The 137244-nt window shown below is 46.9% G+C and overlaps 2 protein-coding genes, 1 long non-coding RNA gene, 1 other non-coding gene and 3 pseudogenes across 4 annotated transcripts; 4 read left to right on the top strand and 3 right to left on the bottom strand.

Moving 5' to 3' along the window:
* Positions 1-10911: 10911 nt before the first annotated feature.
* LOC122424046 lies at positions 10912-73000 on the top strand (annotated as a pseudogene).
* LOC122424049 lies at positions 23077-24637 on the bottom strand (annotated as a pseudogene).
* LOC122424057 lies at positions 25059-28051 on the top strand. Its single transcript, XR_006264282.1, has 3 exons — positions 25059-25133; positions 27801-27830; positions 27997-28051. It is a non-coding gene; the product is annotated as an uncharacterized LOC122424057 (long non-coding RNA).
* LOC122423834 lies at positions 67971-69030 on the bottom strand (annotated as a pseudogene).
* An 8058-nt stretch (positions 73001-81058) lies between the features above and the next one.
* On the top strand, positions 81059-97804 carry LOC122423203 (PDZ domain-containing protein 4-like). Its single transcript, XM_043439932.1, is given in 5 exon segments — positions 81059-81231; positions 89707-89818; positions 92270-93005; positions 96029-96620; positions 96623-97804. Coding segments are annotated over 5 exon segments (2433 nt in total). The 5' UTR covers positions 81059-81188; the 3' UTR covers positions 97573-97804.
* A 6463-nt stretch (positions 97805-104267) lies between these two features.
* LOC122424165 lies at positions 104268-104374 on the bottom strand. Its single transcript, XR_006264350.1, has one exon. It is a non-coding gene; the product is annotated as a U6 spliceosomal RNA (small nuclear RNA).
* Positions 104375-108890: 4516 nt separating this feature from the next.
* Positions 108891-110493, top strand: LOC122423204 (apolipoprotein L3-like; the record flags this gene model as incomplete). The annotated part of the gene is made up of 1 exon (XM_043439933.1): positions 108891-110493. A coding segment is annotated over one exon (870 nt), but the record flags the coding sequence as incomplete, so codon positions are not given.
* Between the last annotated feature and the right edge of the window lie 26751 nt (positions 110494-137244).

Raw genomic sequence — 137244 nt, forward strand, 5'->3', positions numbered from 1 at the left:
AAGGTTAGGTGAGTTTCAGGAATCTGCACGTCATAGACACTAGATCAATATTAGCTTTTACCAAGTAGTAAACTCAAGTGTTCCCAACCTCACTTCATTCCCAGAGCATTCCCCTCCTATCTTTTCTTCAGTCTCTGGTTTCATTGTCCCTATAGCCTTGCAAATAGCTGTCTCCTGTCTGATTACATTCTCCTTGTGCCCCAAGGAGAGCAGGACACTGACTTGGCCTGGAGGGAGCTGGAGGGAGGATAAGTAACTGTCTGAGCCACCAGGGAATCCCCTACCTTAACTAGTGGCCAGCAGAGCCCAGGGGACAGAGAACCACACAGAGTTAAGTCCCCGGTGGCACTCGTGGCCATCCCCGGGGAACCCACCAGAAATTTGCCTCCCACTGCTTCCTGCAGCCACTGCTCACTCACGATTGAGCTCACAGTCGATTTTCTCTTCCCCAAGGGTGAAACCACACCTCCTTCCAGCCCTATGCAAACAAGGAGCTGAAGGGAGATCTCTGAGATCCCAATGCTGCCACCATGAACTCAGAAGACCTGGGGGACTGCTCAGGTAATCAGCTGTCTCTTATCTGGCTGGTTCCTACTTGTGACCCAGAGCTGAGGTGGTGCCAACTGGCTGAATTAACCCAGAGAAGAATCAAGAACCAAGAAGGGGATGAATAAGCAACCTCCAGCTGCCCACAGGGGTCGGGGAAGTCCTGCAACTAGGGGTGTGTCCCCAAGGCCTCCTTCTGGGTCCTCTACTCAGGGAGCCAAGTCCAAGGTGTTCACTTCCTCCCACCACCCAACAAGGACTCAGACGTGAGGCCTGGACAGCTCACGGAGAAGGAAGACAGCAGAGGGAGTCCCCGAAGCCAGATGGGGCTTCTCCTGCCTTCTCCCTTTGGTCCAAATCTGCTCCTGCTCCCAGACTCTGTGGCATCACCACAGAAGCTGTTTCCTCCAGCTCTTGCCCTGCTGCCAGCCCTGCCACTCTGTGAGGGTCAGCGGACCCTGAACTGAACCCCAATCTGGCCTTTGCCATCTCTCACCTGTGTGACCTGGAGCACCTTACCTAACCTCATCTGTGAAATGAGAAGAATATTTCCCTGTATTTTTATGAGGATCAAATATAATGTGTGTCCTTGGCCTGGGCCAGTGCCTGCCACACAGTAGATCCTACCTAGTGTGTGCTGTCCCCTCTACCAGGAGTGTGTTAGTTTAACTGGAAACCTCTCCCCTCCACTTGAATCCCCACTTCCCTGTGCTGTGTTAGGGCACCTGCCCAGCACTCTCATATAAAAGCACTTACTTACCAAATGTGACTGCCTCAGGCAGGTACTAGCTCTATTGATCTCAAATGTTCCTCCTCAAGATTCCAGGAGGAGTGTTTCCTCCATGTATTTGCTGGCAGGGAATGTCCTCTGATTGAGAAAAAATGAAACCTACAAGGAAGGGGCAGGTTATGAGACTTTGGACAAGTTATTGAGCTACTCTCTGCCTTAGTTTCCTCATCTGTTCAATTTTATTCTGAGGAAACTGAGACCATGCATGCAAAGTACTTGGCATGATTATAGATACATGTAGTGATTTCACACTGAATAGTTCTCACAAACACACAGGATTATGAGGGACAGTGCAGGGGGAACTCGCAGAAGAGACACTCTCTGAGAAAATGCTGAGCGCATATTTACTGATAACTTATCCTGTAATCTTTAACTAAGAGCAGTAAGGCAAGGCAGACGCCAGAATTCTAGGATTAAGGAAGCCTTCCCCTGGAGTCCCAGAGGTAATCACATTCAGTTCAGTTCAGTCACTCAGTCATGTCTGACTCTTTGCAACCCCATGGACTGCAGCACGCCAGGCTTCCCTGTCCATCACAAACTCCCAGAGCTTACTCAAACTTAAGTAAGAGAGGCCATCGAGTCAGTGAGGCCATCCAACCATCTCATCCTCTGTCATCCCCTTCTTCTCCTGCCTTCAATCTTTCCCAGCATCAGGGTCTTTTCAAATGAGTCAGTTCTTCTCAACAGGTGGCCAAAGTATTGGAGCTTCTGCTTCAGCATCAGTCCTTCCAATGAAATTTCAGGACTGATCTCCTTTAGGATTGACTGGTTGGATCTCCTCACAATCCAAGGGACTCTCAAGAGCCTTCTCCAACAGTCTGTTGTTGTTTCCATTGTTTCCCCATCTATTTGCCATGAAGTGTTGGAACCAGATGCCATGATCTTAGTCTTTTGAATGTTGAGTTTTAAGCCAACTTTTGCACTATCCTCTTTCACTTTCATCAAGAAGCTCTTCAGTTCCTCTTTGCTTTCTGCCATAAGGGTGGTGTGATCTGTATATCTGAGGTTATTGATATTTCTCCCAACAATCTTGATTCCAGCTTGTGCTTCATCCAGCCTGGCATTTTGCATGATGTACTCTGCATATAAGTTAAATAAGCAGGGTGACAGTATACAGCCTGACATACTCCTTTCCCAATTTGGAACCAGTCCGTTGTTTCATGTCCAGTTCTAACTGTTGCTTCTTCACCTGCGTACAGATTTCTCAGGAGGCAGGTCAGGTGGTCTGGGATTCCCATCTCTTAAAGAATTTTCCACAGTTTGTTGTGATCCACACAGTCAAGGCTTTGGTGTGTTCAGTAAAGCAGAAGTAGGTGTTTTCCTGAAACTCTCTTGCTTTTTCAATGATCCAATGGATGTTGGCAGTTTGATCTCTGGCTTCTTTATGACTCTAATTACATTACAATCATAAAGAAAAGACTTTGAAGATAAGGGGGTTTGTTCTGTGTGAAGAACAGCATCTAACTAGTCCTGACATGTCAGCCAGAATGTCTAACTTAAGGAAGGGGGAAAGAGTAAGCAAAGAAAAGAGAATGAGCAAGATTAAATTACAGGAGACATTTCTGAGAAAGCAGTAAAACATGGTCCCCATAATTCCTGTCTTCTTATTTTCTTTAATGAATGTTTCTTTGATCTTCTTTTGGGAGGAACAGTGTTAGCATCACCTCAGTGCAAGTGAGTCAAGAAAATGCAACAGTGTTCTGACTATAAATAAAACACAAAGCAATATTATAAATAAGATGAAAGGGGAAAAAAACCAAGATTTTAGATTTAGGGAGGAGAACCAGTTCTTTGGGTTGAGTCATGTGACTATATCTAAGAAGGTTTGAATAGCAACATCCGAACAGTGTTGTTGAAGGGATTGAATCTGTTGATGAAGGATGTGTTGTAAGTGTAGGACAAAGTCTTTGAGTATAGGGTCTGATTTTGGATCTAGTTGTTGACACAAATTATTCCAGGTTTCAGAATAATTATGAGAAAATAAGATGTAACACACACATGAGAAAATATACTATCACAGTCTAATTGTGATTGAGTCCAAAGAGCACAATGATGTTCACTGAGCCACAAAACTGTGGTATCCAAAGCTGCAAGTCGAAATAAAAATCATTAGATCAGTTTCTACTTGTTCAGTAAAGTCGGAAGTTATATTAGTCATAAAAGTCTGTACTTGGTTGGCGGTTTTTAAGGATATAGAAAGGGCAATGGCAGCAGTTGCTGCAATAGCAGCTGTTGTGGTAACAGTTATCATGGACTTTCAGGAGTAACAGGTGTGCCAGTGTTAACAAGTGCTATTTCAGCTCTTGAAGTAAGACATTTGTTGTCACCCCATGTAATGTCAGTAGCTGGTAGATGATTATTCCTCTGTGTTTTTGGAGGAGATGTGCCAGGAGTCTTCTGGGTGATCAACAGATGGAACTCTGGTAATGGATCTTGAAATCCTTGGTGCCAACTCATGATAAGGTTTCACACAACAGGCAAGGATCCAAAGTGGACCTGATGAAGACATAAAAGCAGCATATCCCCTTGCCCATGTTAGTAATTTAACAGGTCCTTGCCAAATAGGAGCGGGTGGTTGTTTAAAAAGCACTAGAGGATATTCTTGTGAATGTGGAGGAGAAAAATGTCCAGCAGCAGCTTATTGTGAAAAATTTTTTGGAAATTGACTAAGAGTGATTAAGAGTGAGGTTGGATGCATGAGACAAGTGCTTGGGGCTGGTGCACTGGGATGACCCAGAGAGTCATGGGATGGGATGGGGAGGGAGGTGGGAGGGGGGTTCAAGATGGGGAACACATGTAAATCCATGGCTGATTCATGTCAATGTATGGCAAAAACCACTACAATATTGTAAAGTAATTAGCCTCCAACTAATAAAAATAAATGGAAAAAAAAGAGTGAATAGGGCAATAAACAATCATTTCCTGGGAGGGGTTAATTCTTTCCTTTTCTGTTTATTTAAAAATAATTTCAGTGGCCCATTTGCACATTCAATAATGGCTTGTCCGGTAGAGTTGTGGGGAATACCTGTGATGTGTTTAATATCCCATAGATGAAAGAAATCCCAAAGTTTGTGAGATGTATATGCTGGAGCATTATCAGTTTTAATGGCTTGAGGATGTCCTAAAAGAGCAAAATATTCAAGAAGGTGAGCTCGCACATGACGTGCTTGTTCTCCTTGTTGTGCAGTAGCCCACAAAAAGCCTGAAAAAGTATCAATAGTTACATGTGCAAAGTGAAATGGTTTAAATGGAAAATAATGAGTCACATTCATTTGCCATAACTCATTAGAAGAAAGATTGTGAGGGTTAACTCCAGCTACTGAGAGAGAAGGAGTTAATAATTGACATGTGGGGCAGGTTGGCCTCCTGTAGAATTAAAGCAAATTGTTTACATAGTGCCTTGGCACCCTGGTGGAAGAATTGATGTGACTGAAAGGTCTGGTAAATAATGATCCCATAAGGCAAAGAGATGAGTCAACTTTTGATTCCCAAAAGTGAGAACTCTGGGAAATTGTGTATGTCCTAAAACATGAGTTATAAAAAAGGATGTTATCTTTTAGTTAAAAGAGTTTAAATAGAAATAAAGAGGGAAAGTAATTGTTTATCTATTGAGGTATTTAAAATAGAATCTGGCAAGTGTTGAATGATATTAACAATGTAAAAGAACCTGTTAAGAGATAAAAGGAAGTTTGTGAGAAGGTTTGTAAAGCGAGCAAGACAGCAGCTAATTCACCAACTTGGGGGTTGGTAAGGATCTTTTTCCATTTGATGTTTCTTTCAAGGTTACTATTCCTTGAGTTTGATTGCCATCTGTATAGAGGGTAAGCACGTTAGGAATAGGATGTTTAGAGATAATAAGATGTAAAGAAAGGGGCATTAATTGTAAAATGGAAATTCTTTTATCCATCGGCATGTTGTAAATAAACTCCCCTGTAAAATATGATATGGCTATTCGAAATCGTTCATTAGTTTGATATAATAATTCCATGTTTTCTTTAGATATTCCCACATAAATTGTGGATCTGTGCCAGTAAAGTGACAGAGACATAAGTGTCCTTGCTGTCACAATTGTAGTCTCACCTGTAGATAGGGAAGAAAATGGTATTTTGGTTGATTAGGATTATGTAGCCATTCAGTGATTTTTATCTCTTTAGGTAAGATTTGGGCAAGTATTGCTGTAGGAGTATGTTTTGTAGAAAGAAGAATCAGTGAAAGAGGATGTGAACACACCTGTCAAGAAAATGTTTAGCATAAGCAGTGTTGAATTGTTTTAGTAAAGCATAATATTGAAGAGAAAAACAGCAGGGTGAGATAGGGTCTTCATTTGCCAGTAATAATTGAAAGAAAGGAAGCATTGCATATGTTGGGATACTTAAGCTAAGTTGTATTCAATTTAAGTGACCCAAGAATTGCTATAAATAATGAAGCATTAATGGTTCTGGAAACTTGAACGAAAATTATAAAGGAGTAATTGTTCTTTGTAAAATTTGAAAGACAGGATATTTCCATGGGGGAAAGTGTTGAAATTTCTCTGGAGCTATTATTAACCCCTGTGAATTCAAATATGTCTGTAATGAAGAGAGAATTTCTGTTAATTTTTGTGGCAAAGACTGAGCTAAAAGAATGTCATCCATATAATGACAAATATAGGCATTGAGAAGTTGTTGTCATAATGGTTGCAGAGTTAAATCTACAAATCTTTGACACATGGTGGGGCTATTCATCATACCTTGAAGTAAGTGTTTCCACTGATGTCATTGTAAAGGATGATGATGATTTACATTAAGAGCTGAAAGTGCACATTTCTGATTATTTTCAGGATGTAAGGGTATGGTTAAAAAAAAAAAAAAGCAGTCCTTAAGATCTATAACTATTATAGTGTGATCATCTGGAATTAGAGAGGGGTTTGGAATACCTGGTAGTAATGAACCCAACAATTGCATTGGAGCATCAGTTGCTCTTAAATCATGATTTAAATGCCATTTTCCTGATATTTTCAAGGGATAATAAAGATGGGAGTATTCCATGGGTTCATGGAAGATTCTCTTCTATATCTCCTGCATTTAACTGTTCTTTAATCAATTGTTCTATATGCTTTTTGTCATATTTTTTTTTGTCATGGGCCACTGCTCAATCCAGACCGGTGGGGGAGGAGGGTGCTCAGTCCAGATAATTTGTAATGGTGGTATAAAAACAGTGGCCCTTATGATGAATGTGTCTGTAGTATTAATTGATATTGTTTTAATATATCTTGTCCCCATAAAATTGTAGGAATAGTCATGATGTTAGAACAGGTAATAGCTACATGCCCTTCTGAATCTGTACAGATTTTTGGAAAGGTGCTTTGATGGTTTTTGGAATCCCCCAACACCTAACATTTGTCCATGGGCCCTTTTTAAAGGCCAGTCAGAGGGACATCTTGTTTTGTGGTGATAGTTACATCAGCTCCTGTGTCTACTAAGCCCTTGAAAGAAAGGTCTTGAATTTTTAGAGTTAATCTGGGGCGGTTAGAGTTAATCAGCATAGTCCCGTAGGCTGCATTTATAGATCCAGAACCTCCTTTCCTAATTTGTCTCTCTGTTGAGGGCACAAAATAAGACACGAGTAATAACTGTGCAAGTTTTGTCCCTTTCTCTACTGTCTGATGTGAGAGAGCCATAATTTGAATATTGCCTGTGTAATCAGAATTAATTACTCCTGGTAAAATATGAATACCTTTCACAGTTATGCTGGAGTGGCCTAAAATAAATCTAACTATACCTTTAGGTAAAGGGCCATAAACTTCTGTAGGAATACATTATCATCAATCATATCAAAAGTACAACTTTCAGTAATAACAAGGTCCAATCCTGTACTGCTGGTTGTGGCAGCATTTAAATCTGAGGTTAGCTTTTGTTTTGAGCTCTCTTGGTGTTCAAAAAGGGATTATCGGGATTCCGTTCAGGGGCATTCACATTCCAAGTCTGTTTTTTGTTTGTCCCCTGTTTTTGTCACGGGGCCTGGGGTTGACCTCTCTGGTAGTTTCCTGACAGAGTCTGTCCCTTATTAATAAATTTGGAATGGGATTGCTTAGCCCAGTGGAAGCCATTATTGCAATGACATTTTAGAGAAGGTTCCTTTTACCAGAATGGCAATTTTTTGGCATATGTCCAGGTTTGCCACAGTTAAAATATTTTTGAGGAAATAATGCAGTGGCCAGCCTAGCAGCTTTATGGGATTCTGTTCCTGTATTTTGACAGGCTTTTAATGTTTCTGCCATATTAGTTGTTGGCAAATTACCAATGGGCTGCAAGGCTCATTTACTATCTTCATTTGCATTTTCAAGAGTTAATTGCAGTGTTAGTACCTTCTGAGCCTCCAAATTTTCAATTTGTCAGTCAATAGCATTTTGATGCAAACACCTGACTCCTCAGAAAAGACCTTGATGCAGGGAAATATTGAAGGCAGGAGGAGACAGGTACAACAGAGGATGAAATGGTGGGATGGCATCACCGACTCAATGGACATGAGTTTGAGCAAGCTCCAGGAGTTGGTCATGGACAGGGAAGCCGGGTGTGTTGCAGTCCATGGGGTCACACAGAGTCGGGCATGACTGAGCAACTGAACTGAACTAACTGAGCATTTTGTAATTGTCTACAAAGCTATGTAAGGTTCATTTGCTCCTTGTTTTATAGTAGAAAAGGATTCCCGTGGGACTGTAAGATCGGGTAAACAAAGACAAGGTTTGTGAGCAGCTTTGGAGGTTTCTGTAAAAGCCTGAGCGCCCGTTTTGGTGTGAGCAGCCACAGTTATGTGTTGTCCTTCTCCCACAAGCATATCTATGCTAACAGGGATGCTTTGTTTGAAGATTGTTTAAAGCAAGCATAGTACAGTAATCTCTATATTCTTGGAACGATAAGGAGTATTGAACAGTAGGTAAAACCATTTTTACAAGCCTCTTCCAATCCCAGGGAGTCATTTGGTATCCACCACCTATACCTTCTAAAATCCCATTAGTAACTGAACTGGAGATGCCATTGTCCTGTGGAAGGCATCTACAGTTCCTTCCTTCTCTAAACCTGCTCTGACCATGTTTTCTACCACAGAACGCTGAGAAACATTAGGAAGTGATTGAGTAAGTCCTTGAGCAGATAAAGTCCTTGAGCTGGTAAAGTAGTCTTTGTTGATGCTATTCAGCTGGGTTTAAACACAATAAAAGGAGGAGGTGAAGGTGCCTCTGGCAGAAGAATAGGGTCAGTCCAAGGAATTTCTCGCTCTTCTATGGCAGAAAACCAATACGACATAAATGCCAAGTATTTAGATGCAGTACATTCACAACTTTCTCAACCAACCACCTACTCACTCCCAATCAGACACTTTCAAAGAACCTTCTTGTGGATACCAAGGACAACGAGTATAAATCACCGTAAGAGGTTTAGTTACGAAGTGTGAAGCAGAAACCATACAACCAGCAGCAAGCAGAAAGGAAAGCTGATGATTATGCACAAGCTGTTGAGAAGAAAGAATTACCCATAGCAGAAAGCAAAAGTACTGTGTGTCTAACGACTTTGTTCCATCGCCAGCCTCAGAGGCCGTAGTTCCTACCTGGATCAGCAGACATCCTTTTTCCTTGCATGGGTGTTGTCCCTGTTCAGGCACCAATTGTGGCGACAGGGCATTGATTAATTCTCACAAACACATGAGATCATGGGAGTGTCTCGCAGAAGAGATACTCTCTGAGATAATGTGGAGTGCGTATTTTTTTTTTTGTAACTGATCTTGTAATTATTAACTAAGAGCAGTGAGGCAAGGGAGAGACCAGAGTTCTAAGATTAAGGAAACTTCCTCTTGGAGGTCCAGAGGTAATCACATTAGAGTCATAAAGAAAGGACTTTGAAGATAAGGGGGTTTGTTCTGTGTGCAGAACAGCATCTAACGCTGACGTGTCAGCAAGAACATTTAACTTAAGGGAGGGAGAAAGAGCAAGCAAAGAAGAGAGAATGAGTAAAATTAAATTCCAGGAGACATTTCTGAGAAACAGGAAAACATGGTTCCCATACATATGAATTAGCTGAGTTCTGCATCTCATGGTGGTTTTGCTTGACTGTCCAGATAAGCTCATGCTAATGGAAGAGAGAAGAATCAGTGGAAGGGAGTTTACCAGAAAAAAGACAGTTGAAAACAAAAAGTACTTTAAACACAGAGTGGAGTTTACAATAGGCAAATGACAACTTTGGTTTGAATCGTGGCTTCTACCCTGAATTGAGGAAAGAAAGCCCCAACCTCGCCCCTCCCCTTGGTTGCTTATCAGCAAAATGAGATCAGATTCCTGACCTAATTCCCAGGGTGTCCGTAACACCAACTCTAGAGTGTGGTCCTCTTGGAATACCACCCATCGCTCCTCTGGCCCTCCCTCAAAAGCTGAGAGGAGGTGACCATGACGACCAGGGCCGTTTTCTGGGATGAAGCAGTCCTGATGTCGGGCATGTGGGCGTCCATGGAGGGGTCCAGGCCCATTGCTGCCCCTGCTGCTGGGGGCTAAAGAGAAAAGTCCGCCGGCAGTCCAGCGGCATGACTCTCAGGCTATGGGTCCTGTTCTTCTGTTTCTTAATCTGAAAAATGGAGCTGAAACTTCCTAGAGCTGATGTGAGAGTGTGGACAGGAATGGTGGGATGCTGCCTGCACCCGCTCAGTCCCTGATACACCTAGGCTCTTTGCTCAAGAACCAAAAAGAAATTAAGACTGGTTTTCTGTTGTAGACTTTTCTGAGTTGCCAGGTTACTAGCCTTCCTCTCAAAGTCCTCCACTTGGAGAAAAAAAGAACTGTCAAGTAGAAATAAGCCAGGGAGAAAAGAGCAGCATGCTCTCAGCCCTTCCCATGAACTTGGCATCCATCCAAATGGCTTTGACCACCAAGGCTGAGCCTCCTCAGGTGAGTTGCTGTGACAGGAAGGCACTAGTTCTGACCCTGTCAGCAGGGCCGAGTCCAGAGGGACTTGATCAAAGGGTAGAAGTGGGCATGGACAGAGTGGCTGAGGGGTGGCTTTAGGCCCCTCTCGCAGATACCATGGGAGCACAGCAGGGGAGAGTGGACTCTGCAGGGGAGGCCCTGGAGGGCTTCTCAGAGGGGGTGATGTGAGGTTCTGGCCCTACAGGGCGAGTATGATTTCACCAGGTTGGTTGCAGCAGGCGTTCCTGGCTGTAGGATCTGCATGAGCAAATCCTAGAAGCCACACAGGCATAGCCCTCAGCAGCAGCAGTATGACCATGTGCTGGTGGAACAAAGGCGAATAAAGCAGGCAGGCTGGTGACTGTGTGGGGGTGGAGAGGACTGAGCGGATGGGAAGATGGCGATGGAGGGGGGAGTGGTTCGCCAAGGGACTTACAATGTGTGGGTGACAGTTCTCCTTCAAGGAGCTGAGGCAGGGAAGACTGTCAAGAAGGCCGTGGAATGTTAGGGCTGGGGTTGTTTCTCTAAGGGGTCAGCAGGAGGGTGAGAATAGCCTGGGGTGGGGCCAGGGTGGGCAGGGTGTTGTTAACTTGAGCAACTCAGAGAAGAAGTTATCACTTTCCCTTTCGGTTCTCTGGGTATATCTGGGGCCCAAAAGTGTGTGGTTATTGCAGAGATGCACAGAAGGCAGCTGCATCTGCAGAGCTGAGAACAACTGGATCTTGTTCACACTCGGCCAGAAGAAGACTCCTGGGTAAGCAGGGTTTAAGACTCCGCCTAACTCCCCATCCTCAGGACGACTGTCTGAGAAGAGGATGATTTTCACTATTTTAAAGAAGAAGGGAAATGGAAGCTCAGGGAGGTGAGGTCATGTCCCAAGGCACAGGTTAAGCAGCGGCAGAGCCTGGATGTGGAGGCAGGTGTGTCTGTGTTCCTACAAAAACTTTCCTAAACCAAGATGACATAGAGCATAGATGATGTAGGTCTCACATCACAGTTTACTAGCAGAGGGTGATCTTCTGGAAAGTGCAGGACACCTATAGATGGAAATGCTCAGAAATGTGATAACACTGTCTATCAGAAAGAACTTTATCAAGACAGACAAAGAAAACAAATGGAAGCACTCCACCACAGGTAAAAGAAGTGTGGTGCTGTGTCTTCATGAAGCTGGTTGCTTCATGTCCCAGTAACGGGTCCCACACCTCGTATTCTAGCCAGGCTGTGCCCTGGAGGGTGGACGGAGCCCCTGAGGCCCTGGAGCAGGAGGAGCAGCAGAGAAGAGACAGGGCACCTGCCCACTGAGTTGAAGAAACTCCACACAAATAGACCCACAACCAGGAAAGTGCAAGATTCCAGAGGGGTCTGGAGAGGAACTGGGGGAGGCAGCAGGGGGAGGAGGCTTTGGAGTGGGAACTCTAATTACAGGTAACATTTCACCTGGTGAGGCAGGTGGGGAAAGGCATTGCAGGGGGAGGAGCAACCTGAGCGAAGGCCTGGAGGCTGGGGGCGGGAATCAGAGTCCAGGGAGCTGGGAGTCCTCCAGGCCCCTGGACCAGGCCCTGTTAAGTCAGGAGGGTGAGGAGGACAGGAGGAGGAGCATCAGGAGGGCCTGGTGATCAGGAGGGTGAGGACGGCAGGAGTAGGAGCATCAGGAGGGCCTGGTGATGGGCTAAGGACTCTGAATCTGACCCTGCCTTTACCCCTCCTATCCCTGCCCATAGAGTATGAGCTGTCCCACGTGGAGGGAGATGTTTGGTAGAATCTCTGTCTGCCCATGGGGAGGGGAGGGCTCTGTGTCTGGCCATGCGGTTGGGCGGGGACAGGCTTCCCCACAGTCCTCCCTTTTCCCAGAAACAGCCTTTCCAGGAAGTGACCGGGAGGCTAACAGAGGAGGACACCCCCGATAGGAATCCAGCAGAAGGTAGCACCGTCCAACATCCATACCCGGCTGAGGCCCCAGGCAAGGCTCAGAATCAGGATATGAATGGGCTGGAAGGACAAAAGGATAAGTCAAGGGTCATAACGCATTTGCAATTGTTTAATATCATCCAGGAGCTGGCCCTTCTGCTGGAGCCCTCTTCTTTCTGACTTCAATTTTCCTTCTCATGTTTCATGATTTCAATTGGCTGCCCTGGCTCCTGGGGTCCTGCAGCTTTGAGGCAGAGAAGGAGGCAGGGGAGCAGCCAGCTCTCCTCTCCCACCTGCTTGGAGGCAGGCCTCCTCTGTGAATACTCTCCCATCCACAAGGTCAGTGCCTCTAGCCTCTGCCACCAGGCACACTCGCTAGTGGACAAGCTGATGGTTACTCTTCCTGAGGGACAATCCCAGGCATCACAGAGAGAAGATGATAGAAATATTCTAGGATGGGACTTAGGGGAGGGGTTTAGGGGGAAGCTCTAAAGATATGGGGCTGCTCTTGATTGGATGCTGCCGAGAATTGGGGTCAGTTCCACCAGTGTGAGTCTCAGTAACTCCATCTATGGAGATGGGGACCAGAGTGAGGATAAAGGTGTAACTGGTAAAGAAGGAGCAGTCGTGCTTTTCAGCCAAGGGAGGGGTGTTTTGTGGGTGAGGGCACAGTGATGGGTGTTTGCTGTCTCCTTCACTCCTGCTCTCAGGGTGACCCTATGAGGTTGGTGTTCTGTGACAGCCTTTACTTCCAACAGGAGAAGAGCATCATCCTGTTGTGATATCAGGCCAGCCTCAGGTTGTCAGGCTTGTTTTTTCTTTCTCAATCCTTTATAAGCATTCATGTAAATAAACAGATAGGAATATACCCATAGACTTCAAGACTACTCTTCTTATTAAATTTAATTCACAACAAAATATTCCCTATTATACTTACTCTTCTTTGCACCATAAAAACAAAAGAAAGATATCAGCTCAGCCCTGTCCAACTTTTTGTAACCCCATGAACCCCACCAGGCTCTGTCCTTGGGATTTCCCAGGCAAGTATATTTGAGTGGGTTGCCATTTCCTTCTCCAGGGGATCTTCCCAACTCAGGGACTGAACCCACATCTTTTGCATCTTTTGTCTCCTGCATTACCACTAATGCACTTTTAAAACTTTGTCTCCCTTTTTGACCACGCTTTGTCTAAAGTCCTCTCATTTGAATAGTATTGTGAACTCATGGCCTTTCACAGACTCAGCATGGCTCAATGAAACATATTTATAGCAATCATTATCTTTTATTATAATTATTATATGTGGGTGCCCCTTCTGACCACTTCTCTGAACATCTTCAAGAGCATCCTTGCCTTTGCAGGAGCAGAGATGCCAGCCTGTGGAATTCACCTCCCCTGCAACTTATCTTGCTTCCTTTGAGTGGGCAGAAGCCCATGGGTGCATAAGTGGGTGGACAAGGGGCTGCTGGACAATGTGTCTATTTAAGGTCACAGTCCACTCTCATTATTCCGGTGTAACCCTGTGTTCATGCCTCCTTTTCTAGAGAACTTGGTTTCATCATCACAAACGTGTCTCCTACACTGAGAGTTGTCACAGCAGGAGTCAGGCTTATTTCTTGTTGGCACTTAATGCAACCACTTCCATCATTTTTAAGGTGTGGCAGTAGAAAACACACCATTCTTGTGGGTTATTGACTACTGTAAAGTGACTTCTGCTATCTTAGAGTTAAAACAATCCAAAGTCATAACTGTATATGGTTAAAACAAATCAAGTTGTACAGAGAGTTCTGCTCATTCCTTCCCAAGGAAAAGCTATTTCTTTAGATAGTTAATCAATGTCTTTAAATGATATTACCACATTGGGAGGTGGAATAGTGTGAGACTCTGTGCTCAAGAGACAGGAATCTGGACCTGGATTCTGGCTCTAGCACTAGCTGTGTGCTTTCAGTAAATTACTTAACCTCTGTGAGCTTTGGTTTTCTTCCTTATAGAATCATTGTGAGAACTAAAAGTAAGTGAATTCATACCAAGCAATTGGGAAGGTGCCTGGTGCAAAGCAGGGAGTCATCAACCTCAATCGCTAACCAATATTAGACACTGCATTTTGCCTTTTCTTGTTATAAAATTTTGATATTATTTATTTTCTCCTTACTGGGAAAAATAAGGGTTTTATTTATTTTTATAGATTTTCTTACATCCTTCCCCATCTTCTCCATATATCACTGTTTCACTAATTTTATATCCTCTATTAGGAAGCTTTGCACTTGTAAACATTTTGTTTACATATTTGTTTGTTACGCTCTCAACTGGAGCTACTATTTCTTGACTGCTTTCATTGTAAACTCCTCCTCCCTTCAGAACTTCAGCTCCCAAGTTCTAGAAGTGCATTTTAATTTTTATACTGATTAACAAGTACCTTTACTTCTCAGTTAAATACTCTGTTTTGTTTTAAAAGATAACAATCATTTTATAATGTATATAAATGAAATACCAACTTTAAGATTTTTTAATCACTATACTATACACCTGTGAATTCTAAAATATCATATATATAGATATATCAAAAACACTTCAGTTTTAAAACAGTATCCAAAATAATCAAAATGAGAAAACCAGGACTTAGACATACATAAGTTTGCCTTAGATTAAAAAAAAAAAATCAAACAAAAGAGTTCGCATTTTGTGTGACATTTTAATACATTTTTTTAGAGTTACCTTGTACTACATGCTTGTAGCATGCGCTTCACAGCAGAGCTTTAGTTTTTCCTGATGTTTCTAATTGGCTTCATTTTCACCCTTGCACTATTTATCTTCAACATTTCCTCCATTTCTTTCCAACTGTGCCTCATATGATACCAAGTCCCCTGTCCCCACAGACTCTGGACTTCTTATTCCATTCTGGACTGGTTTCTCTTGCATCTGATGTGTGCCCAGCTGTGATCCTTGGATTCCCTTCCGGCTGGCTTAGTGTTCCTGACTCCTGGATCCCACGTCTCTCTCTCTCGTGGGTATCCTTTATCTTCCTCCATAATTACACAAACACACCACCTTTTGTTTTTCCTTGCACCTCAACTTCAAGTAACTTTCTGAAAAGTCTGGTGAAGAGTGAAGGCTGCTGTGAATGTGGGATGGGATGTGGGGTTGGTGAGCTTGTCCCCTGCTCTCCCCTCGGCCTCCTCTCATCTTGCTGCCTCTCTGGGGCTCTGCCCAGCAGACCAGTCTTCTCTCCTGTGAACAGGCTCCCTGTTTCTCTCCCTCTCCTGCACTCCTCCTTATTCAGCTATCACTTCTCCATCCAGTGAGTCTTCAAACATTTGTTGAACACTCTGGTCTCTTGTTGCCCCCATGCTTGTCTTTATTAGCAGCAGAGGGAGAAGAAGGAGGCTATGGTTCTTGAGCCCAGTGAGTGGGGTGGCCAGTCTACCAGGGGCAAGACTTCTGACCTTGGCCAAGTCATAAAATTTCTGTACTTCAGCTTCCTTATCTGTAGATGGGGATACAATGTACATATCTCAAATGTTAATGGAATAACATACAAGTTACCATGTGTAAAGTTTCAGAGCCAATACCAATGCAGAGCAATGAACACAAACACAAGTCACTCTTATCCGTAGCTGTTATTATACCTGTAAGTACCTTTACTCTCATTTCAGTCAGGTCTCAGGAGGAGGAGTTGGCAAAGGCTCTTTTGCTTTCTTAAAAGAGTAGCTAAATGTCATCAACATTTGCTTTCCTTCCTCATCTCCCATGGCAAGATAGTCACATGAAGAACCAAAATAATTTTTTTTATATAGAGATCTGAGTTTTTTTTTTTAAAGACCACTGAGAATGGGAAAGTCTGAAAGGATGGACACCCTCATATGTTATGAGTGTGAACATAAACTGCTGCAATTTCCTTGCATAACAGTGTGACTCTAAGTATGAAAATTTTTTAAGCATTGATGCCTTCTGCTTTACTAATTCTACTTCTAGAAATAGCTTAAGGAAACAGTCTCTAATGTGGGTGAAGTTTAAGACAAGAAGAATGTTCTTTATTAGTTACATAGGTATTAGAGACAACCTGAAGTCCAATAGTCAGTGGAGGACAGCAGAGGACTGGGTACCACTTGGGGTCCTCAGCCACTCAGGGCAGGAATTGGGGGTGGGGCTGGTTGGACTCCAGCCCAACATCCATTGGAACAATTGCCAACATCCACTGGATCATTGAAAAAGCAAGAGAGTTCCAGAAAAACACCTACTTCTGCTTTATTGATTATGCCTAAGCCTTTGACTGTGTGGATCACAATAAACTGTGGAAAATTCTGAAAGAGATGGGAATACCAGACCATCTGATCTGTCTCCTGAGAAATCTGTGTGCAGGTAAGAAGCAACAATTAGAACCAGACATAGAACAATAGATTGGTTCCAAATCAGGAAAGGAGTGTGTCAATGATGTATATTGTCACCCTGCTTATTTAACTTATATGCAGAGTACATCATGCAAAATGCTGGGCTGGATGAAGCACAAGCTGAAATCAAGATTGCCAGGAGAAATATCAATAACCACAGATATGCAGATGACACCACACTTATGGCAGAAAATGAAGAACTAAAGAGCCTCTTAATGCAAGTGAAAGAGGAGAGTGAAAAAGTTGGCTTAAAGCTCAACATTCAGAAAACTAAGATCATGGCTTCCAGTCCCATCACTTCATGGCAAATAGATGAGGAAACCATAGAAACAGTGACAGACTTTATTTTCTTGGGATCCAAAATCACTGCAGATGGTGACTGAAGCCATGAAATTAAAAGACGCTTGCTCCTTGGAACAAAAGCTATGATCAACCTAGACAGCATATTAAAAGGCAGACACATTACTTTGCCAACAATGATCCATCTAGTCAAAGCTATGGTTTTTCCAGTAGTCATGTATGGATGTGAGAGTGTAACTATAAGGAAAGTTGAGTGCCAAAGAATTGATGCTTTTGAACTGTGGTGTTGGAGAAGACTCTTGAGAGTCCCTTGGACTGCAAGGAGATCAAACCAGTCCATCCTAAAGGAAATCAGTCCAAAATATTCATTGGAAGGACTGATGTTGAAGCTGAAACTCCAATACTTTGGCCACCTGATGTGAAGAACTGACTCCTTGGAAAAGAAAGCTGATGCTAGGAAAGATTGAAGGCAGGAGGAGAAGGGGACGACAGAGGATGAGATGGTTGGATGGCATCACAGACTCGATGGGCATGAGTTTGAGTAAACTCTGGGAGTTGGTGATGGACAGGGAAGCCTGGCATGCTGCAGTCCATGGGGATGCAAAGAGTCAGACACAGCAGAGCTACTGAACTGAACTGGTGGCTCTTCAGGCACTTTTGGGATAAAGGCTCTTGCAGAAGTAAGGAGAACCTGGTTGTGGGAGCTGTACCACCAGGAACTTTATCAAGGCAGAGACTGGAGCATGGTGAGCAACATCATTTTAGAATGAGAAAAGTCATTTACCAATAAACACATATCCATGAGTAATTATTTTCATATATTAAAAGGAGTAGAACTTAGTCATCACAAACCTGGGATCTGAATCAGAAAGACTTGGGTTCAAGTCTGGGCTCCGGTAGCAGGGTGAAGGAAATGGCAACCCACTCCAGTACTCTTGCCTGGAAAATCCCATGAAAGGAGACACCTGGTAGGCTATAGTCCATTGGGTCGCAAAGAGTTGGACACGACTGAGCGATTTCATTTTACTTCACTTCAAGGTTAGATTAGTCTCAGGAGCCTGCACATCATAGACACTGGATCAACATCACTTATTGCCAATTAATAACACAGTTGCTCCAACTTCATGTAATTTCCAGAGTATTCTTTCCTATCTGTTCTTCTGTCTCTGGTTTTATTACCCCTATAGCTTCACAGATGGCTGTCACCTCTGTGATTATCTTCTCCTTATACCCCAACAAGAGAATAGGACTCTGACTTGGAGGAAGTTGGACGGAGATGAGTAACGTTCCTTCTCTAGTGACCTGCAGAGCCCAGGAGACAGAAACCCACGCTGGGTTAAGTCCCTGGTGGCACTGGTGGCCGTCCCAGGGGAACCCCCCAGAGACATTGCCCCTTACTGCTCCCTGCAGTCACTGTTCACTTGTGATTGAGCTCACATTCTGTTTTCTCTTCCCCAAGGGTAAAGCCTCAGCTCCTTCCAGCCTGACGCAGACAAGGAACTGAACGGAGATCTCTGAGACCCCGCTGCTACCATCATGAGCTCAGAGAACCTCGGAAACCGCACAGGTAGTCAGGGGCCTTTTTCTGGCCAGTTCCTACATGTGACCCAGAATTGAGGGGGATTCTTCCAGTCAGAGTTAACCTACAGAGGAATCAAGAACAAAGAAGAGGATGGATAAGCATCCCGGGGCCCCCCAGAGGGGCCACGTGGAGTTCCCCCAACGGTGCTATGTCCACAGAGCCTCTTTCCCAGTCCTCTCCTTTGGGAGCCACTTGCTAGGTGCTCACTTCCTTCCCCACTGCCCTCTAGCAAGTGACTCAGAAGTGAGGCCAGGACAGCCCATGGGGAGGGGGACAGCAGAGAGAGTCCCCGAGGCCAAATAGGGCAGCAAGAGTAGGTCCCCCAGGGTCCCTGGAGCTCCTCCTGCCCTCTCCCTTGGCCCAGTCTCCTCCTGCTCCCAGACCCTGGGGCATCACCATAGACACCATTCCTTCAGCTCTCAACCTGCTGCCTACCCAGCTGCTCTGTGAGGGTCAGTAGACCCTGAACTGAACCTCAGTCTGACCTTTGCCACCTCCCACCTGGAGGAGAGGGGTGAGGTTGTTCACAGAATCACATCTGGCTCCACCCCTCCTCCACCTGGTTGATCCCCTCCCCTGCCCATCCTGAGTGTCTCTGATTAGAATCCGCTCACATGGTAGTCTTACTCAATGGCAGATGGTCCTAAACCCTTTTTTAAAATTAGGTGACATCAGTTTATAATGTTCTATAAGTTTCACGTGTACAACATTATATTTCTACTTCTGTATATGCTGCAGGGTGCTGCTGTGTTCTGTGCTTAGTCGCTCAGTCATGTCCAACTCATTGGGACCCCATGGACTATAGCCCACCAGGCCCCTCTGTCCATGGGATTCTTCAGGGAAGAATATTGGAATGGGTTGCCATACCCTCCTCCAGCTGCAGCATATTTACCACCAAAAATCACTTGCAAAAATCCCTATAGGTGTACTATATGGTAGAATGAAGAGATCCCAGGAGTTTAAAATAAGGAGGATTCAAAGTCATGTCTAAGACGTGTCTGACACTTGACCTTGGGTTCAGCCTCTGAGCTTTCTGCTCACTGGCCTTGGGCTGTCCCTTCTCCTGTCTGAGTCACACTTTCCTCTTCTGTGAAATAAGAATAATGCCTCTGTGTGTTCATGTACCAGGAAACGCATCTTACATCGTGTCCCAGCCACCCCCACCCCCACCATATATATATCTCCTATTTGCCTATATCTTACCTGTAATTACATAACCTCTAGATCCCTGAAATCAGACAGGGATTTTGGTAACTCATGCGAGCAGTGACCTTACCCTGTACTGATCTGAGGCTATTTATTGTCATTACATTCTTCTGTTTCACTGCCAAAACATGAAAGCATTCATTTACAGGGTGCTGCCAGTCTCTGCTAGAAGTAGTAACTAACAAAACACATGCCCTGTATTCCTTCTCTCTGTGTGGGTATGTGGGTGTGTGGGTGTGTGTGTGCGTGCGCGTGCGTTCAGGTGTCCAGTCATGTTCGACTCTTTGCAACCCCGGGGACTGTAGGCGCCAGGCTCCTCTGTTCTTGGGATTTCCAGGCAAGAGTAGTGGAGTGGGTTGCTATCTCCTACTCCAGGGGATCTTTCCAACCCAGGGATCGAATCCACAACTGTTGTGTCCCCTGCATTGGCAGGCGAGTTCTTACCACTGTACCACCTAAGAAGTCCTCCTTCTCTTTCTAAATGTTTAAAATTGTAGAATGCTGAAGACACCTAAATCCCAGGATTAGGTAATTATTTCTGGAGGTTTGAAAGTCCAAGATCACCAAGGTAGTTTCAGTTTCTGGTGAGACCTCTCCACCTGGCTTGCAAATCCTAACCGCCTTCTAACTCTGTCCTCACATGGCCTTTTCTTTCGGGGAGAGGGAAGGAATAGAGAGAGAATCTGATGTCTTCTTTTCTAATAAAGACAACAATCCTATTGGATTAGGATCCCACACTTACGACCTCTTTTTACTGCAATTACCTCCTTAAAGGCCCAATCTTCAAATACAGTCACTAGTGAGTTAAAGCTTCAACATATGAATTGGCAGTGAGGGTGGGGGAGACAGTTCCATCCATAACCCCAAGTGACTCTGTCAAGAGTACCCTAGATGACCATTGCTCAGGAAGATGAATTTTAACAATTTATACTAAATACCATTTTTTAAAATTTGCTCTAGAATTTATTGCAGTGACCATATAATGATAACAAAAGTAGATCATTCTAAAGGCATCAAATTAGTTTATTAATTTAAGCAAAAATATTTGACCCCTGTCACACACAGATACAATTCTGAAAGGTTATGGCCATGAACTGTGAGCAAATCCAGTATCCTTGGCCTCCAAAGGAGAGGATTTCTATCCAGGGCCAGAGATGAAGCTGGATCACTCAGAGCTTTTGTGTAGGAGAGTTTTATTAAAGTGTAAAAGGAATAGAGAACGCTTCTGACATAGACTTCAGTAGAGTACAGAAAGCATGCCTCCTTGCTAGTTTTTAGCAAGGTGTTATATACCTGTTAGCAAGCTGCTAATCAAAAGAAATGCCTCAAAACAGAGTTGCAGCAGGCTCCTCTCCCACAACATGCATTTTGAGATAGAATGGTACAAGTGGAGTCATCTCTGGCCATAAAGCAGTTGACATGAATCTTGAAAAAAGGCAGATTTCCAAGCAAATGAATAGTTTCATTAACATAGCTTAAGAAAAACATTTCCATGAGAAAAATGGTTTGGTTAACTCAAGGTTTGAGAAAAAGTTAAGTTCAGGGGGAAACAGATGTAGTCATGCAATGCAGAATTACAAGGAGCCTCCTTTAATCTTGTGTAGATAAAGGGGAAGAATGTTTGCCACTAGCAGTTTATCTCCTCCTTTCGCTTGGGGACCTCTGGCCTTCCTGAGTTCAGTTCAGTCGCTCAGTGGTGGCCAACTCTTTGCCACCCCATGGACTGCAGCATGCCAGGCTTCCCTATCCATCACCAACTCCCAGAGTTTACTCAAACTCATGTGTATCGAGTTGGTGATGCCATCAAACCATCTCATCCTCTGTCATCCCCTTCTCCTCCTGCCTTCAATCTTTCCTCAAATCAGAGTCTTTTCTAAGGAGTCAGTTCTTTGCATCAGGTGGCCAAAGTATTGGAGTTTCAGCTTCAGCATCAGTCCTTCCGATGAATATTTTGGACTGATTTCCTTTAGGATGGACTGGTTTGATCTCCTTGCAGTCCAAGGGACTCTGAAGAGTCTTCTCCAATGCCACAGTTCAAAAGCATCAGTTCTTCAGCACTCATTTTTCTTTATAGTCCAACATTCATACATGACCACTGGAAAAACCATAGCTTTGATTAGATGGACCTTTGTTGGCAAAGTAATGTCTCTGCTTTTTAATATGCTGTACAGATTGGTCATAGCTTTTCTTCTAAGGAGCAAGCGTCTTTTAATTTCATGGCTGCAGTCACCATCTACAGTGATTTTGGAGCCCAAGAAAATAAAGTTTGTCACTGTTTCCATTGCTTCCTCATCTATTTGCAATGAAGTGGTGGGACCAGATGCCATGATCTTGGTTTTTTGAATGTTGAGTTTTAAGCCAGTTTTTGCACTTTCCTCTTTCACTTTCATCAAGAAGCTCTTTAGTTCTTCTTTGCTTTCTGCCATAAGGGTGGTGTCATCTGCATATCTGTGGTTACTGATAATTCTCCCAGCAATCTTGATTCCAGCTGTGCTTCATCCAGCCTGATATTTCACGTGATATACTCTGCATGTAAGTTAAATAAGCAGGGTGACAATATACAGCCTTGATACACTCTTTTTCTGATTTGAAACCAGTCTGTTGTTCCATGTTCAGTTCTAACTGTTTCTTCTTTACCTGCATACAGATTTCTCAGGAGACAGGTCAGGTGGTCTGATATTCTCATCTCTTGAAGAATTTTCCACAGTTTGTTGTGATCCACAGTCAAAGGCTTTGGCATAGTCAATAAAGCAGAAGTAGATGTTTTTCTGGAACCCTTTTGCTTTTTTGATGATCCAACGGATGTTGGCAATTTGATCTCTGGTTCCTCTGCCTTTTATAAATTCAGCTTGAGCATCTGAAAATTCTCAGTTCACGTACTGTTGAAGGCTTGCTTGGAGAATTCTGGCCTTGCTACCGGACTATTAATCCTTTCATTCTGCCCTTTTCTTTTAGGAGAATATGGCTTGCTAGGGAAAAAGGGGTTTGGAATCTGCTCTGACTGCTTTGAGTTGGCCAGGGACAGAGATGCTAAATTTTGGGGGCAGTATGTTCTCCTTACCCTCATATTGAGGGTCTCTGATCCAGGGGCCCCAAGTAATAGTTGGAGGAGGCTGTGGCAGTTGGAGGAGCTTGAACAACCATTCGTAACTTAAAAGCCTTAATGCAGCTAGAAACGAGTTGAACCAATCAATACATATATATTTGGAAACTATGCACCTGATGTGCTAAGTAGCTTCAGTCATGTACAACTTTTTGGGACCCCATGGACCCTACCCCTACCAGGCTCCTCTGTCCATGGAATTTTCTATGCATGAATTCTGGAGTGGGCTGTCATGCCCTTCTCCAGGGGATCTTCCCAACCCTGGGATCAAAGCCAGGTCCTGCACTGACAGGCAGATTCTGTACCTCTAGCACCACCAACTATGCACCTAGTATCATATTATACCAGAGATAAGGCTGCTGTCCTCAAAGAGTACATGGATCATTGCTAATCAATCATTAATTTAGTGAATATCATAAAATATTGGGGAATGTTGGAAAGCTAACAGATTTCTCTGGACATTGTTTATCTTGCCCCTTCTGAGAAACTTCTGAGATTAGTCTGGAAAAGGGGACTCATTTAGTTCAGAGAATCATCAGAGTCCAATATAGTTCTGGGCTAACCAGAGACTAAAGAAACTTTATAAGGAGAAGTAGGCTTGGAAATCAAGCACTCCTATTTTGAATTAACATGTTTTAGTCAAAGGTATGGAAGTAATGATAGTCATCCTGTAGGGATTTCTGATATGTCCTCCAATGTCGAGTGACTACTAACATCCTATTTCCCACTATGATGATTCCTTGATGAGAGGTAGGATGCATAAAGAATGTTGCCAGCTATAAAATAAATGGTACTCCAATACCTATGATTGCTAAAAAGAAATATTTTTTTTAAATAGAGGAAACCGACTGAATCAAATGATTGCTAAGCAGAGCAAACACAGTGTACCGAAAATTGAGGTAAGAAACCTCTATTTATACAGGAAATCAATGGAAGGATTACTCATTTTAAGAGAAGAATCATTTTCCCATAGCCCCACTGCTATGAATGATATCTTCATGAGCCTGGCTGCCTTCTCCAGTGAATACCAGGGACCTATTACTGGTCCCAACCAACCAATTTCCATTCCGGCTTGGAGGGCTGCTGTAAACTACTGAAATTCCTCCCTGGAGGATGAATGGAGAGCTACTCCTTTTGTGCTAGATTCCTTTGTCATGGATCCTGTGGGCTTATTTCAATAGGACCTCTTCTGCCAACAACTATTACTTCTCCTCCATGTAACAAAAAATTCAAATCATTGCTAACACTGACATTAGCGAACATTTCAATAATCATATCAACTTTTTTTCACCAACAGATTTCTTAATTTTATCAATATAATTATCTTATTTGTGATTAAACACTTCATGAGCTCCATTTTGCAAAGCAATCTTTTGTCCTTCCTCAGCAGTAGCTATGCCCAAAATCTTTAAGCCATAAGCTCTAACCATTTGGAATACTGATCTTCCAGTTCCTCCACTAGCCCCAGAACATTTCCTCCAGCTTTTATGAGCACTGTGGAGCAGACTCGATAAGCAGTAAAACACAAGATGCTGATGGCAGCTCCTCGTTTAAAATCCAGTTTTTCTGGCAGCTTGTGAACAGTGTGATTGATGGGCTGCCAGGGCAAACTCAGTGTAGCCCCCAGAGATCATCCTGGTAGTGAATGTCACCTTTCTTGAAAGCAGATACATTCTCTCCAGCAGCTTCTACTATCCCAGCCACAGCTCAGCTAGGAGTATAAGGTGGAAGTGGTTTTATACTGTGAGTGCCAGACCGGATATATGTGTCCACTGGGTTTATAGTCTTTCAGAATTGGTATATGGACATCCAACTGGAGTTTCAGCACTTCAGGTCCACCAAATTTAAAAACTCAAATAGCTCTCACCAACTTCTATCCTGTCACCATAGTGATCTAGATACCTGATCTAGACTGGAAAATCAAAATCTGTGAGCCCTTCCCCAGATTCCACAGTGTTAAAAAAAAATTACTCAATACCATTTATTATCCACCAAAAATTCTGCTGGGCTTTCCCGGTGACTCAGATAGTAGAGAATCGGCCTGTAACACAGGAGACCTGGATTTGATCCCTGGGTCGGGAGAATCCCCTGGAGGAGGGAACGGCTACCCACTCCAGTATTTTTGCCTGGAGAATTCCATGGCCAGTGGAGCCTGGCGGGCTATAGTCCATGGGGTCGCAAAGAGTCAAAGAGCACTGAGGGACAAATGCTTTCCCTTTTTCACTTCACAAGTTCTAACCTTATTCCCTTTCCTCTCATCTAGATATTGAGACCTTTTCTGAGGGTGTCACTGAGCGTCCCTGGGACATACTCAGCAGAGAGGAAGTGCTACTCCTGCTGACTGAATTCCTGAGGAAAACTGAGGCGAAGGCTGGTTTGTCCAGGTAACCTGCACAAGTGTATAAGGAAGGTCACCCACACCCCCAGCACCAGGCTAGTCTCCTCCTGGCAGGCACACCTCCTCCAAGCAGGACCCTATGGTGGGGGCTGAGGATGTTCCTTCTCAACATCTCGTGAGGAATGTTTCCTCCATGTCATCTGCTGGCGGTGAACAGCCCTGAATTGACAAAAGATGAAACCTGCAAGAAAGGAGCAGGTTATGTGACCTTGGACATGTTACTGAACTACTCTCTGCTTTAGTTTCTCCATCTGTCCAGTTAAACCATTAGGACGCTGAGATTATGCATGCAACCAGCTTCCCATAGTGACTGACACAGAGTAGGTATTCAGTCAATATTAACATTTTAAAAACTTGCTGGGAAGAGACAGGGGCCAAGAGTCTTCTTTCTGGTGATGAGAATCAAGCAGAATTTCCTCTGGGGCAAGTCAGAAATCCTGACGCCATTGTTTGTATTACTCAGGCTTCTGCCTGGAGCCTTTCTATTCCCCATCTTAGGAATTGTACCAAACCAAACAGCAGGATCCTGCTGGCCCATAAGGCAGAGAGGCTAGAGCAGAACTGGTTGGAGCTGGATGGATCCTAGATCTAGTGCTGCCCAACTCTGGGGCTCTGGGCTTATATGTTAGAGTCTCAGATTTGCCTGTGTCCAATGGGAATAGCAATTGAGTCTGATGGACTATGTTCATGGCCTCAGAGTGAACTGTAGGGTCAGAGGTGGGGAAGCGAGGACCACGGAGGCCTGGACCAGGGTCAGACCCAGGGGTCAGGGTGGAGCAGAGGGTCCAGGCTGGAGGACTAGTAGGCAGGCTTGGGCAGCAGGACCAGGACTAGAGTGGGCCCTGAGGACACAGAACTGAAGGGGCTGTGACTCTAACAGAGGTTGCCTGAGTGGGAGGGGGGCATTTCTTCCCTCCCTGATGGGATCCCCTCATGCTGGGCTAGAGGGCCCTGGGTGACCCTGTCTGCACACTCTGCCTGGGACCTGGCTTCTCACTCCATCTGGGACCCTCTTCTAAGCTACGTGGAGCCTCCCTGACAGTGGAAGGCCATGTGGCTCAGTGAGCCCTCCAGGGTCACAATGAGTGGCTGAGATTGTGTGTCATTTGAGGGATTCTGAGGATCCTCACGCATCCCCACCAAGAGGAAACACTTCGCCACCAGCTATGCAAGTGCCGGTCTCCTCAGACTCAGCCGTTCAGACGGATGTTTCCTCAAGTCTCATTAATCTTCAGAGGATCCACAAAGTTGCACATGACCTTGGGGTGCAGGGTCATGAGGCTGTCACAAATTAACATGTGACCCCTGAGAGGTCAGGGGCACTGGGTGCTGGGTCAGGAGTCAGTGAGGTGGCCTGCAGAAGCCAGGGGAACCAGCAACACATCTCCCGATTTCCAGGCAGTTGGGGCAGTGGATGGACTCAGGGACCTTCTACTGGGAAGGCCAAGGGCACAAGCCGTAGAAGACAGCAGATGGCAGACCAAATGACTGTTAAGGTGCCTCCTAGTTCTGACATTGGGATTTTTTTTTCCTACAAATTCTAAGTCATAGAGACAGCCAATCTGCAAAGGGTGAGGGCACAGTGCCCAGGACTATGCTTTCATTTGAACCAATGGCAAATTTAGGGGATCCCCAAAACCACCCTCAGACTTCAGAATTCCCTATAGAATAGACAGAACTCACGGAAAGCCATCATGATCCCAGTGTATCACAGGAAGCCTGTGGGTTTCCATCAGCCACAGGGCAGAGTCTGGGCAGATTTCACACCCAAAGCTTCTATTGTCCCCAGGATGCATTACTGTTCTGGAGCTCGGGGAGTGGCAGGGCACAGGGAACACTGCCTGCCGGGGACACTCACCCGTTTAAAGACAAATTATCCTGACTTGTGGTCTCCAGCGCCTCCCAGAGGTCAGACTAATGTCCTAGTGTCCAGCTCCTCCAGAGGTCAGAACTGACACCACATGACCCAGAGGCCCTATCATACATCTCATCAGTCTGTCCAGTGGCAAGAGGCCCAGGCAGACGAGGACACTCGTATCAGCCAGAATATTCTAGGGGCTTAGGGACCACTTCCCAGTAGCCAAGGGCAAAGAAATGTTGACTCCTCACTACACACCAAGGCCCTTGAATACAAGTTTTCTGCTCCAATCCCACTTTTCTTTATTTGTGGCGTTCCCAACCTACCAACTCTTTGGAAGTGATGATGTTCACTTGTCTCTGAGGTGTCTTTACCAAATATCTATTTTTTCTCTTTGGCTGAGCCACATGGTTTGTGGGATCCTAGTTTCATAATCAGGGATTGAGTCATATCCAGGGCAGTGAGGGTGCAGAGTCCTAACCTCTGGACCACCAGGGAATTCTGTCAAATACCTCTATTAAGTTACCAGTATCCTAAGGTGACATTTGCTGATCTGTTCCAGGATTAAATGGGGCTTCTCTGGTGGCTCAGACGGTAAAGAATCTGCCTGAAATGCAGGAGACCTGGGTTCAATCCCTGGGTCGATAAGATCCCCTGGAGAAGGAAGTGGCAACCCTCTCCAGTATTCTTGTCTGGGAAATCCCATGGATGGAGGAGCCAGGCAGACTACATTCCATGGGGTTGCAAAGAGTCAGACACTACTGAGCAACTTCACTTTCTTTTCTTTCTTTCCAGGATTGAATAAGTATATGAAACATCTACAAGGTACAAAACCTGTGTTTAGTGTTGAAAGTGAAAATTTTACATTTGTAAAATTCTTTTCTAATAGATTTATAATGCTAAATCTATATTTATGAATAATAGACATTATGGAATCTATTTTGCAGACAAGCAAATTACCTTTCTAATCCCTTGACCTTCATTGTTACAGGAAAGACGTGATTGCACCACACGAATATCTAAATGAATTGAAGAGAGACTTGATAAGGAAGGGCCAGAAAACTCTGACAAAAGAGCAGCTGGACAGGAGGAGTTTTCTGAGGAAGTTTCCTCGGGTAAAGCAGCAGCTGGAGGAGCACATAGGAAAGCTCCATGAGCTAGCAGACAAGGTTGACAAGGACCACAAGGAGTCTACCATCTTCAAAGTGATGGCCCACACCACTGGCGTTGCATCTGGCGCCCTGACCCTCCTTGGCCTGGCTCTGGCACCCGTGACAGGCGGGGGCAGTCTGGCACTCTCGGCCGCTGGGTTCGGGCTGGGAGTAACAGCTGCTGTGGCAACTGTGTCCACCAGCTACAAGGAACATGTAAGCAGGTCAGCAGCTGAAACTGAAGCCAGTAGCCTGATGTCAACTGACGTCAAGAAATGGAAGGTGCTCCTAAAGATACTCAGGAGCAACCCCCAAATTGTTGATGAAACAAAGAAATTGGCAGAAAGCATTGAAACAATGATACATGACATGGAAACAGGCAAAGCCAACCCTGACTTTGCACCCAATGAAGACGACTACTTGGGCTCTGGGAAAATCATAGTCCCAGGCGCCCGGCTGGTAAAGAATGCCTGTTCCGTTAGCATGGCTCCGGCAGCTGTCGCAGGAGCCCAGATTGTGGGTGCAGCCACCGCAGGTGTCTTTCTCCTGGTGGATGTGGGCTTCCTAGTGAGGGAGTCAATGCACTTGCATGATGGTACAAAGGCAGAGTCTGCTGAAAGCCTGAGGCAGCGGGCCAGGAAGCTGGAGAGCAAGTTGCAGGAGCTCAACAAGATGTATGAACTTCTGCAGTAGGACCTGACTCAGCCACCCCCAGAGCAGTGCAGGGATCAGGATACACATGGGTCAAGGTGCAGAGGTACCTTGTTAGAGAAAAAAGGAGAGGGAGAGAAAATTTTTAGAGCTGAGTATCAGAAATTTGGGGTTTCTGCAGCTGAGTGCAGTAGGGGAGGGATGGATGTTGGTGACCACTCAGGGAGAGTGAAGGAAGGAGCCTGGAGCCTGGATTGAGGGAAAAGGGGGAACTAGAGAAGGGTTGGGGGTGGGGGGAGAGAAACCACTTTTTCCCTTCATACTATGAAATTTTATTTTGTTTGAGGAATAGCCGATTAACAATGTTGTGAAATGAAATAGTTTCAGGCGAACAGTGAAGGGACTCAGCCATACATCTACATGTATCCATTCTCCCCCCAAACCCTCTCCCATCAGAAACCACTTTCTTTGACCTAAAGAGGTCACTGGGGGCAGAATAAAGGGAGAGGCAGGGGAACTAGCTATGAATGGGTTGTAAATGAGAGAAAGTCAAAGAGTTAGGATTGTTGGAATCTAGGAGAAGTAGCAGGGGCTCCTCTATCACCCTCACCAAGGTCTGATGTCCCAGCATGAAGAATCTCCCCCTGATGATGGTCTCTAGCGTCAACTCACCTTTGATCCCAGCAGCTTATCTTAATTAGCCAGTGACTTCTTTTGCTTGCTTGTTTCTTTAATTGAAGTACAGTTGATTTACAATATTGTGTTAGTTTCAGATATACAGCAAAATGTTTCAGTTATCGCGTATCTATGTATATATACGTTCTTTTTAATTTTTTCATCACAGATTATTACAAGGTACTGAATATTTTCCCCTGTACTATACATTAAGTTCTTGGGGGTTTTTTTTAATCTATTTATGTACAGTAATGTGCATCTTTTAATCCCACACTCCTAATTTCCCCCTCTGCCCCTTTGGTAACAATAAATTTGTTTTCTGTGACCCTGACTCTGTTTTGATTTGTTAATAAGTTCATTTGTATTCTTCTTCTTTTTTTTTTTGGCCATGCCAAGCAGCTTTTGGGATCTCAGTTCCCTGACCAGGGAATGAGCGGGGCTTCCCTGGTGACTCAGCTGGTAAAGAATCCACCTGCAATGCGGGAGACCTGGGTTTGATTCCTGGGTTGGGAAGATCCCCAGAACAAGGGAAAGGCTACCCATTCCAGTATTCTGGCATGGAGAATTATATAGTCCATGAGGTCAAAAAGAGTCTGACACGACTGAGCGACTTTCACTTTCACTTTCATAGCATTAAAAACACCAAATTCTAAACACTAGACCACCAAGGTTCTCCCTGTGCTATTTTTTAGGTTCTCCATATAAGTGATATTATATATTTGTCTTTTCTGTCTCAATTACTTCACTTAGTATGATCACCTCTAGATCCATACATGTTACTACAAATGGCATTATTTCATTCTTTTGATGGCTGAGCAATATTCCATTGTATATAATGTGCCACATTGTTTTTATTCCTTTGTCTGTTGACAGACATTAAGTTAATTCCATGTCTTTCTATTGTAAATAGTGCTGCTAGGAACATTGGGGTGCATCTATCTTTTTGAATCAGAGCTTTTGTCTTTTCCAGATATATGCCCTGAATTGGGATTGCTGGACCACATGGTAGTTCTATTTTTAGTTTTTAAGAAACTTCCATACTGTTTTCCATAACAGCTGCCCCAATTTACTTTCCCACCAGCAGTGCAGGAGACTTCCCTTTTCTCCACAATTATTTTCCAACATTGTTTATTTGTAGACTTAGACAATGGCCCTTCTGACCGGTGGGAGTGATACCTTATTGTACTTTTGATTAGCATTTCTCTAATTATTAGCAATATTGAGCATCTTTACATATTCCTGTTGGCCGTCTGTATGTCTTCATGAAGAATGTTCCTCAGGCAGCGACTTCTTGATGATGATGGTGGAGATAACAGTGGTGACCGCAGTGATGATGACAAAGCAGTGGATGGAACATCTGACAAATTGCCAGGTGCTGTTTGGGTCTGGAGTGCACTGGAAGGAAATTTATGGCCAACATAGACAGCATATTAAAAAGCAGTGACATTACTTTTCCAACAAATGTCCATCTAGTCAAGGCTATGGTTTTTCCAGTGGTCATGTATGGATGTGAGATTTGGACTGTGAAGAATGCTGAGCACCGAAAAATTGATGCTTTTGAACTGTGGTGTTGGAGAATACTCTTGAGAGTTCCTTGGACTTCAAGGAGATCCAACCAGTCTATTATGTGCAGGCTCCTGAAACTCACCTAACCTTTGGTAAGTCCAAGTTGTCACACAACTGCCAAAGCCTTGACCTGAACCCTAGTCTTTCTGATCCAAATCACATGTTTGTGATGACTATGCTCTACTCCCTATAATATACAAAAGTGTTTATTCACTGAAAGTGAAAGTCTTAGTTGCTCAGTCGTGTCCGACTCTTTGCGACCCCCATGGACTGTAGCCCTCCAGGCTTCTCCATCCATGGGATTTTCCAGGCAAGAATAGTGGATTTGGTTGCCATTTCCTTTTCTAGGGGATCTTCCCAACCCAGGGATCGAACCCAGGTCTCCCACATTGCAAGGAGACTCTTTACAATCTGAGCCACTAGGGACATCAATTTATTCATGGATATATATTAATTGGTAAATGACTCTTTTCATTCCAAAATGATGTCTTGCTCCTGGTATTTAGTCTCTGCCTTGATCAAGGTCCTCGTACCTGAGCTCTCACAGCCCAAGCCCTCCTTGCTTCTGCAAAAGCCTTTATCCTACATGGGCCTGGAATCCCACAGTCCCTGCCGCATCCCTGCAGCCCTGCCCTGGGAGGCTGAGCACCTCTGATGGGACCCAGTCCTCTCTGCTGTCCTTCCCTGATTGCTAAATTTGTGGCTCTTTCTAATTATTTATGTAAATAATGGTGCAAAGAACACCTTTCTTGTAGAAAACTTTACTTGCATTTGACTATTTCCTTAAGCTATTTCAGGAGTAGAATAACTTTATCTGAGTATATCAACATGTAAAATTTTTTATACTTAGAGCCACACTGCTTTGGAAAGAAACTACAGCAACTTACATTCACATTCGGTATGTGGTGTGTCCAGCTTCTCAGTCCTGTCAGTTCTAAGTTGCTTGTTTAAGTAGGATCTTTACACAGAGAGAATCTCTTTGATTCTGATTGTGACTGTCTTGTGTTGGGAGACGATGAAAGAAAGCAAATATTGCTTATGTTTATGTACATTTTAAGAATTCAAAAAGGCACTTGTTAATGACCCCTCCTGAAACCTCCTGGATGAAATGATAGCTAAGGTCCTTATAGTAACAGCTACTGATAAGAGTGGTTTGTGTTTCTGATTTTGCTCTGCACTGGTAGAGCTCCAAGACTTCATAAATTATAAATCAAATTTTCTGATAACCCGGAAGTCTGTACCCTTGTATCCCTGTTTACAGCTAAGGAAGCTGAAGCATAGATGTTTTGTGATCTGCCCAACATGAGAAAACTTGTTCGGCATAAACTGCGTTCCAACCCACTCTCTGGGCTCAAGAACTCATACCTGACCTCTTCTCACTCTGTGGGTACTTTTAAAAAAATCATGGATGGAGGTAATAGGAGCCCAGAGTCTTTAACACATATTTGAAAACTGATTGGATGGAGAAGTGATAACTGAATAGAGAAGAGTAAAGGGAGAGAAACAGCGAGAGTGTGTAGGGGCAAGAAGAATGGTCTGCTGGGCAGAGTCCCAGAGAGGCAGCAAAATGAGAGGGAGCCAGAGAGGAGAGCAGAGGATAAGCTCACAGGCCCTATGTCCCATCCTATATTCACAGAAACCTTAATTCTGCAACAGAGGAGGGAAACCAGAATGGAAAGACTCCAGAAAAAATTTTCTGTCTTATGGAAATCACAGGTCCTCATCCAATCACTCTGCAAAAATGCTTGCCAGTCAACCCTTCTCCATCTTAATATGAATGGACAATCCAAGATCAGATGTATGAGAAATATGACAACCTAGATTAAAGGACTAAGATAAATGATAAAAATGACATCAGAAGAAACAGACAATTTTTAAAAAATTATTTATTTATTTGGCTGAGCTGGATCTTAGTTGTGGCATGCAGGATATTATAGCTGTGGCACATGAACTCTTTGTTGAGCTTGTGGAATCTAGTTCTCTGACAAAGGATGGAACCCAGGCCACCTGAGTTGGGAGCACGGAGCTTTAGCCACTGGACCAAGCAGAGAATTTTGAAAACTCAAACCCATGTCTCAAGAAGATTAGAAAGATATTTTATTCATAAAATGAGAACAAGATGCATGGGAAAGGGAAATAAATAATGAAACAAACAAAACAGATCTTGGAAATTAATAAAGTGTTTATGAAATAACTGTAAAGAAAGATTGGAAAGAAAGTCAAAGAAAGCTTGTGGAAAATTAAGCAAACAAGTGACAGAAGCAATGGAGCTAAATGAGGAAGAGAAAGGTCACCATCCGCAGTTGTTTCTGAGAAAGTTATTTGCAAGTGAGCCGCAGGAGAAAAAAGGGGTGTGTGTGTGTGTGTGTGTGTTTATAGAGTGAGGCGAGGAATAACCATGAAAGACATGGATCCAGGAATCAGGAATATCAACCCAGAGAGAAGAGAATCCAAGGATCACAGCTGGGTATGCAGCAGACCTAGAGAGCTACCAGTCCAGAATGGGATAGAATGGGATAAGAAGTCTAGAGTCTGTGGAGACAGGGGACTTGGTATCATATGAGCACAGGTGGAAAGAAATGTTTATCTTCATTTCAAGAAAATGTTTATCTTGCACTTCAAGATAAACAGTGCAAGGGGTGAAAATAAAAAGCAATTAGAAACATCAGGAAAAACTAAAGCCATGTAAAAACCATATGCAACTGTATGGTAAAAGTTAGCTCTAGAAATATTTAAAACATCACAAAAGTGTTAACACTCTTCTTTGATTTTTAACTTTATGAACAAAACTGAACATTTACTTTTTTTTTTTTTTAATGTGCTGCATGGCTTGTAGGATCCTAATATATTGACTGGAACAGAGAAGAAAAAGAGGAAGAAGAAGAAACAAAAAGCTTCTTCTCAATCATTCAATCAATCTTGAAACCCAAAGGAATCTAAATGTAAACCAGAAAAAAAAAAAAAAAAAACAACTACAAACATATTGGAAGAAATGAAAACAAAATGGGAATATACTAAGTTAAGGAAACTTTTCTCACCAGAACACAAATCCCTGAAAACAGTGGATCTCCTAAAAATTAAAAATTGCAAAGGACACTCTAAATCAGACACCACAGATCAGAATACAAGAGACCTGGAGACAGCATTTGCAATATTTGCAGTAGATAAGGGTGAACATCCTAAACAGCCATAGGAGCTACAAAACCACATGAGTAGACTGAAATCCGCTTTTTGAAAATAAGTAAGAAATCTGAACAAACAATTCCCCAGGAGGTGACTTGCCCATGGTATCTGGGGGCAGACACAGTTCTCCATTGAAAAAGCAAAGGCCAAGACCAGGCCTTCTGAAACGGGTATATAGGTTGGGAATGTGATTATATTTTTAAAACTGATAAAATTGTACATTTTATTCTTTATTTTTTGTTTCAGCTGGGCCTCCTGGCATGTGGATCTCAGTTCACTGACCAGGGATGGAACCAACAACAACTTCAGGTTAAACATGGAGTCTTAACCATGGGACTGCCAGAAAAGTCCTAGGAATGTGAATTTAATAAGCCCAAAGTTTCTAGGTTTGTCTCTGCCTGTCTGAACACATAGATCTAAGGTCGTGCCCCTCCTATTATACTGACAAGTCTACAGTTTGGCTTTTTATCTTAATATTGCAGCACTGGGATCATAATGTGACATAGTGCAGTAAGCCCATCTCACTTCCTCCGTTGAGAGCCATCCTCTCCCGCACAGGACCACCCATCACCCACAGTCCTGAGCTGAGGGCCTGGCGAGTACAGAAAGACAAGGCTCTGGGGCTCCCTACTTGGTCTCCTGTCCCTCCCCTCTCAGGCCTCAGTGTCCCCCCAGGGCCTAACACTGAGCAGGCACTCAGAGACAGATTAGTGATGAACCCGGCTTCTTTGTTTCTCAAAAGGAACCCTTTCCCTCATAGCCTCCGCATAGCACCTGGGGGCAGCCTCAAGGTGGCCAGGGCACAGGAGGAGAGGGTCTGATCCCTTCCCTTCTCCATCCCCTCTGCCTCCTACAGATTTCCCAACAGACTATGTACCCTCAACACACACCTTCCTTCAGATGCAGCCTCCAGCTATGTGTCTCTAAATAGCCAGACACACCTCTGAACCCAGACCTGAAGGAGGAAAGGGGAAAGTGAATGCCCTCACATCTGAGTGGCTCAAGTCAAACAAACACTCTGCCCACCAGGCCCCACCTTGGGCTTATCCCACTCTCCCTGCTGACTTCTTTAGAGAAACAAACCCAGTCCTGACATGCCAGGTCCTATCGGGTCAGCACATCCTACTTTGGGCTCCGAATAGGCAGACCTGCCACCAACAGACTGTGAGGCCTTTGGCCAATCATTCCCTCACCACATGGTGTCTTCCCAGCACCCTCTGCCCTCTGCATCAGGCCCTGCAGCCCTGAAGGAAGGTCAGGTGGACCACCATTGTGGGAGTCCAGGCCCACTGCAGCCCCTTCTGCTTGACAAAAAGTCCACCACCTGCAAGACTCTCAGACTGTAGGAACATTATCTTCTCTTCATCTGTAAAACAGAGCCAACAATTCTTAGAGTTGATGTTTCAGGTTAAACAGGAAATACATGGACATGCTCAGCTCTTCTTTTTGCTCAGGATCCAAACAGGAAACACAGCTAGTTTGTGTTTTAGACTTTTTGAGTCAGGGCACTAGCCTTCCTGTAAAAGTCCTCAATTTGGAGAGAAGTGTATCTGTTGTCAAGTAGAAATAATCTGGGTTAGAAATAGCAGTATGCTATTAGTCCTTTCCACAAATTTCTGCTATTGTTGTTGTTATTTAGTTGCCAGGTCATGTCCAACTCTTTGTGACTAAATGGATTGTAGCCTGCCAGGCTCCTTCTATCCATGGGATTCCCCAGGCAGGAATACTGGAGTGAGTTGTCATTTCCTTCTCCAAGGGATCTTCCTGACCCAGGGATCGAACCTGTATCTCCTGCATTGGTAGGCGAATTCTGTACCACTGAGGCACCTGGGGTCCCCCAGGAACTTCTTCATTCATCCTGTGGCATGGACCACCAAAGCTGGGCCTCCTTGACTGTGTCACTGGGCCCCAAAGGCCCTGGTGCAGTCCATGCCGTCAAGACCAAGTCTACAGGTACCTGATCAAAGGGATAGAGATGGGACATGGACAAAGTGGCTGAGGAGTGGCCTTAGGCCCCTCTCCCAGGTACCATGGGAGCAGAGCAGGGGAGAGTGGACTCTGCAGGGGAGGTCCTGGAGGGCTTCTCAGAGGAGGTGATTCCAATTTGAGTTTTATAGGATGAGCATGATTTTTCCAGGTGGTATAAGCAGGTGTCCCTGGCAGAGGGTCCTAGAACCCACATGGGCCTGGCAATCAGCAGCAGCAGTATGACCTGTATGTGGTGAGCAGCTGGTATGTTCGGGGACTGTGCCATGTGCTGGTGGCATGAAGGTGAATGAGGCAGGCAGGCTGGTGAGTGTGTGTGGGGAGGCAGAAGGGATACAGAGGGCACGCTGGGAAGATGCCCACGGGGAGGGGGAATGATTGGCCAAGAGCGTCACAGTTTGTTGGTGGCAAGTCTTCGTTTTTGGAGCCTAAGGCAGGATGTGCTGACCTGATAAGAACCTGGCATGTTAGGACTGGGTTTGTTTCTCTCAGGGGGTCAACAGGGAGGGTGGGATAAACACAGGGTGGGACCTGGTGGGCAGAGTGTTTGTTTGACTTGAGCCACTCAGAAGTGAGGACACTCACTTTCCCCTTTTCTTCTCCGGGTATATCTGGGTCCAGAAGTTGTGTGTAGTCATTGCAGAGAGGCACATCTACAGATCTGAGAACAACTGGATCTTGCTCACATTCGGCCAGAGGAAGACTCCTGGGTAAGCAGTGGGGTAGGACCCGGCCCACCTCCCTATCCTCAGGATGAATGTCTGGGGAAAGGATGATTGTCACTAGCTAACAGAGAAAGGAAATCGAAGCTCAGAGAGCTCATGGCCAAGACGGTAGGTTAAGCAGAGGCAGAGCCTGGATGTGGAGGCAGGTGTGTCTGAGGGCTTCCTCCCGTCCCCCTGGGCCCCTGAACAGTGCAGAGGGAGGGCGACACCTGCTCAGGTGGGCTCAGCTCAGGATGTGGACTCCTAAGACGTGAGTGGTGACCCTGGAAAGAAGGTGGGTGTTGAGGGTACACAGTCTGTTGGGAAATTTGTAGGAGGTAGAGGGGATGAAGGAGGTCAGATCCTCTCCTCCTATGGCCTGGCCAACTTGAGGCTGCCCCCAGGTGCTGTGCTGAGGCTGATGGGGAAAGGGTTCCTTCTGACATCCAAGGAATCCAGGCTCATCACCACCCTGTCTCTGAGGGCTGCTCAGTGCTAGGCCCTGGGGGATACCGAGCCCTGAGAGGGGAGGGGCAGGAGACCAAGTGGGGAGACCCAGGGCTTTGGCTTCCTGTGCTTGCCAAGCCCTCAGCTCAGTGATCCTCTGCGGAGGAGGATGGCCCTGATAGAGGAAGTGAGAAGGGCTTACTGCACTATGTCTGTGTTATGATCTTGGTTTTGCAATATTAAGATAAAAAAAGCCAAACTGTAGACATGTCAGTATAATAGGAGGGGCATGACCTTACATCTATGTATTCAGACAGGCAGAGACAAACCTAGAAACTTTGGGGTTATTAAATTCACATTCCTAGGACTTTCCCGGCAGTCCCGTGGTTAAGACTCCATGTTTCCACTGAAGGTCGTGTTGGTTCCATCCCTGGTCAGGGATCTGAGATCCCATATGCTAGGAGGCCCAGCTAAAACAAAAAAAAAAAGTAAAAAGAGAATAAAGTATTCAATTTTATCAGTTTTAAAAATATAATGAAATCACATTCCCAACCTAAATACCCATGTCAGAAGGCCTAGTCTTGGCCTCTGCTCTACCCACAGAGAGCTGTGTGACCCTGGGCAAGACACCTCCTGGGGAATTACTTGTTCAGATTTCTTACTTGTTTTTAAAAAGCTGATTTCAGTCTGATCATGTGGGTTTGTAGCTTCTATGGCTGTTGAGGATGTTCACCCTTACAACATCTTGAGGATGTTGTAAATAATGCAAACACTGTCTCCAGGTCTCTTGTATTCTGATCTGGTTTATGGTGTCCTTTGCAATTTTTAATTTTTAAGAGATTCACTGGTTTCTGGGATTTGTGTCCTGGTGAGAAAAGTTTCCTCAACTCAACAGTATTTTACCAGTATGCTTTCATTTTTTGCCTAGTACGTTTGTAATTGTTTTTTCCTGTCAGGTGTGCATTTAGATACCTTTGGGATTCAGGATTGATCATCATTTTGTGTTTCTTCTTATTTTTCTTCTCCATTCTACCTATCCCTTCCTTCCATTGTCTCCTCCTCGTCTCCTGCTCTCCCTCCCTCCTTGCCTGTCTCCTTCTTCTTCTCCTTAAAGCAGGACATATTTAACAGGTACCTACTGCAGTCAAAAGGAACACACTCTTTTGTGAGGCTTTGCGTCTGGCCATACAGTTGGGCGGAGACAGGCTTCTCCAGGTTCCTCCCCTCTTCCTCCCACTAACAAATGACCAGTCAGAGACTAACAGAACAGGATGCCCAGTATAGTAACCCAGCAGAGGGAGCACCGTCCAGCATCCACAGGCAGCTGAGATCCCAGACAAGTGTCAGGACGAGAACAAGAATGGGAGAGACGGACGGAGGGATGAGGTCAAGGGTACAGCCACGTTTACAAGTGTTTGGCATGATCCGAGGGCAGTTTCTTCTGGTGATACCCTCCTCCTCTCTCTGCCTTGGCTCTTGGTCCTCGTGTTTCATGATTTCGGTTGGCTACCCTGGCTTCCGGGGTCATACAGCTTCCAGGCAGAGAAGGAAGCTGGGTACCAGCCAGCTCTCCTCTCCCACGTGCTTCAAGGGGTGCCTGCCTGTATGAATTCTCTTCCATCCACATGTCAGTACCTCCAGTCTCTGCCACCAGACACACTTCCTAGTCAGCAAGCTAGGTTAGGTTACTCTTCCTGAGGGAGAACCCTGGGCATCGCAGAGGAAGGTGTAGAAAAAAAGATTCTAGGATGGGGCTCAGGTGAGGCGATTTGAGGGAGGCTCTAAGGAAATAGGGCCACTCTAGGTTGGGTGCTGCAGAGAACGGGGGGCAGTTCTACCAATGAGAGTCTCAGTAACTCCCTGTGTGGAGACCAGAGCGAGGATAAAGGTGTAAATGGTAAAGAAGGAGCAGTGTTGCTTTTCAGCCAAGGGAGGGCGCGAGCTGTGGGTGAGGGCGCAGTGATGGGTGTTTGCTGTCTCCTCACTCCTGCTCTCAGGGTGACCCTGTGTGAGGCTGGAGTTCTGTGAGAGCCTTTACATCCAACAGGAGAAGAGCATCACCCTGTTGTGACACCAGGCCAGCCTCAGGATGTCAGGTTTTTTCTTGTTTTCTTTCTCAAAACTTTATAAATGCTCACATGAATAAACTGAAGGGAAAATAGCCATAGAATGCAAGACTCCTCTTCTTATTAAATTCAATTAAGAATTAAACACTTCCCATTATACTAATTCTTATTCGCAACAAAACTACTATTTTAATATCTAACTTTGGTGGTATATACATAATTTTTCTTTTGTATTGAGTAGAGTTAATTTAACAGTAGTGTTAGTTTCAGGTGTACAAAGTGATTCAGTTATACATATATGTGTATCTATTCTTTTTCAAATTCTATTCCCGTGTAGGTTATTAGAGAATGCTGCGCAGAGTTGTGTGTGCTATACTGTAGGTCCGTGGTGGCTATCCTACATTTGGCAATGTGTACACGTGAATCCTTTTTAGATATATTTTTTCTGAAATGTTCTCATTTTAATATTATTATGGACTAATGGCCTTTAACAGACTCAACCTGGTCCAATTAAACAAGATAATATTTATTTTCCATTAGAATGATGATGATGATTCTATATGGGTGCCCCCTGTCACCACTGCTTTGAGCATCTTCAAGAGCATCCTTGCCTTTGTAGGAGCAGAGACGTGGGCCTCTGGAATTCACCTCCCTGTCAAGGGATCTTGCTTCCTTTGAGTGGACAGAAGCCCATGGATGCACATGTGTGTGGGCAAGATGCTGCTGGACAATATGTCTGTTTAAGGTCATAGTTCACTCTGATTATTCTGGTTTATGTGTGTTATCACCCCTACGTTTTTAGAGAACTTGGTTTCATCAACATGAATATGTTTCCTACATTGACAGTTGTCACAGCAGGAGTCACGCTTCTTTCTTATTTGTACTTCACCTGATTCAGAAAACTAAGATCATGGCATCCAGTCCCATCACTTCATGGGAAATAGATGGGGAAACAGTGGCTGACTTTATTTTTCTAGCCTCCAAAATCACTGCAGATGGTGATTGCAGCCATGAATTTAAAAGACGCTTACTCCTTGGAAGAAAACTTATGACCAACATAGATAGCATATTAAAAAGCAGAGACATTACTTTTTCAGCAAAGGTCCATCTAGTCATGGCTATGGTTTTTCCAGTGGTCATGTATGGATGTGAGAGTTGGACTATAAAGAAAGCTGAGTGCTGAAGAATTGATGCTTTTGAACTGTGGTGTTGGACTCTTGAGAGTCCCTTGGACTGCAAGGAGATCCAACCAGTCCATCCTAAAGGAAATCAGTCCTGGGTGTTCATTGGAAGGACTGATGTTGAAGCTGAAACTCCAACACTTTGGCTACCTGATGTGAAGAGCTGACTCATTTGAAAAGACCCTGATTCTGGGAAAGATTGAGGGCAGGAGGAAAAGGGGATGACAGAGGATAAGATGATTGGATGGCAGCACTGACTCAATGGACATGGGTTTGGGTGGACTCCAGGAGTTGGTGATGGACAGGGAGGCCTGGCGTACTGTGGTTCATGAGGTTGCAGAGTCGGACATGACTGAGCAACTGAACTGAACTGAACTGATTGCTTCCACCATTTTAAGGGGTGGCAACAGACACAACCACATTCTTGTGGATTACTAACTACTATAAAGTGACTTCTGCTGTCTTAAAGTTTAAAAAAAATCTGAAGTGCTAAGTGCATATTGTTAAAATAAATCAATTTCTACAGAGAATTCTGCTCATTCCTTCCCAAGGAAAAGCTTTTTTCTTTGGATAATTAATTAATGTCTTTAGATGATATTCTTATATTGGGGGACAGAATAGTGTGAGACTGTTTGCTCCGGAGATAGGAACCTGGACTCAAATTGCTGGTTCTGGCACTTGCTGGGCACTTTGAGTACATTACTTAATCTCTCTGAGCTTCACTTTCCTTTCTTTTTTTTTCCCAATTATTTTTATTAGTTGGAGGCTAATTACTTTACAATATTGTAGTGGTTTTTGCCATACACTCACATGAATCAGCCATGGATTTACATGTGTTCCCCATCCTGAACCCCCCTCCCACCTCCCTCCCCATCCCATCCCTCTGGGTCATCCCCGTGCACCAGCTCCGAGCACTTGTCTCATGCATCCAACCTGCACTGGCGATCTGTTTCACATTTGATAATATACATGTTTCAATACTGTGTGGAATATTACTCAGCCATTAAAAACAATACATTTGAATCAGTTCTAATGAGATGGATAAAACTGGAGCCCATTATACAGAGTGAAGTAAGCCAGAAAGATAAACACCAATACAGTATACTAACGCATATATATGGAATTTAGAAAGATGGTAATGATAACCCTATATGCAAGACAGAAAAAGAGACACAGATGCATAGAACAGACTTTTGGACACTTTCGTTTCTTAAAGGGTCATTGTTAGAACTAAAAGTGATTGAAAGCCTACCAAGCACTTGGAATATTGCTTCGTGCAAAGAGGGGAGTCATCAACCACAGTATCTAATAAATGCTAGGTACTGCATTTTTCTTTCTCTTGATTTAAAATTTTTGATATTTAATTACTTACCAAGAAAGATAATTTCAGTTATATTAATCCATTTTCTTACACCTTTCCTCATCTTCTCAGAATATCATTATATCACTAGATTTATATCCTGTATCAGAAATCTTTGTAGTTGTAAGCACTTTATTTAAACTTTTATTTCTGAGATCCTCAGGTGCAGCCAGTATTTCCTGACTCACTCTGGTGAAAGAACTTTGAAAATGGAAAATTTTTGAAAACTCAAACCCACATCTCAAGAAGATTAGAAAGATATTTTATTCATAAAGTGAGAACCAGATGCATGGAAAAGGGAAATAAATAATGAAACAAACAAGGAAAGGAAATATGAATCCTTTCCTTCCTTCAGGGCTTCATCTCCCAACATTTAGCAGTGTACTTTAATTTTCATATTGATTGACAACAAATCCATTAGTTCTCATATTTAAATGCTCTGTTTTGGGAATATTCTGGCAGTCCAGTAGTTAAGACTCTACTTTTACTGCCATGGACCAGGGTTTGATATCTGGTCACGGTATTAAGATCCCACAAGCCACATAGTGCATCCAAAAGAATATATATATAAGTAAATGCTAAGTTTTGTTCAAAAAGTTAAAAGTCAAACAAGAGTGTTAATATTTTTAAACTCCAACATTTCCCCCATTTCTTCAAACTATGCCTCATCTGGTACCGTGTCTCCTGTCCCTACAGACTCTGAACTTCTTATCCCATTCTGGGCTGGTTTCTCTCTAGGTCTGTTGCGTGCCCAGCTGTGATGCTTGGATTCCCTTATCTCTGGGTTGATGTTCCCAATTCCTGGATCCACATCTTTCATAGTTATGTCTTATCTCACTCCATAAAAACACACACACCTTTTTTTCCCCCTGCAGCTCACTCCCAAATAACTTTCTCAGAAACAACTGTGGATGGTAACCTTTCTATTCCCCATTTAGAGCCATTTCTTCTGTCCTTGTTTGTTTGATTTTCTGCAAGCTTTCTTTGACTGTCTTTCCCATTCTTCTTTTATAGTTATTTTTATAAACACTTTATTAATTTCCAAGATCTATTTTTTGTTTGTTTCATTATTTGTCTCCCTTTTCCATACATCTTGTTCTCATTTTATGAATAAAATATCTTTCTAATCTTCTTGAGACATGGGTTTGGGTTTTAAAATTTTTTCAATTTTCAAAATTCTCTGTTTTGTGACTTCCCTGGTGGTCCAGCAGTTAAGATTCCATGCTCCCAATGCAGGCAGCCTGGGCTCCACCCCTTGTCAGGGAACTAGATTCCACAAGCTCAACAAAGAGTTCATGTGCCACAACTAAAATATCCTGTGTGCTACAACTAAGATCCAGCATGGCTGAATAAATAAATAATTTTTTAAAGTTATATGTTTCTTCTGATGTCATTTGTATCTGTTTATCTTAGTCCTTTTTTTCCATGTTGTCATATTTCTCATATGTCTGATCCTGGATTGCCCATTCATATTAAGATGGAGGAGGGTTGATTGGCATATTTTTGTAGAGTGATTGGATGAGGACCTGCAATTTCCATAAAACAGAAATTTTTTTCTGGAGTCTTTCCATTCTGATTTACTCCCTTTGTTGCAGACTTAAGGATGCTGTGAATATGAGATGCACCATGGGATTGGTGAGCTTGTTCCCTGCTCTCCCCTTTGGCTCTCTGTCATCTTGGTCCCTCTCTGGGACACTGCCCAGCGGACCATTTTTCTTGCCTCTACTCACTCTTGCTATTTCTCTCCTTCTGCTTTTCTCTATTCAGCTATCACTTCTCCATTCACTCAGTCCTCAAATATGTGTTGAAGACTCTAGGCTTCTATTGCAACCATTCATGTTTTTTTTTTTTTTTTTTTTTTTATTAACCACAGAGTGAGGAGAGGCAGTATGGATTCTTGAGCCCAAGAGTCGGTTGGAACCCAGTCTATGCTGAACCAGGTTTCTGACCTTGGGCAAATCACAAAGCATCTATGCTTCAGCTTCCTTAGCTATAAACAGGGATACAAGGGTACAAAGTTTCAGCTTGTCAGAAAATATGCTTTATAATTTATGAAATCTTAGAGCAAATACCAGTGCAGATCAAAATCAGAAACACAAACCACTCTCATCAATAGCTGTTACTCTAACTGTAAGGACCTTTACCATCATTTCAGCCAGGTTTCAGAAAGGGTAGTTAATAAGTGCCCTTTTGAATTCTTAAAATAATACATAAACATAAACAGCATTTGCTTTCTTTTGTCATCTCCCAACACAAGATAGTCACAACCAGAATCAAAAGAAATTCTCTCTATATAAAGATTTGCTACTTAAAACAGACAACTGAGAACTGGCAAGACTGAAAGGCTGGACACATTACAGTTCATGAGTGTGAGTGTAAATTGGTGCAGCTTCTTTCCAAAGCAGTGTGGAAACTGCTTAGATGTTGATAAGCCCAGACACAGTTATTCTACTTCTGAAATAGCTTAAGGAAAAAGTCAAATGCAAGCAAAGTTTTCTACAAGAGGAGTGCTCTTTGCCCTATTATTTACCTAAATAATTAAAAAGAGTCCCAAATTTAATAGTCAGGGGAGGACAGCAAAGAAGACTGGGCCCCATCAGAGGCCCTCAGGCACCCAGGGCAGGGCTGCAGGGATGGGGTGGGGATCATGGGGCTCCAGGCCATTGTAGGATAAAGGCTCTTGCAGAAGCAAGGAGGGCATGGGCTGTGGGAGCTGAAGCACCAGGTACTTTATCCCAAGACAGAGACTTGAGCATGGGGAGCAAGACATCACTTTGGAATGAAAAGACTCATTTACCAATTAACATATATCCACAAGTAAATATTTTTGTATATTATAGGGAGTAGAGCATAGTCATCATAAGCATGCAGTTTACATCAGAAAGACTTGGGTTCAAGTTGAGGCTCTGGCACCAGAGTGAAAACTTGAGTTGACCTAAGTTTAGGTGAGTTTCAGGGACCTGCGTGTCATAGACACTGGATCAATATCACCTATTACCAATTATTAAACACATGTTCCCAACCTCGCATAATTTCCAGAATATTCCTTCCTGTCTGTCCTTCTGTCTCTGGTTTCACTGTTCCTAGCCTCACAAGTGGCTTTCTCCTCTCTGATTACTTTCTCCTTGTGCCCCAACAGAAGAGCAGGACTCTGACTCCACCTGGAGGGAGCTGGTGGGAGGATGAGTAACTTTCCTTACCTAGTGGCCAGCAGAGTCCAGGGGCCAAAGAACCACGCTGGGTTAAGTCCCTGGTGGTACTCATGGCCGTCCCAGGGGAAATAACCATAGACCTTGCCCCTCTCTCTTCCCCAAGGGTGAAGCCACACCTCCTTCCATCCTGATTCAGAGAAGGAGCTTAAGGGAGATCTCTGAGACCCTGCCACTACCACCATAAGCTTAGAAGGTCTGGGGGACTGCTCCGCTAGTCACCTGTCTCCTATCTGGCTGGTTCCTACTTATGACTCAGAATTGAGGTGATGCCAATGGTGGAAATAAACTACAGAAGAATCAAGAACCAAGAAGTGGACGAATAAGCATCCTCAAGACCCTAGAGGAGTCAGGAGAGCCCAGCAGCCAGGGCTTCACCCACAAGGTCCTCTGCCAGGCCCTCTGCCCAGGGAGCCAAGTCCAAGGTGCTCACTGCCCCCACCATCCAACAAGTGAGGCCAGGACAGCCCATGGGGAGGGAGGACAGCAGAAGGAGCCCCCGAGGCCAGACGGGGCTTCTCCTGCCCTCTCCCTTTGGTCCGAACCTCCTCTTGCTCCCAGCCCCTGGGGCCTCACCACAGAGGCCTGCCCAGCTGATCTGTGAGAGTCAGCAGACCCTGAACTGAACCCCAATCTGGCCTTTGCCATCTCCCACCTGTGTGATGTGGAGCACCTTACCTGACCTCACCTGTAAAATGAGAAGAATATTGTCTTATATTGTGATGAGGATCAAATATAATGGGTGTCCATGGCCTGGCCCACATAGCAGGTCCTGTAGAGTGTGATGCTGTCCCCTCTACCTGGAATGTGTTAGTTTAGGTGGAAACCTCTCCCCTCCTCCAGAATATCCCTGCCCTGTGCTGAATTGGGACACCTGCCCAGTGCTCTCATATACAAGCACCTGCTTAGCAAGTGTGTCTGGCCTCAACAGGTGCTCGTCCTATTGTTCTCAAATGCCCATGCAGACACCCAGGTGTTCAATTTCTTTCCCACCCACTGTGAGGCGAGCAGAAGTAATGCAGCTTAGATTAAGAGTAGGCCTTCCTACTTGGTAAGATTCGCTTAACACTGACCGATGTTTGCCAATTAGGACCAATTAGCTTTCACTTAATACTGACCGCTGTTTGCCAATTAGGAAATTAGGAATGGGGCGGAAACCCCCAGGAAAGTCCCGCGTGCGCGAAAGTATTGACCAATGAAATTGCTTTGCAAACGTGTAACCAATCCGCTTCTCACCCTATAAAATTGTGTAACAGCTTGGGCTCAGGTCTATCTGACCTGCACCACTGTTTGGATGTGGCAGAGGGCCCTGGCTCGAGTAAGTAATAAACTTCCCCCTTTTGCCAGTCGCATTGTCTTGGAACCTTCTCTCTTCCTGCTCGGGAATTCGGACATCGGGCATAACATTTGGGGGCTCGTCCGGGATCCCTTGACCGGGGGAAAAGAACACTTCCAGGACAGAGGGGAAGGATAGATAATCGCACCGGTGCTCAGGACAACTCAGGGGGCCCGAAAACCCAGCACTGTGTTGTCAGGTTTCCGTGTGTTTGTCTTTGGCTCTCCGTTTTTGTGTGTGTGCCGGCATTGTCTCAGGCAGGACAGGAAAAGTCCAGTGTAAATCCGGGACCCTGCTGTGAAGCAGGAAGGTATCTGGTGCAGGAAAAGTCCAGCGTAAATCCGGGGCCCTGCTGTGAAGCAGGAAGGTATCTGGTGCAGGAAAAGTCCAGTGTAAATCTGGGGCCCTGCTGTGAAGCAGGAAGGTATTTGGTGCAGGAAGTCCGGTGTATATCCGGGCCCCTGCTGTGAAGCAGGAAGGTATCTGGCACAGGTAGTCCAGTGTAAATCCGGGGCCCTGCTGTGAAGCAGGAAGGTATCTGGCGGAGGAAGTCCAGTGTAAATCTGGGGCCCTGCTGTGAAGCAGGAAGGTATCTGGCACAGGAGAAAGCTTTCTATCTGGTGAGAAAACTCAAGGGGCCCGAAAACTCAGTGCTGTGTTGTCGGCCAACGTTTGTCTGTCCGTGTGTTTTTCTTCAGCTCTCCGTGTTTGTCTGTGTTTGTGTGTGTGCCGGCATTGTCTCTGGTCTCGTTCTGCCTTCAGCTCCTACTCTCTTCAGGAGTTTCAGTGAACAGGCGAACGGTTGTGGGTGCAATTGATGAGTCCCGGCCAGGGCTACACTCTCGCGGACTCTGAAGGCCCTACAATAAGTGAGCCTCAGTAACTAGAAACCCGACCAGGTGAAACCCTACTTTCACTGAGATTGTCAGCAGCTGTTGCACCACAGAAGAACGGGAGCGAATTCTGGCAGAAGCGCGGAAACAGGTCCCAGGGGCCGACGGGAGTCCAACTGCCCAGCCTCATCTCATAGATGAGGGGTTTCCTCTGTTGCAGCCTAACTAGGATTTTGAGCAAGCGGAAGGTAGGGAGCGTCTCCGAGTGTACCACCAGACTCTGATGGCAGGCCTGCGGGCCGCAGCAAGAAAGCCGACAAATTTAGCAAAGGTAAATTTAGTAAGGCAAGAGCCCACTGAGAGCCCGGCAGCCTTCCTAGAGAGGCTGATGGAAGCTTTCAGGCAATATACACCTATGGCCCCCAGGCTGAGGAGTCACGCGCTGCAGTTCTGTTAGTGTTTGTAAATCAGGCAGCCCCAAATATTAGGAAGAAATTACAAAAGATAGAGGGATTGGGAGAACAGACGATACAGGATTTACTGAAAGCAGCTGAAAAGGTATTTAATAATAGGGAGACCCCAGAAGAAAGGGAAGAACGAATTCGATGGGAGGAAAGGGAATTAGCTGAGAAGATCAGGAAGGAAGATAGAGAATAGAAAACCGGAAGAACCAGAGGGAGCTAGCCCAGATTCTTTTTGCAGGGATAAAAGCCAGAACAGAATTAAGGGAACATCAAGACCCCTGGACAGGAGAAAAACAGAAACCAAAAAAGCAAGCCCTAAAGAAAGATCAGTGCACCTACTGCAAATAACAGGGGCACTGGAAAAAAGAGTGCCCTAAGAGGGACCTGAGGAGAGGAACGACCCAGAGAGAGAGAATCTCCCCTGGAACTCGAGTTCTATATGTGGGGGAAGACAGTGACTAGGGGAGTCAAGACTCGGCACCCCTCCCCGAGTCCTGGGTATATGTTGGATAATTGCAGTCATGAGGAACTGGAAAATTCTGCTGAAGATTAACAATATTGCAGATACCAGAGCCCAAGACCCCCTGCCAGGTGAGAGTTTCTGGGGACTGTTGGATATTGCAGACTGCGGATCATGGGGTTTGCTGAGAAGGCCCGGCCCTTGTATGAGGGAAGTAAAGAGACCCCAAACTGGACTTGGACTGAGCTTTCCAGACACTCAGACGAGCCCTACTAGAAGCCCCAGCCCTTGCCCTGCCTAACCCAAATAAGCCATTCCAGCTGTTAATAGCTCCATGATTGCAGCGAGATACTGGCTGAGGCCCTAGCAGCACGAAAAGACTTAACTGATGTACCCCTAGACAACAGTGAGCTAGTATGGTTCACCGATGGGAGCAGCTATGTAAAAGATGGGCAAAGGAAAGCTGGAGCTGCCACGGTAGAAGAGTACAGTTGTGAATATGGCTCTGTGAAGTTTTATGCACTGTGTGGCATTGGTGGGGTCTTAAGTTGTGGTCCGTATGCAGGTGGACCCACAGAAGTACACTCAAAGAGGATGGTTTCCGTGATTTGGCCAAAGGATGGGCCCTGACCCTCATTGGCTACTCCCTGCAGGGGCTCTGCAAGTTTGGCTTTTATGAAGTATACCATGATGAAGTTTGCCTGCTTTGAACGTACTGTTGAAGCATTGTACAAGTTTGTGTTTCCCAAGCCCCGAAGTGAATGTTCAAAGCCAGAGCAGCTGGTTCTCACATTTGTGGCAGGTTACATAGCTGGAGTCTTCTGTGCCATTGTTTCCCACCCTGCCGATTCCGTGGTGTCTGTGTTGAATAAAGAGAAGGGTAGCAGTGCCTCTCAGGTCCTCAAGAGACTTGGATTTAGAGGTGTATGGAAGGGACTCTTTGCCCACATCATCATGATCGGCACTCTGACTGCACTACAGTGTCTACTTCAGGCTCCCTCGCCCTCCTCCCCCTGAGATGCCAGAGTCTCTGAAGAAGAAGCTTGGGTACACTCAGTAGATAAATGAAAGCAAATATGGACTGAATCTGCGTGTTAATCAGTGTTTGAGGAAAATGCAACTGGACGAGAGATAATCCAGGCTTGCAAAGCATGCCAGCTGATGAGGACAGGGAAAAAGCACACAGGAACGAGGTACCGAGGGGAAGAGCCAGGGCAACACTGGGAGATAGATTTCACTGAGGTAAGGCCAGGCAAGTACAGGTATCTCTATCTGTTGGTTCTAGTAGATACCTTCTCAGGGTGGGTGGAAGCCTTCCCTGCTAAGGGAGAGACAGCAATAGTGGTTGCTAAAAAGATCTTAGAGGAGATAGTGCCTAGGTACGGGCTGCCAGTGACTATAGGCTCTGATAACGGACCTGCCTTTGTGAGTCAGATTGTACAAGGGCTGGCCCAAGCTCTGGGGACGAATATAATCCCCAGAGCTCAGGACAGGTTGAGAGAATGACAAAGTTGGCAATAGAGACTGGCGGGGACTGGGTGACCCTCCTTCCCTTCGCACTCATTAAGCTGAATCTTATCCCTTTTGAGATTCTGTATGGAAGACCCCCTCCTGTGTGTATTAGAACCTAGATGGAAAGGCCCTTATGTTGTTCTCCTTACCACTCCTACTGCTGTCAAGATCGATGGGATTAGACCCTGGGTTCACTGCAATCACGTGTGGCAAGCCACACCGGAAGAACAGGAAAAAGTGCGAGCAGAATGGAAGGCGAGTCCTCACCTGTCAAATCCTTTGACTCGTCCGCCGGGAGGTCTCCTAATTCTCCTGCTGATCAGCGACGGGCAGACTCATGAGCTGCTCAATGAGACCTCAGGAATCCACCCTCCGAACACCTGGTGGCCAGACCTTTACTTTGACCTAAGGGAAATCTTCCCCAGGGAAGGACCCCGGCAGAAATACCCACAATTCAGGCCATGGGGAGCCATAGGGACTGGCAGAAAACTCGGCCAAGAGGGGTTCTTCGCGTGCCTGGGCAAACCTGTAGTGGCATGGAAAGCTATTATTGCAGGAGCTGAAGCTGTGTAACCTCTTGTGATGGGCCCCGGGAATGGGACGTAGGAAACAGAGATTTGGTAGCCCCGAGTGTGGCGCAATCTGCAGGGCCAAGTACCTCAGATATGGGTGCAATTTAACCAAGCTTCACTATCTCTGCAAGGCCAAGGGCTTTCCTCCCTACGAGCCGCTGTAGATGCAATCAGTCACTTAGAGAAGTCTTTGACTTCCTTGTCTGAGATGGTCTTGCAGAAGAAGAGAGGATTAGACTTGATTTTTCTCCAACAGGGTAGGGTCTGCGAGGTTTCTATGCAGACCATACAAAAGTGGTAAGAGAATCTATGGCAAAAGTGAGAGAGGGACTGGCGCAACAAAAGAGAGAACGGGAAGCCCAACAGAGATGGTTTGAGTCTTGGTTTCAACACTCCCCCTGGCTGACTATCAGCCAGTGGCCCAAGATGGAAAAGAGGAAGATTCCTCTACTTGAACAACAGACAGGGGGGAATGTGAGGCGAGCAGAAGTAATGCAGCTTAGATTAAGAGTAGGCCTTCCTACTTGGTAAGATTTGCTTAACACTGACTGGTGTTTGCCAATTAGGACCAATTAGCTTTCACTTAATACTGACCGCTGTTTGCCAATTAGGAAATTAGGAATGGGGCGGAAACCCCCAGGAAAGTCCCGCGTGCGCGAAAGTATTGACCAATGAAATTGCTTTGCAAATGTGTAACCAATCCGCTTCTCACCCTATAAAATTGTGTAACAGCTTGGGCTCAGGTCTATCTGACCTGCACCACTGTTTGGATGTGGCAGAGGGCCCTGGCTCGAGTAAGTAATAAACTCCCCTTTTTGCCAGTTGCATTGTCTTGGAAGCCTTCTCTCTTCCCGCTCGGGGATTCGGACATCGGGCATAACACCACCTCCACCCGAATCAGTCAATACACAGATTTAGTGCTCTGGGTTCCCTCCATGTGAGCTGGGATTCTTTCTCCCTTAGTGACACAGGAAAAACAGAAAAGTTAACAACTTCATGCTATGGGATAGAAAGAGAGAGTGAGAGATCTTGTGACTCTTCTTCTGATAAGGACAACAATCTTATTGGAATAGAGCTGCACATTTATGGCCTCATTTCACTGTAATTATGCCTTAAAGGCCCCTATCTTCTAATACAGTCATTACAACTGGGTCTGGACTTTAACTTTTTTTTCTTCTTTTCCCAATTATTTTTATTAGTTGGAGGCTAATTACTTTACAATATGGTAGTGGTTTTTGCCATACATTGACATGAATCAGCCATGGTTTTACATGTGTTCCCCTTGGGGCTGGTGGACACAGTCCACTTGTACCCCAGGTGAATCCATCAGCAGTACTCCAGATGACTGCTGCCCAGGAAGGTGAACTTTAACCACTTTATGTTGTTGTTGTTCGCCACCCCATGGACTGCAGCAAAGACTTCCCTGTCTTTCACCATCTCCTGGGGCTTTCCCAAACTCATGTCCATTGAGTTGGTGATGCCATCCAACCATCTCATCCTCTGTTGGCCCCTTCTCCTCCTGGCTTCAATCTTTCCCAGTATCAGAGTCTTTTCTAATAAGTTGGCTCTTCACATCACAATACCATTTACCTTCCACCATAATTTCTTCTAATTTTTTTCCCTGACTAGAGAGCCAAATGGAGAAAGAAATGGCAACCCACTCCAGTATTCTTGCCTAGAGAATCCTGTGGATAAAAGAGCATGGAGGGCTGGTGTCCATAGGGTCGCATAGAGTCAGACATGACTGAAGTGACTTAGCATGCATGAATGCATTGGAGAAGGAAATGGCAACCCACTGCAGATTCTCCTAGAGAATCCCAGGGACAGATGAGCCTGGTGGGCTGCCGTCTATGGGGTCGCACAGAGTCAGACACGACTGAAGTGACTTAGCAGCAGCAGCAGCAGAGAGCCAAAGCTTTTCTGAGCCTGTCATTAGGTATTTCCAGGAAAGAGTGAGCTGGGAGGAACTGCCTTTCCTGCTCACTGAAGAGGAAGCCTGTGAGAACTTTGTGACTAAGGCTGGTTTCTCCAGGTAACCCACAAAGTTGTGCCAGAAATCTCACCCAGATCCTTCCCAACTCAGGCTAGTTTCCTCCTGGCAGGCACACCTCCTCTAGGCAGGATTCCATGGTTGGGGTTGAGGTTGTTCCTCCTCAAGATTCCAGGAGGAGTGTTTCCTCCATGTCATTTGCTGGCAGGGAATGTCCTCTGATTGAGAAAAGATGAAACCTACAAGGAAGGGGCAGGTTATGTGACCTTGGACATATTACTGAGCCTTAGTTTCTCTGCCAAGTTACTCTACCTCGCAGAAAAGACACTCTCCAAGAAAACCCTGATCCCATATTTATTGACAATTCATCTCATGATCCTTAACTAACAGCAGCAAGGCAAGGCAGAGACCAGAATTTAGGGTTAATGAAGCCTCCTCCTGGAGGTCCAGAGGTAATCACATTAGAGTCATAAAGAAAGGACTTTGAAGATAAGGGGGTTTTTTCTGTGTGCAGAACAGCATCTAACTAATGCTGACGTGTCAGTCAGAACATCTAACTTAAGGGAGGGGGAAAGAGAAAACAAAGAAAGAGAATGGGTCATTTTCTGGGATGAAGCAGTCCTGTTGTCGGGCAGGTGGGCCTCCTTGGGGGGGTCCAGGCCCATTGCTGCCCCTGCTGCTGGGGGCTAAAAAGCAAAGTCCACTGGCAGTCCAGCTGCATGACTCTCAGGCTGTGGGTCCTGTTCTTCTGTTTCTTAATCTGAAAAATGGAGCTGAAACATCCTAGAGCTGATGTGAGAGTGTGGACAGGAATGGTGTGGATGCTGCCTGGACAAAGTCAGCACATGCCCAGTTCTTGATACACCTAGGCTCTTTGCTCAGGAACCAAACAGAAATTAAGACTGGTTTTCTGTTGTAGATTTTTTGAGTTGCCAGGTCACTAGCCTTCCTCTCAAAGTCCTCCACTTGGAGAAAAAAGAACTGTCAAGTAGAAATAAGCCAGGGGAGAAAGGAGCAGTGTGCTCTCAGCCCTTCCCACGAACTTGGCATCCATCCAAATGGCTTTGACCACCAATGCTGAGCCTCCTCAGGTGAGTTTCTGGGACTGGAAGACACTAGTTCTGACCCTGTCAGCAGGGCCAAGTCCAGAGGGACTTGATCAAAGGGTAGAAGTGGGCATGGACAGAGTGGCTGAGGGGTGGCTTTAGGCCCCTCTCGCAGATACCATGGGAGCAAGCAGGGGAGAGTAGACTCTGCAGGGGAGGTCCTGGAGGGCCTCTCAGAAAAGATGATGTGAGGTTTTGGCTCTACAGGTCAAGTATGATTTCGCCAGGTTGGTTGCAGCAGGCGTCCCTGGCAGTAGGATCTGCATGAGAAAATCCTAGAAGCCACATGGGCATAGCCCTCAGCAGCAGCAGTATGACCATGTGCTGGTGGAACAAAGGTGAATAAGGCAGGCAGGCTGGCAACAGCGTGGGGGTGGAGAGGACTGAGCGGGTGGGAAGATGGCCGTGGAGATGGGGAGAGGTTCACCAAGGGACTTACAATGTGTTGGTGACTGTTCTCCTTCAAGGAGCTGAGGCATGGAAGACTGTGTCAAGAAGGCCGTGGAATGTTAGGGCTGGGGTTGTTTCTCTAAGGGGTCAGCAGGAGGTGAGAATAGCCCAGGTTGGGGCCAGGGTGGGCAGGGTGTTGTTAACTTGAGCAACTCAGGGAAAAAGTTTTCACTTTCCTTTTTAGGTTCTCTGGGTATATCTGGGCCCCATAATTGTGTGGTCATTGCAGAGATCCCAGAAGGTGGCTGCATCTGCAGAGCTGAGAACAACTGGATCTTGTTCACACTCGGCCAGAAGAAGACTCCTGGGTAAGCAGGGGAGTAGGAGCCCTGCCCATCTCCCCATTCTCAGGACGACTGTCTGAGAAAAGAATGCTCCTCACTACAGAAGAAGGGAAATGGAAGCTCAGGGAGGTGAGGTCATGACTCGAGGCACAGGTTAAGCAGTGGCAGAGCCTGGATGTGGAGGCAGGTGTGCGTTTGTTCCTACAAAAGCTTTCCTAAACCAAGGTGACATACAGCATAGATGATGTAGGTCTCAAATCACAGTTTACTGGCAGAGGGTGATCATCTGGAAAGTGCAGGATGGCCATAAATGGAAATGCTCAACAATGTGATAACACTATCAGAAAGAACTTTTATCAAGACAGACAACGAAAACAAATCTAAGTACTCCACCACAGGTAAAAGTGTGATGCCTGTTTTCACAAAGCTGGTTGCTTCAAGTCCCAGTTACGGGTCCCATACCTCGTATGCTAGCCAGGCTCTGCCTGGGAGGGTGGAGGGAGCCCCCAAGACCCTGGAGCAGGAGGAGCAGCAGAGAAGAGACAGGGTACTTGCCCAGTGCTGGGAGCTGCAGGAACTCCACACAAACAGACCCACAACAAGGAAAGTGCAAGATTCCAGGGGGGCCTGGAGAGGAACTGGGGGAGGCAGCAGGGGGAGGAGGCTTTGGAGTGGGAACTCTAATTACAGGTAACATTTCATCTGGTGAGGCAGGTGGGGAAAGGCATTGCAGGGGGAGGAGCAACCTGAATGAAGGCCTGGAGTCTGGGGGGGCATCAGAGTCCAGGGAGCTGGGAGTCCTCCAGGCCCCTAGACCAGGCCCTGTGGGGTCGGGGGGGGGGGGTGAGGACGGCAGGAGTAGGAGCATCAGGAGGGCCTGGTGATGGGCTAAGGACTCTGAATCTGACCCTGCCTTTACCCCTCCTGTCCCTGCCCATAGAGTATGAGCTGTCCCATGTGGAGGGAGATGTTTGGTAGAGTCTCTGTCTGCCCACGGAGAGGGGAGGGCTCCGTGTCTGGCCATGCAGTTGGGCAGGGACAGGCTTACCCACAGTCCTCCCTTTTCCCAGAAACAGCCTTTCCAGGAAGTGACCTGGAGGCTAACAGAGGAAGACACTCACAATAGAAATCTGTCAGAAGGGAGCACCGCCCAACATCCATACCCGGCTGAGGCCCATGACAAGGGTCAGGACCAGGACAAGAGTGGGAGGGAAGGACAGAAGGATAAGTCCACGGTCATGATGCATTTACAATTCTTTGGCCTCATCCAGGAGCTGGCCCTTCTGCTGGAGCCCTCCTCTTCTTTCTGGCTTGAATTTTCCTCCTCATGTTTCATGATTTCAATTGGCTGTCCTGGCTCCTGGGGTCCTGTAGCTTTGAGGCAAAGAAGGAGGCAGGGGAGCAGCCAGTTCTCTTCTCCCACCTGCTTGGAGGCAGGCCTCCTCTGTGAATACTCTCCCATCCACAAGGTCGCTGCCTCTATCCTCTGCTACCAGGCACACTCCCTAGTGGACAAGCTGATGGTTACTGTTCCTGAGGGACAACCCTGGGCATCACAGACAGAAGGTGACAGGAAGATAGATCCTAGGATGGGGCTTAGGGGAGGGGATTTGGGGGAGGCTCTAAAGACATGGGGCAACTCTAGATTGGGTGTTGCCAAGAACTGGGGTCAGTTCTAGCAGTGTGAGTCTCAGTAACTCCATCTGTGGTGTTGGGGACCAGAGCAAGGAGAAAGGTGCAATTGGTAAAGGAGCAGTCATGCTTTTCAGCCAAGGGAGGGGTGTTTCCTTGTTGAGGGCGCAGTGATGCATGTTTGCTGTCTCCTTAGCACCTGCTCTCAGGGTGACCCTGTGTGAGGCTGGAGTTCTGTGAGAGACTTTACATCCAAGAGGAAAAGAACATCACCCTGTGTTGATACCAGGCCAGCTTTGGGATGTCACGGGTTCTTTCTTTCTCAATCCTTTATAAACATTCCTGTGAATAAACAGAAGGGAATATCCCCACAGACTTCGAGACAGCTCTTCTTATTAAATTTATTTCACAACAAAATATTTCCTGTTATACTTACTCTTCTTTACATCACGAACAGAAAAGAAAGAAAGATACCAGCTCAGTCCTGTCCAGCTCCTTGTAGCCCCATGAACTGTAGCCCACCAGGCTCCTCTCCATGGGATTTCCTAGGCAAGAATACTTGAGTGGGTTGCCATTTCCTTCTCCAGGGGATCTTCCCAGCTCAGGGACTGAACCCACATCTCTTGCATTTTTCATCTCCTGTATTACCACTAGTGCAGTTTTTCAACTTTATGTCTCCCTTTTTGATCATACTTTATCTAAAGTCCTCTCATTTGATTATTATTATAAACTCATGGCCTTTCACAGACTGAACAAGGCCCAATGAAATATATTTATAGTAATGTTAACTTTTATTATTATTATCATTATTATTATTATTATATGTGGGTGCCCTTCTGACCACTTCTCTGAACATCTTCAAGAGCATCCTTGCCTTTGCAGGAACAGAGATGCCGGCCTGTAGATGCCTTCCCTGCAAGTTATCTTGCATCCTTTGATGGACAGAAGCCCATGGGTGCACATGTGGGTGGGCAAGATGCTGCTGGACAATATCTGTTGAAGGTCACAGTTCACTCTCATTATTCTGGTTTACCCCTGTTTTCATACCTACTTTTCTAGAGAAATTGGTTTCATCAACACGAACATGCCTCCTACACTGACAGTTGTCACAGCAAGAGTCACACCTATTTCTTGTTGGCACTTAATTCAACTGCTTCCATCATCCTTAAGGTCGTGGTGCTCGAAATAACCCCTTTCTTGTGGGTTACTGAATACTATAAAGTGACTTCTGCTGTCTTAGGGCTTCCCTGGTGGCTCAGAAGGTAAAGCATCTGCCTGCAATGTGGGAGACCTGGGTTCAATCCCTGGATTGGGAAGATCCCCTGGAGAAGGAAATGGCAACCCACTCCAGTACTCTTGGCTGGAAAATTCCATGGATGGAGGAACTTGGTAGGTATAGTCCATGGGATCGCAAAGAGTTGGACACCACTGAGCAACTTCACTAGTAGCAGTCTTAGAGTTAAAACAATCAAAATGCTAAGTGCATACAGTTAAAAAAAAATCAATTTGTACAGAGGGTTCATCCTTCCCAAGGAAAGCTATTTCACTAGTAGCAGTCTTAGAAAAGCTATTTTCACTAGTACCAGTCTTAGAGTTAAAACAATCAAAATCCTAAGTGCACATGGTTAAAAAAAATCAATTTGTACAGAAAAATTGATCCTTCCCAAGGGAAAGCTATTTCTTTCAGTTCAGTTCAGTTCAGTCACTCAGTCGTTTCCAATTCTTTGTAACCCCATGGACTGCAGCATGCTAGGCCTTCCTGTCCATCACCAACTCACAGAGTTTACTTGAACTCACGTCCATCGAGTTGGTGATGCCATCCAACCATCTCATCCTCTGTCATCCCCTTCTCCTCCTGCCTTCAATCTTTCCCAGCAACAGGGCCTTTTCCAATGAGTCAATTCTTCTCACCAGGTGGCCAAAGGATTGGAGTTTCAGCTTCAACATCAGTCCTTCCAATGAATATTCAGGACTGACTTCCCTTAGGATGGACTGATTGGATCTCCTTGCAGCCCAGGGGACTCTCAAGAGCCTTTACCAACACCACAGTTTAAAAGCATCAGTTCTTCGAAGCTCAGCTTTCTTTATAGTCCAACTCTCACATCCATACATGACTACTGGAAAAATCATAGCTTTGACTAGATAGGCCTTTGTTGGCAAAGTAATGTCTCTGCTTTTTAATATGCTGTCTAGGTTGGTCATAACTTTTCTTCCAAGGAGCAAGTGTCTTTTAATTTCATGGCTCCAATCACCACCTGCAGTGATTTTGGAGCCCCACAAAATAAAGTCTGTCACTGTTTCCATTGCTTGTCCATCTATTTGCCATGAAGTGTTGGGACCAGATGCCATGATCTTAGTTTTCTGAATGTTAGTTTTAAGCCAACTTCTTCACTCTCCTCTTTCACTTTCATCAGGAGGCTCTTGAGTTCTTCTTCGGTTTCTGCCATAAGGGTGGTGTCATCTGCATACTTGAGGTTCTTGATATTTCTCCTGGCAATCTTGATTCCAGCTTGTGCTTCATCCAGCCCAGCGTTTCTTATGATGGACTCTGCATATAAGTTAATAAGCAGGGTCATAAATACATCCTTGATGCACTCTTTTTCTGATTTGGAACCAGTCTGTTGTTTCCAGTCCAGTTCTAACTGTTGCTTCCTGACCTACATACAGATTTCTCAGGGGGCAGGTCAGGTGGTCTGGTAATCCCATCTTTTAAGAATTTTTCACAGTTTGTTGTGATCCACACACTCAAAAGCTTTGGCATAGTCAATACAGCAGAAGTAGATGTTTTTCTGGAACTCTCTTGCTTTTTCAATGATCCAGCGGATGTTGGCAATGTGATCTCTGGTTCCTCTGCCTTTTCTAAATCCACCTATTTCTTTAGATAGTTAATCAATGTCTTTAAATTATATTTGGAGAAGAAAATGGAAACACACTCCAGTATTCTTGCCTAGAATTCCATAGACAGAGGAGCCAGATGGGCTACAGTCCACGGGGTCACAGAGAGTCAGACCCATTGAGTGATTAACACACACACACAAATGATATTACTACATTGGGAGGTGGAATCGTGTGAAAACATGCTCAGGAGACAGGAATCTGGACATGGATTCTGACTCTAGCACTACCTGTGTGCTTCGAGTAATTTACTTAACCTCTCTATGCTTCAGTTTCCTTTCTTATAGGATTGTTGTGAGAACTAAAAACAAGTGAATTCATACCGAGCAATTGGAAAGGTGCATGGTGCATAGTGGGGTGTCATCAACCACAACAGCCAATCAGTATTAGTTATTGCATTTTTCATTTTCTTGATTTGAACATTTGTATATTATTTATTTATTTCTTACTAGGAAAAATAAGGATTTCATTTGTTTTTATTTTTTCTATACCCCTCTCCATCTTCTGCTTATATCATTATTTCTCTAATTCTATATCCTCTATTAGGAAGCTTTGCACTTCTAAACATTTTATTTGCATATTTATTTGTTATACTCTCAACTGTAGCTACTATTTCATTACTCCTAGTTTTGTAAACAACTCTTCCTTCAGAGCTTCAGCTCCCAAGTTCTAGAAATGTATTTTAGTTTTTATATTGATTAACTGAATTGTTAGATATATATATCAACAGTACTTCAGTTTTAAAACAGCATCCAAAATAACCAAAATGGGAAAACCAGGACTTGGACATACATTAATTTACATTAGATTTTTAAAAAATCAAACAAGAGAGTTTACATATTTGTGACATTTTAACACATTTTTTTAAGAGCTAACTTGTACCAAAAAGCTGCACATTCTTCTGGGCAGAGCTTTCTTTTTTCCTGATGTTTCTAATTGGCTTCATTTTCACCCTTGCACTATTTATCTTCAACATTTCCTCCATTTCTTTCCAACTGTGCCTCATATGATACCAAGTCCCCTGTCCCTACAGACTCTGGACTTCTTATCCCATTCTGGACTGGTTTCTCTCTCAATCTGATGTGTGCCCAGCAGGAATCCTTGGATTCCCTTCTGGCTGGCTCGATGTTCCTGACTCCTGGATCCCACGTCTATCTCTCTTGTGGGTATCCTTTATCTTCCTCCATAATTACACAAACACACCACCTATTGTTTTTCCTTGCACCTCAACTTCAAGCAACCTTCTAAAAGTCTGGTGAAGAGTGAAGGCTGCTGTGAATATAGGATGGGATGTGGGGTTGGTGAGCTTGTCCCCTGCTCTCCCCTCGGCCTCCTCTCATCTTGCCCCCTCTCTGGGGCTCTGCCCAGCAGACCAGTCTTCTCTCCTGTGAACACGCTCCCTGTTTCTCTCCCTCTCCTGCACTCCTCTTTATTCAGCTATCACTTCTCCATCCAGTGAGCCTTCAAACATTTCTTGAACACTCTGGTCTTCTGTTGCCCCCATGCTTGTTTTTATTAGCAGCAGAGGGAGAAGAAGGAGGCTATGGTTCTTGAGCCCAGTGAGTGGGGAGGAATCCAGTCTACCAGGGGCAAGACGTCTGACCTTGGCCAAATCATAAAACTTCTGTACTTCAGCTTCCTTATCTGTAGATGGGGATACAATGTACACATCTCAAATGTTAATGGAATAACATACAAGTTATCATATGTAAAGTTTCAGAGCCAACACCAATGCAGAGCGATGACCACAAACACAAGTTACTCTTATCCGCAGCTGTTATTATACCTGTAAGTACCTTTACTATCATTTCAGTCAGGTCTCAGGAGGAGGAGTTGACAAAGGCTCTTTTGCCTTCTGAAAACAGTAGCTAAATGTAATCAACACCTGCTTTCCCTCCTCTTCTCCCATGGCAAGATAATCACATGCAGAACCAAAATAAATTTTTTATATATGTGAAGACCTGAAGCTTTTTTTTTTTTTAAAGACCACTGAGAATGGGAAAGTCTGAAAGGATGGACACCCTCATATATTATGAGTGCAAACATAAATTATGACAGTTTGTTTGCATAACAGTGTGGCTCTAGGTATGAAAATGTTTTAGGTATTGATGCCTTGTGATTTAGTAATTGTACTTCTAGAAATAGCTTAAGGAAACAGTCTCAAATGTGAGTGAAGTTTAATACAAGGAGAATGTTCTTATTATTTACACAAAGTATTAGAGACAACCTAAACTCCAGTAGTCAGGAGAGGACAGCAGAGAGGATGGGGCACCATTCGGGGTCCTCAGCCAGGCAGGGCAGGGATACAGGAAGTGCGGTGGGGCTGGTGGGGCTCCAGGCCCTTGGGAGATAAAGGCTCTTGCAGAAGCAAGGAAGACCTGGGCTGTCAGAGTTGCACCACCAGGGACTTTGTCAAGGCAGACTTGAGCCTGGGGGGCAAAACATCATTTTAGAATGAGAAGAGTCATTTACCAATAAACATATATCCTCAGGTAATTATTTTCATATATTAAATGGAGTAGAGTATAGTCATCACAAACTGGAATCTGGATGAGAAAGACTTGGGTTGAAGTCCAGGCTCTGGCACCAGTGTGAAAAACTGGGCTGACCCAAAGTTAGATTAGTTTCAGGAGCCTGCACGTCATAGACACTGGATCAACATCACCTATTACCAGTTAGTAATGGAGTTGCTCCAACCTCATGTAACTTCCAGACTATTCCTTCCTATCTGTTCGTCCGTTTCTGGTTTTATTACTCCTATAACTTCACAGATGGCTGTCTCCTCTGTGATTATTTTTCTCCTCATACCCCAACAGGATAACAGGACTATGACTTGGAGGAAGTTGGATGGAGATGAGGAACTTTCCCTGACTAGTGACCTACAGAGCCCAGAAGACAGAGAACCACGCTGGGTTAAGTCCCCGGTGGCACTGGTGGCCATCCCAGAAGACCCATCAGAGACCTCACCACTCCCTGTTCCCTGCAGGCACTGCTCACTCGTGATTGAGTCCACATTCTGTTCTCTCTTCCCCAAGAGTGAGGTCACACCTCCTTCGAGCCTGACAGAAACAAGGAGCTGAAGGGAGATCTCTGAGACCCCGCTGCTGCCATCATGAGCTCAGAAAACCTCAGAGACCTCTCAGGTAGGCAGCTGCCTCTTTTCTGGCCAGTTCCTACATGTGACCCAGAATTGAGGGTGGTTCCTCCAGGCAGAGTTAACATACACAGGAATCAAGAACCAAGAAGAGGATGGATAAGCACCCTGGAGCCCCCCAGAGGGGCCACATGAAGTTTCCCCAATGCGAGTATGTCCACAGAGCCTCTTTCCCAGTCCTCTCCTTGGGAAGCCACTTGCTAGGTGCTCACTTCCTCCCACACTGCCCTCTAGCAAGTGACTCAGAAGTGAGGCCAGGACAGCCCATGGGGAGGGGGACAGCAGAGAGTCCCCAAGGTCAAATGGGGCAGCAAGGGAGGTCCCCCAGGGTCCCTGGAGCTCCTCCTGCCCTCTCCCTGGCCCAGCCTCCTCCTGCTCCCAGACCCTGGGGCATCACCACAGACACCATTCCTTCAGCTCTCACCCTGCCGCCCACCCAGCCGCTCTGCAAGAGTCCACGGACAGTGAACTGAACCCCAGTCTGCCTGTGCCACCTCCCACCTGGAGGGGAAGGGTGACCAGGTTTTTCACAGGATCACATCTGGCTCCATCCCGCCTCCACCTGGCTGATCCCCTCCCCTGCCCATCCTGAGTGTCTCTGATTAGGATCCTCTCACATAGCAGTCTTACTCAGCGGTGGGTGGTCCTAAACCCTTTTTTAGAATGAGGTCACACTGGTTTACAATGTTCTATAAGTTCACACGAACAGCACTGGACTTCTTCTTCTGTGTGTGCTTCGGTGTGCTGCTGCAGCCTCTGCGTAGCTGCGCAGTTGTTCTCGATGCTTTGCGAACCCCAGGACTGCAGCCCACCAGGCCCCTCTGTCCATGGGATTCTCCAGGGAAGAATATTGGAGTGGGTTGCCAAGCTCTCCTCCAGCTGCAGTGTACTCACAACCAAAATTTAGCTGGGAAAATCCCTAGTCGCAGAATGAAAAAATCACAGGAGTTTAAAATAAGGAGGATTGAGTCATGTCCAAGAAGTGTCTGACACTTGACCTTGGGTTCCACCTCTGAGCTTTCTGCTCACTGGCCTTGGGTTGTCCCTTCTCCTGTCTCACTTTCTTCTTCTGTGAAATAAGAATAATGCCTCTGTGTGTTCATGTACCAGGAAACACATCTTACATCGTGTCCCAGCACCCCCCGTATATATACATACATATCCTAGTGCCTACGTCTTACCTTCAGTTCCGTAACCTCTAGATCCCTGAAATCACACAGGGATTTTGGTAACTCATTTGAGCAGTGCTCTTGCCCTGTACTGATCTGAGGTTAATTATTTTCATTACATTCTTTATCCCATTTAATGTGAATATTCTTTTGTTTCACTGCCAAAACACGAGAGCATTCATTTGCAGGGTGCTGCCAGTCTCTGCTAGAAGTAACTCACAAACACACAGGCCTGTGTTCTCTCTCTTTGTGTGTGTGCATGTGCTCGTCTGTTCAGTCCTGTTCCATTCTGTGTGACCTCATGGGCTGTAGCCCGCCAGGCTCCTCTGTTCTTGGGATTTTCCAGGCAAGAATACTGGGAGTGGGTTGCCATCTCCTATTCCAGGGGATCTTCCCAACCCAGGGATCAAACCCATGATTCCTGTGACTCCTGCATTGGCAGGCCAATTCTTTACCACTGTACTACCTAGAAAGCCCTCGTTCTCTTTCTAAAAATTACAACTGTAGATTCCTGAAGACATCTAAATCCCAGTATTAGATAATGATTCTGGAGGTTTGGAAGTCCAAGATATTCAAGCTAGTGGTGGTTTCTGGTGAGACCTCTCCACCTGGCTTGCAATTCCTACCTACCCTCTAATTGTGTCCTCACATGGACTTTCCTCTGGAGGAGGGGGCAGGAAGAGAGAGAATCTGGTGTCTTCTTTTCTAATAAAGGCGACAATCTTATTGGATTAGGGCCTCACACCTATGACTTCATTTTACCCCAATTGCCTCTTTAAAGGCCAATCTTCAAATACAGTCACTGGGAGTTAAACGTATGAGTGGAGGCATATGAATGGAGGCTGAGGACGGGAAAAGCAGGTCCATCCATGACCCAGGTGACTCTACCAACAGTGCCCAGGTGATCACTCCTCAGGAAGATGAGTTTTAACAATTTATATTAAAGAGCATTTTTTTAAATTTTGCTCTAAATTTGTTGGGGTTATCATATTATGATAACAAAAGCAGATCACTCTTAAGGCATCAGCTGTGTTTATTAATTTAAATGAAAATATATGATCACCATCACACGTAGATACAACTCTGAAAGGTTACTTCCATGAGCTGTGAGCGAATCTGGTATCCTTGGCCTCCAAGGAGAAGACTTCAATCTTGAGCCAGAGACAAGGCTGTATCACTCAGAGCTTTTTTGAAATAGAGTTTAATTGAAGTGTAAATTGGGTAGAGAAAGCTTCTAACATAGACTTCAGAAGGGGACAGAAATACTGGCCCCTTGCTAGCTTTTAGCAAGGCATTATATACCTGATCAGTTCAGTTCAGTCGCTCAGTCATGTCCGATTTTGCAACCCCATAAATCACAGCAAACTAGGTCTCCCTGTCCATCACAAACTCCCAGAGTTTACTCAAATTCATGTCCATTGAGTCGATGATGCCATCCAGCCATCTCATCCTCTGTTGTCCCCCTCTCATCCTGCCCCCAATCCCTCCCAGCATCAGGGTCTTTTCCAATGAGTCAACTCTTCGCCTGAGGTGGCCAAAGTATTGGAGTTTCAGCTTCAGCATCACTCCTTCCAATGAACACCCAGGACTGATCTCCTTTAGGATGGACTGGTTGGATCTCCTTCCAGTCCAAGGGACTCTCAAGAGTCTTCTCCAACACCACACTTCAAAAGCATCAATTTTTCGGCGCTCAGCTTTCTTCATAGTCCAACTCTCACATCCATACAAAACCACTGGAAAAACCATACCCTTGACCAGAGGGAACTTTGTTGGCAAAGTAATGTCTCTGCTTTATAATATGCTATCTAGATTGGTCATAACTTTCCTTTCAAGGAATAAGTGTCTTTTAATTTCATGGCTGCAATCATCATCTGCAGTGATTGGAGCCAAAAAAATAAAGTCTGACACTGTTTCCATTGTTTCCACATCTATTTGCCATGAAGTGATGGGACCAGATGCCATGATCTTAGTTTTCTGAATGTTGAGTTTTAAGCCAATTTTTTCACTCTCCTCTTTCACTTTCATCAAGAGGCTTTTTATTTCTCTTCACTTTTTGCCATAAGGGTGGTGTCATCTGCATATCTGAGGTTATTGATATTTGTCTCGGCAATCTTGATTCCAGCTTGTGCTTCCTCCAGCCCGTGTTTCTCATGATGTACTCTGCATATAAGTTAAATAAGCAGTGTGACAATATACAGCCTTGACATACTCCTTTTCCTATTTGGAACCAGTCTGTTGTTCCATGTCCAGTTCTAACTGTTGCTTCCTGACCTGCATATAGGTTTCTCAAGAGGGAGGTCAGGTGGTTTGGTATGCCCATCTCCTTCAGAATTTTCCACAGTTTATTGTCATGCACACAGTCAAAGGCTTTGGCATAGTCAATACAGCAGAAATAGATGTTTTTCTGGAACTCTCTTGCTTTTTCAATGATCCAGCAGGTGTTGGCAATTTGATCTCTGGTTCCTCTGCCTTTTCTAAAACCAGGTTCAACATCTGGCAGTTCATGGTTCATGTATTGCTGAAACCTGAAACCTAGGTTGGAGAATTTTGAGCATTAGTTTATTAGCATGTGAGATGAGTACAACTGTGCTGTAGTTTGAGCATTCTTTGTCATTGCCTTTGTTTGGGGTTGGAATGAAAACTGACCTCTTCCAGTCCTGTGGCAACTGTTGAGTTTTCCAAATTTGCTGGCACATTGCGTGTAGCACTTTCACAGCATCGTCTTTCCCGATTTGAAATAGCTCAACTTGAATTCCATCACCTCCACTAGCTTTGTTCATAGTGATGTTTTCTAAGGCCCACTTGACTTCACATTCCAGGATGTCTGGCTCTAGGTGAGTGATCACACCATTATGATTATCTGGGTCGTGAAGATCTTTTTTGTACAGTTCTTCTGTGTATTTTTGCCACCTCTTCTTAATATCTTCTGCTTTTGTTAGGTCCATACCATTTCTGTCCTTTATCGAACCCATCTTTGCATGAAATGTTCCCTTGGTATCTCTAATTTTCTTGAAGAGATCTCTAGTCTTTCCCATTCTGTTGTTTTCCTCTATTTCTTTGCATTGATCACTGAGAAAGGCTTTCTTATCTCTCCTGCCTATTCTTTGGAACTCTGCATTCAAATGAGAATATCTTTCCTTCTCTTCTTTGTTTTTTGCTTCTCTTCTCTTCACAGCTATTTGTAAGGCCTCCTCAGACAACCATTTTGCCTTTTTGCATTTCTTTTCCATGGGGATGGTCTTGATCCTTGTCTCCTGTACAATGTCACAAACCTCCTTCCATAGTTCATCAGGCACTCTGTTTATCAGATCTAGTCCCTTAAATCTATTTCTCACTTCCACTGTATAGTCATAAGGGATTTGATTTAGGTCATACCTGAATGGTCTAGTGGTTTTATACCTGATAGCAAGCTGCTAATCGGATAAAAGAAATGCCTCAGACAGAGAGTGTTGCACCAGGCTCCTCTCCCACAACATGCATTTTGAGATAGAATGGCACAAGGGGACTCACCTCTGGCCATAAAACAATTGACATGAATCTTGAAGAAAGGCAGATTTCCAAGCAAATGAATAGTTTCATTAACACAGCTTAAGTAAAACATTTCCATGAGAAATACACGTTGGTTAGCTCAAGGTTTGAGAAAAAGTTAAGATCAGGGGGCACCAGGTGTCGTCATGGCAACACAGTATTACAAGGAACCTTTTAATCTCATGGAGATAAGGAGGAAAAAATGTCTGCCACTAGCAGTTTATTTCCTCCTGCCACGTGGGGACCCCTGTGCTTCCTCCCTGTATGTTATCCTTTATTTCCCCCCTTTTCATTTAGGAGAATATGGCTACTAGGGAAAAGGAGTGGCAATTCTGTTCAGACTGTTTCGAGCTGGCCAAGGACAAAGACCCTAAATTGTTGAGGCAGCATGTTCTGCTTACCCTCATATTGAGGATCTTGGATCCAGGAGGCCCCAAGCAATAGTTGGAGAAGGCTGTGGTACTTGGAGGAGCTTGAACCACCATTTGTGATTTAAAAGCCTTCATGCAGCCAGAAACAAGTTGAACCAATCAATACATATATATTTGGAAACTATGCACTTGATGTGCTAAGTCACTTCATCATGTATGACTCTTTGCAACCCTAGGTACTGTATGTAGCTCGCCAAGCTCCTCTGTCCATGGGATTCTCCAGGCACGAATACTGGAGTGGGTTGCCATGCCCTTCTCCAGGGGATCTTCCTGACCCAGGGATCAAACCCACATCTCCTACATCTCCTGCACTGGCAGGCAGATTCTGTACCACTAGCGCCACCTGGGAAGCCCAACTATGCACCTAGTATCATATTATACCAGAGTTAAGGCTGATGTCCTCAGAGAGAACATGGGTCATTGTTAGTCAATGAATAAGCTAGTGAATAGCATAAAATATTGGGGAATATTGGAAAACTAACAGATTTCTCTGGACATGGTTTATCTTTCCCTTCTGAGACACCGGTAGATCTAGATGAGATTAGTTTAGAAAGGGGTCTCATTTAGTTCAGAGAATCTTCAGAGTCCAGTATAGTTCTGGGTTAATCAGAGACCAAAGAACCTTTGTAAAGAGAACTAGCCTTGGGAATCAAACAGTCCTATTTTGAATTAGCATGTTTTAGTCAAAGGTATGAAATTAATGATAAGCATTGGTTAGGAATTTCTGTAATGTCCTCCAATGCCAAGTGACCATTAACATCCTATTTCCCACTATTCCTTGATGAGAGGCAGAAGGCATAAAGAATATTCCCAGCTATAAAATAAACTGCATTCCAATGCCTATGAATCCTAAGATAAATATTTTTTTAAATAGAAGAAATTCAATGATTGCTAAGCAGAGCAAATGCAGTCTACATAAAACTAAGGTAAGAAATCTTTTAATTACACAGGAAATCAATGGAAGGATTAATCATTTTAAGAGAAGAATCATTTTTCCTGCAGCCCCACTGCTGTGAATGATATCTTCATGAGCCTGGGCCGCCTTCTCCAGTGAATACCGGGGACCTATTACTGGTCTCAACTAACCAATTCATTCCAGCTTGGAGGGCTGCTGCAAACTGCTGAAATTCCTCCTTGGAGGATGAAGGGAGAGCTACTCCTTTTATGCTAGATTCCTTTGTCATGGATCCTGTGAGTTTATTTCAATAGCACCTCTGCATCGAAAAACTATTACTGGTCCTCCCTGTGACAAAAAGATTAAATCTTCGCTAAGTTTGACATTAGCAAACATTTCAGTAATCACATCAACTCTTTTTTCACCAACAGATTTCTTAGTTTTATCAATATAATTAGCATCTTTGTGATTAAACACTTCATGAGCTCCATTTGGCAAGTCCTTCCTCAGTAGTAGCTGTGCCCAGAATCTTTAAGCCATAAGCTCTAACCATTTGGCCTGCTGCTCTTCCAGCTCCTCCACTAGACCCAGAACACTTCCTCCAGCTTTCACAGGCACTGTGGAGCAGACTCGATAAGCAGTAAACCATGAGATGCTGATGGCAGCTCCTTGTTTAAAGTCCAGTTTTTTGGGGAAGTGTGTAAACAGTGTGATGGGCTTCCAGAGCAAACTCGGTGTAGCCCCCAGAGATGGTCCTGGTAGTGAAATTCACCTTTCTTAAAAGCAGATACATTCTCTCAAGCAGCTTCTACTATCCCAGCCATATCTTAGCTAGGAGTATAAGTTAGAAGTGGTTTTATACTGTGAGTGCCAGAGTGAATATATACGTCCACTGAGTTTACACCACATGCTTGGACTTTGTTAGAACCTGGTGGTCTTCCAGAATTGGTACAGCAACATCCAACTGGAGTTTCAGCACTTTGGGTCCACCAAACTTAAAAACTCAAATAGCTCTTTTCAACTCCTGTCGCCATGGTGATCTAGATACCTGTTCTAGAGTGGATTGTCAAAATCTGTGAGCCCTCCCGCAGGTTACACAGGGTTAAAAAAAAAAAAAAAAGGTACCCAAAACCATTTATGATCCACCACAAAATCTTCGGTGCTTTCCCATTGACTCAGACAGGAAAGAATCTGCCAGCAATGTGGGAGAGCTGGATTTTATCCCTAGGTTGGGAACCTCCCCTGGAAGAGGGAATGGCTACTCACTCCAGTGTTCTTGCCTGGAGAACCCCATGGACAGAGGAGCCTGGCGAGCTACAGCCCACAGGGTCACAAAGAGTCAAGTAGGACTGAGCGACTAACACTTTCCCTTTTTCTCTTCACAAATTCTTCTAACCTTATTCCCTTTCATCTAGATATTGAGATCTTCTTTGAGGAAGTCGCTGAGTGCCTCTGGGACATACTGAGCAGGGAAGAACTGCTTCTCCTGCTGACTGGATTCCTGAGGAAAATTGAGGCGAAGGCTGGTTTGTCCAGGTAAGCTCCACAGGTGTATCGGTGTATCAGGAAGGTCACCCACACCCCGCGGCACCAGACTAGATTTCTCCTAGCAGGCACACCTCCTCCAAGCAGGACTCTGTGGTGAGGGTCGAGGATGTTCCTTCTCAGTATCTCATGAGGAATGTTTCCTCCATTCATTTGCTGGCATTGAACAACCTCAGGTTGAGAAAAGATGAAACCTGTAAGGAAGGGGCAGGTTATGTGACCTTGGACTAGTTACTGAGCTATTGTCTGCCTTGACTTCATCATCTGTTCAGTTTTATTGTGAGGATACTGAGCTCTTGCATGCAATGATCTTCCCATAATGACTGATACAGAGTAGGTATTCAATCAATATTAACATTTAAAAAGATTGTTGGGAAGAGTTTTCTTTCTGATGATGAGAACCAAGCAGAATTTCCTATGGGGCAAGTCAGAAAATCCTGACGCCATCATTCATATTACTTGGGCTTCTACCTAGATAAAGCCTTTCTAGTCCCCATCTTAGGAACTGTACCAACCCTGCAGGATCCTGCTGGCCCACAAAGCAGAGAGGCTGGAGAGGAACTGGGTGGAGCTGATGGGATCCTGGATCTAGCCCTGCCCAGCTCCTGGGTTCTGGGCTTATGTGTTAGAGTTTCAGATTTGCACGTGTCCAGTGGGAATAGTAATTCAATCTGATGGAATATGCTGATGGCCTCAGAGTGAACTGCAGGATCAGAGGTGGGGAACCAAGTGCAATCGTCTCATCCAAAGGATTCGGAAAGGCCTGGACCAGGGTCAGACCCAGGGGTCATGGTGGAGCAGAAGGTCCAGGTTGGAGGACTAGGTACACAGCCTTGGGCAGCAGGACCAGGACTAGAGTGAGGAGAGTGGGCCCCAAGGACACAAAACTGAAGAGGCTGTGACCCTAGCAGAGGTCCCCTGAGTGAGAGAGGGGGACATTTCTTCCCTCCCTGACGGGATCCCCTCATGCTGGGCTAGAGGGCCCTGGGTGACCGTGTTTGCACACCCTGCCTGGGACCTGGGTTCTCAGTCCATCTGGGACCCTCTTCTAATCTACATGGAGTCCCCCTGACAGTGGAAGGCTATGTGGCTCAGTGAGCCCTCCAGGGTCACAATGAGTGGCTGCGATTGTGTGTCATTTGAGGAATTCTGAGGAGCCTCATGCATCCCCACCGAAGAAGAAAATGCTTCCTCCACCAGCTGTTCAAATGCAGGTCTCTTCAGGCTCAGCCATTCAGATGGGTGTTTCTTCAAGCCTCTTGAACCTTTAGAAGTTCCATAAAGTTGCACATGACCTTGGGGTGCAGGGTCATGAAGCTGTCACAAATTAACACGTGACACCTGTGAGGTCAGGGGTGCTGAGTGCTGGGTCAGGAGTCAGTGAGGTGGGCTGGAGAGTCCAAGAGGAAGCAGCAACACATCTCCTGATCTCCAAGCAGCTGGGGTCGTGAATGGACTCAGGGACCCTCTGCTGGGAAGTTCAAGGACACAAGCCTTAGAAGACAGCAGATGGCAGACTTAAGGACTATTAAGGTGCCTTCTAGTTCTGACCTTGGGCTTTTTTTTTTCTTCTACAAATTCTAAGTCATAGAGACAGCCAATCTGCAAAGGGTGAGGGCACAGTGCCCAGGACTATGCTTTCATTTGAACCAATGGCAAATTTAAGGGATCCCCAAAACCCCCCTCAGGTTTGAGAATTCCCTATAGAACAGACAGGACTCACTGAGAGCCATCATGATCCCAGTGTATTACAGGAAGCCTGTGGGTTTCCATCAGCCACAGGGCAGAGTCTGGGCGGATTTCACACCCTAAGCTTCTATTGTCCCCAGGATGCATTACTGTTCTGGAGCTCGGTGAGTGGCAGGGCACAGGGAACACTGCCTGCCAGGGACACTCACCCGTTTAAAGACAAATTACCCTGACTTGTTGTCTCCAGCCCCTCCCAGAGGTCAGAAGAATGTCCTAGAGTCCAGCTCCTCCAGAGGCCCCATCACATGTCTCCTTGTCAGAATGAACAGTGGCCAAAAGGCCCAGGCAGACAAGGACACTGGTACCAGCCAGAATATTCTAGGGGCTTAGGGACCACTTCCCAGTAGCCAAGGGCAAAGATCAGGTTGACTCATCACCACACACTGAGGCCCTTGAATGCAGGTTTTCTACATTCTCTTCGTTTCTCTTCGTTTCTCTGTGGAGTTCCCACTCAACAACTCTTTCGAAGTGCTGGTGTTGACCTGCCTCTGAGAGGTATTTACCAAATACCTTTTTTTTTTTTTTGGCTGAGCCACATGACTTGTGGGATCCTTGTTCCCTGACCAGGGACTGAGTCATGCCCGAGGCAGTAAGAGTGCAGAATCATAACCCCTGGACCACCAGGGAATTCCATCCAATCTCTCTCTTAAGTTACAAGTATCCTAAGGTGACTTTTGTTTATCTGTTAGAGGATTAAAGAAGTATATGGAACACCTACACGGTATAAAACCTATGTTTAATGTTGAAAGAGGAACTTTTACTTTTGTAAATTTCTCTTCTAATGATTTATAGTACTACCTCTATATTTATGCAGAATGGACATTTTTTGAACCTATTTTACAGACAAGCAAACGGCCTTTCTAAGCCCTTGACTTTCATGTTACAGGGAAGACATGAATGCACTACACGAATATCTGAATGAATTGAAGAGACTTGGCTGGGAAGGACCAAGAAATGCTCCCAAAAGAGCAGCTGGATAGGAAGAGGTTTCTGAAGAAGTTTCCTTGGGTGACTCAGCAGCTGGTGGAGCTCATAAGCAAGCTCCAGGAGCTTGCAGACAATGTAGACAAAGTCCACAGGGACTGTACCATCTCCAATGTGGTGACCCACAGCACTGGCACTTTATCTGGCGCCCTGACCATCCTTGGCCTGGCTCTGGCACCCATGACAGCCGGGGCCAGTGTGGCACTCTCAGCCACTGGGATAGGGCTGGGAGCAGCAACTGCTGTGACCGCTGTGTCCACCAGCATCATGGAACATGTAAGTAGGTCATCAGCAGAAAAGAAAGCCAGTCGATTGATGTCAATTGCTGTCAAGAAATGGAAGGTGCTCCTAGAGGTACTCAAGAGCAATCCCCACATTGTTGTCATAACAGAGAAATTGGCAAAAGCTGAGAAACACCTTGAGAGAAATATCCATGCTATGGAGACAGGTGAAGCCAACCCTGACTCTGCAGCCAATGCAAACATCCTCGTGAACCCTGGGAGAATCTCAGCCCCAGCCATCCAGCAGGTAGAGGCAGCTTTCAAAGGCACAGCTTCGGCAGTTACCAAAGGAGCCCGAATTGTGGGTGCGGCCACTGCAGGTGTCTTCCTCCTGGTGGATGTGGGCTTCCTGGTGAAGGAGTCAATGCGCCTGCACGATGGCGCAAAGACAGCATCAGCTGAAAACCTGCGGCAGCGGGTCAGGGAGCTGGAGAGGAAGCTGGAGGAGCTTACCCAGATCTATAAGCATCTGCAAGAGGACCCAACTCCACCACCCCCAGAGCACTGAGGGTCCAGGGACACATTCAGGGTCAAGATGCAGAGGCACCTTGTTAGGGGAAAAAGGAGAGTGAGACAAAATTGCCGGAAATGAGTGTTAGGAAATTGTCATTTCTGCAGCTAAGCACAGGAGGGGAGGGGTGAATGTAGGTGATAGATGGGGAGAGAGGAGAAGCCTGGATTAAGGGAGGAAGGGGGACTAGAGAATGGGCGGGGGCTGAGGGAGAAACATCTTATTTTTTCATACTATGAACTTTTTGTTTTGTATTGAGGAACAGTTGATTAACAGTGGTGAGATAGTTTCAGGTGAACATGAAGGGACTCAGCCATACACACACATGTATCCATTCTCCCCCAACTCCCTTCCCATCAGAAACCACTTACTTTGAACTAAAGAAGTCACTGGGGGCTGAATAAAAGGAGAGGCAGGGGAACTAGCAACAAGAGACCAGAAATACAAAAGGGTTGAAAGAGGGAGATAGAGAGGTAGGATTGTTGGGATTCAGGAGAAGTAACAGGGGCTGCTCTATTGCCCTTCCCAGGGTTTGACGCCCCAGCAAGAAGAGTCTCCTCCTGGCGGTGGCCTCGAGCCCTACTTCCCCAACAACTCAGCTTTGATTCCAGCATTTTATCTCAATTAGGCTGTGACTTCTTTTGTCTGCTTGTTTCTTTAATTGAAGTAGAGTTGATTTACAATATTCTGTTAGTTCAGGTATACATCAAAGTGATTCAGTTATACATAATCTATGTGTATATCTCTATTCTTTTAAATTTTTTCATTACAGATTATTATAAGATACTGAATATTATTCCCTGTGCTATACATAAAGTCCTTGTTTTTTTAATCTGTTTTATGTATGGTAGTGTGCATCTGTTAATCCCATACTCCTAGTTTACCCCTCTCTCCCTTTAGTAACAACAAGTTATGTTTTCTATGACTATGAGTCTGTTTGGTTTGTTCATAAATTCATTTGTACTCTTTTTTTTTTGGCCATGCCAAGCAGTTTGTGTGATCTGAGATCCCCAGTGTGGGATAAACGTGGCCATAGCAGCAAAACCACCAAATTCTAACCACTAGACCGCCAGGGAACCACCTAGACGATTTCTTAGATTCTCCATATAAGTGATATTATATGTCTGTCTTTTCTGCCTGACTTACTTCACTTAGTATGATCACCTCTAGATCCATACATGTTACTACAAAAGGCATTATTTCATGCTTTTTATGGCTAAGTAATAGTCCGTTGTTTGTATGTACCACATCGTCTTTATCCCTTCATCTATTGACAGACATTTAGGTTTTTTCCATGTTTTGGCTATTGTAAATAGTGCTGCTATGAACAAGGGGTGCATGTATCTTTTCAAATTGGAACTTTTTCTTTTCCAAATATATGCCCTGAAGTGGGGTCGCTGGATCACATGATAGCTCTATTTTTAGTTTTTAAGGAACTTCTTTACTGTTTTCCATAACAGCCACACCAATTTACATTCCCAGCAACAGTGTAGGAGGCTTGCCTTTTCTCCACATCATCTCCAATATTGATTGTCTGTAGACTTTTACTTGATGGCCCATCTGATTGGTAGGAGGTGATCCCTTATTGTGGTTTTGATTACCATACACATAGGATGAGATGGTTGGATGGCATCACTGACTCATGGAGATGACTCTGAATAGACTCTGAATAGACTCCGGGAGTTGGTGATGGCCTGGTGTGCTGTGGTCCATGGGGTCGCGAATGTCGGACAACACTGAGTGACTGAACTGAACTGAACTGAACTGAATAATTAGCAGTGTTCAGCCTCTTTACATATGCTGGCTAGCCATCTGTATATCTTCTTTGAAGAATGGTCTACATCGCACTTCAGGCAGTGACTTCTTGATGACAATGGTGGTGATGATGGTGGTGGCAGCGGCAGTGATGACAACACAGTGGATGGAGCATCTGACAAATATTCAGGTGCCCTTTGAGTTCAGGGTGCACCAAGAGACCAGTGAAGTTCCCATGAAATTCCCAGTGTTGTGTAGGAACAGAGATTGATTTAGGAAGAAAAAGAAAGATGAAAGCAGAAGGCACCAACATATCAAGGAATTATGCAGTATGTCAAAGAGATCAACCAGCCTGGGGCCAGCAGATAAGGCCTCTCTGACCCTCAATTTCCTCCTCAGTTGGGGATGAAGCTGAACAAGGTATTCTAGAACCATCTGCCTCTCTCTACATTGTGTTCTACAGACTTTAGTTCAATAAATATGAGCTGATTCACTGAGGCTTCCTTGCATTGATTGATGAGCTCAGCTGGGCTCCGGATGCCTGACCTCCTTCCCCGAGAGCCTGTCTGCCAGTATCTCAGGGAGCGCATCCTCCATGGCTCCTCCTGCCTGCCCGCTGGGCTCCCATTCAGTCATTTCCCTTAGAACCTGGAGCTGCGCAGGCCACATGGGAAGCCCAGGGGAGCCCGTGTCGTCCGACTTGGGCTGAGCATGGGGATGTTCCTCCTCCAGCCCTGGGGACCAGGATGGACATGGGGCACCCAAGGGTGACTGAGAGAAGATGGCTTGTGTGCAGGTGTGAGGGGGGTCAGTTGTAAACAGAGGGGCAGAGAGTGACAGCACAGTCCTACCTAGGCTGCCTTCATGTTTCAGTAAGACTCCTGCAGGACCTTCCAGAACAGTCTTTTTGTATTTACCTTGGGGCACTGCCCTGCCTCACCTGTATACTCACCACTAGGAATAGCCTGTCTATAGCCCCACTAGGGCTAGAATGACTCTTAAGAATATTGAATTAGCCCTGCCTGCTTCCCCTCCTCCACGGCGGCCCATGACTCTGAGCACAGATGCTCAAAGCCTCCCTGCAGCCTAGCCTGCTGGAGCCTGTGGTTCCCCCAAGGGCAGAGCTGGACGCCAGGCTCACTCCATCCCCAGGAGCAGGACTGAGGGGCTCGGGAAGTGGGCAGGAAGGAGGGAAGGTCCATCCAAGGCCATATTCTGATCTGGTCACCCATCTGGGCTTGCACCTGCCTGGACCTTCTGAGGAGCCTTCATGGGATGCCTCAGGCTCCTCCTCCGCAGGGAGGAGAGGGAAGCATCTGGGTGTTGCTCTCAAGCCCACGGGCCTGCTCCACGGGACACCGACACTCTGTGTTTCCACCTGTGGAGCATGTGAGCACCACACAGGCTCCCACACCTGGAGCCCAGGGCAGGAAGCCAGAGACCTGGGACCCGGAAATGATCCCAGGATGTCTCCTAAGTCCCTCCCCATGTGCTGCAGTGCCTTCTCCACACTTCTGTCCAAACCTCCCTCGGAAGTCTGTCCTCAGTGCCTCTGACTCCCTCTCAGCCCCGTTTTCCTGAGGCTCCGACCGGTCCTCTCATTCCTTCCTGAAGATGTCAGCAGTCATGGTCATCACCTGCCTGACCTTCAGATATATGAGTTCATTCCTTCATCAGTTCTTCCTCAGTTCCTGGAGAATTCCCATCCTGCACAGACTTCTCTGGGCAGGTTTCAGGCACTGGGTACAGAACCATCAGCGTCCCCCCCATCTCCCGGAGCCCTTAGAGCTGGACCCCATTGAGCTCACTGTGCGGCTGATGCAACTCCACAGTGACGCGTGTCAGGTGAGAGCCCTGTGGTCTGAGCACAGAGACTGAGTCTGGCTGAGTGAGCGCAGAAGAGCTTGCACTGGGAGGGAAGAAGCCCAGGTCAGAGAATAGAAAGAAGTCCCCAACGTGCACAGTTCAGGGAGGACAGGAAGCAGGACAGGTCCCCCTCAGGATCCCACAGTCTGGCCCCTGAGGTCCCATGAGCAGGGGCTTAGGTCCAAACACCTGGAATCTCATTGTCAAGATCCCAGGAGAGAGAATAACTTGGGTCTGTGGACGGTATCCTTGGACTAATAGTTCAGGCTGAAGGATGAGGACGATGAATAACAGGGACCCAAACCCTGGGGGAAAGTCTCAGGAAGAGATGCTCCAGATTTAGTGCTTCCTGGATGCACACGTGCCCTCTTCTCAGACCAACAGAAATGACTCTCCTCATGCTGTTCTGGGTCCAACCACCCCACACAGGACAGTAAGTGCTCCGCCCACTTCCCCAGCTGGAGACAAACACGAATCATTGCCACCTGCTGCATCTTGCAGTGATGTCAGGGAGGAAGGGCTCCAGGTCGATGCCAGTGCATCTCCTGCTCCGTTGGACTCCCTTCTCAGTGTTCTGCATGTGTATAATATATGTGCAGGCAAAAAGGAGGTGCAATAGAGACCCCAGCCTCCAGGAACATTGCTCCCCTGAGACCAGTCTTCACTGGGATCCCACTCCCTGTTCCTCTTTGATGCAGGGAAATTCACACCTGCAGAGCCTGGGCTGGGCCATCACCGTGTCAGCACCATCACCTGTGTCCTCGTTAGATCCTCACTGCCCCTCTGAGAGCAGGTGGTATCACTGCAGTGGAGAACAGGAGGAAGCTGGCCCCAGGGGCTAAGGGAGTGGCTGAGGCCCCTGCCTTGGAAGGGCCATCCTGGGTGGGCCCTCTGGGTGCCTTGAACCTCCTCCCTGATCCATGTTGAGCTGATTGGTCGGGAGAAGGCAGGGTGTCCTGTTCCTGGAGGAAGTGAATCAAGCATGTGGTGTTTCTGCAGCACAGCTCATCCTGGCCCAGGGCAGTGTACCCACCCCCCTGGGAGCCCAGCCCATGCAGCTGTCTGTCCCCACCTGCTGTCCTGTCCCACGTGGGTGAGACGGGCAGGGATGTGTGCTGTACCCATGTGCCTGCCACCCAGGACCTGCACGCCTCCGGGCAGAGCCTCTGCTGACAGTTTCATGTTTCTCTCATGCCTTGGTGCTGGGCATCTTTAAGATCCTGCTCCCACCTCTCAACAATGCCTGGAAGTTCATATTAACTTGTTCTTTTCCAAAAGGTCCTGTCCTGGACCTCATACCTCTGATGACAGCTGAGTCTGGGCAGAGCCCTCCCTCCAAAGATAGGGACATTGTTTTTGAAAGACAGCAGACGTGTTATGATCAACCATTCTTTAACCTGATAATTAAAGAAGCTGTATATTTCATTATGCAACTAACAGTTCAGATTCAGGAAATGGGGTAAAACCTAGAAAAGTAAAATCATTCCCCCAGTAAGATTATTGGACATCTCCCTACAGTGCAGCTATGTTTTTAGAAGCAAACCTCAAAAATTTTGTCATTTATTCTGTACATACTTTAGTTTATCCCTATATTTTAAAAAGGTCTTTGCCTGGTGACCAGACCCTAAAGAATCTGCCCGCAATGTGGGAGACCCGAGTTCATATCCCTTGGTCGGGAAGACTTCCTGGAGCAGGGAATGGCAACCCACTCCAGTACTCTTTCCTGGAGAACGTCATGGACAGAGGAGTCTGGAGAGCTACAGTCCAAGGCTTCACGAAGACTTGAACACAACTGAATGATTAACTCTTTGCAAATGTCTAAGTTTTCTCTGCCCATATTGTTGGAAGTTTAGGCTCTTGCAACTTCCTTCATTTTAAATAACACTGCAGTGAACATATTTGTGTGTGAAGTTTTCTCCTCATCTTTAAGGCTGTTTTTCTGGGACTGGGCCCTGCAGATGACATTGTTGGGGTAAAGGGAATGAGCACTTCAAGGCTCCCTGTGTTTGACACATCCCCCCGCCACCGCCACCCACCCCAGATGTCCCTGAGGCTGACTTTGCCACCGAGGCCTTGGCCAAGGCCACCTATGAGCGCGTGTTCCACGGGCTGGTCCTGTGCATCAACAAGGCTCTGGACAAGACCAAGAGGCAGGGCGTCTCGTTCACAGGGATCCTGGACATCGCTGGCTTCAAGATCTTTGATATGAGCTTCTCTCCCTTGAGCCCCCTCCTACCTCCCAAGCCTCTGGGGCTGCCTTTTCCAGACATCCCTGAACATCTGTGGGTGAGGGTTGGGGAATTGTAGGGAGTGTGGCACAGCCCCCTGGGTGAGGGTCACAGCTGTAGGCATTGTTGGCTTTGTTACTGCCAAAGTTATGGGCAGCGAGTGGAGAGCTGACTTCATACCACCTGGCACACAGCCTCCAGTGGCTGGATCCCAGGGCTTGGACCTAATTGAACAGGGGTGTCCTGAGCCTGTGGAGGTCCTGGCTTAGACGAAAGCTGGTTATTCTCGGCAAACTGTGTTGCTTGCACAGAGTGTCTAACAATTGGTTACACTCAGATGCTGGGTTACACCCAGTCTGGGCCCAGCCTCCTCAGCAATGACAGTTGTTAATGAGAGACTCGTCCTGTCACAGCGCTGCTCCCAAGCCACTTGTGGCCCTTGTGTGCCATCCTGCACCTGGCCCCACTTTCTTGGCTTCCCCTGCGTCGCTCCTTACTTTCCTAAGTATGTCGAAGCCCCTCTTGATTTTAAACTACCTGTTTAAAGAAACACACTTTCTCTAATTACCTAGGGTAATGCTACCGAAGCCCCGATGTCCGCTGCCACCTTTGTTAGAAATGAACGGGGAAAGAGATGCCAGCAGGTAAGATCCCTTCAGGGCCCAGGTTCTGTGTTTCTCTGCAAGTCTGACTCCTTACCTGGCCCACGCTGGCCCCCACGTGCCCCCTTCCTGGCGTCCCCTGACCCCGCTTTCCCTGCACCAAGAGAAGTCTGCCTGCAGAGCATCAAGACCGATCCAAGGCCTTGGCCTTTCTCTAGGACTCCGTGGTGGCTGGGGTGGCTTGTGGTCAGCGGCCAGCTCTCCTCTTCCAGAACAAGGCCCTGGAGCTTAAGAGCAACCTGTACCACAGGGGCCAGAGCAGGTCTTCTTTGGGAGCCGTGGTAGCCCATCTGGAGGAGGAGAGGGACCTGAAGATCACGGACGTCATCATCGGCTTCCAGGCCTGATGCAGGGGCTACCCGCCCGGGAAGTGAGTCCCGGGACGCCCACCACAGGCTCAGGGCCCCCAGCCGTCCTGTGGCGGAGGCCTGAGGAAGCGGGGCCTGGGCGCCCTCATACAGGCAGGTGTCCCCCGGGGAGGCCCACGTGACTCCCCCCACCACCCGCTTCCTGGATTTCTGCCTGAGGATTAAAGTGAGCAGGCGGGAGGGGTGACTGTGCTCAGATCTTCCCTGCAGGAAAAACCCCTGCCTCCCGCTGTCCCTCCCTGTGTCCCTTCTGTAGGAGTGACACCCAGAGCCGGCTGTCCCCAGAGGACCCCAAGCCCGGGGCGGAGGCGCCCTGGTGTCCCGGCGGCTCCTGTGGGGGAGGGGCGGACATGCGCAGGTCAGTGGGCGGGGCGGCTGCCCGTGAGCCCCTGACTCCTGTGTCTGGGCTCTGGGGCGTCTGTCCTGGCCTGAGCCCTGAGCCCTGGGAACAGGGTGTCAAGTGAATGTTTGCAGGACGTGAGCTGCTGACACTCTCCCACCAAACACAAGTCCCTGCGTTGCTGGAACAAAGCGCCCACCTGTGCCCTCCTCTCAGCACCCTTACCTGCAAAACACATCAGATACATAACAGTTGGCTTTAAGACCAAACTATGAAGAATCCCAGGGACAGAGGAGCCTGGGAGGTGAGACAGGTGAGGTCACGGAGGGCTTCTCAGAGGAGGTGATGCCAGATTTGGGCTTTGCAGAAAGCATTTCTCCCAGTTGGATGCAGTATCTCTGGCAGAAGAACCTAGAAGTGTGAGCGAATCCTAGAAGCTACCTGGACGTGGCCCTCAGCAACAGAGTATGACCAGTATGCACTGAGCAACTGGTCTGCTCTAGAACTGCACCACATGCTAGAGGCACGAAGGTGAATGAGGCAGGCAGGCTGGTGAGTGTGGGGTTGAAGGGGTAAGAAGATGGAAATGGGTGGGCAGTGATTTGCCGAGGGACTCACAGTGTGATGTTGGCAGGTCTTCCTTCATGGAGCTGAGACGGAGTGGACTGTGTCAAGAAGGTTGTGGAATGTCAGGACTGGGCTTCTTTCTCTAAGGGGGTCAGCCGGAGGTGGAAATAGTCCCAGGGCGGGGCCTGGTGGGCAGGGTGTTTGTTTGACGTGAACCACTCAGAAGTGACAGCTTTGTTTTCAGTTTTGCTTCCCAAAGTATATCTGGGCACAGAGGGTGTGTGTGGTCATTGCAGAGATGCACAGCTGGCGGCTGCATCTGCACAGCTGAGAACATCTGGATCTTGTTGACACTCAGCCAGAGGAAGACGCCTGGGTAGGCAGCGGGGAGGGACCCTGCTGATAACCCCGTCCTCTGGATGAATGTCTGAGAAAGGATGATGTCACTAGTTGACAGAAGGGAACTGGAAGCTCAGAGAGGTGAGGTCATGGCCGCGACAGCAGGTAAAGCAGGAGCAGAGCCTGGATGTGGAGGCAGGTGTGTCTGAGGGCTTCCTCCCAGCCGAGGGCCCCTGAACAGAGCAGAGGGAGGGCGGCACCCGTCCCGGTGGGCTCAGCTCAGCACGTGGACCCCTGAGACGTGAGCGGTGAGCCCAGGAGGAAGGGGGGGTGTTGGGGGTGCTTAGTACTTTGGGAAACTGGAGGAAACAGAGCGGGTGGAGGAGGACAGGGGAGTCAGAGCCTCACCTCCTATGGCCTGACCTTGAAGGTGCCCCCAGGGAGCTAGGCTGGGGCTGATGGGGGAAAGGGGAGTTGTTTGAGTTACAAGGAATCAAGGTTTGTTGAAAAAACCCTGCCTCTGAGTGCCAGGCTCAGTGACAAACCCTGGGGGAGACTGACGACTGGAGATGGTAGGAAACCAAGCAGAGAGTCGAAGGGCATTGGCTTCCTGTGTTAGCCCAGCCCTCAGCTCAGGATGTTGTTGATGGCTGGTCGTGTGTGGGGAAGATGGCCCTGCTGGACGAAGTGAGAAGGGCTCACTGCACAAGGTCCACATGCAATCCCGGTGTGGCAATATTAAGAGAAAAAGCCAAACTCTACAGACATCAGTATAACGGGAGGGGCATGAGCTTAGATCTATGTTTTTTACTGGCAGAGAGAACCCTATAAACTTTGGGTTATTAAAACCATGTTTCCACCCCTCCCTCATACCCATGTCCAAAGGCCTGGTCTTGGCCTCCTCTCTGCCCACAGAGAGCTGTGTGACCCTGGGCAAGCTACCTCCTGGGAAATTGGTTGTTCTATTCGCTTACTAAGGTTTTAAAAGCTGATTTCCATTTTTTCCTGTGGGTGAGGATGTTTTTTCTGACCTGGTTTATGGGATCCTTGGCAATTTTAATTTCCAAGAGTCCAGTAGGTCAGATTTCCTTTATATCTTGTGGAATGTGTGTATTTAGAAAGGTTTCCTCAAATCAATGTTATTTTTAATGCTTCCCTCAGTCCCTTCAGTTTTTTTCTCTCTGGCTTACGTTGGATCCTTTTGAATGATTGATTGATTAGGACCTTTAGTTTCTTCTCCACCTCTTCTCCATTCTCTTCCTCTTTCTCCCCCATCTACCCTCCCTCCCTTTCTAACTTTCACAGGGGACCTGGGCTTGTGCTGTGTCATCGAGAAGCTGGTTGATTCAAGTCCCCAGAAGGGGTCCACCCCTCATATTTTGGCCAGGCTGTGCCCAGGAGGGTGGAGGGTGCCCAGAGACCCTGGACAGGAGGAGCAACAGAGAACAGACAGGGCCCCTGATGATGTGGGTAGGGTTCTCAGACCTGGGGAAACTGAGCAATAAGAGAACCATGACCAGGAAAGTGTGACCTTCAAGAGGAGCTGGAGAGGAACTGGAGGAATGTGGCAGAGGGAGGCTTGGAGCTGGGCCTCCAGGGACAAGTAACCCGTCACATAGTGAGGCCAGTGGGGAAACACATTTCCTGGGGAGGGGCAGCCTGTGCCAAGTGAGGAGTCAGTCTCCTGCAGCAGGCCCTGTGGAGACAGAGAGTGTGAGGAAGACAGGAGCTGGGGCAGTCGGGAGGGTCTGGGTGCTAGGCGAGGGACTTTCTTAACTCCCCTTTCCCTTCCCAGGGAGCATGGCTGCAGGCACATGAGGGAGATTGTTGGGGAGAATCTGTCTGCCCATGAGGAGGGGAGGGATGCATGACTGGCCATGCAGCTGGGCAGGGACAGGCTTCTCCATAGTCCTCCCCTCTCCCACCAACAGCCTTTCCAGAAAAGGACCAATCAGAACTAACAGAGGAGGATGTCCTGGACAGGAATCCAGCAGAGGAAGCACTGACCAAGTCCACACCCAGCTGAGGCCCCAGACAAGGGTCAGGACCAACCAAGAATGGGAGGGAAGGACAGAAGGATGAGGTCGAGTGTTCAGATGCATTTACAAATTTTGGCATCATCCAGGATCCAGCCCTTTCTGCCCAAGCCCTCCTCTTCTCTCTGCCTTGGCTCTTGGTTCCCGTGTTTCATGATGTCAATCGGCTGCACCGGCTCCCGGGTCATGCAGCTTCCAGGCGGGGCGGGCGGCTCGGGACCAGCCAGCTGTCCTCTCGCACCTGCTTCAAGGTAGACCTGCCCGCGCGCGAGTTCTCTCCCATCCACACACTCAGTGCCTCCAGCCCCACCACCAGGCACACTCCCTAATGAACAAGCTGATGGTACTCTTCCTGCGGGACAGCCCCAGGCATCACAGAGAGAAGGTGATAGAACGATTCTCGGATGGGGGCTCAGGGGAGGGGTTTGGGGGGAGGCTCTAAGGAAATGGGGGCTTCCCTGATAGCTCAGTTGGTAAAGAATCTGCCTGCAATGCAGGAGACCCCAGTTTGATTCCTGGGTCGGAAGATCCACTGAAGTAGGTAAAGGCCACCCACCACAGTATTCTGGCCTAGAGAATTCCATGGACCCTATAGTCCATGGGGCCGCAAAGAGTTGGACATGACTGAGAGACTTTCACTCACTCAGTAAGGAAATGGGTCCACTCTAGATCAGGTGACATGGAAAATGAGGGGCACGCCTATCAATGGGGGTCTCAGTAACTCACCTATGGAGGGGGGAGACCAGAGTGAGCATTAAGGTGTAACTGGTAACGAAGGAGCAGTCATGCTTCTCACCCAAGGGAGGGGGCGAGGTGTGGGTGAGGGCGCAGTGATGGGTGTTTGCTGTCTCCTTTGCTCCTGCTGTCAGGGTGACCCTGAGTGAGGCTGGAGTTCTGTGAGCGCCTTTACATCCAATGGGAGAAGAGCATCGCCCTGTTGTGATACCAGGCCAGCCTTGGGACGTCGGGGGTATTCTTTCCTTTTCAGTCCTTTATAATGGTCACATAAATAGACAGAAGGGAATATACCCATAGATTTTAAGACTCCTCTTATTATTAAATTCAATTAACAATGAACTATTTCCCACTATACTTACTCCTCTTTGCAGCATAGCTACATTTTGTAAGCTTTGTGTCTCCCTTCTTAGCCACACTTGATATAAACTCTTCTCATTGAATTATTATGAACTCTTGGCCTTTCTTAGACTCAACTTGGCCCAATGAAACATGATCATAGTATCCACTTTCCATCGTCAGCAGCATTATTGTATATGAGTTCTGTTAAAGTTGCTCAGTTGGGTCCGACTCTTTGTGATATCATGGACCGTCAGGAGCCTGGCTCCTCTGTCCAGGGAATTCTCTAGATCAGAATACTGGAGTGGGGAACCATTCCTTCTCCAGGGGATCGTCCCAGGGCTTGCACCCAGGTCTCTCACATTGCAAGCATATTCTTTACCATCTGAGCCACCAGGGAAGCTCATTTTATGTGGGTGCCCCTTCTAAATGCGGCTCTGAACATTTCCAAGAGAATCTTTGCCTTTGGGGGTGTATAGATGCCAACCTGTGGATATAGATGCCGACCTGTGGAACTGACCTCCCCTTCATGGAGTCTTGCTTCCTTTGCGCGGACAGAAGCCCATGGGTGCACAGGTTTGTGGGCAAGGTGCTGCTGGACGATGTATCTGTTTAAGGCCACAGTTCACTGTGATTATCCTGGGTTACGTGTATTATCATCCTTCCTTTTCCTAGAGAACTTGGCTTCATCATCACAAACATGCCTCCTAAACTGACAGTTGTCACATCAGGTATCAAGCTTATTTCCAATTGTCTCTTAATCCAATTACTTCCACCAATTTTATGTGGTGGCACCTGAAATCAACCCAGTCTTATGGGTTACTAACCACTATGAAGTGACTTCTGCTTTTATAAAATTAAAAAAATCCAAAATACTAAATGCATATGTTTAAAACAAATCAGTTTATACAGAGGGTTCTGCACAGCCCTTCGTAGTAAAAAGCATTTTGGGTTGTTTGCTTTTTCTTTAGGTAATTCAGTAATATCCTTAGATAATTTCCTTGCCTACAGGGTCATTGAGAGAACTAAAAATAAGTGAATGCTTGAGAAGAACTTAGAATGCTGCCTAGTGCAAAGTGGGGAGGCGTCAGCCACAATAGCTAATAAATATTAAGTACCATATTTTTCTTTTCCTAATTTAAAAAGTTGGATACTATTAACTTACTTCTTACCAGGGAAAATAATGATTTCAGTTATTTTTGTACCTTTTCTTATATCCTCCCCCGTCTTCTCCTACTATCATTATATCACTCATCTTACATCTTCTATTAGAAAACTTTGTGGTTATATGCACTTTATTTGTGCCATTCTTTCTTAGGCCCTCAGGTTCAACTGGTGTTTCTTGATTCTACACTTTGTAAAATGACACTATTTCTCTTTCACCCTCCAATGCTTCAGTTCCCCACTTCTAGAAGTGTGATTTAATGTTTATATTGATTGACAGCAAATAAGTTTAGTTCTCATATTTAAATGGTTTGTTCTAAAAGTTAAAAGTCAAAGAAGACAATTTCCATTTTTGTGATGTTTTAAATATTTTCTCTGGAGTAACTTGTATTAATACTCTGCGTTTGCACATACATTTTGGCATAGCTTTAGTTTTTCCTGATGTTTTGAGTTGTCTTTGTTTTCACCCCTTGCACTATCTTCAAATTTCCTCCATTTCTTTGCACCTGTGCCTCATATGATACTGAGTCCCCTGTCCCCACAGACTCTGGACTTCTCACCCCATTCTGAACTGGTTTCTCTCTAGATCTGCTGTGTGCCCAGCTGTGATCTATGGATTCCCTTCTCTCTGGGTTGATGTTCCTGATTCCTGGATCACATTCAGGAATCTTTCTTTCTCTTGGTTATCCTTCACATCATCTGCCCGCCCCTCCCCCAACACACACATCTTTTCTTTCCCTCTGCACCTCACTCTCAAGTAACTTTCTAAGGAATGATTGTGAATAGCAACTTTTCTGTTCTCCATTTAGCTCCATTTCTTCTGTAATTTTTTTAAAAATTTCTGGAAGCTTTTTTTGACCTTCTTTTCCAATCTTTCTTCAGACTTATTTTGTAAACACTTATTAAGTCCCAAGATTTATTTGTCTGTTTCATTTTTCCCCAAATCTCAGTGCATCTTCTCATTTTATGAATAAAAGTCCTTTCTAATCTAATTAATGACCTGGATTCAAGTTTTAAACTTCTTCTCTTCCTTCAAAGTTGTCCATCCATCTCTTCTGATGTCATTTCTCATCTGTTTATCTTAGTCACCCTTTCCCCCACTGTCATCGTTTCCATGTATCTGACCCTGGATGACCCATTCATATTTAACAGGGAGTAAAGTTGACTGGTAAGCTTCCCTCTAGAGTGCTTGCCTGAGGACCCCTAAATTCCAGAATACAGAAATGTTTTTTCTGGGGTATCTGAATCAAGGTTTCCCTCCCTCTGGTGTGGATTTGCGTGAATATGTGACAGGATGTGGATTGCTGAGACTGTCCCCTACTCTCTCCTTCTGTGTCACTCTCATGTTGCTCTAAGCAAGCATCCCTCTTGCCTGTGCACCTTCTCCCCATCTCTTCCCTCCACTCCTCTTTATTCAGCAGTCACTTCTTCATCCAGTCAGTCTTCAAACTATTGCTGAAGACTCTGGGCTCCTGTTGCCCACATTCCTGGCTTTATATTAGCAGCAGAGTACCAAGAGGCGAGGTGTGGGCTCTTGAGCCCAGTAAGTGGGTTGAAACCTAGTGTGCCATGGACAAGATTTTTGACCTGGGGCAAGTCACATAACATCTATGAAAAAAAGAAGGGAGTAGGGGTACATATCTCAAGGGTTACTGCAATAATCCAAATTATATTTGGTAAAGTCTTAGATCAACTATCAGTACAGAGCAAAGACCACAAGCACAAAGACTCCTCCTATCGGTAGCCATTATTATACCTGTAAGCATGTTTACTATCATTTCAGTCAGGTCTCAGGAGAAGTAGTTGATAAATGCACCTTTGTCTTCTTAAAATACTGCTGAAGGTAATCAACATTTTCTTTCTTTCATCACCTACCAAGGCAACATAATCCCAAACAGAATTAAAAAATTCTTTCCCTATAAAGATCTGTTTTAAAATAGAGACTCTGAGGATTGGCAAGATTAAAAGAATCGACAGTCTCATATATGAATATAACAGTAATAAATTGGTGCAATGTTTTGGCACAAGAGAGCGACTCTAGGTATGAAAACATTTAGAATGTTTAGAGCCCTGACGAAATCACTCAACTTCCAGAACCAGCTTAAGGACACGGTATCAAGTACAGGCAAAGTTTCATACAGGAAGAGTGTTCTTTACACTATTATTTACACAAATAATTAGAAACAACCTAAAGTACAACAGTCAGGGGAGGACAGCAGAGAGGACTGGGCAACATCCAGGTCCTCAGCAGCCCAGGGCAGGGCTGCAGGGATGGGGCTTGTGGGATAAAGGCTCCTGCAGAAGCAAGGAGGATGTGGGCTGTGGGAGCTGCAGCTCCAGAAACTTTATTGAGGCAGAGACTCAAGCACAGGGAGCAAGACATCATTTTGGAATAAAAAGAGTCATTTACCAATTAACATATATCCCCAAGTAAGTATTTCTGTATATTGTTGAGAGTACCACATAGTTATCATTAACATGCTATTTGAATCAGAAAGACTTGGATTCAAGTCCAGGCTCTGGCACCAGCATGAAATCTTGGGCTGACCTATGTTTAGGTGAGTTTCAGGAGCCTGCACATCATAGACACTGAATCAATATTATTTATTACCAATTAGTGGCACAGGTGTCCCAACCTCCCAAATTTCCAGAGTATTCCTTTCTATGTTCCTTTCTATGTGTTCTTCTGTCTCTGGTTTTATTGCTCCTATAACTTCACAGATGGCTGTCTCCTATCTGATTACCTTCTCCCTGGGCCCCAACAGGAGAGCAGGACTCTGACTCAGCTTGGAAGGGGCTTTGGAGGTGAGTGACTTTTCTTAACTAACAGGCAGCAGAGCCCAGGGGACAGAGAAACACAGAGGGTTAAGTCCCTGGTGGCACCCAGGCCGTTCCCCTGGGAACCCACCAGAGACCTCCCCCCTCGCTGCTCCCTGCAGCCCCTGCTCACGCGTGATCTAGCCCACAATCTGTTTTCTCTTCCCCAAGGGGGAAGCCACACTTCCTTCCAGCCTGACTTGGATGGGTGAGCCGAAGCGACATCTCCGAGACGCTGCTGCTGCCACCATGAGCTCAATAGATCTCTTGTACTGCTCAGATAGTCAGCTATCTCTTGTCTGGCTGGTTTCCACTTGTGATCCAGAATTGAGGGTGGTGCCTCCAGGCTGAGACAACCCACAAAGGAATAAAAAACCAAGAAGGGGTTGGCTAAGCATTCTGGAGCCCTCCAGAGAGGCCAGGGGAGCCCCCCACATTCAGGGTCCTATCCATACAGCCTCAATCCCAAACCCATCCTCAGGGCACCACAGCATGGCGCCTACTTCATCCCCCACTGCCATCCAGCAAGGGACTCAGAAGTGAGGCCAAGACAGCCCATGGTGAGGGGGACAGCTGATGGGGATCCCCAAGGTCAGGCGGGAGAGGGAGAAGAGGTCCCCCAACATCTCTGGAGCTTCTCCTGCCCTCTCCCTTGCTCCAAGCCTCCTTCTGCTCCCAGACCCTGGGGTGTCACCAAGAGGCTGTTTCCTCCAGTTCTCGCCCTGCAACCCCCTCCACCTCAGCCACTCCGCAAGGGTCAGGGGACCCAGAACTGAGCTCAGGTCTGGACTGTGCCACCTCAGTCCTCAGGGAGGGGTGGTCAGAGCTTCAGCATAAGAATTGGGGAAGAGGGGACACACATGTCCCCACCCATAACACCAGGGACCTTTGGTCAGGAAGATGGACCTTCAACACATTCTCAGTTCAGTTCAGTTCAATCACTCGGTCGTGTCCAACTCTTTGCAACCCATGGACTGCAGCACGCCAGGCCTTCCTGTCCATCACCAACTCACAGAGTTTACTCAAACTCATGTCCATTGAGTTGGTGACGCCGTCCAACCATCTCTTCCTTTGTTTTCTCCTTCTCCTCCCACCTTCAATCTTTCCCAGCATTAGGGTCTTTTTAAATGAGTCAGTTCTCCGCATCAGGTGGCCAAAGGACTGGAGTTTCAGCTTCAGCATCAGACCTTCCAATGAATATTCAGGACTGATTTCCTTTAGGATGGACTGGTTGGATCTCCTTGCTGTCCAAGGGACTCTCAAGAGTCCTCTCCAATACCACAGTCCAAAAGCATCAATTCTTCAGTGCTCAGCTTTCTTTATAGTCCAACTCTCACATCCATACATGACTACTGGAAAAACCATAGCTTTGACTAGACAGATCTTTGTTGGCAAAGTAATGTCTCTGCTTTTTAATATGCTGTCTAGGTTGGTCATAACTTTTCTTCCAAGGAGCAAACTACTCAACACCATTTACATTCCACCACAATTTCTTCTAATTTTATTCTTTTTTTTTTCCACCTAGAGAGTGAAACTGTTTTCCGAGTAGTCGTTGAGCATTCCCACATCACACAAAAGAAACTGAAGTTCCTACTCCAAAACTGGGAGAGATTTGTGGCTAAGGACAATTTACCCAGGTAACCAGGAGTGTCACTCAGCTCCCTCTGCCCCAGGCTAGGTTCCTCCTGACAGGCACACCTCCTCCAGGCAGCACCCTATAACTAGAGTCAAGGATGTTCGTTCTCAAGATCCCAATAGCAGTGTTTCCTGTTTCCTTCATGTTGTTTGCTGGCGGTGAACGGCCTCGGGTTGAGAAGAGATGAAACCTGCTACAGGGTCAGGTTATGTGACCTTGGACATGTTACTGAACTACTCTCGGCCTTAGTTTCTTCATCTGTTCAGTTTTATTGTGAAGACACTGAGATCATGCATGCAAAGTGCTTTGCATGATGGCTGACACAGAGTAGGTGCTCAATTAATATTAACTTTGAAAAAACTTCTTGGGAAGAGATAGGTACCAAGGATCTTTTTCCTAGAGATGAGGACAAAGCAGAGCTCACTTTCAAACAAGTCAGTAAATCCTGCCAACATCCTTTTGTGCACCTGGGGATTCTGACTAGAGCCCTTTCCTTCCCCATCGTAGGAACTGTACCAACCTTACAAGATCCAACTGGCCTAAAGTAGAGAGGCTGGAGAGGAACTGGGTGGAGCTGGTGGGGTCCTGGCTCTAGCCCTGCCCAGCTCTGGGGCTCTGGGCTTATGTCTTGGAGTCTCAGATCTGTCCTGTGTCCAGTGGAAATAGCAATTCAATCTGATGGTCTCTGGTGATGGCCTCAGAGTGAAATGCAGGTCAGAAGTAGGGAAGCAAATACAATCATCTCTTGCAAAGGCCCAGGGAGGCCTGGACCAGGGTCAGACCCAGGGGTCAGGGTGGAGCAGAGGGTCCAGGTTGGAGGACAAGTAGACAGGCTTGGGCAACAGGACGAGGACTAGAGTGAGGAGAGTGGGCCCCGAGGACACAGGACTGAAGGGGCTGTGACTCTAACAGAGGTTCCAGAAGTGGGAGGGAGGATATTTCTTTCTTCCCTGATGGGATCCCCTCATGCTGGGCTAGAGGGCCCTGGGTGAACATGTCCTCCACACCCTGCCTGGGACCTGGGTTCTCACTCCATCTGGGACCATCTTCTAGTCTACGTGGGGCGGCCCTGACAGTGGGAAAGCAGTACGGCTCAGTGAGCCCTCCAGGCCCACAGTGAGTGGCTGCAATTGTATGTCATTTGAGGGATTCTGAGGAGCCTCACGCATCCTCACCCAAGAGGAAAACACTTCCTCCACCGGCTGTGCAAGTGCCGGTCTCTTCAGGATTAACAAATCCAATGGATGTTTCCTCAAGTCTCTTGAGTCTTGGAGAGGGTGTATAAAGTTGCACATGGCCTTGGGGTGCGGGCCCATTTACCAGCTAACATGTAACATATGAGAGGTCAAGGATGCTGGGTGATGGGTCAGGAGTCCGTGAGGTGAGCTGGAGAGTCCAAGGGAACCAGGGCTCACAGCTCATCTCCTGCTTCCCTGTCAGCTGGGGAAGTGGATGGACCCAGTGACTTTTCAATGGAAAGATCGAGGGCACAAGCCTTGGAAGACAGCAGATGCCAGGCAAAATGATCTTGAAGGTGCCTTCTACCTCTGACTTTTGGTGGGTTTTTTTCCCTAAGTATGCAGAGTTAGGCAACCTGCTAAATCTGAGGGCACAGTCCCCAGGACTGTCCTTACATTTAACACCAGTAGCAAGTATGGGGGTTCCCATAATCACCGTCAAGTTTGAAATTCCCTAGAAGAATTCTCAGAGCTTACTGAAGATATCGTCATCCTGGTTATGGTTTATTACAGGAAAGGATGCAGTTTCAGCCACAAGGCAAAGTCTGGGCGGGTTTCACACACAAAGCTTCCATTGTCCCCAGGATGCTTTCCAGCCTTGGAATCAGTGTGCGGCAGGACACACAGAGCACTCTCTGCCAGGGAATCTCACCCACTTAAAAACAAATTATCCTAACTTGTGGTCTCCAGCTCCTCCCGGCAGTCAGAATTGATACCACATGACCCAGAGGCCCCAATCGCGAATGTCACCTTTTCTGTTTGTCCAGTGGCCAAAGGCCCGAGCAGATGAGGACAGTCCTATCAGCCAGAATATTCTAGAGGCTTAGAGACCACTTCCCAGAATCAAGGGCTAAGAGTAGATTTCCTCACTACACACTAAGGTCCACGAATGAAGGGTTTTCTGCTCCAATCAAACTTTTCTTTGTTTCTCTGTGGAGTTCCCACCCTACCAACTCCTGGCAAGTGATGGTTTTGCCTCTCCCAAGTGTCTACCAAATACCTACTTTAATTGAATTCTAATATAACCTTTGCTTATTTTTTCCACCATTGAATAACTATATGGAGCACCTACAATGTCCAAATATGCGCTTAATGTAAAAAGAAACACTTATAAACATTTAATTAAACAATTTCTGTAATTTATGCAGAATAGATCTTGTCCAGCCTATTTTTACAAAGAAATTGTCTTAATTCCTTGACATTCATTATTACAGGGAGGAGGCAAAGGCACTACATGAATATCTGAACAGGCTGAATACAAACTTGAGTGGAAAGGACCCAGACACACTCCAACAAGACCAGCTGGACAGAAAGAAGATTTTGGAGGAGTTTCCTGTGATGGAACAAGACCTGGAGAAAGACACAGAAAAGCTCCATGTTTTTGCAGACAAAGTTGACAAGGTACACAAGGACTGCACGATTTCCAAGGTGGTGGCCCACTCCACTGGCACTGTGTCTGGCATCCTCAGCATCCTTCACCTGGCTCTGGCACCTCTGACAATGGGGGCCACTCTGCCTCTCTTGGCCACTGGGTTTGGGCTGGGCATAGTGGCTGCTGTGACCCATGTGTCCACCAGCATCATGGAACAAGTAAACACGTCATCAGTGGAAATCAAAACCACTCAACTGCTGTCCCATGACAGGAAGAGATGGAAGGTAATCAAGGATGTACTCCATAAAAGGAAAGTTCATATTATTCTTGCAAAGAAATCATTCATCAGAGTGCTAGAAATCATTGGGAAGAATTTCCAATTCATCAAGGTGATAGAAGGCAGCCCTGCCTTAGCAGTCAAAGTCAAGTTCTTCATAACCAAAGGGAAAACCTTCATTCATGGCAGCGTTCAGGTGCAGAAAACTTTTGGAGGCATGGCTTCAGCAATGGCAAAAGGAGCCCGTATCACTGGCATAGTCATGGCATGTATTGGCATTGTGATAGATGTGGGCTTCCTGGTGAGAGAGTCAATACATTTACACGATGGAGCAAAGGCAGAGTCAGCTTTCAGCTGTCATCTTTTCAGAGTCACCTTTTCAAGGTGAGGCAGCGGGCCCAGGTGTTGGAAAGCATATTGGAGTTACTCACTGAGATCCATGAGAATCTGCAGGAGAGCTCAGTTTCCCCACCCCCAGAGGAGTTCAGGGACCAGGGACATTTGCTGGGTGTCTCAGAGGCATCTTGTTAGAGGAGAAAAGGAGGGGAGACAACACTGATGGTCCTGGGTGTTAGGAATTTGGCATTTCTGGAGCTGAGAAGGGAGGGATGGATGCAGGTGGCAGATGAGGACAAAGCAAGAGCCTGGAGCCTGGACTAAGGGAGGAGGGGGGCTAAAGAGTGAGGGGAGGGGAGAAACCACTTCTTTTGGACTGAAGAACACACTGGGGGTAGAATAAAGGGAAAGGCAGGTGGAAACAGCTGTGGAAGGCCAGGAATACGAAAGGGTTGAAAATGAGAGAAAGTCAAAGGGTGAGGACTGTTGGGATCCAGGAGAAGTAGCCGGGGCTCCTCTATTGCCCTCCTCAGGGTGTGACGTCCCAGCGAGAAGAGTCTCCCCCTGGTGGTGTTCTCTAGCCCCATGCCTCCAGCATCAACTCACCTTCGATTCCAGCAGGTTGTTATTAACTAGGCAGTGACTTCTTTTGTTTGTTTGTTTGTTTTTATTGAAGTGTAGGTGACTTACGGTATTGTGTGGGTTTCTGGTGTGCAGCCAAATGTATTGATTATACATGTAGTTTTGTGTGCTGTACAGTAAATCCTGATTGTTTATCTATTTTATGCATGGTAATGTGCATCTGTTAATCACATATTCCCATTTACCCTTCTCCCCTTTCCTATTTTGTACCATCAGTTTGTTTTCTTTGTCTGTGAGTCTGTTTCTGTTTTGTAAATAAGTTCATTTGTACTACTTTTTAGATTCCACATACAATTGAGGTCATACAATATTTGTCTTTCTCTGACTGACTTACTTCATTTACAATAATCTCTATGTTAATCCAAGCAGCTAAAAACAGCATTATTTTATTCTTTTATGGCTGGGTACTATGCCAGTTATTTCGCATCTTTTTTAACCTATTGATGGACACTTAGGTTGCTTCCATGCTGTTATAAATAGTGCTGCTCTGAACACTGGAGTGCATGTTACTTTTTGAATTGGAGCTTTTGTCTTTTCCAGAAGCGCTGACTCATGCAATAACTCTATATTTAGTTTTTTAAGGAAACTCCATGCTTTTCCATGGGCTTCCCAGGTGACTCAGTGGTGAAGAATCCATCTGCCAATAAAGGAGACATGTGTTTGATTCCTGGGTTGGGAAGATCCCCTGGAGAAGGAAATGGCAATCCACTCCAGTATTTTTGCCTGGAAATATTCCATGGACAAAGGAGTCTAGCAGCCCATGAGGTCACTAAGAGCCAGACACGACAGGTGACTAACACTGGATCTCCTCACCTTGTGTTCTCCAGACTTTATTTCAATAATAGGACTGATTCACTGAGGTTTCCTTGTGTTGACTGATGGGGCTCACCTGAGTCCAGATGCCTGAGCTCCTTCCCCGTGAGCCTGTCTCCCAGGATCTCAGGGAGCACGTCCTCCATGGCTCCTCCTGCCTGCCCTCTGGGCTCCCATTCAGTCATTTCCCTAAGACCCTGGAGCCCCGCAGGCCCCATGGGACACCCGGGGGAGCCCGTGTCATCTGACTTGGGTTGAGCATGTGGATACTCCTCCTCCAGCCCCGGGGACAAGGATGGACGTGGGGCACCCAAGGGTGATTGAGAGCAGAGGACTTGTGTGCAGGTATGAGGGGGGGTCAACCATAAACAGAAGGGCAGAGAGACAGCACACACCTCACCCAGGCTGCCTTCACGTGTCACCAGGACTTCTGCAGGAGCTGCCAGAACAGTCTTCCTGTGTTTACCTCGGGGCACTGCCCTGCCCCACTCATCTATTCCCCACACGGGACTAAAATGACCCATAAGAATATCGACCTTAGCAGAAACTGCTTTCACCTCCTCCACCGCTACCTGTGACTCTGAGCACAGATGCCGAAGCCTAATTGCAGACCAAAGCAGCGTGCAGGACCCTGGGGTCCCCTGAGGGCAGAGCTGGAGGCCAGGCTCACTCGATCCTCAGGAGCAGGACTGAGGGGCTGGGGGATAGGAGCAGGGATGGAGGGAAAGTCCATCCAAGGCCATGTTCTGACCTGGTCACCCAACTGGGACTGCACCTGCCTGGACCTTCTGAGGAGCCTTCATGGGATGCCTCAGGCTCCTCCTCTCCAGGGAGGAAAGGGGAGCATCTGGGTGTTGCTCTCACCCCCCGGGCCTGCTCCACGGGGCACTGAATCTCTGTGTTTCCATGTGTGGAGCATGTGAGCACCTAACAGGCTCCCACACCTGGAGCCCAAGACAGGAAGCCAGAGACCTGGGACCTGGAAAAGATCCAGGACATCTCCTAAGTCCCTCCCCACGTGCTGCAGAGCCTTCTCTACACTTTTGTCCAAACCTCCCTCAAAAGACTTTCCTCAGTGCCTCTGACTCCCTCTCAGCCAGTGTTTCCCTGAGACTTCAGTCGGCCCTTCCATTCCTTCCTGAAGATGTCAGCAGTTATGGCCATCATCTGTCTGATCACCGAATCATGAGTTTCATTCCTTCTATCATTCTTTCTAAGTTCCTGGGGAATTCAAATCCTGCACAGACTTCTCCTGGGTAGGGTTCTGGATCCAGTGCCTGGATACAGAACCATTCAGTGTCCATCCCCATGTGCCCCCAAACCCTTAGAGCTGGACCCCATTCAGCTCAATGAGCTCAATGAGCAGATGATGCAATTCCACGGTGACCCATGTCTCAGGTGAGATCCCTGTGCTTCTGAGCAACAGAGACGGAGTCTGGCTAAGTGAGCACAGAAGAGCGTGCACTGGAGGGATGCAGGCCAGGTCAGAGAAAGGAAAGAAGCCCCCAAACCTGCACAGTTCATGAAGCACAGAAAGTAGGGCAGGCGGGCCCAGGCCTGCACAACAGCCAGGAGCTGGACAGTGGGGTGGGCCGGACAGACGAGAGCACCCGCAACGAGGAGAGCTCCGAGCATGACCTGCTGGGGGACGAGCCCCTGAGCACTGCCAACATGCCTGGGCCCTTGCGCAAGTTAGGCCTGCAAGGGGACGCCCTGCAGAGCCGTGACTTCCACTTCAGCATGGACTCCCTGCTGGCCGAGGGCGCGGGGCTGGGCAGCGGTGACGTGCCAGGCCTCACAGACAAGGAGTATGAGCGCTACCGCGAACTGCTGGAGATCAAGTGTCACCTGGAGAATGGCAACCCGCTGGGCCTGCCCTTCCCCCGGGCTGCGGCTGTCCACGGCGCCCTGGACGTCAACCGCAACGAAAGCGCGGGCCACGAGCTGGCTGTGCTGGAGGAGAAGCTGCGGCACCTGGAGTTCAAGTGCCGCAACATCCTGCGGGCTCAGAAGATGCAGCAGCTGCGGGAGCGCTGCATGAAGGCCTGGCTGCTGGAGGAGGAGAGCCTGTAAGCCCTGGCGGCTGGCGAGCCCAAGAAGCACGAGCTGTCTGACATCTCTGAGCTGCTGAGAAGTTGGACAAGGACAGCACCAGCGCCTACAACACGGTCGAGAGCTGCCGCAGCACCCCACTGCTGGCCGAGCCCCTGCCCGAAAGCCCCCTGCGGCGGGCGGCCGCAGCTGTGGGCAACTCCAACCTCAACCGGACCCCCTCGGGAGCCCCTGGCGCCACCCACCCCAAGGCTGCTGTCCCTCCTCCCCCGGGGAGCCCCACCAAGTTCCGATCCCTCTCCCGGGATCCCGACGTGGGTCGGAGACAGCACTCGGCCGAGGAGCGGGTCCGCCATGGCCCCAAGATGGGGGTGGCCCTGGAGCGCGTGGGCCCTGAAGGCAGCCCCTACCTGTCACGGCGCCACCGCAGCCCGGGCCAGGAGGGCGAGCACTACCACAGCTGCCTGCAGCTGGCAGCCCCACGCGGCCTCGAAGACCTGGGCCCCGGCCCCTTGAGTGTGGCTGCCGGCCCCCGGGTGGGAGGGGGGGCCGCGGCCGTGGCCCGTGAAGCGCCCCGCACGGAGTGGAAGGTCAAGGTGCGCAGCGATGGGACCCGCTATGTGGCCAAGCGACCCGTGCATGACCGCCTCCTGAAAGCCCGGGCCCTGAAGATCCGTGAGGAGCGCAGTGACATGACCACCGACGACAATGCAGTGAGCGAGCTGAAGATGGGCCGCTACTGGAGCAAGGAAGAGCGGAAGCAGCACCTGATCCGGGCCCGGGAGCAGCGGAAGCGGCGCGAGTTCATGATGCAGAGCCGGCTGGAGTGCCTGCGGGAGCAGCAGAATGGAGACAGAAAGGCTGAGCTTAACATCATCGCCCTGAGCCACCACAAGACCATGAAGAAGCGAAACAAGAAGATCCTGGACAACTGGATCACCATCCAGGAGATGCTGGCCCATGGTACGCGTTCGGCTGATGGCAAGCGGGTCTACAACCCTCTGCTCTCGGTCACCACCGTGTGAGCACCCTCTGTGCTCCCGGGCGTGGGTCCAGCGATCTGACCAGACCCCCGTCTCCCGCCCTCCCTTAGCATCTAGCGTATGTCTGTGTGTGAGCGTGGGACTTTGCTACCCAGATAGAAGCCCCCGCAGAGAAGGGATGCCTCTCCTCATCAGCAACTTCCTTCTCCCCAGGGAGAGTGACCACATCCACAGGTGGCCTGGGGACAGACCTGTATCTGCCTCCCTTCAGCCATAGGATGTGTGTGTGTGTTTGTGTGTGACATGAACCCAGGCACATGTATGCACACACACATGTACTTCCCTCTAGAGTGGCTACATGGGGACAGGGAAGTCTGCTGAAAAGGAGAGGCAAAAAAGACTGTCCTAAGCACAAGAGAATGTCCATTATTTGTAGACAGAGGCAACCCTGATTTTTTGTGGCTCTTTCCCTTTTCTGTGCTTGCTAATTGTTTTGGTTTGTTTCTTTTGTTTTGTGGACCTGCTCTGGAGCCTGGCAGCTCCTTCAGGCAGCCTGACCAAGGTGGAATCCCCAAGTTATGGCTGGGAAGAAGGGGGTGGGGGGAAGAAGGGACGGGGGGGGGAAGTTTGGGGGTGGGAGGGAAGGTGGGGAGATGAAGGCAAGAAGGGGAAGCAGCTTTGCTGGGGGCCTCCCCTCCGAGGTGTGGGGACAGGGAGCATAGGTGTAGCTTGCCAGGCTCACCCTGGAGGTCACCTCCTTCCCTGGTGGCTGTGGGGACAGAAGGGTCAGTCTCCATCCAAGATGTCAGGAAGCCCAGGCTGTGCCAGACACCCCTGGAGCTTGCCTTCTCTCCCGAGTGGCAGGAGGGGTCCAGAAGCCAAGTCCCCTGAATTGCAGCAGAAGACCCTCGTGACGAGACCCACGCGGAGCTAGGGAGCGCCCTGGCACTGAGTGACAGGCAGGTGCTGCCAGCTGGGTGGACTGGGGAGCAGATGCCCTTGCACCCCACTTTGCCAGTGTGGGCGGGGCCCCCTCAGGGACCTGTGTATCAGTAAGAGCTGGCCTCAGGATCCTTATGCAGTTCAGAGGGCCTCAGATGGGAGGCAGACAGGCTGCCCATCCCTGCCCTCTGCCGGCGTCACAAGAATAAAGCAAGCTGCCTTTTGAGGGTGAAAAAAAAAAAAAAGAAAGTAGGGCAGGTCCCCCTGCAGGAGCTCACGGTCTGTCCCCAGAGGCCCCTTCCAGCTGGGAGCTTAGGTTCAAGCACCTGGAATCTCAGTGTCAGGTTCCCAGGAGACAGAAGAGCTTGGGTCTGAGGACTATATTCTGGGACCAATAGGTTAGGCTGAAGGATGAGGAAGATGAATGGTTAACAGGGACCCGAACCCTGGGGGGAGAGTCTCGGGAAGAGAGACTCCAGATTTAGTGCTTCCTGGGTGCACAACATGCCCTCTTCTCAGACCAATGGAAATGATTCCCCTCACCCTATCCTGGGTCCAACCATCCCACACATGACAGTAAGTACACCGCCCACTTCCCCAGCTGGAGGCAAACACGAATCATCTCCACCTGCTATGTGTTGCAGGGATGTCAGGGGTAAAGGCCCCAGTTCAATGCTAGAGCTTCTCCTGCTCTGTTGGGCTCCTTTCTCAGTGTTCTGCATGCATGTTATATATGTGCAGGCAGCAAAGAGGTGCAGTAGACACCAGGACCTCCAGGAGCATTCCTCCCCTGATACCAGTCTTCACTGGGATCCTACTCCCTGTTCTGCTTTCCTGCGGGGTATTTCACACCTGCAGAGCTTCGGATGGGCCATCGCTGTGTCAGCACCATCACCTGGGTCCTCATCAGGTCCTCACTGCCCCTCTGAGAGCAGGTGGTATCACCCCCATGGAGAACACGAGGCAGCTGGGCCCAGTGACCAGGAGTGTGGCCACAGCCGCCACCTGGGAAGAGCCATCCTGGGTGGGCCCTCTGGGTGCCTTGAGCCTCTTCCCTGGATCCATGTTGAGCTGATTGGTCAGGAGGATGCAGGGTGTCCTGTTTCAGGAGGAAGTGAAACAAGCATGTGCTGTTTCTGTAACACAGCTCATCCTGGGCCCAGGGTGGTGGACCCACCTCCTTGGAGCCCAGGCCACAGGGCTGTCTGTTGCCACCTGCTGTCCTTTCCAATGCGGGGAGAGATGAGCACAGGCCTGTCCCACCACCCAGGACCTGAGTCCCTTCTGGCAGGGCCTGTATTGGAGGTTTCTAGCTCCTCACTTGCCCTAAGTTTGGTGGTTTTAAGCTGCTGCTCCTAGTTCTCACAAACGCCTTGAAGTTCACAGAGCTGCCTTCATACCAACTGGCACACAGCCTCCAGCTGGCTTGTTCCCGGGGCTTAGACCTCAGAGAACATGGGTGTCTTTCATCTGCAGAGATCCATTTTAGAATACACCGGTTTTCTCAGGAAGTTGTGCTGCTGACACAGAATATCTAACAACTGGTTACACTGAGATGCCTGTGGAGCTGGTCTGGACCCAGCCTCTCCGACAAGGACAATTGGTGAGGAGCACCTTGTATGACCTATGACCTGGCCACCTTGAAGCTGCCCCCAGGGTGCTAGGCTGGGGCTGATGGGGGAAAGGGGATTTTTTTCAGATACAAGGAATCAACGTTTGTTGAAAAACCCTGCCTCTGAGTGCCAGGCTCAGTGCCAGGCCCTGGGGGACACTGCAGCCTGGAGATGGACAGGAAACCAAGTGGAGAGTCAAAGGGCCTTGGCTTCCTGTGTTCCCCGGGCCCTCTGCTCAGGATGTGGGTGATGGGAGGTCCTGTGTGGGGAAGATGGCCCTACTGGAAGAAGTGAGAAGGGCTCACTTCACAAGGTCCACATAACAATCCCGGTGCTGCAATGTTAAGATAAAAAAGCCAAACTATACAGACATCAGTATAACAGCCTTTTCTAAATCAAGCTTGAACATTGGGAGTTCATGGTTCACATACTGTTGAAGCAGTCTGGCTTGGAGAATTTTGAACATTACCTTGCTAGCATGTGAGATGAGTACAATTCTGCGGTAGCTTGAGTTTTCTTTGGCACTGCCTTTCTTTGGGATTGGAATGAAAACTGACCTTTTCCAGTCCTGTGGCCACTGCTGAGTTTCTTTCTGTACCTTCAGTTTTTTCTCTCTGGTTTACATTGGATCCTTTTGAATGATTGACTGATTAGGACCTTTAGTTTCTTCTCCACCTCTTTTTCTTCCTCTTTGTCCCCCTTCTACCCTCCCTCCCTTTCTAACTTTCACAGGGGGACCTGGGCTTGTGCTGCGTCACTGAGAAGCTGGTTGTTTCATGTCCCCAGAAGGGGTCCCACCCCTCATATTTTGGCCAGGCTGTGCCCAGGAGGGCGGAGGGTGCCCAGAGACCCTGCACAGGAGGAGCAGCAGAGAACAGACAGGGCCCCTGATGATGTGGGTAGGGTTCTCAGACCTGGAGGAACTGAGCAATAAGAGAACCATGACCAGGAAAGTGTGACCTTCAAGAGGAGCTGGAGAGGAACTGGGGGAAGCTGGCAGGGGGAGGCTAGGAGCTGGGCCTCCAGGGACAAGTAACCCGTCACATAGTGAGGCCAGTGGGGAAACACATTTCCTGGGGAGGGGCAGCCTGTGCCAAGTGAGGAGTCAGAGTCCTGCAGCAGGCCCTGTGGAGACAGAGAGTGTGAGGAAGACAGGAGCTGGGGCAGTCGGGAGGGTCTGGGTGCTGGGCTAGGGACTTTCTTAGTGCCCCTTTCCCTTCCCAGGGAGCATGGAAGCAGGCACCTGAGGGAGATGGTTGGGGAGAATCTGTCTGCCCATGAGGAGGGGAGGGATGCATGACTGGCCATGCAGCTGGGCAGGGACAGGCTTCTCTGGGATCCTCCCCTCTCCCACCAACAGCCTTTCTAGAAAGGGACCAATCAGAACTAACAGAGGAAGATGTCCTGGATAGGAATCCAGCAGAGGAAGCACTGACCACGTCCACACCCAGCTGAGGCTCCAGACAAGGGTCATGACCAGGCCAAGAATGGAAGGGAAGGACGGAAGGATGAGTCCAGTGTTCGATGCATTTACAATTATTTGTCATCATCCAGGAGCTGGCCCTTCTGCCTCAGCCCTCCTCTTCTCTCTGACTTGACTCTGTTCTCATGTCTCATGATTTCAATAGGCTGACCTGGCTCCTGGGGTCCTGCAGGTTTGGGGCAAGGAATGAGGCAGGGGGCCAGCCAGCTCTCCTGGTCCATCCTCTTGGAGGAGGATGGGCCTTTGTGAATTCTCTCCCATCCACATGACACTGCCTCCAGTCTTCGCCACCAGGCACCCTCCCCAAACTCAAGCTGATGGTACCTCTTCCTAAGGGAGAGCTGTGGGCATCGCAGAGGAAGGGGTAGAAAGAAAGATTCTAGGAATGGAGCTTAGGTAAGGGGATTTAAGGGAAGTTCTAAGGAAATGGGGTTGCTCTAGATTGGGTGCTGCAGAGAATGGGGGGCAGCACTACCAGTGGGGTCTCAGTAACTCCCTCAGTGGAGAGGGGAGACCAGAGCAAGGATAAAGCTGTAATGGGTAAAGATGGAGGAGTTGTGCTTTTCAGCCAAGGGAGGGGGAGAGGTGTGAGTGAGGGCGCGGTGATGGGTGTTTGCTGTCTCCTTCACTCCTGCTCTCGGGGTGACCCTGTGTGAGGCTGGAGTTCTGTGAGAGCCTTTACATCCAACAGGAGAAGAGCATCACCCTGTTGTGACACCAGGTCAGCCTCCCTGCCCAGGTATCGATCCCATATCTCTTTTGTCTTGCATCCCCTGCATGCCACTAGCATTCTTTTTAACCTTTATGTCTCTCTTTTTGGCCACACTTTACTAAAGTCCTTTCATTCGAATATTATTATGAACTCATGGCCTTTCACAGACTCAGCCTGTCTCAATGAAATATATTCATAGCAATCATTATCTTTTATTATTATTATTATACATGAATGTCCCCTTATGACCACTTCTCTGACCATCTTCAAGACCATCCTGCCTTTGCAGGAGCAGAGATGCCAGTCTCTGGGATTCACCTCCCCTGCAAGGGGTCTTCCTTCCTTTGAGGGAATGGAAGCCCATGGGTGCACACATGGGTGGGCAAGATGCTGCTGGACAATATCTGTTTACAGTCCACTCATGCTTTTCAGCCAAGCATGTTCACTCTCGTTATTCTGCTTTACTGTTTTCATGCCTACTTTTCTAGAGAACTAGGTTCCATCAACACAAACATGTCTCCTATACTGACAGTTTTCACAGCAGGAGTCACATATTTCTTGTTAGCATTTAATTCAACTGCCTCCATCATCTTTAAGGGGGTGGCACTAGAAACCACCCCATTCTTGTGGGTTACTGACTACTATAAAGTGACTTCTGCTGTCTTAGAGTTAAAAACAATCCAGTCCTAAGAGCATATGGTTAAAACAGATCAATTTGTACAGAGGGTTCTGCTCATTCCTTCCCAAGGAAAAGCTTCTTCTTTAGATAGTTAATCGAGCTCTTTAAATGATGTTACTACATTGGGAGGTGGAATAGTGTAAGAATGTGTGCACAGGAGACAGGAACCTGGATTTGGATTCTGGCTCTAGACTAGCTGTTTGCCTTCAGTAAATTGCTTAACCTCTCTGAGTGTCAGTTTCCTTTCTTATAGGATCATTGTGAGAACTAAAAGGAAGTGAATTCATACCAAGCAATTGGGAAGGTGCCTGGTGCAAAGTGGGAAGTCATCAACCACAATCGCTAGGTAGTAGGTATTGCATTTTGCTTGTTCTTGATTTAAATTTTATAGTATTTATTTACTTCTTATTAGGAAAAATGAGGATTTCAGTTATTTTTAAACTTTCTATTATTCCTGTCCCCTTCTTCTCCTTATATCATTATTCCACTAATTGTATATCCTCTGTTAGGAAGCTTTGTACTTGTAAGCACTTTATTTACATCTTTGTTTATTATGCTCTCGAGTGGACCTACTATTTCTTGATTCCCAGCTGTGTAAACTGAGATATTAATCCTCCTCCTCCCTTCAGTGTTTTGGCTCCCAAGTTCTAGACGTGTATTTTGATTTTTAAATTAACAAGTACATTTACTTCACATATTTAAATACTGTTTCATTTTAAAATATAAAGGTTATTTTATAATGACTATAAAAAAATCACTATATTATACATCTGTAAGTTATATCATATTATATATATTAATATTACTTCAGTTTTAAAACAGTCTCCAAAGGACTTGGACATAGATGTATTTACTTTAGATTTAAAAAAAAATCAAACAAAAGAGTTTACATTTTTTGTGATATTTTAATATTTTTTTTCTCATTAATTTTTATTAGTTGGGGGCTAATTACTTTACAATATTGTAGTGGTTTTTGCCATACACTGACATGAATCAGCCATGGATTTACATGTGTCCCCATCCTGAGCCCCCTCCCACCTCCCACCCCATCCCATCCCTCTGGATCCTCCCAGTGCACCAGCCCCGAGCACTTGTCTCATGCATCCAACCTGGACTGGTGATCTGTTTCATGCTTGATAATGTACATGTTTCATTGCTATTCTCTCAGATCATCCCACCCTCACCTTCTCCCATAGAGTCCAAAACTCTGTTCTGTACATCTGTGTCTCTTTTTCTGTCCCGCATATAGGGTTATCGTTACCATCTTTCTAAATTCCATATATATGCATTAGTATACTGTACTGGTATAAAAATATGGAACACTTCACGAATTTGCATGTCATCCTTGTGCAGGGGCCGTGCTAATCTTCTCTGTACCATTCCAATTTTAGTATATGTGCTGCCGAAGCGAGCACTCAATACATTTTTTAAGAGCTAACTTGTACCATATAGCTGCACATGCTTCTCAGCTATTCTGTTCAGTTCACATTAGTCACTCAGTCATGTCCAACTCTTTGCGACCCCATAAACTGCAGCAAACTAGGAATCCCTGTCCATCACCAACTTCCGGAGCCTACCCAAACTCATGTCCATTGAGTTGGTAATGCCATCCAACCATCTCATCCTCTGTCATCCCTGCCTCCTCCTGCGCTTTAGTTTTTCCTGATGTTTCTAACTGGCTTCATTTTCACCCCTTGCACTCTTTCTCTTCAACATTTGCTCCATTTCTTTCCAACTGTGCCTCAAGTGATACCGAGTCTCCTGTCCCCACAGACTCTGGACTTCTTATCCCATTCTGGACTGGTGTCTCACTAGGTCTGCTGCGCGCCCAGCTGGGATCCTTGGATTCCCTTCCCACTGGGTTGATGTTCCTGATTCCTGGATCCCATGTCTATCTCTCTCATGGGTATCCTTTACCTTCCTCCATAATTAAACAAAGACGTAATCTATGTTTTTTCCTGCATCTCATTCTCAAGTAAACTTCTAAAAGTCTGGTGAAGAGTGAAGGCTGCTGTGACTATGGGATGGGATGTGGGGTTGGTGAGCTTGTCCCCTGCTCTCCCCTCGGCCTCCCACTCATCTTGCTCCCTCTCTGGGGCTCTGCCCAGCAGACCATTCTTCTCTCCTGTGAACACGCTCCCTGTTTCTCTCTCTCTACTGCACTCCTCTTTATTCAGCTATCACTTCTCCATCCAGTGAGTCTTCAAATATTTGTTGAAGACTCTGGTCTCCTATTGCTCCCATGGTTGTTTTTATTAACAGCAGAGGGAGGAGAGGCAGGCTATGGGTTCTTGACCCAGTGAGTGGGGTGGAACCAGTGTACCAAGGGCAAGACTTCTGAACTTAGGTAAGTCAGGTAACATCTATGTGTCGGCTTCTTATTAATAAATGAGGATACAATGGTACACATCTCCAAAGCTAATGGAATAAATTATGAGGTACCATTGGTAAAGTTTCAGAGCCGATACCAATGCAGAGCAACAATCACAAACACAAGTTGCTCTTATCAGTGAAAGTGAAAGTTGCTCAGTCATGTCTGACTCTTTGTGATCCCTTTGATTACACGGTCCATGGAATTCTCCAGTCCAGAATACTAGAGTAGGTAGCCGTTCCCTTCTCCAGGGAATCTTCCCAACCCAGGGATCGAACTCACGTCTCCTGAATTACAGGTGGATTCTTTACCCACTGAGCCACAAGGGAAGCCCAAGTGAAGCTGTTTCCACTCGATTTTGAACCAGGGACCTTTTGCGAGTTAGGTGAACGTGACAACCACTACACTACGGAAACCACGCACTCTTATCAGTAGATGGTATTTTACCAGTATATACCTTTACCATCATTTCAGTCAAGTCTCAGGAGGAGCAGTTGACAGATGCTCTTTTGCCTTCTTAAAAATAGTAGCTACACATCATCAACACTTGCTTTCCTTCCTCATCTCCCAAGGCAAGATAATCACATGCAGACCCAAAATAAATTATTTAATGGTAAATATATGATCTTTTTTTTTAAAGAAAGACCATGGAGAATGGGTATATCTGAAAGGATGGACACCCTCATATATTATAAGTATGAACATAAATTGCTACAGTTTCTTTGCATAGCATTGTGGCTCTAGGTATGGAAAATTTTTAGGTGTTGATGCCTTCGGATCTTAATTCTACTTCTAGATATAGCTTAAGGATACAGTCTCAGATGTAGGTGAACTTTTATATAAGGAGAATATTCTTTGCAGTATTATTTACATAAAGAATTAGAAACTACATCAAGTCCAATAATTAGGAGGGGAAAACAAGGAGGACAGAACACCTGCAGGTGTTCTCAGCCACTCAGAGCAGGGAGACAGGAATTGGGGCAGGGCTGGTGGGACTCCAGGCCCTTGTGGGAAGAAAGGCTCTTGCAGAAGCAAGGAGGACCTGGGCTGTGGGAGCTGTGTCACCAGGAACTTTATCAAAGACAGACTTGAGCACAGGAAGCTCATCATTTTGGAACGAAAAGAGCCATTTACCAATTAACACATATCCACAAATACATATTCTTGTATATAATAGGGAGTAGAGCATAGTCATCACAAATGTGTGATTTGCATCAGTAAGACTCGGGTTCCAGTCCAGACTCTAGCACCAGTGTGAAAACTTGGACTGAACTAAGTTTACGTGAGTTTCAGGAGCCTGAATGTCAAGGACACTGGATCAATATTATCATTAATATTAGTTATTACTAATTCGAAAACACAGGTGTGCCACCTCACTTCATTTCCAGACTATCACCTCCTATCTGTTCTTCTAATCTCTGGTTTGATTGTTCCTATAACGTCACAGATGGCTGTCTCCTGTCTGAGTATCTTCTCTTTTTGCCCCAACAGGAGAGCAGGACTCTGACTTGGCTTGGAAGGGGCTGTAGGAGGTGAATGACTTTGCTGAACTAACAAGCAGCAGAGCCCAGGAGACAGAGAACCACACTGCGCTAAGTCCCTGGAGGACCTGGTGGCTGACCCAGGGGAACCAACCAGAGAACTTATGCCTCGCTGCTCCCTGCAGCCACTGCACCCTCACAGTGGAGCTCACAGTCTATTTCTCTTCCCCAGGGGTGAGGTCACACCTCCTTCCAGCTTGACACAGACATGGAGCTGAAGGGAGGTCTCTGAGAGCCCCTGTGCCACCATGAGCTCAGAAAACTTTGGACACTGCTCAGGTAGTCAGCTGCCTCTTCTCTGGAAGGTTCCTACTTGTGACCCAGAATTGAGGGTGGTGTTTCCAGGCTGAGTTAAACTCCAGAGGAATCAAGAACCATGAAGAGGATGGATAAGCATCTTGAGCTTCCAAGAGAGACCAGGAGATTCCTCTCATCCCGGGAAAACTTTGGACACTGCTCAGGTAGTCAGCTGCCTCTTCTCTGGAAGGTTTCTACTTGTGACCCAGAATTGAGGGTGGTGTTTCCAGGCTGAGTTAAACTCCAGAGGAATCAAGAACCATGAAGAGGATGGATAAGCATCCTGAGCTTCCAAGAGAGACCAGGAGATTCCCCTCATCCCGGGGTCTGCCCACAGACTCCTTCCCAGACCTCTCCTCAGGATCCATGACCAAGGTGCTGACTTCCTGCCTCTCCCACCACCCAGCAAGTGACTCAGAATGGAGGCCAGGAGAGCACACGCGGAGCATGGACAGCAGAGGTGAACTGGAGAGTCCAAAGGAAACCAGGACTCATAGCACATCTCCTGCTTCCCTGTAATTTGGGGCAGTGGGTAGACCCAGTGACCTTCTGCTGAGAGGGTCAAGGGCACAATGCTTAGAAGACAGCAGATGGAAGACCAAATGATTATAAGGTGTCTTTGAGCTCTGACTTTTGGGGTTTAAAAAATTCTAAGTCATAGAGACAGCCAATCTGCAAAGTGTAAGGGCACAGTGCCCAGGACTGCCCTTAGTTTGACTTCAATGGCAAATTTAGGGGGTCCCCAAAACAACTCTCAGGTTCAAGAATTCCCTATAGAATAGACAGGACTCACTGAAAGCTTCATGATCCCAGTTACAGTTTACTACAGGGAAGGAGAAAAGTGCCCACCAGTCAGAAGGCAGAGTCTGGGCAGGTTTCACAGACGAAGCTTCCATTGTCCTCAGGACACGTTACTGACCTGGATTCGGTGTGTGACAAGATGCATGAAATACAGCCCATTAGGGACACTCACCTTGCTTAAAAGCCAGATTGCCCTGACCTGTCATCTCCAGCCCCTCATGGAAGTCAGACTTGTACCTTGGTGTCCAGCTCTACCAGATGGCAGAACTGACACCATGAGACCCAGAGACCCTGGGTCAGTCATCACCTTGTCAGAATGACCAGTGGCCAAAGGCCTGAGCAGGCAAGGACATGCCTATCAGCCGGAATTCTAGGGGCTTAGGGACCACTTCCCAGTAGCCAAGGGCAAAGAGCAGGGAGACTTCTCACTACACACTGAGGCCCTTGAATGAAGGTTTTCTCAACCAGTCCTACTTGTCTTTGTTTATCTGTGGAGTTCCCACTCCAAAAACTCTTTCTAAGTAATGGTGTTGACCCACCTGAGAGACATCTTTATTACATACCTTTTCTGTGGCTGAGCCATATGGCCTGTGGGATCCTCATTCCCCAACCAGGTATCGAGTCAAGGCCGGCAGTGGGAGTGCAGAGTTGTAACCTCTGGACCACCTGGGAATTCTCTCAAATACATCTCATAATTTGCCAGTATCCTAAGGTGACTTTTGTTTACCTATTCCAAGTTAGCTATGTCAAAATGGAGCATCTATAAAGTATGAAGTGTTTAAGGTTGAAAGAGAAAAATTTACATTTATAAAATTCTTCTCTAATTGATTGATAATAACATATCTGTATTTATGCAGAATAGATATTATGGAGCCAATTTTACACATAAGCACATTGGCTTTCTAATCCCTTGACCTTCATTGTTACAGGAAAGACGCAAATGAACTACACAAATATCTGAAGGAATTGAAAAGAACCTTGGTTGAGGAGGACCAGGAAAGACTCACCAAAGAGGAACTGGACAGGAGGAGGTTTCTGATTAAGTTTCCTCGGGTGAAACGGCAGCTGGAGGAGTTCATAGGCAAGTTCCACGAGCGCGCAGACAAGGTTGACAAGGTGCATAAGGGATGTACCATCTCCAACGTGATGGCCCACAGCACCGGTGCTGTGTCTAGTATTCTGACCATTGTTGGCCTGGCTCTGGCACCCCTGACAGCGGGGGCCAGTGTGGTGCTCTTGGCCACTGGGATAGGGCTGGGAGCAGCAGCGGCTGTGTCCACCAGTATCATCGAACATGTGAAGAAGTCATCAGCAGAAACCGAAGCCAGTCACATGATGTCAAGTGTCGTCAAGAAATGGAAGGTTCTCCTAGAGGTACTCAAGAGCAACCCCAACATTGTTGACAGAACAGAGAAAGTCACAGAAGCTATGCAATACATTGAAATGAACATCCATGCCATGGAGACAGGCAATGTCAACCCTGACTCTGCACCCAATGCAAACATCTACGTGAGCCCTGGGTGGATCTCAGTCCCAGCCATCCAGCACATAGAGGGAGGTTTCAACGCCACAGCTTTAACAATAACCAAAGGAGCCCCGATCGCGGGTTTGGCCACTGCAGGTGTCTTCCTTCTGGTGGATGTGGACTTGCTGGTGAAGGAGTCAAAGCACTTGCACGATGGTGCCAAGACAGTAGCAGCTGAAAGCCTGAGGCAGCGGGCATGGGAGTTGCAGAGGAAGTTGGAGGAGCTCACCCAGATCTATGAGAATCTGCAGGAGGACCTGATTTAGCCACCCCCAGAGTAGTGCTGGGTCCAGGGACACGTGAGGGGCTAACATGCAGAGGTACCTTGTTAGAGGGAAAGAGGGAGATCACATTAATGAAGCTGGGTGTTAGGAATTTGGCATTTCTGTGGTTGAACACAGCAGGGAAGGGATGAATGAAGGTGATAGATGAGGAGAGAGAAGGAAGGGGCCTGGAGCCTGGATTAAGGGAGGAGGGGACACTGGAGAATGAGAGGCAGGGAGAAACCACTTTTTTTCATACTAAGAACTTTTTACTTTGTGTTGGAGTATAGCCGATTAACAGTGTTGTGATAGTTTCAGGTGAAATGCAAAGCGACTCAGGCATACACACACATGCATCCATTTTCCCCCAAACTCCCCTCCCATCAGAAGCCACTTACTTTGGCCTAATGATAACCCTGGAGGCAGAATAAAGGGAGAGGCAGGTGAACTAACTATGAGAGGCCAGGTATAGGAATGGGGTGAAAACGGGAGAAATTCAGAGAGTTAGGATTGTTGGGATCCAGAAGGAGCAGGGGCTCCTCTATCGCCCTCCCCAGGCTATGATGTCCCAGCAAGAAGAGTCTTCCCCTGCTGGTGGTCTCTGGACCTCTCCTCCAACTCAACTCACCTTTAGCCCTAGCTGATGTATCTTACTAAGGCAGTGACTTCTTTTGTTTGTTTGTTTTATTGAAGGATAATTGATTTACAATATTCTGTTAATTTCAGGTATACAGCAAAGTGATTCAATCATACAGGTATCTATGTATTTATCTGGGCTTCCCAGGTGGTAAAGAATGTGTCTGCTAAGCAGGAGACACAGGTTTCATTCCTGGGTAGGGAAGATTCCCTGGAGTAGGAAATGACACCCCATTGCAATAGTCTTGTCTGGGAAATCCCATAGACAGTGGAGCCTGGCATGCTACAGTCCATGGGGTTGCAAAGAGTCAGACACGACAGAACATCTGAGCATGTGTATATCTATATTCTTTTTTATTCATTTCCATTATAGCTTATTATAGTTTATTACAAGATATGGAATACTGTTCCTATGCTACTACAGTAGGCAGGCCCTTGTTTATCTGGTGTGTATCTGATAATCCCATCTCCTAATTTATCTATTCCCTCCAAATTTTGGTAAAATGTTCATTTTCTATGTGTATGAATCTGCTTCTATTCTGTAAGTAAGTTTTTTGTACTATTTTCTGGATTCCACATATAAGTTAATGTCACATATTTGTCTTTGTCTGACTTACTTCACTCAGTATAGTAATCTCTAGATCCATACATATTGTTGCAGATAATACTATTTCATTCTCGTTTATGGCTGAGTAATATTCCATGGTATGTATACATGTACCACATTTACTTTATTCATTAATCTGTCAACAGACATTTAGGTTAATATAATGTCTTGGCTGTTATGAATAGTACTGCTATGAACATCAGGGTACATGTATCTTTTCAAATTAGAGCTTTAATTTTTTTCTAGATATATGCCCAGAAGTGGGATTGCTAAATCACACAGTAGCTCTATTTTTATTTGTTTAAGAAAACTCCAAATAGTCTTCTATAGCGGTTATACCAATTTACATTCCCACCAACAGTGGAGCAGGGTTCCCTTTTATCCACAGCCTCAGAGCATTGTAGATGTAGGTGATGGCCCCTCTGCTTGCTGTAGGGGAGATAACTTATTGTAGTTTGACTTGCATTTCTCTAATAATTAGTGATGTTGAGTATGTTTTCATGTCCCTGTGGCCATCTGTACGTCTGCATGGAGAATTGTCTATGTAGATCTTCAGGCAGTGACTCTTGATGACAATGATGGTGATGATGTTGGTGACAGTGGTGGTGATGACAGCACAGTGGGGGGAACAGGTGACAAGTCACCAGGTGCTCTTTGGGTCCAGAGTGCCCTGAGAGACCGGTGATGTTTCCATGAAAATCCAAATGTGCAGTAGGAACAGAGGTTGATTACAAAAAGAAAGAAAGAAGGATGAAACAAGGAGGCAGAAACAGGCCAAGGAACTTTGCGGTGTGTGAGGAGATGAAACAGCCTGGGGCCAACAGACACGACACTCTGACCCTCGCTTTCTTCTTCAGCTGGGGGTGAGGCTGGAGAAGATATTTCAGGTTGCTCTGGTTCTCTCCACCTTGTGTTGTCTAGACTCTGGTTCAATAAATACGAGCTGATTCACTGAGGCTTCCTTGCCTTGACTGATGGGTTCACCTGGGCTCCAGGGCCTGACCTCCTTCCCCATGAACCTGTCTCCCAGGATCTCAGAGAGCGCGTCCTCCATAGCGCCTCCTGCTGGGCTCCAATCCAATCGTTTCCCTCAGACCCTGGAGCCCCGCATGCCCCGTGAGATGCCCGGAGGAGACCATGTCAGCTGACTTGGGCTGAGCGTGGGGATACTCCTCCTCGAGCCCCGAGCACAAGGATGGAGACGGGGCACCCAAGGGTGATTGAGAGTAGAGGGCTTGTGTGCAGGTGTGAGGGAGGGCGGTCAGCCATAAACAGAGGGCCAGAGAGAGACAGCACACACCTCACCCAGGCTGCCTCACACCAGGACTCCTGCAGGAGCTTCCAGACCAGTCTTCCTGTGTTTACCTTGGGGCACTGTCCTGCCCCACCCGTCTATGTCCAGCACAGCCTAGAATGACCCATAAGAATATTGACCTTAGCGGCAACTGCTTTCACCTCCGCACGGTTATCTGTGACTCTGAGCACAGATGCCGAAGTCTAATTGCAGACCAAAGCAGCGTGCAGGAGCCTGAGGTCCCCTGAGGTCAGAGCTGGGGGCCAGGCTCCCTCGATCCCCAGGAGCAGAACTGAGGGGTTGGGGGATGGGAGCAGAGATGGAGGGAAAGTCCACCCAAGGCCATGTTCCGACTGGTCACCTATCTGGGAATGCACCTGCCTGGACCTTCTGAGGAGCCTTCATGGGATGCCTCAGGCTCCTCCTCTCCAGGGAGGAGAGGGGGGCATCTGCGTGTTCCTCTCACCCCACGGGTCTGCTTCACGGGGCACCGACTCTCTGTGTTTCCATGTGTGGAGCATGTGAGCACCTAACAGGCTCCCACACCTGGAGCCCAGGACAGGAAGCCAGAGATCTGGGACCTGGAAAAGATCCCAGGACGTCTCCTACATCCCTCCCCACGTGCTGCAGAGCCTTCTCCACACTTTTGTCCAAACCTCCCTCGGAAGACTTTCCTCAGCGCCTCTGACTCTGACTCTGACTCCCTCTCAGCCAGTGTTCCCTGAGACTTCAACTGGCCCTTCCATTCCTTCCTGAAGATATGAGAGAAAAAAAAAAGCAAAGTGAAGTCACTCAGTCATGTCTGATTCTTTGTGACCCTATGGACTGTAGCCTGCTGGCCTCTCCCATCCATGGGATTTTCCAGTCAAGAATACTGGAGTGGGTTGCCAGTTCCTTCTCCAGGGGATCTGGAGAAGGATCGACTCAGGGATCGAACCATCAGCAGTTATGGCCATCGCCTGCCTGAACTTCAGAAATAGGAGTTCATTCCTTCATCAGTTCTTCATCAGTTCCTGGAGAATGCCCATCCTGCACAGACTTCTGGGCAGGGATTCAGGCGCTAGGTACAGAGCCATTCAGTGTCCACCCCCATGTCTCCCTGAACCCTTAGAGCTGGACCCCACTTAGCTCAGTGTGTGGTTGATGCAATTCCACGGTGACCCATGGGTCAGGTGAGAGCCCTATGATTCTGAGCAAGAGACTGAGTCTGACTAAGTGACACAGAAGAGGTGCTGGGGGAACAGGGCAGGTCAGAGAAAGGAAAGAAACCCACAAACTGGCGCCGTTCAGGAAGGACAGGAAGCGGGACAGGTCCTCCTGCAGGAGCTCACGGTCTGTCCCCGGAGGCCCCTGCAAGCAGGGGGCTTAGGTCCCGGCACCAGGAATCCCAGTGTCAAATTCTCAGGACACAGAATAGCTGGGGTCCGGGGACTATATTTTTGGACCAGTAGGTCAGGCTGAGGATGAGGAAGATGAATGGGTAACAGTGACCCTGAACCCTGGGGGTAAAGTCTCAGGTCAAGAGGCTCCAGATTGAGTGCTTCCTAGATGCACATGTGCCCTCTTCTCAGACCAACAGAAATGACTCTCCTCACCCTGTTCTGGGTCCAAGCTTCCCACACACGACAGCAAGGGCACCGCTCACTTCCCCAGCTGGGGAGAAACACGCATCACCTCCACCTGCTGCATCTTGCAGTGATGTCAGGGCTGAAGGGCCCCAGGGCAATGACAGTGCCTCTCCTGCTCTGTTGAGCCCCTTTCTCAGTGTTCTGCATGTATGTTACATATGTACAGGCAACAGGGAGGTGCAATGGGCCCTGACCTCCAGGAACATTGCTCCCCTGACACCAGTCTTCACTGGGATCTCACTCCCTGTTCCTCTTTCCTGCAGGGAAGTTCACCCTGTGGAACCTGGGCTGGGCCATCGCTGTGTCAGCACCGTCACCTGGGTCCTCATCGGATCCTCACTGCCCCTCTGAGAGCAGGTGGTATCACCCCCACGGAGAACAGGAGAAAGCTGGACCCAGGGTCCAGGAATGTGGCCCTGACCCCTGCCTGGGAAGGACAGTCCTGGATGGGGCCTCTGTGTGCTTCCAGCGTCTTTCCTGCATCCAGGTTGAGCTGATTGCTCGGGAGGACACAGGGTGTCCTGTCCCAGGAGGAAGTGAAGCAAGCATGTGGTGTGTCTGTAGCACAAATGTCCTGGGTCTGGGGCAGTGTACCTGCCTTCTTGGAGCCCAGGTCACTCGGCTGTCTGTCGCCACCTGCTGTCCTGTCCCACGTGGGGAGAGACGGGCAGGGGTTGTGCTGCATGCACGTGCCGACCACCCAGGACCTGAGTCCCTCCCAGCAGGGCCTCTGCTGGTGGTTTCTAGTTTCTCTGCAGGCCCCGGCACTGGGTGGTTGTAAGCTGCTGCTCCCATGTCTCAAAGGTACCTTGCAATTCACAGAGGCGCTTTCACACCAGCTGCACACAGCCTCCTGTTGACTTGTTCCTGGGGCTTAAACCTAACTGAGCAGTGTTGTGCTAAGTCTGCAGAGGACAGTATTTACACTAAAACTGCTTCTTTTCAGCAAGTTGTGTCCCTTGCACAAACTATCTACCAAGTGTTTACACACAGATGAGTGATGAGCTGGCCTGGGCCCCGTCTCCCTGTCAATGACAATCGGTGATAAGAGACTTGTTCTGTCACAGCCCTGCTTCCAAACCACATGTAGTCCTAGCCGGCTCTCCTGCCTGTGGCTGCACCCTGCTCAACTCTGCTGCTTAGCTCCTCTGTCTCCTAAGGCTGCTAAACCCACTCTTGACTTTACATTACCTGTTAAACATAAAAAATTTAAAAAGCTTTTTCTCTATTTACCTAAGGTAAAGCTGCCCGAATCCCGATGTCCACTGCGACTTTGGTAGAAGTGTACGTGGACAGAGACACCCAGATGTGAGAATCCTTCAGGGCTGAGGTTCTGTGTTTGTCTACAAGTCTAACTCATGACTTCCCCTTTGCTGACCCCAACTTGTCCCCTTCCCAACCCCTTCTCCACTAGACCCCCAGCTCCTGCTTCCCCTGTATCTGGAAAAGGCTGCTCACAGTGCAACAGGACAGACCCTGACTCCAGGATCCTCGCCCAGTCTTGGCCTTGCTCCAGAGCCCAGTGGTGGGTGCTGGTGTGGGGAGTGGGGTGTGGTATGGGATAAGCATCCAGCTCTCCTCTTATAGATCAAAGACCTAGACAGCAGCCTTTACCCAATTGGCCAGAGCAACGTCAGCAAGGCAGGCGGGTATCAAGTGGGAAATGGGGAGAGAGGGAGGGGCTGGGAAGAAGCCCATGCTGTAGGAGAGTGATTTGCCAAGGGCCTCACAGTCTGTTGGTGGCAGGTCTTCCTTCACAGATCCCGAGTATTATGTGCTGAGCCAAGAAGGCCCTGGCATGTCAGTGCTGAACTTGTTTCTCTAATGGGTCAACAGGGAGGGGGCAAGAACCCAGGGTAGGGCCCGGTGGGTGGTCAAGCCTGAGTGACTCAGACAGGAGGGCTTTCACTTACCTTTTTCCTTTCTGGTGTATATCTGGACCCAGAGGGTGTGTGTGGTTTATTGAGGATTTGCACAGCTGGTGGTTGCATCTGCAGAGCTGAAGATAACTGGATCTTGTTCACACTCAGGCAGAGGAAGACTCCTGGGTAAGCAGGGGGTTAAGACTCTGCCTAACTCCCCATCCTCAGGATGAATGTCTGAGAAAAGGATGATATCACTAGTTGACAGAAGAAGGGAACTGGAAGCTCAGAGAGGTGAGATCATGGCCGAGGCAGCAGGTTAAGCAGGGGTAGAGCCTGGATGTGGGGCAGGTGTGTCTGAGGGCTTCCTCCCAAAACCTGGGCCCCTGAACAGACCAGAGGAAGGCAGCACCTCCTCAGGTGGGCTCAGCTCAGGATGTGGACTCCTGAGAGGTGACTGGAGACCAGAGAAGGAGGGGATTTTGGGGGTGATCTAGTCCTTTGGCCTAGAACACATAGAAGAACTATACAAAAAGAAGGTCTTAATGACCCAGATGACCACAATGGTGTGGTCATTCACCTAGAGCCAGACATCTTGGAGTGTGAAGTCAAGTGGGCCTTAGGAAGCATCACTAGAAACAAAGCTAGTGGAGGTGACGGAATTCCAGCTGAGCTATTTCAAATCCTTAAAGATGATGCTGTCAAAGTGCTGCACTCAATATGCCAGCAAATTTGGAAAGTTCAGCAGTGGCCACAGGACTGGAAAAGGTCAATTTTCAATCCAATCTGAAAGAAAGGCAATGTCAACTAATGTTCAAACTACCACACAATTACACTCATCTCACACACTAGCAAGGTAATGCTCAAAATTCTCCAAGCTAGGCTTCAACAGTATGTGAACAGAGAAATTCCAGTTGTTCAAGCTGGGTTTAGAAAAGGCAGAAGAACCAGAGATCAAATTGACAACATTGATTGGATCCTAGAAAAAGCAAGAGAATTCCAGAAAACATCTACTCCTGCTTCATTGACTACACTAAAGCTTTTGACTGTGTAGATCACAACAAACTGGAAAATTCTTCAAGAGATGGGAATACCAGACCACCTGACCTGCCTCCTGAGAAATCTGTATGCAGGTAAGGAAGCAAGAGCTAGATCTGGACGTGGAACAACAGACTGGTTCGAAATTGGGAAAGGAGTACATCAAGGCTGTATATTGTCACCCTGCTTGTTTAACTTATATGAGAGTACATCATGAGAAATGCCGGGCTGGCTGAACCGCAAGATGGAATCAAGATTGCCGGGAGAAGTATCAACAACCTTAAATATGCAGACAACACCACCGTTATGACATAAAGCAAAGAAGAACTAAAGAACCTCTTGATGAAAGTGAAAGAAGAGAGTGAAAAAGCTGGCTTAAAACTCAACGTTCAAAAAACTAAGATCGTGGCATCCGGTCTCATCACTTCATGGCAAATAGATGGGGAAATAATGGAAATGGTGACAGACTTTATTTTCCTGGGCTCCAAAATCACTGCAGATGGTAACTGCAGCCATGAAATTAAAAGACGTTTGCTCCTTGGAAGAAAAGCTATGACCAACATAGACAGCATATTAAAAGGCAGAGACATTACTTTGTCAACAAAGGTCCGTTGAGTAAAGCTATGGTTTTTCCAGTAGTCATGAATGAATGTGAGAGTTGGACCATAAAGAAGGCTGAGTGCTGAAGAACCGATTCTTTCAAACTATGGTGCTGGAGAAGACTCTTGAGAGTCACTTGGATTGCAAGGAATTCACACCAGTCAATCCTAAAGGAAATCAGTCCTGATTATTCGTTGGAAGGACTTATGCTGAAGCTGAAGCTCTAACACTTTGACCACCTGATGCAAAGAACTAACTCATTGGAAAAGACCATGATGCTAGGAAAGACTGAAGGTGGGAGGAGAAGGGGACAACAGAGGATGAAATGGTTGGATGGTATCACCAACTCGATGGACAAGAGTTTGAGCAATCTCTGGAAGTTAGTGATGAACAGGGAAGCCTGGAATGCTGCAGTCCATGGGGTTGCAAAGAGTCAGACAGGACTGAAGGACTGAACTGAACTGAGGAGAGGCCAGGTATGGGATCTTGAGCCCATAGAGTGAATTGGAACCCAGTCTACCATGAACAAGATTTCTGACCTTGGGTAAATCACATAACATCTATGCTTCAGTTTCCTTATCTTCAAACAGGAATACAATAGTACACACCTCAGGGTTATTGAAATAATAAACATTATAATTTATAAAACTATAAAACACTGATGAAAGAAATCAAAGAGGACACAAATAGATGGAGGAATATACCGTGTTCATGGATTAGAAGAATCAATATTGTCAAAATGGCTATACTACCCAAAGCAATCTATAGATTCAGTGCAATCCCTACCAAGCTACCAACGGTATTTTTCACAGAACTAGAACAAATAATTTCACAATTTGTATGGAAATACAAAAAACCTCGAATAGCCAAAGTACTCTTGAGAAAGAAGAATGGAGCTGGAGGAATCAACCTGCCTGACTTCAGACTATACTACAAAGCCACAGTCATCAAGACAGTATGGTACTGGGACAAAGACAGAAATACACATCAATGGAACAGAATAGAAAGCCCAGAGATAAATCCACGAACCTATGGACACCTTATCTTTGACAAAGGAGGCAAGAATATACAATGGAAGAAAGACAAACTCTTTAACAAGTGGTGCTGGGAAAGCTGGTCAACCACTTGTAAAAGAATGAAACTAGAACACTTTCTAACACCATACACAAAAATAAACTCAAAATGGATTAAAGATCTAAATGTAATACCAGAAACTATAAAAGTCCTAGAGGAGAACATAGGCAAAACACTGTCCGACATAAATCACAGCAAGATCCTCTATGACCCACCTCCCAGAATATTGGAAATAAAAGCAAAAATAAACAAATGGGACCTAATGAAACTTAAAAGTTTTTGCACAACAAAGGAAACTATAAGCACGGTGAAAAGACAGCCTTCAGAATGGGAGAAAATAATAGCAAACAAAGGAACAGACAAAGGACTAATCTCAAAAATGTACAAGCAACTCCTGCAGCTCAATTCCAGAAAAATAAATGATCCAATTAAAAAATGGGCCAAAGAACTAAACAGACATTTCTCCAAAGAAGACATACAGATGGCTAACAAACACATGAAAAGATGCTCAACATCACTCATTATCAGAGAAATGCAAATCACAACCACAATGAGGTACCATTTCACACCAGTCAGGATGGCTGCTATCCAAAAGTCTACAAGCAATAAATGCTGGAGAGGGTGTGGAGAAAAGGGAACCCTCTTACACTATTGGTGGGAATGCAAACTAGTACAGCCACTATGGAGAACAGTGTGGAGATTTCTTTAAAAACTGGAATTAAAACTGCCATACGACCCAGTAATCCCACTTCTGGGCATACACACTGAGGAAACCAGATCTGAAAGAGACACGTGCACCCCAATGTTCATTGCAGCACTATTTATAATAGCCAGGACATGGAAACAACCTAGATGCCCATCAGCAGACGAATGGATAAGGAAGCTGTGGTACTTATACACCATGGAATATTACTCAGTCATTAAAAAGAATTCATTTGAATCAGTTCTGAGATGGATGAACTGGAGCCCATTATACAGAGTGAAGTAAGCCAGAAAGATAAAGACCAATACAGTATACTAACGCATATATATGGAATTTAGAAAGATGGTAATGATAACCCTATATACAAAACAGAAAAAGAGACACAGATGTACAGAACAGACTTTGGGACTCTGTGGGAGAAGGCGAGGGTGGGATGTTTCGAGAGAACTTGTATATTATCAAGGGTGAAACAGATCACCAGCCCAGGCTGGAAGCATGAGACAAGTGCTCGGGCCAGGAGCATTGGGAAGACCCAGAGGAATCGGGTGGAGAGTGGGGTGGAGGGGGGATCAGGATGGGGAACACATGTAAATCCATGGCTGATTCATGTCAATGTATGACAAAAACCACTACAATATTGTAAAGTAATTAGCTTCCAACTAATAAAAATAAATGAAAATATATATACATACACATTATAATTTATAAAACCTTAGAGCAACTGAAGTGTAGAGCAAAATCAGAAACACCTGAGGCTCTCATCAATAGCTGTTGCTATATCAATAAGGATCTTTACTATCTTTTCAGTCAGGTCTCAGGAGGGGTAGTTGATTAATGCTCTTTTGCCTTCTAAAAAGGGGTTAAACATAATCAGCATTTGCATTCTTTCTTTACCTCCCAGCACATGATAGTCACAACCAGAACCAAAAGAAAACCTCTCAATATAAAGACCAAAAAAAAAAAAAAAAAGACAACTGAAAACTGACAAGATTGAAAGGATGGCACTCTCCTATTTCATGAGTATGAACATAAATTGGTAGTTTCTTTGCATAACAGTGTGGCTCTACGCATGAAAAATCTTTAGGTGTTGATACCCTCAGACCCACTCATTCTACTTCCAGAAGTAGCTTAAAGAAATATTATCAAATTAAGGCAAACTTTTCTACAAGAAACGTGTTCTTTGCACTATTTACATAAATAATTAAAAACAGCCTAAAATTTCAACAGTCAGGGTGCGACAGCAGAGAGGACTGGGCATCATCAAGGGTCCTCAGCCACCCTGGGCAGAGCTTCAGGGATTGGGCAGGGTCAGAGGGACTTCAGGCCCTTGTGGGATAAAAGCTGTTGCAGAAGCTAGGAGGCTGTGGGCTGTAGGAGCTGCAGCATCAAGAAATTTATCAAAGCAGAGACTGGAGCACAGGGAGAAAGACATCATTTTAGAATGAAAACACTAATTTGTTAAACATATCTACCAACACATATTTTTATATTAAAAAGGCATAGGGCAGAGTCATCACAAATGTGGGATGTATATCAGAAAGACCAGGCTCTGGCACCAGCATGAAATCTTGGGCTGACCTAATTTTAAGTGAGTTTCAGGAGCCTGCATGTCATAGACAATGAATCAATATTAGTTATTACCAATTAGTACACACAAGTGTTCCCTCACGTAATTTCCAGAGTATCCCTTCCTATCTGTTCTTCTGTCTCTGGTTTTATTGCTCCTATAACTTCACAGATGGCTGTATCCTGTCTGATTACCTTCTCCTTGTGCCCAACAGAAGAGCAGGACTCTAACTCAGGGTGGAGACAGCAGTGGGATGATGAGTAACTTTCCTTAACTAGTGGCCAGCAGAGCCCAGAGAACAGAGAATCATGCTGGGTTAAGTCCATGGTGGCACTGGTGGCCGTCCTAGTGGAAACCCCTGGAGACCAAACCCCTCACTGCTTCCTGCAGTCACTACTCACTCATGATGGAGCCCACAGTCTGTTTTTCCTTCCCAAGGGTGAAGCCACACCTCCTTCCAACCTGACACAGACAAGGATCTGAAAGGAGATCTCTGAGATCCTGCGGCTGCCATGAACCCAAAAGACCTCTGGGACTGCTCAGCTAGTCAGCTGTCTCTTGTTCGGATGGTTCCTACTTGTGACCCAGAACTGAGATGCTGCCAACAATCTGAATTAACCCAGAGAAGAATCAAGAAGGGAATAGATAAGCATCCTCAAGTCCCATGGAGTCCAAGGGGACTTCCCCTACCGTGGGGTCTGTCCCCATCACCTCCTTTCTGGCCCTCTTCTATGGGAGCCATGGATGGCCAAGGTGCTCAGTTTCTCCCTCCCGGTCCCCCAGATCCTAGCTCATGATTCAGGAGTGAGGCCAGAACAGCCCACGGACAGAGGGGACAGCAGAGGGAGTCCCCGATACCAGACAGGGCAGGGAGAGGAGGTCCCACAGCATCCCTGAAGCTTCTCCTGCACTCTCTCTTGTCCGAGCCTCCTCCTGTTCCCAAACCCTGGGGCATCACCACAGCAGCTGTTTCCTCCAACTCTCACCCTGCCGCCTGCCCAGCTGCTCTGCAAGGATCAGCAGACCCTGAGCTGAACCCCAGTCTGGCCTTTGTCACCTCCCCCTTGTGTGACCTGGAGCACAGTTACCTGACCTCACCTGTAAAATGGGAAGAATATTTCCCTATATTGTTATGAGGATGAAATGTAATGTGCTCTGTGGCCTGGGCCACACAGCAGGTCCTGCCAAGTATGGTGCTGTCCACTCTACTTAGAAAGTGTTAGATCCAGGGGAAAACTCCCCCCCACCCCAGAATCACCTCTCCTTCCATGCTGTGTCACCACACCCGCCCAGGGATCTCATATATAAGCATGTGCTTACCAGGTCTGATACCTCAGGCAGGTTCTGGCTCTACTGATCTCAAACACCCCTGCAGACACCCAAGTGCTCTGTTATTTCCCCCACCCACCCACACCCCAATCAATAAATACACAGATTTAGTGCTCTGGGTTCCCTCCATATGAGACCTGGGTTCCTTTCACTCTTACTAAAACAGGAAAAAGAAAAAAAAATTAACAACCCTTCATGCTGCAGGATAGACAGAGAGCCAGTGAGCTGGTATCTCTTCCTCTTCAAATAAGGACACAAATCTACTTGGATTAGGGCCCCACACTTATGACCTCATTTCACTGTAATTTCCACCTTAAAGGCTCTATCTTCAAATAGACTCACTGAGGTGGGGGTGAGGCTATGGCTTCAACATATGATTGGGGCAGTTGGACACAGTCCATCTGCAACCCCAGGTGAATCCATCAACAGTACCCCCAGATGACTGCTGCTCAGGAAGATTAACTTTAACCACTTCATACTCATTACCATTTACATTACACCATAATTTCTTCTCATCTTAGTCTTTATCCACCTAGGGTAAAAACTTTTTTTGAGGATATCATTGAGCATATCCAGAAGAGAATACGCAACGAATAGCTGCAAAACCTGCTCACTGAAGGCAAAACCCTGGAGAATTTTGTGCCTGAGGCTGGTTTGTCCAGGTAACCTACACCAATGCATCGGGAATGTTAACCACATCCCCCCCCCCCCCCGCCCCACTCAGGCTAGCTTCCTCCTGGCAGGCCTCCTCCAGGGGTCAGGGTGGAGCAGAGGGTCAAAGTTGGAGGACTAGAAGGCAGGCTCGGGCAGCAGGACCAGGACTAGAGTGAGGAGAGTGCACCCCCGAGGACACAGAACTGAAGGGGCTGTGACCCTAGCAGAGGTCCCCTGAGTGGGAGGGGGGACATTTCTTCCCTCCCTGATGGGATCCCCTCAAGCTGGGCTAGAGGGCCTGGGTGACTGTGTCTGCACACCCTACCTCGTACCTGGCTTCTCCCTCCATCCGGGACCCTCTTCTGGTCTATGTGGAGCTGCCCTGACAGTGGAAGGCCATGTGGCTCAGTGAGCCCTCCAGGGTCACAGTGAGTGGCTGTGATTGTGTGTCATTTGAGGAATTCTGAGGAGACTCATGCATCCCCACCCAAGAGGAAAACGCTTCCTCCACCAGCTGTGCAAGTGCCAGTCTCTTCAGGATCAGCAATTCAGATAGATGTTTCCTAAAGTCTCTTGAATCTTTAGAGGTTCAATAAAGTTTCATACAGCCTTAGGGTACAAGTATGTGAAGCTGTCACCAGGTAAGGTGTGAGTTAGGCTGATGACCCCCGAGAGGTCAGGGATGCTGGGCACTGAAAGATGTCAGGATTCCAGTTACAGTTTATTGCAGAGCGGAATTCAGGTTCCCATCAGCTCCAGGACAGTCTGGGCAGGTTTCACACATGAAGCTTCCATTGTCCTCAGGACAAGTTACTGTCCTGGATTCAGTGTGTGGCAGGACACACAGAGCCCGGCCCCCAGGGATGCTCACCCTGTTTAAAAACAAATTATAACATTTTTAAAAAATGTTCATTTTGCCTGAGATATAACATCAAATAAATTGGTGAGTTATCATAGGATGAGATTTCTAGAAAGCTCTGGATATGTTTACTATGTATTTTGCTTATTTGTGTAATGTCTACAGTCCTCAATTTGTGTCTCTCTTTGTATTGTGATAGTCTTTCTTTTTTGTTAGTTGCCAGTAAGTTAATTCGGTGTTAAAGAATTTTAAATGCATGACAACAAAAACCCTTTTGTGATGTTGAATGAGAATAGGACCAGGCTTCAGTCTTTTATTTATTATGGTGATGTTTTATTTGTCTATTACTGTTATTATTTCCAAGCTAAAAAATTAAAAACAAATTATTAATACCCTGACCTGTTTTCTCTGACTACTCCCAGAGGTCAGACTAATGCCCTAGTGTCCAGCTCCTCTGGAGGTCAGTGCAAATATTACTTGACCCAAAGGCACCATCATGTGTCACTTTGTCAGACTGTCCAGTGGCCAAAGGCCCAGGCAGACAAGAACACTCCTATCAGCCAGAATATTCCAAGAGCTTAGGGACCACTTCCCAGTTGCCAAGAGCAAAGAGTGGTTGACTCCTCACTACAAACTAAGGCCCCACTTCTGTTAGTTTCTCTGTGGACCTTCCACCCTACCAGTCCTTTGGAAGTGTTGGTGTTGACCTGCCTCTGAGGCATCTTTATCAAGTACCTCTCTTAAGACTATCTTAAAATGGCTTTTGCTTGTTTATTTCATGGATGAATAATGGAGTATCCATGAGGTACAAACATGTGTTTAATGTTGCAAATAATTTACATTTGCAAAACTCTTCCCTTGTGATTTATAATAAAATCTCTGTGGCTTATGCAGAATAGATCCATTGAGCTTATTTTACGGACAAGCAAATTGTCTTCTTAATCCCTTGATGTTCCTTGTTACAGGAAACAAGTGGAGGCATTACGTGAATTTCTGAATGAGTGGAAGACAGACTTGGCTATGGAAGACCAAGAGAGATTCCAACGGGACCTGCTAGACAGGGAGAGGTTTTTAAAGGAGTTTCCTCAGGTGAAAAAGGAGCTGGAAGAGAGCATAAGAAAGCTCTACACACTTGCAGACAGGGATGACAAGTCGCACAGGGACTGTACCCTCTTCAAGGTGGTGGCCGACTCTACCAGCACTGTGTCTGGTGTTCTGAACATCCTTGGCCTGGCTCTGGCACCCGTGACAGCAGGGGCCAGTGTGGCACTCTCGACCACTGGGTTAGGGCTGGGAGCAACAGCTGCTGTGACCACTATGTCCACCAGCATCGTGGAACACTTTAGTAGGTCATCAGCAGAAACGGAAGCCAGTGGCCTGTTGTCAACTAGCATCAAAGGAAAGGTGTCTGTAGGAGCTCGATGTCTGTCTGCACTTGGGATGGCTTTTTCTACAGTGAAAGTCTACAAATCCATGCAAGGGGTTAGGAAAAATGTCCATGCTGCAAAGCTGGTGAAAGACAACTCTCAGTTAGCAGCCCATGCTAAAAGCTTCATGAGCACTGGCAAGTCTCTGTCCAAACCAGCAAGGAGGTGAATGAAGCTTCAAAGGCATGAATCTGGCAATGACCAAAAAGGCCCGGGTCATTGCTGGAGGCTTTGCAGGAATCTCCCTTCTGGTGGATGTGGGCTTCCTGGTAAAACAGTCAATGCACTTATATGAGGGGGCAAAGACAGAGTTGGCTGAGAAGCTGAGGCAGCAGGCCAGGGAGTTGGAGAAGAAGTTGAAGCAGGTCATACAGACCTATGAGAGGCTGAAGTAAGGCCTGATTCCCTCACCGCCAGAGAAGTGCAGGAACCAGGGACACATGTGAGACCAGGGATAAGAACACCTTGTTGGAGGGGAAAGGAGGGGGAGACAACACTGATGGAGCTGGGTGTTAGGAATCTGGCATTTCAGTAGCTGAGCACAGCAGGGGAGGAATGCATGCAGGTGGAAGATTGGGAGAGAGAAGGAAGGAGCCTGGAGCCTGGACTAAGGGAGGAGGGGGGACTAGAGAGTGAGGGGAGGGGAGAAACCAGTTATTTTGGACTAAAGAATACACTGGGGGCAGAACAGAGAGGCAGGGGAACTAGCAACGAGAGGCCAGGAATATGAAAGTGTTTAAAATGGGAGAAAGTCAAAGAGGAGCGATAGCTGGGATCCAGGAGAAGCAGCCCGGGCTCCTCTATCACGCTCCCCAGGGTTTGCTGTCCCAGCAAGAAGAGTCTCCGCCTGATGGTCTCTAGCCCTCCTTCTCCAGCATCAGCTCACCTTTGATCCCAGCAGGTTTACCTTAATTAGGCAGTGACTTCTTGATGATAATGGTGGTGGTGACAGTGATGACTATTCAGTGGGTGGGACATTTGTCGAGATGCAGGTGATATTTGGGACCAGGATCACTGAGTGACTAATGAAGATCCTATGAAATTCCAAATGCTGTGTGAAACAGAGGTTAATTTCAAAAAAAAAAAAAATCACAAAAGAAAGAAGAAATGACACCAGAAGGCAACAGCTGACCAAGGAACTGTGTGGTGTGTCAAGGAGATCACCAGACTGCGGTGAGGAAAGGCTGCCTCTCAGACCTTCGGTTTCCTCTTCAGTGGTGGGGGGCGCTGGACAAGACACTCAGGTTCGTTTGTCTCTCCCCACCTTTTGTTCTCCAGACTCTGGTTCAGTAAATATGAGCTGATTCACTGAGGCTTCCTTGCATTGACTGAGGGGCTCACCTGGGCTCCAGATGCCTGACTTCCTTCCCCATGAGCCTGTCTCCCAGGATCTCAGGGAGCGTGTCCTCCATGGTTCCTCCTTCCTGCCCACTGGGCTCCCATCCAGTCATTTCCCCCAGAACCTGGAGCCCCCAGGCTCCATGGGACACCCAGAAGAGCCAGTGTCATCTGACTTGGGCTGAGCATGGGGATACTCCTCCTCCAGCCCCGGGGACCAGGATGGACACGGGGCGTCCAAAGGTGATTGAGAGCAGAGGGCTTGTGTGAAGGTGTGAGAGAGGGTCACCATAAACAGAGGGGCAGAGGGAGACAGCATATCCCTCATCCAGGCTGCCTTCATGTTTCACCAGGACTCCTGCAGAAGCTTCCCCTCTCCTCTTGGCCAGAGCCTGGACCTCAAAAGGTGAAGGTTGAGCTTTGGGACCTTGCTCTTTCTTATCATAAAAGAGAATAATTTGTTTGCTGGAGGTTCACAGGAATATCATGACCTGACATCAAGAAAAAAGACTCTGACACCAAGAAGGTTGCAACAACTAACCAGGCCCCTTGCTTACCTTTCTCATGAAAGGGCTTTGCTGAGAGTTTCGGGGAGTTCGGGATTTTTGAGTCATGAGCCACCTGTCTCATTGCATGGCCCTGCAATGAACCTTCTTCAGTTCCAAACTCCAGCATTTTGGTATTGTTTGGCCTCACTGTGTGTTGGGAACATGGACTTGAATTCAATAAAACAGGCAGCCCAAAGTATTCTGCTGAAGCCTCAGGCACCTTGAAGGCAGAGGTGGACGCCAGGCTCACTCCATCCATGGAGGCAGGACTGAGGGGCTGGGGAAAGTGGGCAGGAAGGAGGGAAGGTCCATCCAAGGCCATGTTCTGACCCAGTCACCCATCTGGGATTGCACCTGCCACGGCCTTCTGAGGAACCTTCATGGAATGGCCTCTGGCTCACCACTCCAGGGAGGAAAAGGGAGCATCTGGGTGTTGCTCTCACCCCCATGGGCCTGCTCCATGGGGCACCAACTCTCTGTGTTTCCATGTGGAGCATGTGAGCACCAAACAGGTTCCCATCCCATGGTGACCCCTGTCTCAGGTGAGATCCCTGTGGTTCTGAGCAATAGACACCGAGTCTGACTAAGTAAGCACAGAAGAGGGCCCACTGGAGGGAACTGGGGCAGGTCAGAGGATGGAAAGAAGCCCCCAAACCTGTGAATTTCAGGAAGGACAGGAAGCAGGACAGGCCCCCCTGCAGGAACTCACGGTCTGTCCCCTGAGGCCTCTGCCAGCAGGGGGGCTTAGGTCCAGGCACCTAGAATTCAGAGTCAAAATCCCAGGACACAGAAGATCTTGGGTTGGGAGACTATTCTTGGACCAATAGGTCAGGCTGAAGGATGAGAAGGATGAATGGGTAATAAGGACCTGACCCTGGGAGGAAAGTCTCAGGTGAAGAGGCTCCAGATTGAGTGCTTCCTGGATGCACATGAGCCCTCTTCTCAGACCAACAAAATGACCCTCCTCACCCTCTTCTGGGTCCAAGCACCCCACATACAACAGTAAGTGCACCACCTTTCATACGGTTCGTCCTGTTCATGTTCATGGGGTTCTTGCGGCAAGAATACTTTGGCCACCTGATGTGAAGTGATGAGTCATTGGAAAAGAGCCTGATGCTGGGGAAGACTGAGGATTACTGGCTACCCTGGCCTCTGTCTCCTTGGGGCTTTTTCAGGCCAGAAGGGTAGCAGACTTATCAGAATTTCAGTCACTTCTATCCAACCAAGAACTGTAGCTGCCTTCAAGAGAAATCCACAAAAAATGATTGTCTCACCCTTTGCCCATCATTCAATCTATATTTGACTCCCCTCAAAATCCTCCTGTTCTGCTCCTTCTCCTGAGCCCTCGCATGGCAGTTTTGCACTCTGTACTTCTGCGTTTTGTACTTTGTACCAGGTCTAGAGTGTGTGGTTGTTGCCTGCAGGAGAGTCTGCTTGTCAGGAGCTTGTCTGAAATGATTTTTGAGCCTTACTTCTTTCTCTGACTTGTGTGATCTGAACAAGTCGCGTCCTTGACTTTGCTGTTTCCCTTCCTATATAATAAAATAATAATTCTGCCCCTCCTCAGGAGAATCACATGATAAAAAAGTAAATGATTTGCAAATGGCCAAGTGCTCTTCTGATAGAATCATACCCTTCACTCCTCCTGTCCTTCCACAGGCTCTCCAGGGTCCAGGGCGCCCCAAGACCTCTATACTAGGGAAGCAAGCTCTTACGGGGAGGGAGACCTTGGACCTCAGTGTTTCAGGCCCCCTCCCATCTCCTTCCCCTTGGACATAAATCAGATGGCAAAGATCCCAACTTTAGAGTCAGACTTGGGTTTCTATTTTTCTTTACATCTCTGACATCTTGGATAAGCCGTTTCCCTTTCCTTGACGAGCAAGGCTGCCCTTTGCCTCCCCACTGATGGGGAGACCCTTCTGCTGACACAGTGCTGTTCAGAAGCCTCATGTGGTTCTTGCCCTCTGCTTCCACATCTGGCCTGGCAACGCTTGTCCTCCTGTGATTTGCTCCTCTGGCTCCTAAGTATGTTAGGTCACTCTTGACTTTGAACTACCCTTTTAAAAAAAGCAACGCTGTCTCTCTAGTCACCTAAAGCAATGTTACCTGAGCCCCCATGTCCGCTGCCTCCTTTGTGAGAAATACACGTGGACAGAGACGTCCACAGGTAAGGCCCTTCAGGGCTGAGTTCCTGCATTTCTCTGCAAGACTGACTCCTGACGGGCCCCTTGTTGGCCCCCACCTGTCCCCTCTTGGCGTCCCCTTACCCGCCACTCTCCCTGCACCAGGAGGAGGCTTCCCACAGACCAGCATGGCCAACCCCGGCCCCAGTCCCCTCCCCTGGCCTTGGCCTTGCTCCAGGGCTCCGTGGTGACCCAATGATCAGTAGCTTGCTCTCATCCTCTGGATTGAAATCTGGAGCTCTGCAGCAAACTGTACTGCATTGGCCAGAGCAAGGTCTTCATCCAGGCCGGCATGCTGGCCCACCTGGAGGAGGACCTGAAGATCACGGACATCATCATCGGCTTCCAGGACTGCTGCAGGGGCTACCTGGACACGAAGTGAGTCCCGGGACACCCACACCTTGCTCGTGACCCCCCAGCTCTCCTGCAGTGAAGGGCACTGAGGAAGCAGGGCCTGGGCACCCTCATGGCAGGAGGTGTCCCCTGGGGAGACCCACGTAGCTTTCCCTGTCCCCTGCTTCCTGGATTTCTGCCAGAGGTTTAAAGTGAGCAGGAGGGAGCAGTGACTGTGCTCAGATTGTCCTTCCAGGAAAGCCCCTGGCCACTGCCTTTCTTCCTTGTGTCCCTCCCGTAGGGGAGACACCCAGCGCCAGCTGTCCCCAGAGGACCCCGAGCTCCAGAGAGGAGGCGCCCTTAAGTCCTGACTGCTCCTGTGGGGTCAGGGCAGGCTTGTGCAGGACCACAGGAGGGGCAGCTGTGTGTTTACCCCTTGACTCCTCTGTGTCAGTGCTTCCAGCCTGAGCCCTGAGCACTGGGGAGAGAGCGTGAGAGTGTGGTGTTTGGACAGATGGACATTTGCAGGACATGAGCTGCTGATATTCTTCTGCCCAACAACAGTGTTTTTCTGAGTTGCTTGAAGAAAGCCCCGCCTCTCCCCGACCGTGGCTGCCTTATCTGCAAAATCAGATCAAATTTCTGGCCTTTGTTATGGGTGATTGTAAGACCAAATTGCAGTGTGTGGTCCTCATGGAATAACACCCATCACTCTTCTGTCTGTCCCTCAAAACCTGGGGGGGAGGTGACCATGATGGCCCAGGGACATTTCCTGGGATGAAGCAACCCAATGGAAGGTCAGGCTGGCCTCCAGAAGGGCGTGGGCCCATTGCAGCCTCTTCTGCTTAGGGGTAAAGAAGAGAAAGCCCAAGTGCAGTTGAGTATAAAGACTCTCAGGCTGAGTTACCTCTGCTTCTCCATTTCTTTGTAAAATGGAGCCAGTACTTCCTAGAGCTGATGTGAGAGTTCAACAGGAAAGGCATGGATGGTGCAGGCACAGCACCTGGCATATGCTCAGACCCCCATCCACAGAGGCTCATTGCTCAGGAATCAAATGGAGACAGGGCCAACTCTCTGTTGTAGACTTCTCTGAGTTGCCAGGACGCTGATTTTCTGATAAAAACCTTCCATTTGGAGAGAAAATATCAAGTTGTCAAGTGGAGATAAGCCAGGGGAGAAAAGGACAGCATGCTCTCAGCCCCCAATATGAACTTCTGTATCCACCTAATGGCAGTGACCACAAAGACCAGGCCTCCTCCTGTGGGTCACTGGGAACAAAGACTCTAGTTCCATCCCTGCCAGCAGGGCTAAGTCTAGAGGGGTCTGATCAGAAGGGGTGGGAGGGGCATGGACAGAGTGTCAGAGGAGTGGCCTTAGGCCCCTCACCCAGGTACCATGGGAGCAGAGCAGGGGAATGTGGACTCTACAGGGGAAGGTCCTAGAGGGCTTCTCAGAGGAGGTGATGTCAGATTTGGGCTTTGCTGCATGAACATGATTTTCCAGGTGGTTGCAGCAGGTGACCCTGGCAGAAGGTCCTCTGTAAGTAAGTGCCCAGAATCCACACGGGTGTGACACTCAGCAGCAGCAGTATGACCAGTATGCAGTGAGCAGGTGGCATTTTCTGGGACTGGGTCACACGCTGGTGGCATGAAGGTGAATAAGGCAAGCAGGCTAGTGAGTGTGGGTGAGTAGAGAAGGCAGAGGGGGCTGGGAAGAAGCCTATGGGTTGAGGCCAAGGGCCTCACAGTGTGTTGGTGGCAGGTCTTTTTTCAAGGAGCGCAGAGCAGGATGAACTAAGCCAAGAATGTCAAGACTGGGCTTGTTTCTCCAAGGGGAGCCATAGGAGGGTGGGAAAAGCCCAGGGAGGGGCCTGTTGGGCAGAATATTTGATGCAAGTGACTGAGAACTGAGTGTGTTCAATTTCCCCTTTCGGTTCTCCAGGTTTATCTGGACCCACAGGATGTGTGGATTATTGCAGAGACACACAGCTTGTGGCTGCATTTGCAAAGCTGAGAACAACTAGATCTTGTTCACACTTGGCCAGAGAAGATTCCTGGGTAAACAGGGAGGTAGGGCCCCCACCCATTTCCCCATCCTCATAACTGAGAAAAGGACAATTATCACTAGTTGACAGAAGAAGGAAAGGAAGTTTAGAGAGGTGAGGTCAGGCTGAGGCAGCAGGCTAAGCAGGGGCAGAGCCTGCATGTGGAGGCAGGTGTGTCTGGCAGCTTCCTCCTGCCACCTGGGCCCCTGGACAGTGCAGAGGGAGGGCGATTCCTGCTCAGGTGGGCTCAGCTTGGAACACGGGCTCCTGAGACGAGAGCCAACACCCCAGAAGGAAGATGTAAGCTGCAGGTGCTCAGCCCTTTGGGAAACTGGAGGAAACGGAGGGGTGGAGGAGGAAAGAGGAGTCAGAGCCCCTCCCTGCTGCGGCCTGGCCACCCTGAGGCTGTCCGCAGGTGCTTCACTGCAGCTGATGGAGCAAAGGCTTCCTCTTGAGATACGAGGAATCCAGGTGTATCATCACCTTGTCTCTTGAATGCCTGCGCAGTGCCAGCCCCTGCGGGGGGAACTGAGGCCTAAGAGGGGAGGAACAGGAGACCAAGTGGGGAGACACAGGGCTTGCTATACAACGCCCACATTATGACCTCGGTTTTATAATTTTAAGACAAAAAGTCAAGCTGTGAACACATCAGTCTAACAGGAGGGACATGGGCTTTGATCTATGTGTTTTACAGGCAGAGACAATGCTGGAAACTTTGGGGTTACTAAAACCATGTTCCCCCCTCACATATGCATGTCAAAAAGTCTTGTCTTGGCCTCCACTCTGCCCATGGAGAGCTGTGTGACCCTGGGCAAGTCACCTCCTCGGGAATTGTTTCCTCAGCTTCTTATTCAAATTTTTAATATATATATACACTTTTTTTTTTTTTAATTTGAGTGTGCAAGGTCCTAGTTGAAGCAAATGGGGTGAGTTGCTCCACAGCATGTGGGATCTTAGTTCCTTGACCAGAGAGCAAACCCATGTGCCCTACATTGCAAGACAGTTTAACCACTGAACCACCACGGAAGTCCCTGTTACTCAATTTTTTAAAACTGGTTTCAGTCTTTTTCTGTGGATTTTAGGCTCTCTCTTGTGGATTTCACCTTGTTGACTCTAGTATTGCAAAGTGTCTGCTGGTCTCTCCTTGGCATCTGACCTGGTTTATGGTGTCCTTTGCATGTTTTAATAATTAGAGGACAAATAAATCAGCCTTTTCTTTATAGCTTATGGGATTTGTGTCTTGACTAGAAAGGTTTCCTCAAATCAATCTTATTTTGAACATTTTTTTTCTAGGGCTTTGTAGTGTTTTCCTTCTGGCTTACATTTAGATCTCTTTGGGACTCACTGATGGATTGATTAGAAGCTTTCTCTTTCTTCCTTTTCCTCCTCCTCCTTCCCCTTTCTCCTTTTCTCCTTCTTCTCTTTCAAGCAGGACATATTTAATGGGTGCTTTTCTCAGTCAAGGTCTTGCCAGGTGGCGCTTGTGGTAAGAACCCGCCTGCAAAGGCTGGAGATATGAGAGACATTGGTTCAATCCCTGGGTTGGGAAGATCCCCTGATGAAGGACAAGCCAACCCACTCCAGCACTCAGTCAAAAAGGAGCACACCCTTTCTTGGGTCTTCAAAGCAGCCTCATGGCAGTCTGGGTATGACTGCACTCTCTCCCCCCAAAGTCCGCAGCAGCAGTTAGGGAACAGAGAGCGAGAGGCTGGAGGGAGCTGGGCCCCACAGCCACGCTTGGCCCTGGATTACAATATGGGGCGTTCTCCTCTGTTAGTCTCTGATAGGCCACTTCCTGGAAAGGCTGTTTCTGGGAAACAGGAGGACTCTGGAGAAGCCTGTCCCAGGCTTTGGAATGTCTGAATCAAGGATCAGGCATGTATCAGGTTTTAGATAAGTCCCATGTTTTCCCACAATTCTCTCTTCCTTTCCTCATGTAATAATATCATAGCTGGAGTAAGGAGACATGAGGAAATAAGGTGTTTCCTGCCACCTGAATGTACAGGGTTCCTACGAAAATTTTGCAAATCAAAATGGCATACAGCATAGACAATCTGGGTCTCACATCACAGTTTATTGGCAGAGGCTAATCTTTTGGAAAGCAGGGGATGCCTAAGGAAATACACTTAGAAATCTGATAATACTGTCTGTCAGAAGGAGCTTTTCATCCAGACAGACCAGGAAAACAGATGGAATTACTGCACTGCAGGTACAACAGGGATTGTGCTGTGTCTTTGAGAAGCTGGTTGTTTCATGTCCCCATAAGGGGTTCCCACACCTCATATTTTAGCCAGGCTGTATCTAGGAGGCCAGGGGGTGCCCTGCCAGTCCTGGACGGGAGGAGTAGCAGAGGAGACAGGGTCCCACTCTTTGAGACCCCATGGACTGTAGCCCACCAGGCTCCTCTGTCCATGGGGGTTCGCCAAGTAAGAATACTGGAGTGGGTTACCATGCCCTCCTCCAGGGGGTCTTCCCAACCCAGAAATTGAACCCAGGTCTCCCACATTGCAGGTGGATTCTTTTCTGACTGAGCCCAAGGGAAGCCGAAATGGGTAACAGAGCTTAAGAATTTGTCCATTTCTGTTGAGAAAAAAATGACCACCAAAAGGTTTAATAATACCTCTCTCTTAGATTTTTGTCTGGTGCTGCCACCAGAGTTTCAAGAATTACAGCTTCAAGAGAACTCCAGGAGCTTAGACACAGTACAAAGGGTTGGAGTTAACTGTTGGCTATTTCATTTGAAATGCTAACTGGACAAGTCTGTTTTTAAATACATTTTGCTGTTAATTTTTTTCCTGACTCCTGTTTCTTGTTGGTTTAGCTGCCCTGTTGTTTCTTTCATCTCCATCTCAGTCATTTTTCCTTGAGAGCCTCATCCCTCTCTGGGGTCTGTGAGATAGTTGGGTTTTCCTCCCATCAAGCAAGATGAAGGTACAAACCTCTGAGAGAGTGGTGAAAATTAAACCCCATACCCAATTAAACACACATGGAACTTTCTAGAAAGGAGTCTGAAGAAAATTAGAGATCAAAGCAGATGAAACAAGCACCTAATTGCACTTGAGGAAGTATATTCCCTTTCATTTAATTTGGGAATAATAAAATCTGACATAGAAAAAAAAATATAAGCAAAGTTTTATATAAGAAGAGTGCTGCTTACACTATTATTTACATAAAGAATTAGAAACAACCTAAAGTTTAACAGTCAGTAGAGGACAGTAGAGAGGACTTGGCCCCATCTTTTGTTTGTTTGTTTGTTTGTTTGCAGGATAATTGATTTATAATATTCTGTTAATTTCAGGTATACAGCAAAGTTATTCAGTTATACAGGTATCTATCTATTTATCTGGGCTTCCCAGGTGGCACTAGTGGTAAAGAATGTGTCTGCTAAGCAAGAGACACAGGTTTGATTCCTGGGTAGGGAAGAGTCCCTGGAGGAGGAACTGACACCCCACTCCAATGTTCTTGTCTGGGAAATCCCATAGACAGTGGAGCCTGGCCTGCTACAGTCCATGGGGTTGCAGAGAGTCAGACACGACAGAACATGTGAGCATGTATATATCTATATTCTTTTTTATTCTTTTCCATTACAGTTTATTACAAGATATTGAATACTGTTCCTATGCTACTACAGTAGGCAGGCCATTGTTTATTTGGTGTGGATCTGATAATCCCATCTCCTAATTGATCTGTCCCACCAAAACTTTGGTAAAAACTTTGCTTTCTATGTCTATGAGTCTGTTTCTATTCATTTGTTCACCTGTATTATTTTCTGGATTCTACATATATGTTAATATCACATATTTGTCTGACTTACTTCACTCAGTATGATAATCTCTAGATCCATACATATTGCTGCAGATAATATTATTTCATTCTTCTTTATGGCTGAGTAGTATCCCATGGTATGTATACATGTACCACATTTGCTTTATTCATTAATCTGTCAACAGACATTTAGGTTAATATAATGTCTTGGCCGTTATGAATAGTACTGCTGTGAACATGAGGGTACATATATGTTTTCAAATTAGAGCTTTAATATTTTCTAGATATATGCCCAGAAGTGGGATTGCTAAATCATATGGTAGCTCTATTTTTAGTTGGTTAAGAAAACTCCATATAGTCTTCTATAGTGGCTGCACCAATTTACATTCCCACCAACAGTGGAGGAGGGTTCCCTTTTCTCCACAGCCTCAGAGCATTGTAGATGTAGAGGACGGCCCCTCTGATGCTGTAGGGGAGATAACATATTGTATTGTGACTTGCATTTCTCTAATAATTAGTGATGTCGAGTATGTTTTCATGTACCTGTTGGCCATCTGTAAATCTTCATGAAGAATTGTCTATGTAGATCTTCAAGCAGTGACTTCTTTTTTTTTTTTTTTTTTTGTGATTTCATGTATGCCTTTCTTTCAAGAGGAATTCTATGACTTAAGACTGTTTGAAAACTCAATGCTTGGATGATAATTAGTATTCTTCCCAAATTATACAAACTGAAATGTCTATTTTAAATTCTATTAACTATAAATAAGTGATGATATATACACCACCAATGGGTATCTGAAAATATCATTTTATTAGCGTATTGATGAAATGCTCACCCCAAATGAATAACTTAACTATTTTTTCCTTTATTTTTTATTATTTGTAGGCTAATTACAATATGGTAGTGGTTTTTTCCATACTTTGACAAGAATCAGTCATGGATTTACATGTGTTCCCCATCCTGAACCCCCCCTCCCACTTCCCTCCCCTCCATCCCTCTGGGTCATCCCAGTGCACCAGCCCTGAGCACTTGTCTCATGCATCCAACCTGTTTCACACTTGATAATATACATGTTTCAATGCTATTCTCTCAGATCATCCCACCCTCACCTTCTCCCACAGAGTCCAAAAGTTCTGTACATCTGTGTCTCTTTTTCTGTTTTGCATATAGGGTTATCATTACCATCTTTCTAAATTCCATATATATGCGTTAGTATACTGTAATGGTTTTTATCTTTCTGGCTTACTTCACCCTGTATAATGGGCTCCAGTTCATCCATCTCATTAGAACTGATTCAAATGAATTCTTTTTAATGGCTGAGTAATATTCCATTGTGTATATGTACAATAGCTTCCTCATCCATTCGTCTGCTGACGGGCATCTAGGTTGTTTCCATGTCCTGGCTATTATAAAGAGTGCTGTGATGAACACTGGGGTGCATGTGTCTCTTTCAGATCTGGTTTCCTCGGTATGCCCAGGAGTGGGATTGCTGGGTCATATGGCAGTTCTATTTCCAGTTTTTTAAGGAATCTCCACACTGTTCTCCATAGTGGCTGTACTAGTTTGCATTCCCACCAACAGTGTAAGAGGGTTCCCTTTTCTCCACACCCTCTCCAGCATTTATTGCTTGTAGACTTTTGGATAGCAGCCATCCTGACTGGCGTGTAATGGTACCTCATTGTGGTTTTGATTTGCATTTCTCTGATAACGAGTGATGTTGAGCATCTTTTCATGTGTTTGTTAGCCATCTGTATGTCTTCTTTGGAGAAATGTCTGTTTAGTTCTTTGGCCCATTTTTTAATTGGGTCATTTATTTTTCTGGAATTGAGCTTCAGGAGTTGCTTGTATATTTTTGAGATTAATCCTTTGTCTGTTTCTTCATTTGCTATTATTTTCTCCCAATCTGAGGGCTGTCTTTTCACCTTACTTATAGTTTCCTTTGTAGTGCAAAAGCTTTTAAGTTTCATTAGGTCCCATTTGTTATTTTTGCTTTTATT

The sequence above is a fragment of the Cervus canadensis genome, chromosome 21 (assembly GCF_019320065.1).
Source record: "Cervus canadensis isolate Bull #8, Minnesota chromosome 21, ASM1932006v1, whole genome shotgun sequence".
In the NCBI taxonomy this organism is placed as follows: Eukaryota; Metazoa; Chordata; class Mammalia; order Artiodactyla; family Cervidae; genus Cervus; species Cervus canadensis.